General features: G+C 41.7%; 2 protein-coding genes across 4 annotated transcripts; one reads left to right on the forward strand and one right to left on the reverse strand.

Moving 5' to 3' along the window:
* The first annotated feature begins 9705 nt into the window (after positions 1-9705).
* ACTA2 (actin alpha 2, smooth muscle) lies at positions 9706-23451 on the forward strand. Its single transcript, XM_089692782.1, has 9 exons — positions 9706-9856; positions 13986-14152; positions 15528-15656; positions 19043-19153; positions 20202-20286; positions 20571-20732; positions 20826-21017; positions 22166-22347; positions 23143-23451. Exons 2-9 carry the CDS (start codon positions 14024-14026, stop codon positions 23284-23286), a joined length of 1134 nt encoding a protein of 377 aa, XP_089548908.1. The 5' UTR covers positions 9706-9856; positions 13986-14023; the 3' UTR covers positions 23287-23451.
* Positions 23452-43614: 20163 nt separating this feature from the next.
* Positions 43615-113323, reverse strand: STAMBPL1 (STAM binding protein like 1). Of its 3 annotated transcripts, XM_089692784.1 has the most exons (12): positions 112886-113317; positions 107646-107695; positions 79239-79322; positions 71940-72157; positions 71774-71849; positions 70487-70582; positions 64869-65232; positions 63404-63528; positions 56704-56841; positions 52694-52806; positions 49375-49474; positions 43615-43902 (listed from the first exon to the last, which is right to left on the reverse strand). In XM_089692784.1, the coding sequence occupies exons 3-12, from the start codon at positions 79266-79268 to the stop codon at positions 43846-43848; spliced, it is 1317 nt and encodes a 438-aa protein (XP_089548910.1). In that variant the 5' UTR covers positions 79269-79322; positions 107646-107695; positions 112886-113317; the 3' UTR covers positions 43615-43845. The 3 variants fall into 3 exon arrangements, 2 of the variants coding, with proteins under 2 accessions (XP_089548910.1, XP_089548909.1); XM_089692783.1 differs by lacking the exon at positions 107646-107695 and having other exon boundaries at positions 112886-113316; XR_016315367.1 differs by lacking the exons at positions 52694-52806; positions 107646-107695 and having other exon boundaries at positions 112886-113323.
* Between the last annotated feature and the right edge of the window lie 27382 nt (positions 113324-140705).

Genomic DNA, 140705 nt, shown 5'->3' on the forward strand with positions numbered 1-140705 from the left:
TGCCAAAGCCTAAGGTTACACAAATCACAAGAGGAGAAGTCGGCACCTGGAATGGCATCCAACAATCGTTATCCTTTATTGCAAATATATGTAGAACATCCATGAGCCATGAGCCATGAGCCATGACTAAGGTCCAATAACGGAAATGCATTGGCTGTTTTATAATTGTTATATGTTTTTGCAATAAAGGATAACCGTTGTTGGATGCCATGCTGAGTGCCGACTTATCCTCTTGTGATCCTGGTCTTGGGGCATCAGGAAGGTGAGGTGGAGTCAACATAGTCAGAAAATATCTGAGTGTCTGGTGTCATAGAGGCATCCATATGAAGGTTACATGGTGAAGTGCAGGACCGTCAAGTCAGCAATGTCCAACCAATCTTATCATTATGAAAAAATATTTATTGATAACACCCATTGGTGTTATCAATAAATGGTTTTTACTGGTGCTATCAAGAGATATTTCTTCACCGTGACAAGATTGATTGGAGTTTTATCCTTACCAGTCCACTACTTCAACATATGGCCCTCCCACCAGTGCCTTTACTACACCAGACACTCAGGTTTTTTCCAACTACAGTATATCAATCCAACGGCTTCAGTTCTTTTTAGGTCAATGAGTTGGAACAACTATGCAGATCTCTGACTTCAGTCTGATTTTCTAGATTTGTATTGTGTTTTAGGTCAGTGTATCTATATATTGAAGGCAGAGACAGCCAACTAGACATAATTTTAAGAAGGACAGCAATGGCAGTTTTTTTAGTCCTGGACCAGGTCCACTACATAAAATGGTATTTATGGTCAAGTAGTGAAGGAGAGTGCTCTTACAGCTCTAACTAGGCTTGCCTCCATTTCTACATTAAAAAATATAGGCCCTTATGGTCTTCTTCCTATTAATAACATCAGCAACATGTCAGTTTTTTACTGGACAGGGCCACAAATTGCTGGCTAGGTGGCAGCCCTAGTCCCAACACTTATCTTGTGAAGAAATAGTAATCAACTGAAAAATTCTAAAACGACTGATTTTTTTAGCTCTGGGGCCTATATATAGTGGAGAGTAGATCCCGCTGTCCACTCTTTACTGGACACCGCAATATTTGTTCCACGCTGCCTCTGCAGTTTGCATGCCATTCATAATATGCAGAATGCAGTGTGAACTCTGGGATGTCCCACGGATTACTCTGCATAACACTGCAGAGGGAACACTGTGATTGGATGATAGGTTGGTCACATGACTTTGAAAGATCAATTGACTGGGCACTCATTCCAGTTTATATTTTTCTTTACATTAATTCAGAAATATGGACATACATTGCTTTATAACTTGGGCTATCGGGTGAGGTTATCTGTAGGTAGGCATAAACATAGGAATTTTGCTGGAACCATGTTATTGGAAACTTTTGCATCCACCCATGCACTCTGGTACAGTCATTCTCTCCATTTATAATTAAGTCAGTTGAAAAGAGACAAACATGGAAGGTTAGAAAAAAATGTTTTTAAAGTGGAACTTTAGTCAGAAAATGAAGTCCTGCTAGATCACTTCAGGCTGGCCCCTTTTGCAGGTATAGTAAAACATTAAAAAATAACTGTTTAAAATGCAGTACTACACTGTCTCACCCTGCTGTGCACATGCTCAGTTGCGCTCTATTTTTTGGCACTGTGCCAAAAATGTAGAGGCCAACCTGTTAACAGCCTAAACATTTACTGCTGCTCAGGGGCTCTGGGTTTCAGCAAAATGGCAGCCTCCAGCAAGAAGAAACAGGAACAATGCTGGAGGCAATTTACAGCATACACTAATTTTGGCAGCATAATTATTAATGTGGAATGTGCAGTGTTCTTTGCTAAAGAACTTTATTTTTTATCAAGTTATGGGTAAAGTTCCACTTTAGGTTTTTGCAGGAAACTGGTCCAGCTGTAGAAAAAAACTTCACAAGCAAACTTATGTAGATGGGATCCTGTTACCCTCTTAGGTATGTAGGGGCGGGAGGTGCAGCGGAGCTGGTCCAACACAGAGAATAATTAGACACTCTCAGAAGAGGGGAGGGCTATGGTGTACAAAGAGAAAGTGGGCGGTGCCAGGGAATTGACTCTCCTGGAGCAGTCAAATTCTCTAGTAAGTTTAAATGCTCATTGCAAGTAAAAGAAATAATTTCTACAAATGAAACACTGAAAATAAGCAATTAAAACACTAAGTTTTCTATGCTTTTATGCACATTTTTTTAAAGGACTATTTTATTTCCTGATCATTTGTGATCAATGTAAATTTCCTCCTCCCTGATCCCCCCTCATGACTTTACCATTGAGATCAACAGCACAACTATTGGTCCTTCCACATATGCCAAGTGCAATCTTAGACTCTGACCTCTCCCTTCCAGCCCCATATCCCATTACTGGCTAAATCTTGTCGCCTTAACCTCCATAACATTTCCAGAATTCACCCCTTCCTGACCAATGAAACCAAAAAACAACTTTTTTACTCCTTGGTTATATCCCGCCTTGACTACTGCACCTCCCTCCTCACTGGAGGATCTATCCCCCCTTCAGTCTATTATGAATGCTGCTGCCAGGCTTACACACCTTACTAACCGATCCGTGACTGCTGCCCCTCTGCCAATCCCTTCATTGGCTTCCACTAGCCCAACATATAAAATTCAATATACTAACCACAATGTACAAAGCCATCTAAAACACTGCCCCCAGCTACATCACCAACCTCATCTGCAGATACAGTGGGGCAAAAAAGTATTTAGTCAGCCACCAATTGTGCAAGTTCTCCCACTTAAAAAGATGAGAGAGGCCTGTATTTGGCATCATAGGTAGACCTCAACTATGAGAGACAAAATGAGAAAACAAATCCAGACAATCACATTGGCTGATTTGGAAATAATTTATTTGCAAATTATGGTGGAAAATAAGTATTTGGTCACCTACAAACAAGCAAGATTTCTGGCTCTCACAGACCTGTACCTTCTTCTTTAAGAGGCTCCTCTGTCCTGCACTCATTACCTGTATCAATGGCACCTGTTTGAACTTGTTATCAGTATACAAGACAACTGTCCACAACCTCAAACAGTCACACTCCAAACTCCACTATGGTGAAGATCAAAGAGCTGTCGAAGGACACCAGAAGCAAAATTGTAGACCTGCACCAGGCTGGGAAGACTGAATCTCCAATAGGCAAGCAGCTTGGTGTGAACAAATCAACTGTGGGAGCAATAATTAGAAAAAGGAAGAAATACAAGACCACTGATAATCTCCCTCGATCTGGGGCTCCACGCAAGATCTCACTCCGTGGGGTCAAAATGATCACAAGAACGGTGAGCAAAACTCCCAGGACCACACGGGGGGACCTAGGGAATGACCTGCAGAGAGCTGGGACCAACGTAACAAAGGCTACCATCAGTAACACACTACGCCGCCAGGGACTCAGATCCTGCAGTGCCAGACGTGTCCCCCTGCTTAAGCCAGTACATGTCCGGGCCCGTCTGAAGTTTGCTAGAGAGCATTTGGATGATCCAGAAGAGGATTGAGAGAATGTCATATGATCAGATGAAACCAAAATAGAACCGTTTGGTAGAAACACAACTCGTCGTGTTTGGAGGAGAGAGAATGCTGAGTTGCATCCAAAGAACACCATACCTACTGTGAAGCATGGGGGTGACAACATCATGCTTTGGGGCTGTTTTTCCACAAAGGGACCAGGACGACTGATCCATGTACAAGACAGAATGAATGGGGCCATGTATCGTGAGAGTTTGAGTGCAAACCTCCTTCCATCAGCAAGGGCACTGAAGATGAAACGTGGCTGGGTCTTTCAACATGACAATGATCCCAAACATACCGCCCGGGCAATGAAGGAGTGGCTTCGTAAGAAGTATTTCAAGGTCCTGGAGTGGCGTAGCCAGTCTCCAGATCTCAACCTCATAGAAAACCTTTGGAGGGAGTTGAAAGTCCGTGTTGCCCAGCGACAGCGCCAAAACATCACTGCTCTAGAGGAGATCTGCATGGAGGAATGGGCCAACATACCAGCAACAGTGTGTGCCAACCTTGTGAAGACTTACAGGAAATGTTTGACCTCTGTCATTGCCAACAAAGGATATATAACAAAGTATTGAGATGAACTTTTGATATTGACCAAATACTTATTTTCCACCATAATTTGCAAATAAATTCTTTCCAAATCAGCCAATGTGATTGTCTGGATTTTTTTTCTCATTTTGTCTCTCATAGTTGAGGTCTACCTATGATGCCAATTACAGGCCTCTCTCATCTTTTTAAGTGGGAGAACTTGCACAATTGGTGGCTGACTAAATACTTTTATGCCCCACTGTATCGCCCAAATCATCCTTTCCGCTCCTCCCATGACGTCTTGCTCCATAGCTCCCTTGCTACTTCCTCCCATGCTCATCTTCAGGACTTTTCCAGAACATCTCCCATCCTCTGGAGCTCTCTAGCCCAGTATGTCTGGTCAGCTCCTACCCTCCATCTTTAGGTGATCCTTGAAAACCCATTTATTCAGGGAAGCCTACCCACCTCCACCTAAAAATCTGTACTTGAGTAACCCCCATCAGATTATCCCCTGCAGCTATTACCTTTTGTGCCATCTCCCACCCCTTTTAGATTGTAAGCTCCATGAGCAGGGCTGTCCCATTCCTTCTGTATTGAACTGTGCTGTAATTGTACTGCCCCCCTTTATTTTGTAAAGCACTGAGCAAACTGTTGGCACTTTGTGAATCCTGTATAATATTGTTAATAATAAAGGCTAGGGTGAAGAGAGAAGACTGATGGTAGAATGTCCTCTTTAGTAAATCAGTCCATGTTTTGGCTAAAACCCAGCAGTGAGCAAACAGGAGACCTCGGATACACATTTTACATAAGCTCAATGTTACAGAATCGCTTAGAAAATTACCGAAAGTATGTGGGTGTCATCCATTTACACTTTACCATGAGCTGGAAAGAATGGCTAACAGATCTACTTTTTAGATGCTTTTTCACATACAGTATGTATATACAAAGATCAAAATTATTCTCATTAAACAGCCTGAAGCATTATGTAAAGTTACACAGATATTTGAGTCTTTAAACATGCTTTTTAATCTTAATCTCCCAGAAGCCAAAGACCACATCTGCTCTGTGCAAACACTGTTGTTACTATGCACAGGAGAGTTGCATGACGTTTGTCCTTACATGTCCCTTTAATATAATCTGAGAACTGCCGATAGGATGAGCCAAGATGTTCTATTTATTTTACCTTTTATGGGATAATTGGAACATTAAAACATTATCTATAATCAGTGTAAACTTACTAGATAGTAAACTAATTGCAGGTACTTGTTATATCAAATGACAATAGGATTGCTGTATATGGCATGGACCACTAGGTAAGAAAGGATGAGGGAACGGTGACATTTTATGGTCTGTGTAAAGCATTTCAGGAATACTTGCACAGTGACGACAGTGGGAGTGGAAGATTACCGCATAGGCACAGATAATTCATCACTAAACAGCAATAGATCTACTATAACCTTTTTGCACTTGCTACTGACTTGTGATGTGAGTACAATCCAATACCATGTCATATCAGATCCTATACCACGCAAACACTTCTTAGGAATATTCAATGTAGATAGAAAAAATAAATATATATATATATACACTGTATAATATATATTTACACATTTAAATGTACTATATGTTTATGGATGCTGGGGATTCACCTTCTATTTCAGAATGAGAGAGGATTTTTTTCCTTTTTGGAACAAATTGGCTATATAATGGCCCTTCCAAATATGCCGTACACTGCCCAGATCAGCGTATTTCTGCGGCGGGTATGACCAGATGTTTCCAATCAGCCGCAAACAGAATCCTGTTCAAATCAATAATACTGTCTGCGAGTGTCCACAGCTGTTTGCATGTAATCAAACATAGAATGGTTTACCTGTGGATAGGGAGGGATATGTACCCCTGGATGCAAAGGGGGTGATTTACTAAAACTGGAGCACTCAGAAACTGGTGCAGCTGTGCATGGTAGCCAATCAGCTTCTAACTTCAGCTCAATTAAGCTTTGGCAATAAAACCTGGACGCTGATTGGTTTCTATGCAGAGTTGCACCAGATTTTGCACTCTCCAGTTTTAGTAAAAAAGCCTGTATACCTTTTATAAGTGCACTTGACCTGTGTTCTCCTACATTTATATGTTCATGGACCATAGACTGTGTACTAATAGCCCTTGTAATATAAAGTAGGTGTTATATATTGTGCCATATAATGCTTTCCACAGGGCACTCTTCAGTTTTAGTAAATCAGCCCCAAACTATCTGCTTCCAGGGGAGCACATCCATCATTATACTATGCAATCTGACTGTATAATCTCCTTTAGATATACTATCAACTATGTAGCACAAAAACCTGATATAAACCCCTTGGCGCTGGCGCCTCTCAGCTCTTTAAGGGGTTTCAGATTCTGGAAGGCGGGGTTTTGATCATGTGACCAAGTGATTAGCTGTCATAGTGGTCACATGATCAAAAATCGCAGATCTCAAGTAGAGAGGGAGATCGGGGGTAGAGAAAGATCGGGAGCATTCCGTTAGCCGCCGTTTACTGTGCTGGGTGTGCGCACGGAGCGTGCTCTCGGCACAGTTCTGTTTCTCTTTAGGTATGCATATATGCAGTCTCTCGGCGTTAAGGCCCACCCACCGAAAGGCTGCATATATGCATACAGCCGGCAGGAAGGAGTTAATTGAATAGATTGCTTAGGTTTTGATAGCTCTAAAAGAAATTGTACAGAGATTGTACAATCAGATGGTATATATAGTGTATGACCACCTTAAAGCAGAGTTCCGCCCCCCCCCCAAAATAAAAATAAAAGTCAGCCTCTACAAATACCGTAGCTGTTAAATTTTAATTTTAGGGCAGTTACCTGTCCAGGGATTCAGCTGTGTCCTCACCCCAAGCCACTTCTTCAATTGGCTGTCGGGTTCTGGCGCGTCCATCACAGCCGGCTTCCTACTGCGCATGTGCGAAGTGCACTGCGCTTTGTGAATGGGCGCAGTCCTCTGAGACCTGTTGAGTTTTCCAGAGGGCTGTGGGGGGGCTTACTTTTGGCTCACTTTGCCACAGCGAACTGACCCGGAAGTGGGAGCAGGTACCTGTGAAAACCAGGTACCCGCTCCCCCCTCCCCCCTAAAAGGTGCCAAATGTGACAACAGAAGGGGGGGAGGCAGAAAAGTGGAGCTTCCACTTTCAGGTGGAACTCCGCTTTACCTTTAGGTAATCACTCCATGTGCAATTACATGCAAACAGCTGTGGACAGTGTCATCTTGTCACTGATTTGTCCAGGATTCTTGACCATGGTCAATCAGAAATACCTGGCTGAACCAATCGGAGAAAGAAACTAATCAAGGCGGTGTACAGTCCTAATAGACTGTGTGCATAAGCCCTTTTCTGTTTTTCTCCAGATCGACTGCAGGGTTAGGGTTCTGTGGATTCAGGATTTCAATATATTGGTTGGTTGCTTAGAATGGACATGTGCATTTTCTGAACTCAACTGTATAATTATGCATTGTCTTTGTGAAAGTAATGGGAAAGCCAAAATGCTACAGTTGTTACCATGATCCAGGGGCGGACTGACCATTTGGAAACTCGGGCACTGCCCGAGGGCCCGGGGTCAGTAGGGGGCCCCATGAAATGCCCCTGGTACCTTTTTTATAGGCTTTTTTGAGTTTGGGCAAGGACACAGGGGCCCCATGATCCCCTATTGCCCGGGGGCCCCATGAGTTGTCAGTCCGCCCCTGCCATGATCTAAGAGGGAAATTCCTCTCACTTTGTATAGCTTTTCTCTGCAAACTCCGTGCAGATAGGGTCCTGACCAGGATTGAACAGTGGACCTCAGTGCTGGCATAGAATTAGTAGAGTTATTGAAAGTTACTTTGCTTTAGCTTTCTGACTTTAGGAGGGCTAAACTACAGCCACCAGGAGCAGAAAATGCCTCAGGCTTGGAGGTTAGTAGAAGTTACAAAAAAGAATACATAATGCCTGTGGTCAGTAGGATGAGGAATAGTGCCCCATCATTGGTGTCAGTGGAAGAAATAGTGCCCCATCACTGGTGTCAGTGGAAGAACTAGTGCCCCATCATTGGTGTCAGTGGGAGGAATAGTGCTCCATTGGCGTCACTGGAATGGTGCTCCATTGGTGTCAGTGGAAGGAATAGTACTCCATCTTTGGTGTCAGTGGAAGGCATAGTGCCCTGTTGGTGTCAGTGGGAGGAATAATGCCCCATTATTGGTGTCAGTAGGAGGAATAGTGCACTGTCATTGGTGTCAGTGCTAGGAATAGCGCCCAGTCATTGGTGTCAGTGCTAGGAATAGTGCCCCATTGTTGGTGTCAGTAAGATGAATAATGCCTTCTATCAATGAGAGGACCAGGGTACAGATAAAGTGAAAGGGCTACATCTGTCCCAAGGGTCATAATTTGGAGACCACTGTTATAGGCGTTCCCAAGCCAAAAACAACAGCTCCAGTTTCCAGAAGCCAAACATCAAAGTACCAGTATTGGTGCAAAGTACAATGTATGCTAAAATTGTGCTGTACTGTATTTATTTCTCTCTTTACTGCAAGGATTGTTCCTCCTGTCGTTATTTTCCTATATAGCAAAAAAGTAACTGTTATGAACTTTAGATTGCTTTCTGTCCAATGCATAACACAGCATGGGTGTACAGATATGGCAGATATCACTTGCTCTTATGTTTATTACAGGTATTTATATAGTGCAGGGGCGGACTGACAACTCATGGGGCCCCCAGGCAATAGGGGATCATGGGGCCCCTGTGTCCTTGCCCAAACTCAAAAAAGCCTATGAAAAAGGTACCAGAGGCATCTCATGGGGCCCCCTACTGACCCCGGGCCCTCGGGCAGTGCCCGAGTTTCTAAATGGTCAGTCCGCCCCTGATATAGTGCCAACAATTTCCATATACATTATACATCAGTCTCTGCCCTCAGGTTGCTTACAATCTAAGGTCCCTAACTCACATTCATACATACATACATGGGCCAATCAACTTACCAGCATGTCTTTGTAGAATGGTGGAAGCCAGAGTACCAGGAGGAATCCCATGCAAACGCAGGGAGAACATGCAAACTCCATGCAGGTAGCATCGTGGTTGGGATTCATACTGACAACCCTAGTGCTGCCACACAGAAGTGCAAACTCTTAAGCCACGGTGCTATTACATTATATTTAAATAACATAAAATGCAGTGTGCTAGAAAGCAGAAGATATGCCATATGTTACACATCCAGTGGTGTATCCCTGTAAGATATACATATTCTATGCTGTGTCAGTGGTAGACGCACCGGTATGATGAAAAGCACGGCACCCCATTGCAGGGATATATGCGTCACTCCCTTTTTGGAAGAGAAATTCCACCATGAACTCATCCACTCCTAGTGCACAATATAGGGTTTTCTTATCCGCTGTACAATGCGTCTGCCCTGTATGGAAGAATGTTTATTTCATGCCAGGGGCTGCTTGTCAGGAGTACAGTATGTCAGTATTTTAGCAGCTGTCCCAAATTTTTAAATTTTGTTTATATTCTCCAAGCTGAAATCTCCTCCTGTTTCTTGAGTACTATAATGGAATGCAATGGAAGAGACCCAGGGCCCTCATCCACCCAGATCAGAGGTTTTTGTCTTGAGGTCCCTATATGGATGTGTTAGAGTGAGAGATGGGGTTGAAGTCTGTCTGTGCTCCTTCTTTGGGAAGCTGGTGGGAGGAGAACAGGCCAACACACTATATAGTCAAACATCCTCCACGTTCTCAGTGCACCATCCCGGAGCAGCTAACCCCAGCAAAGCACTGTCAGGGTAAGTGCTACCCCACCATTAGTATACCAGATCTGTCCTGCATAGTCTATGGCTTCCTCCATATCATGATGACTACTCTGGTCTGTGTAATCATACCTGTTGCATTGTCTAGGCTTGTGATGCTGCTTGTTTTAAAACATGTTACATTTAAAACAAATACTGAACCGTTTAAATGGTAAAACATAACTATTATATGTTACTCTTCAGTGAGTTTATATAATTCACTTAAATTGATCTATTTAGTACTTAGAGATTTCTAGTGATAACAGATGTTTAACCGTTGCTGCTCTGGATTGACTTGGATAATGTGTTTTTAATTAGCCTTTCAAGAAATTGCAAAGACTTTGAATTGCATGTTATAGTTAAAAAATATCTGAAAGAAGAACAGTCTGAGTTGCCTCTGGTAGCCTATTTAATTCTTCCACCCATTACAAACCTGCACTTTAAAATGTCAAGTGGAAACTGACTGGTTGGTGCTAGCTACACAGACAGATCTTCTTTCTTATACTAAAAATGCATTCAGTGGGGCTGATAAAGTGGCGTTTTGATAATCTATGGCAGCCTTTCTCAGTATTTTTTTTACCCAAGAGGAACCCTTAAAATATTTTTTGTCTTGGGGAACCCCTACTTGGGATAATGGGAAGAATGCCCCCTTGCAGCGGTGGTCAGTGGGAAGAATGTCCTTTTATAATGGTGGTCTATGAGAAAAATGCCCCTTAAAGTGGTTGTCAGGGGGAAGAATGCCCCCTTACAGTGGTGGTCAGTAGGACCAATGTCCCTTAAAGTGGTGGACAGTGGAAAGAATGCCCCCTTTACATTGGTAATTAGCTGGAAGAATGCCCCCATTACATTGGTGGTCAGTGGGAAGAATACCCCCATTACATTGGTGGTCATTGGGAAGAATGCCCCCATTACATTGGTGGTCAGTGGGAAGAATGTCCTCTTACATTGGTGGTCAGTGGGAAGACTGACCCCATAAATTGGTGGTCAGTGGGAAGACTGACCCCATAAATTGGTGGTCAGTGGGAAGACTGACCCCATAAATTGGTGGTCAGTGGGAAGACTGACCCCATAAATTGGTGGTCAGTGGGAAGACTGACCCCATACATTGGTGGTCAGTGGGAAGAATGCCCCCATACATTGGTGGTCAGTGGGAAGACTGACCCCATAAATTGGTGGTCAGTGGGAAGACTGACCCCATAAATTGGTAGTCAGTGGGAAACATGCCCCTTTATAGTGGTAGATAGTGGAAATAATGCCCCCTTATAGTGTTGGTCAGTGGGAAAGAATGTCCCCTTATAGTGGTGGCCAATGGGAAGACTGCCCCCATACATTGGTGGCCAGTGGGAAGAACGCCTCCCCTTACATTGGTGGTGAGTGGAAAGAATGTCCCCATACATTGGTGGTCAGAGGGAAGAATGCCTCTTACATTAGTGGTCTGGTAGAAGAATGCCTCCTTACCTTGTCGGTCAGTGGGTAGAATGCCCCTCTCACCATGGTGGTCAGAATGCCACCTATATAGACAGATCATTGGTGTCCTGGAATTGACTCTACCAAGTGGCATTGGCCTCAGAACTATGCGGGCACCATCAAATAGGAGGTCACAGCTCAAGGAACCCCTAGCAAACTCTGGAGGAACCCTGGTTGAGATTGGCTGGTCTATGGTGTGTAACCTGATGAATGACATTTTCTGCAGTGTTCTGGCTAAGTGATACAAGGTGCATGCAATCAAACAGCTGTGTTTTTATATGACTGCAGAACTTCTGTGTTTGCTGATCTGAATCTGCTTTGTGCCTGAGAGAGCTCATTAAATATATTTATAAATTTGTCTCAGCCCCTCCCCAGTCATTTTTTTTTTCTGGCTGGCAGTGAGCTTTGGATGCGTGTTTGGAGGAACAAAACCCCCTGACCTGGAATTCTGCTCCCAAAACAGACATTTGACAGACTATTTCCTAATTAGGAAATGGCTTGTACTGAGCCAGCCACTTCATTCATCCGGGATCACCAGGAAGACTGCAGCCTCTATACACACACAGACTCAGCGCAGCGCGTTCTGCCAACAAGATTTTCTTTCTGGGAAATCGTTTTATGATCATGTACGGGCTCCTCATTATACAATAAGGAACGGACCATTTATAGTATGTTTTGCTGACAAAAGTCAAATGGTGTCACTTAAATATTAAATAGCTAAAATGACATCATCTGAACGCATCTGTAAGCCTGCACAGAGTGTAGATATGTCATTTAGTGACTAGATTGTACTGTGACCATACATTATACAATCGTATTATACAATTTTCCTTCAGATTTACCAAGAATCATATAATATGAGGTCAAACCTAAAAAAAACACTTTCAATTTGTATCCAGTCAGGCAGGGCCTTGCACTACATTGTTGGTAAAAAAGGTACATTTTTGTACAGAACTTGTACAGTAAAACTTTAATATGTATAAGCAGTTTAAGAATAAGCATTGCCAAGGGGGGGGGGGGGGTCAGCAAGTAGGTGAAATCTCACTGGCCTATTCTATAGAGAATATCATATGCTTTTATTACCAACATTTCCTTTTAATATGTTTTTAATAGACACAAAGGGTATACATTAATTTTGTTTGCACCAAATGACTTTGCAAACTTAGATATTACCTTGTAAAAGTAGTGACGTCATCATTGCGCTGCAAATACCCTGTGCAGAGAACAGAAATGTGGAAGGAGTCCACCAGGTTCATCCACCACTGGCTGGTTGGCTAAAGGTATTATGAAGGGGGTGGATACAAGACCAGTCATCCTGTAGAAGGATAGAGGGCAGCAGTGGCAGGTCTTTATTACAGGAAGCTCCTGCACCAAGGCAAACTTTATATTGGATTACTGCACAGATCTGGAAAACATACACAAAGCACTCCAAGATTCATGTAAGAATGCACAGACCTCATGTATTCAGACATTATTTGCATATCCCAAAGTGTGTCTTTAAAGCTGATTTCCAGCCCTACCTTAGTCTTGCACAGCTGTACAGGCTCCTCTTATGTACTGACCTGCTTACTTTGATTTCACTGAACACTGTGAGCTTTTCAGTGTGCATTAGAATCTGCAGCAAGTCAAATAAAGCCTTCCTCATTGCCTGCTGGAGGGCATCCAGCCTTAACCAGCCTCATCTAGCCCTTTCCTCCCTAGCTGACCCATCCCTGGCTTGCCCCTTTCATACGATGGATGTCATTCCTGGAGGCTTATTGCCATATGTGGGTTTTACCTAGTTTGTGGTTTTGGAAGCTATATACAGCCCCTCCCACCAGCCATGAGTTCCCTGCATTGCATAGAGCAGCATAGAGACCCAGTGGCAGCATTACTGGCTCTAAATACATAGAAAGCAGACAGATTTTATGTAACTGTATAATTCACATGTTGAGGGAGGGGGAGAAATATAGACAGGTAAAATCTCAGCTTTAACAATTCCTATGATTACACCCACTGTACTTTTTTTTTTTTTTAACAAATAACCCCATTTTCCCTTTCAGCATTGAAGTATGATCAGATATCAGATCCAAGCCTTTATTGAATATGGAAAATATTCAGAGAATGTAGCAATTCATTTTTGACTGATTAGGGTAGGGAAGTCTTAAGAGAAACAAGGAATGTGCTACTGCCTGAGCTCATTCTGAAAATCCTATTTGTCTGGCTGTAGTCCTGCTGATCCCCTGGTTTCAGTACTTGAATCACTACTCCAAAACAGATACGCAGAGAAGAATTTCTACAGATCTTCTCAGTTGCATAATTCTTCAGGATATTAAAGCCAGTGGATCAGCATGCAAGCCAGTTAGCTAGCATTTTCAGAAGATAGTCAGCACTGGCAACCCCATATTTCTTTCAGTACAGGTTTTTGTCATGGAGCCGCATACCTGTGTAAGTAATCGTAGATGGAAGCTGATATTTCAATGCCATATCCTGAAGTTTCACCACAAGTGCAATTACTACCTTATCATTAGTAAGGTGTCAAAGAATGGCTTAGACAACACACTGCCAGGCATCCAATGTTGCATCATGCTGGGATCTGTAGTTCCTCTCAAAATAATCTAATGCTATAGAAGTCATTTGTCTAAATAAAGTCAAATATCTCATTCTGCTTCCTCTGCAGGTTTATTGTTTGAGAGGTTTGAGTAAGTTGAAAGAAAGATGTGCGACGAGGAAGACACTACTGCATTGGTATGCGACAATGGTTCTGGACTGTGTAAGGCAGGCTTCGCTGGGGACGATGCTCCAAGAGCAGTATTCCCTTCCATCGTGGGTCGCCCCAGGCATCAGGTCAGATCAACTGTAGTTGCCACTCAAGTATTTGAGAATTATAAGCAGTTGGGACATGATCTAATTTGTCAGAAACCACATCACATTGAATTATCAGTTTTAAGTGGAGTTGGTCTTTAATTATTCCAGTTAAATTCACAATGCACATAAACCAACAGATGGTATGCTTTGATGAAATCACATCATTGTCTTTGCTTCACGTAAAAGGAGCTAAACAATAAAAAAGATTAAACTGGCCATATACTAGTCTCAGTGGGAGATTCATTAATCGGTGCTGGAATGATTATGTTGGTCAGCCTTATTCTTGTGCTTCACCTTGTAAAAGCTAGATGAACTTCACATGGGCTTTGGCCAGCAGGAGCATTGTGGAGGTTTCCTGTCATTAGAGACTGCTGTCATTTGCAGCCATAGAGACCTTAGATTAGAGAACCAGCAAAGGTGTCCGTTTATGAACCAGCGGTAATAGATCGCTGCTCAGTTCTCCGGCATTCTCGGAGAACACAGTTCTCCTGTGAATGCAGTTTATGAAGCAGTTCTCTGAACGAAGGGAGAACGATCTCCAAACGCTGGAGAACGGTCTACAAACTCTGGAAAACGGCTGATTTTACTATAATCTCGCGAGATTATAGTAAAAGATCAGTTTACTAAGCAGAGGTAAATTATCTCTGCTTAGTTTTCGGTCCCTCTGATTCTCCAGCTCTGGGCTGGAGAATCTGGAGGGAGAACACAGATCTCCAGTGAAGGGCTGAACATGTTCTCCTGAGTGTCATAAACTGTGAATGACCAGAGAATAGCTGAGATCTGTTGAATCGCAGCTATTCTCTGTGTCATAAACGGACACCAAAGCACATCAAAGAAGTAGATAACTACTGCATATATGGAATCAGCCAATGTAGCTGCTCACAAATTACAAATTATATACAGAAATATATGATTTATTAAGCTAAATAATCATTATTTCAGTGGCTGACTCTAATGGTGTGCTTTGTGCCTTACTGCCCAGCCAAAATGGACATAAAATACTTCAGTGAAACCCCTCTAGCAATTCATATAAAGTTCCCCAATTGTTTATTATTTTTTGGGTGGGTATGCACAATTATAAACATTATTTTATATGTCATTTTTATAAGTAAAATAGATTACATGTAGTTAATATATATTGGGACTGCATACATTTAAACCATATGCATATCTGCATTGTAAACTATAATGCTACATTAGAGAAGTTACATAATCATTAAAATTGGAGTTCAACTGATATCCCAGCAATACCATTCTGTGATGTTATACCTGTCACACACTGTATTACCACAGTATAAATCTGTTTACTATATTTTGCCATTTACACTAACACATTGTTCTTGTCTCTCTCCAGGGTGTGATGGTGGGTATGGGTCAGAAGGACAGCTATGTAGGTGATGAAGCTCAGAGCAAAAGAGGTATCCTCACACTGAAATACCCCATTGAACACGGCATCATCACAAACTGGGATGACATGGAGAAGGTAGCTTTTCCCAGTACATTGTATATGTTTTTTTTTCTTGTGTTATTATGTATAGTAAGTTGTGTGTGTATACAGTGTGTGTGTGTATATGTATATGTATATATATATATATATATATACATACAGGGGCATATATACCACAAGGCAAACAAGGCATTTGCCTAGGGCTGCATTTTTCAGGGGGGGCAACACCGGCCCCTGGAAGAAAAGATGAAAGAAGGGACACATGTGGCATGGGGACCAGGTGGGAACCGAGAGACACTGCGGACTGCTTGATGGTGTATGTAGAGCCTGACTCTCATTCCCGGGAATGTCCAGAGCTGTGGAATTGAGTGTCTTCTGTCTCTTGCCAGGGGGTCTGGTATATGTGGGGCAATGATAGTGGAAGGCTCTTTTGGGTGAGGGGACAGGATTGTTGTTGGTCAATGTCAGTGTCTCTCCACGGGCGAGGGGGGGGGTGTTGGTTGGTGTCAAACTCTCTCCGCGGGGAAGGGGGGTGGCCACCAATTTTTGTGTTGCCTAGGGCAGCATGAAACTTAAATACACCGCTGTGTGTGTATATGTATATATATATATATACACACACATACAATAATGCATAGAATAGGTCAGTTAGAATATAACTGAACTCAGTGTTCATAGCAGAGCCTAAAAGAATGATCAAGCGTCATATAATATCATCTACTGTATTTAGGGTAAATTTACTGTAAAGTTCAGAAAAAAAATCTTTTTTTTTTTTTAAGGCAAAGTTCACCCTTTAGGAAAAATGAATAAACACATATTTTTGCAGAAGAAACGTGCATTTATTTTTCTGACAGAAGCCTGCAAAGCATTGCACCTGCGATCAGTGAAATGAGAGTGCAATGTCAGGCTCTGGCACACAGTAGCTCTGTATGGACTTTCAGCTAGGGGGCTGGGGGAAGAGTGAATGGACTACGATTGCAATGATCAGGACACTCATAGTCCATTGAGAACTACAAGCTATCTGCCGCGGTGGCAGACGGGATTTGTTGTTTATTCATTCACAGATATCTTCCAACCTGCCTGCACAGCTGCGCCAATATTAAATGTGACTGCAACTGCGGGGGAGAAGATCCCCACCTACTGTTATGGGGAAGGAAGGGCTTGCTGGAACATGTTACATATTACCCTAAATACATGTATAACATGTAACATGTTCTAAAGGTGAACTTAGCCATTAAAGGTGTACTCCAGCATAAGCAAATATTATCTAAATACAAGAAGCATGTGAATCCTTAAATCTCTGTGTGCTTTGTGTATTTCTTCTAGAATTGTGCAGTAATTCAGTGTAAAACTTGTAATAATGACCAGTCAGTTCTGCTCTCTCTCCCTGTGCAGGATGACTGGTCTTGTATTCGCCCCCTCCTGTAGTTTTATGCAGGCAGCTTGTAGGGAGCTGGACTCCTGGGCCCCTCCCACAGCTCTGTTTTCTGCATGGAGTATGTGTAGTACAGTGACTGTGTCACCTCCGCTCACAAGGGTTTGGAGATGCATTTGGTGCACACAATGCTGATTATTAGCCTTTGTGGCTATTGCGGAATAAATATTTCTTGCTCCGAATTCAGCTTTAAACACTTCAAGTCCGGACACTTTTACCCCCTTCCTATCCAGGACAATTTTCAGCTTTCAGTGCTGTCACACTTTGAATGACAATTGTGCGGTCATACAAGACTGTACCCATATGAATTTTTTAGTATTCTTTTGAAACAGATAAAAATTTATTTTGGTGGTATTTATTCAAAAGTCCAAATATTTTCATAAATCTTGGCCAAAATGTATTTAGTTATCTTTTTAGTAAAAAAAAAATAACCCAAATTAGTTTGTAACCAAACATTTAAAATTTTCAAAATGTTTTTACATTTTTTATATTATTATTCATAGTGACACTGTACTACTTGTGGGGGTGATGAAGATTTTTTTTTTTTACACTGATTGCTTTTACACCCATAAAGGCTGTAAAAGCAATCATTTCGATTTCTCTCTGGCTGCATTCTTGCAGCCATTGTGAAATACTGCGGGAGCTGTGACTGGTCACAGCTTGTCACATAGTACAAGGCGGTTGTGAATAGCCTTGTACCATGTGACCTCTGTGATCATTCACAGATTTCACTAGTAGTAAGCAATGATGTCAGGAAGTGACATATTGCTTACTACTATTCATGTAATCACTGATTAGCCAATCAGTAATCACATGATCGGGACCTCACACAGAGGTCCGTACAGCGATTGGTGTTCCACTGTGTCCCAGGGAGCACGCATAGGCTAAAATGGAGGGCGTCGTTTATGAGCAGCAACCCCCTCCTGCACTGCTCCCGTCCAGCCATTTATATACATGGGCTGGATGGGAAGTTAAAGCAGTCTGCCTGTGAAGGAAGAATACACACAAGCAGAAAACTGTCCAAAAACGGTTGGTTCGGCTGGAACTGGCTGACTTTCAACCCGTGAGTACTGCTCCTCGATCGGCTTCAGTCGAACAGGCATGCTGGAAAACCAGCATCTAAGCAGTGCTGACAGCCAGCTGCAAGTGCCGATCAGTGTGTCCTGGCGGGGAGGGGGGGAGGGGGGTGTTCCCCTTGTCATAATACAATAGCTCAGTTGTAAAAATGCCGCACGAACATTGGATGTGTCACTATGGAGAGGTTTTTTTTTTTCGTTTAGCTCGCTGGGTTGAACAAAAATAACTTCCAGTGTGTACCTAGCATTATTAGATTCAGGTCATAATATAACTAGTACTTATTAGTCCCATTGAAGTGAACAGCCTTTTGTAATGTTGAAGATGTTCCAGCACTGATCCAAGTGTTACCTGCAGTTGGATATCAGGAAGCTGTTTGAATGACTGAGGAAACATCTTTAATCTTACCTATCCAGCTGAATTTGCGGAACTACTTCTAGCTAAATCAAAGCAGGCTGTGAGGTTTGGACGTGCAAAAATGGTCTAATATAGAAAATATCAGTATCTTACATGGGCTGTATTCAGGGGCGGACTGATAACTCATGGGGCCCCCGGGCAATAGGGGACCATGGGGCCCCTGTGTCCTTACCCACATTCAAAGCACACCAAAAAAACCTATAAAAAAGGTACCAGAGGCATTTCATGGGGCCCCCTACTGACCCCGGGCCCTCAGGCAGTGCCTTAGTGCTTGAATGGTCAGTCCGCCCCTGGCTGTATTGGACTTTATGAAGGGTGGTTGTTTCTTGGCTTTCATTTGGTATGAAGTACAGTCATGAACAATAAACTGAATCTTGCTAATTAGATTTCCAGTTTAGACTAAAACTAATGAAAGACAACACTAAGCCGTTGTAATTGTTATATTTGAACATAGAACACTGTAACTGAAAATGTATATATTTCTTTTTCTCCTTAGATCTGGCATCACAGTTTCTACAATGAACTGCGTGTGGCTCCAGAGGAACACCCAACCCTTCTCACAGAGGCTCCACTGAATCCCAAAGCAAACAGAGAAAAAATGACCCAGGTATTACATTATTCACAGACTTTGGCTGTTTCCGGCATGACTCAACAATACGCCAAAGTACTATCCGCACAAGTACAGTGAGACAAAGAATAGATAATTGGCTATTCAGAGGGCCCCTTGACAGCTCATTTGGCAAGCTAGTTAAGCTGGACATACACTGTTAGAAAACTAACAGTTACCTGCTATACAGCACAGATAGATTAATTCCCTGATGTGCCTAGTGCCTATAATACTTTGACAGCTGTCAGGACACCCGAACAGTGGATGCATCTGATTGGATGTAGCTGCTAGTTGGCCAAAACAGTTCTCTCCAGCGCCTTCAGTCTTTAATCAAAAGATAATAAACTGAAACCTTGTGCCAAAGAAATAACAATCAATAAAGAAATGCTGCTGTTCAAAAATGACAAAACAACAAAACTCATAATATAACACAGCGCAAATAATAATGCAAAATAAAAATAAATTATAATATATAAGTCCAAGAAAAATCCCAAATAAAGTCCAGTGTCCCACTTTATCTGGTGGGTGTGGGAGAAATGATTCACCATTGATGTGAGCATGCTGGAAAATGTATTATATAGTTTTTTCCTTCACTTTTTGTATCACTTTGTTTGGAACACTGGACTTTATTTGGGATTTTTCTTGGACTCTTGTATATTATAATTTATTATATTTTGCATTATTATTTGTACTGTGTTATATTATGAGTTTAATCAAAGGAGGTTGGATAAGGGGGAGGGGCTACAGGGCCACTCACATCACAATTTTTAACTGGTTCATGGGGAACCAGCCAAATCCACATAGAGTATGGCCTGCACTATCATAACCAAGCAGATAACCACAATATAGCGATCAAGCTGTTTCAAGGCAGCTCACATCATGGTATTTAATTTATCAACTTGATACAAGTAAATCCAATTTGTAACGTTTCCACAAATATTTGCTTTCTTTGTAATATACCATAGGAAGAGTGTAGATTATGTTTAATTCAGGAAGTGTGAATAAGTAGCAGAAATAATATCACTAACACCTTCTACTCTCCTTGCAGATTATGTTTGAAACTTTCAACGTACCAGCAATGTATGTGGCTATCCAGGCGGTGCTATCCCTTTATGCTTCAGGCCGTACAACTGGTAAATATATAGGATAAGCCACATGTGTATTTTCCTAGGGCATGCTGCTTAGTCTACTGTCCAAAACAATCATGATGCAGTTGCTTATTTCTCCTTCCTCTCTATGATTCAGTTACCAGATTCAGATGCTGGTAATAATGGAGAACAGTTTTCACCAGCATATAACACAAACTGTAATTGTCATTGGGGTTCTTGCTGAAGTTTGAGAACAACCAGTAGTGTAGAATATTTACAGTGTCTTTCGGTTGGCAATAGTTGTTTGACCAATTATTCTTTATCCAAAGGTATCGTACTTGACTCTGGTGATGGTGTCACCCACAATGTACCAATCTATGAAGGTTATGCCCTCCCTCATGCCATCATGCGTCTTGATCTGGCTGGCCGTGACCTAACAGACTACCTCATGAAGATCTTGACTGAGCGCGGCTATTCCTTTGTAACTACTGGTAAGATTCTTGATCCATGAACACAAACTAGCTAAAGTTTTACCTGCTGTACTGAGACAAGGCGATAATCACTGAGTTTTCCCTTGCCTACAGCGGAAAGAGAAATTGTCCGTGACATTAAAGAGAAGCTCTGCTACGTGGCTCTGGACTTTGAAAATGAAATGGCTACTGCTGCCTCTTCTTCCTCCCTTGAAAAGAGCTATGAACTTCCGGACGGTCAGGTCATCACCATTGGCAATGAGCGATTCCGCTGCCCTGAGACCCTCTTCCAGCCATCTTTTATTGGTAGGCTGACAGAAAGGGATTTGCCTTGACTGCTGTATCATTGACCATGGCCTAAAGTGATACTAAACACACACTGTTTATTTTACATTATCTCTTCTCTTTCTGAATATGGATGATGGCACTGTAATTATTTTAAGTAAAAAACCATTTAAGAACCTTTTTCCTAATCAATATAGAGTTGTCACTTGACCCAGCTACTTCCCATCCTGTCTGTAGGGAAACAGTGGCAGGAGGAGCTTCTAGTCCTCTGCTGCTGGTCACATGTTCAAAACAAAAATGTTTAAAAAAAAACAGAATTTGGGATACAGAGTAAAAATAAATAATTAATATCAATGCACTGTTTTAAATCATCATACAAATATATATTTGAAATAAAATCTTTATTATTTTTTGGCAATAGCATGGTGTGGGCAGATTTCTGTCAGTCACAGGCTGTGTCACACCCCTTCAGCCTGTGTCCTACAATATCTGGGAGGTGAAGCCTCCATCAATCAACATGTAATATCCAACCTCCATTGTGTTTAGCTGGTTAGTGGGCATAGAGAAGGAGGATGGAGGGAGAGGACTGTCATTTATCAATGTGTACATACCCACATGTGTGACTCTATAGTCACATGGGCTGCTCAGATGTGATCAGGGAGAAAATGCAGAGCACAGAAATTAACTGAAAACTGAGCATGTGCACAAGCTGCCAACAGTGCTCTGCAAAATCCCCAGCTGCATTGGGGACATGGACAGAAAGGGGAGATAGAGAACAGCGAGATCAACCAGTGTTTTTTTTGCAGAGTACAGAAAACAAATCCCATAGTGACTGAAGAGTATAAACAGCATGTAATACAGCATTTATTGATAGTTTTTTACGATGTAGGTTTAGTGACATTTTAAGGACATCTATATATAGTAGGTCATAATTAATACAAAGCAAATTAGGTAAAGGAATATAGTAAATACCTTTTGTAGTAGAGAACGTGCAAACCATATATAGTTCTGCAGATTATTTGACCAGTTTCTTGAATGCAGACACCTCACCTTGCATGTTAAAGGTTTCCACCTCTATAAAAAAAAAAGATTAGTGATTCTTAGTAGGTATTGTGGGACTGTTACCCTCACAATGTGTATTAAATTATGAACTCCTTTGTATTACATAGGAATGGAATCTGCTGGCATCCATGAAACCACCTACAACAGCATCATGAAATGTGACATTGATATCAGGAAGGATCTGTATGCCAACAATGTATTGTCAGGAGGTACCACCATGTACCCTGGCATCGCTGACAGAATGCAAAAAGAAATCACTGCTTTGGCCCCCAGCACCATGAAAATCAAGGTAAGATAATCTGGCAACCTATGAAATGTTAACCTTGTGAAGGGTTTTCATAATCGTCGTAGTGACCTACTACACATTTTCAGAGATATAGAAAAATGCATTGAGTGTGAATGAACACCAAAGGCCATAGCTTCCAACACTAATTCTAATGGACCAATAGCATAGTCATAGAATCAAAGGTAAAGAAGCATGGAAGGCCGTCTAGAATGTTACTAATGAACACAACCGTGCTCTCACTTTTGAAGTCTACAAACCATACAACCCACTAGTGGTCCCTGATGACTGGAAATGGGAGCACGATTAGTGAAATTTTTAGATAGCTAGCTTTCTATACATAGCAGGATTTCCCACTCTTAAGATTTCCCCTTTCCCTACCCCAATGCCAAAAAAGTATCATGCAAAAAAAAAAACAGTTCATAAAAATATAAGTAAAGGAGAAGTCATGAACTCAGAAACCAATCATAAATCAGATTCTCTAGTTTCAGTGTCATTTTGTTGCTAAAGGTTACTGCACAACTTACTTTGGGCTATTGATGAAATTTTACTTCTTAAAGTATTTGTAACAAATGTACTTTCATATTCAAAATATAGAAAGTCATCTCAGCACATACTGCTGTACATTTTAAATATGTTCTGCTCACCTCAGATATATGAGTAATAAAACCTACTTGCGTATGTGTAAATCTTTTACTTTTAAGGTCATATATTTTGTTCTATTAAATACTCTGCTAAAAAGTACCTACAAATAGTAGGAATTAGGTATAGTAACTACCTCACTTTCCATCTTCCCATTAGATCATCGCTCCCCCCGAACGCAAATACTCAGTCTGGATTGGTGGGTCCATCCTGGCTTCCTTGTCTACCTTCCAGCAGATGTGGATCAGCAAACCAGAATATGATGAAGCCGGCCCCTCCATTGTGCACCGCAAATGCTTTTAAATGTCCTCTCTTTTATATTGTCTTTTATTTCAAGATACATTTTCAAGTGTACTTCAAAAAGTACATGGCCACCATTTCATTCCAAATCCTGTCTTAGGCTCTAATTCGATAAAGTATTTTTTTTTTGTTTGTTTGTTATGATTAAAGCTTAAACTATTCTACCAATTTCTCAGTGTGGAGATTTCAATTCTGTAAGCATGTGATTAGACTACCCTCTAGTGGTACTTTAGTAAACTGACGCAAAGGTCATAATGTAAAAGGAAAGGTCGATTTGAATATTTTGGGTACAGCTGCTAGAGGAAAAAAAAAACTTTATGGAAGCAACTACTAGATCCGAAGTCTTTCACTGAGAAATGCTGCCTTCAGTCTATGCTGTGTTCTGACATATTTTGTATAGATCGGTGTAGAGATGGGAGCATTTATTCAGGAACTTTTAGCTTTGCAGAATGTGGAAAGGGGGACACAGTCACCATTGTCAGATTCAGATGAGATCATTATGAATCAGTTTTAACCACTTCCTGTATGGACACTTTTACCCCCTTCCTGTCCAGGCCAATTTTCAGTTTTCAGCGCTGTCACACCTTGAATGACAATTGCGCAGTCATGCAACACTGTACCCATATGAATTTTTTAGCATTTTTTTGCGACACATATAGCTTTATTTTGGTGGTATTTATTCACCACTGGGATTTTTATTTTTTTTGCTATGTAAATTAAAATGTCCAAAAATTTTTAAAAAAGTGTTTTTCTTATAAAATTTTGCAAATAAATAGTATTTCATCATAAATCTTGGCCAAAATTTATTTCGTTATATTCGTAGTAAAAAAAATAACCCAAATTAGTTTATAACCAAAAATTATAATTTTTTAAAAATGTTTTTTACATTTTTTTTTTTAATTTATTTTTTACATACTGTCATCCTAGCAGTACAGTGTCACTATGGTGACACTGTACTACTTGTGGGGGGTGATGAAGATTTTTTTTTTTACACTGATTGCTTTTACACCCATAAAGGATATAAAAGCAATCATTTCTCCTTCTCTCTGGCTGCATTCTTGCAGCCATTGAGAACTACTGAGTGAGCTGTGATTGGTCACAGCTTGTCACATGGTACAAGGCTGTTGTGAATAGCCTTGTACCATGTGACCTCTGTGATCATTCACAGATTTCACACGTAGTAAGCAATGATGACAGAAGTGACATCTTGCTTACTACTCTGCATGTGATCACTGATTGGCCAATCAGTGATCACATGATCGGGACCTCATACAGAGGTCCCGTCCGACGATCGGTGATCCACTGTGTCCGGAGGACACAGCGGGCACCGGATCGTGGTGCTGCGCGCTCCCAGGGAGTGCGCACAAGCAGGGTGCCGGGAGGCCGTTTATAAATGACCAAATATTAGTATTTATTTGCCCATATGGGATGCATGGACACGCAGATATACTGACAGGTCAGGAGACCTGCATGGCACCAGCAATCTGATGATTGCTGGTGCAATGCTTTAGAGGCTCCAGAAACAGAAAATAATAAATGCACATTTTTTTTTACCTGCAAACGTGCATTTATTATTTTTTGTAAAAAAGGTGAGTTTATCATTTAATATTAAAATAGTTGACTTACAAAAACTGGAGCAAAGACCATCCATCAAATGTAAATGAAGCAAGAAAATGGAATTGTTGCTCCATTTTTTTGTAACATAGACCTAGCAACTTCAAATATACACATATACACACACACAGACACACAGACACACACACACGTGTGTGTTTATGTACTATGATCTTCTAAACAAATCCCTTGAAAACCAAAATACACCATACTGGCAAAAGTAATGGGATGCCTGCCTTTACACGCATATGAACTTTAATAGCATCCCAGTCTTAGTCCATAGGGTTCAATATTGAGTTGGCCCACCCTTTGCAGCTATAATATCTTTAACTCTTCTGGGAAGGATGTCCACAAGGTTTAGGAGGGTGTCTATGGAAATGTTTGACTAGAGATGAGCGAATTATTCAAAAATTCGATTCGGCTGATTCGCCGAATTTGCGGAAGAAATTCGATTCGATGCAAATTTATTCGCTGCGAATTTAACTTATTAAAAGGGTTTCTAGGCTTCAGAGAGCCTTTATATTAGTGCAGAACACTGTACCTTTAATTTAAATGCCCTTGGAGTCTGCTGGGGAAGAGAAATAATACTGTCAGTCAGTATGACATGCAGATGAGTGCCGTCGATCTTAGAATCACCGCACACTTCACTCATTTGGGCAGTCACGGGGCACGACGAAGAAGAAGAAGAAGAGGAAGAAGAAGAAGAAGAATGAAAAGAAGAAGAAGAAGAATGAAAAGAAGAATGAAAAGAAGAAGAAGAAGAATGAAAAGAAGAATGAAAAGAAGAATGAGAAGAATGAAAAGAAGAATGAAAAGAAGAAGAAGAAGAATGAAAAGAAGAATGAAAAGAAGAAGAAGAAGAATGAAAAGAAGAAGAAGAAGAATGAAAAGAAGAAGAATGAAAAGAAGAATGAGAAGAAGAATGAAAAGAAGAATGAAAAGAAGAAGAAGAAGAATGAAAAGAAGAATGAAAAGAAGAAGAAGAAGAAGAATGAAAAGAAGAAGAAGAAGAATGAAAAGAAGAATGAGAAGAAGAATGAAAAGAAGAAGAAGAAGAATGAAAAGAAGAATGAGAAGAAGAATGAAAAGAAGAATGAGAAGAATGAAAAGAAGAATGAAAAGAAGAAGAATGAAAAGAAGAAGAAGAAGAATGAAAAGAAGAAGAAGAAGAAGAATGAAAAGAAGAAGAATAAAAAGAATGAGAAGAAAAATGAAAAGAAGAATGAAAAGAAGAATGAGAAGAATGAAAAGAAGAATGAAAAGAAGAAGAAGCAGAATGAAAAGAAGAAGAAGAAGAATGAAAAGAAGAATGAAAAGAAGAAGAAGAAGAATGAAAAGAAGAAGAAGAAGAATGAAAAGAAGAATGAAAAGAAGAATGAAAAGAAGAAGAAGAATGAAAAGAAGAAGAAGAAGAATGAAAAGAAGAAGAAGAAGAATGAAAAGAAGAATGAGAAGAAGAATGAAAAGAAGAATGAAAAGAAGAAGAAGAAGAAGAATGAAAAGAAGAAGAAGAAGAATGAAAAGAAGAATGAAAAGAAGAAGAAGAATGAAAAGAAGAAGAAGAAGAATGAAAAGAAGAATGAAAAGAAGAAGAAGAATGAAAAGAAGAAGAAGAAGAATGAAAAGAAGAAGAAGAAGAATGAAAAGAAGAATGAAAAGAAGAATGAGAAGAATGAAAAGAAGAAGAAGAATGAAAAGAAGAAGAAGAAGAATGAAAAGAAGAATGAAAAGAAGAAGAAGAATGAAAAGAAGAATGAAAAGAAGAATAAGAAGAATGAAAAGAAGAAGAATGAAAAGAAGAAGAAGAAGAATGAAAAGAAGAATGAGAAGAAGAATGAAAAGAAGAATGAAAAGAAGAATGAGAAGAATGAAAAGAAGAATGAAAAGAAGAAGAAGAAGAATGAAAAGAAGAAGAAGAATGAAAAGAAGAATGAAAAGAAGAAGAAGAAGAATGAAAAGAAGAAGAAGAATGAAAAGAAGAAGAAGAATGAAAAGAAGAAGAATTCCAGTACAGCAAAAAGTGTATCTGCAGAGAGCTCCGCTATTTCTGACAGTTCTCTGACAGTTCCTTCACATTTACAGCGGTTGAAACATTGTATCTATTTGTTTCCGAATAAAAACATCTGTATCCTAAATGGAAACAAATAGATACAATGTTTCAACCGCTGTAAATGTGAAGGAACTGTCAGAGAACTGTCAGAAATAGCGGAGCTCTCTGCAGGGACACTTTTTGCCGGCTGTAGAAGGGATGAAAATCGGCCGATCGGGAAAAATTCGATTCGCGCATCCTAAGTTTGCTAATATTCGGATTCGGTGCGAATCAAATTTTTCCTAATATTCGAAATGAATTCCACTTCGCCAAGTTCGATTCGCTCATCTCTATGTTTGACCATTCTTCCAGAAGCACATTTGTGAGGTCAGGCACTGATGTCAGACAAGAAGGCCTGGCTCACAGTCTCCACTCTAATTCATCCCAAAGGTGTTCTATCGGATTGAGGCAGGCCAGTCAAGTTCCTCCACTCCAAACTCGCTCATCCATGTCTTTATGGACCTTACTTTGTGCACTGGTGCGCAGTCATGTTGGAAAGGGAAGGGGTCATCCCCAAACTGTTCCCTCAAAGTTGGGAGCATGAAATTGTCCAAAATGTCTTGGTATGCTGACGCCTTAAGAGTTCCCTTCACTTGAACTAAGGGGCCAAGCCCAACCCCTGAAAAACAACTCCACACCATAATCCTCCCTCCACCAAACTACACTTGGCACAATGCAGTCAGGCAAGTACCGTTCTCCTGGCAACCTCCAAACCCAGACACGTGAATTGGATCGCCAGACAGAGAAGCATAATTCATCACTTCAGAGAACACGTCTCCACTGCTCTAGAGTCCAGTGGCAGCGTGCTTTACTCCACTGCATCTGATGCTTTGCATTGCACTTGGTGATATAAGGCTTGGATGCAGCTGCTCGGCCATGGAAACCAATTCCATGAAGCTCTCTGCGCACTGTTGCTCTAATCCGAAGGCCACACAAAGTCTTTAGCTATTGACTCTGCAGACAGTTGGCGACTTCTGTGCACTGTGAGCTTCAGCATGCACTGACCCCGCTCTGTCATTTTATGTGGCCTAGCACTTCATGGCTGAGTTGCTGTTGTTCCCAGTTGCTTCCACTTTGTTATAATACCACTAACAGTTGACCGTGGAATATTTAGTAGCAAGGAAATTTCATGGATGGACTTATTGCACAGGTGGCAGCCTATCACGGTACATACATATAAAGGTGCAGCGCTAAAATAACATAAATAAAAACAGCATATTATAGCATAAAATAAAGTGCAGAGTATCAGATCACACTGAGGTGAACTTGAGTGAATAAAAAGTCCCAAGGTAAATAAAGGCCCAACGTGGGGATCCAGTAGATCCTAATGAGTGCATGGGGCAGGGTTCCAGTGTACCACACGGTGAATCTAGGGTAAAAAATACGCACTCACCAGAAGTGTGTCAAACATACGCATGTGAAATTATCCTGTTACATCAGGTAGCGGTCATCTACTGCCAAGGTAAGGTCAGGGTCATACACCTTCCAATCGCAACTCAGGGTAGGTACTCCAAGAGTCTCAAACGTGTCACCATCTGGGGTCCCTTTGAACAGGTTCAATGGGACTCTCATTGAAGAGAGCCCAATAAGGGACACCATATAGCATGATACCGTAGACACTGAGTTTATTGTATCAGAAGGTAACACAACAATGAATAGTAGGGATAAAATGAAGGTAAACACTGACCAGATACTGTTCAGGATGGCCACCAGCCACATCCGGATACTGTAGCCCCCCTGACGCGTTTTGTGCGATGCACATTATCAAAGGGTGCTGGGCTTACAGGCAGGGACGTCAGATAGCTGCTATATATATGTAAAAGCCATGTGGGAAAGGCGCCAGCAATTATCGCGGTACCACGCTTGAATTCACTGAGCTCCTGAGAGTGACCCATTCTTTCACAAATGTTTGCAGAAGCAGTTTGCATGCCTAGGTGCTTGATTTTATACACCTGTGGCCATGGAGGTGATTGGAACACCTGAATCCAATGATTTGGCAATATAGTGTTTATTTCACACAGGATTAAAGAATGACCAAGGCTAGTGTATTGACAATGAAGGAAGGAAAACAAGCTTCTATCAGTTAGTCTTCTGCAGACAAATTGAATGCTGAAAAGCTTTAGAATTGCGCTAAACAGCCATAAACAGGTTAAAAAGGGATAGCTTGATGCAAAAGCATGTGAACTGTGCAGAGAAAAGCAGATTGCTATTTATTGCTTATACCAACCTTTATGATTTAGGAGGAACCCTTGAAACAACATCCAAGGCATCAGGGAACTCTTGGTAATATTTAGTGTGTGTGTGTGTGTATATATATATATATATCTATATATATATATATCACAGTATAGTAGCAGAATTAACAGAATAAGGAAGGTGGCATACAGTATAATTTTTCTTACATTATGAGAGTCAGTGGGAGAAGGGCCCCATTTCACTGGTGGTCAGTGGGAATGTCGGTGGGAGAAGGACCTCATTACACTGGTGGACAATGGAGAATCAGTGAGAGAAGGGCCATGGTGCAGCTATGCGTGGTAGCCAATCAGCTTTTAACTTCAGCTTTTACAATTAAGCTTTGACAAAAAAAAAAAAAAGTGGAAGCTGACTGGTTTCCATGCAGAGTTGTGTCAGATTTTGCACTCTCCAATTTTAGTAAATCGACCCCATAGTATCCTTAAGTGCACAACATGTGTTACTTTATTCATTTTAGAAAGCGTGGTTTGGTAAAGCACACAAGAGACAATGGAAGTTTATGCACATCTGCATTACCTCTTTAGATGGTTAAATACCCACAATTTATTATGCTGCTATCAGGTCACAGGAGAATGGAAGGTATATCAGTTAGTTCTATACATTATTATTGCTGGTGATAAATCAGAGGCAACCGATCAATAAACAGATGGAAAGAATGGACTCCATATGAAGTAAATTACACAAGTATTATGCAGTAGCCTGCAACAGTGATCAATTACATGATTGAACAATGTGCAAGATTAACTACTACTACTAATACATTCAACTTATGTATTTTACACCACAGGAAGCCATTTCTTATATCTGCTTAGCAATGTATCTCCTAGAGATTAATCCTTTCCAATTTTGGTAGCATAGCTCAACTCTAGCCTTGAAGTGGAGGTTTAAAGCAGAAATAAACACATTGATTTAAATATTTTATTATGTTTTGTTACTGTATTGTCTCATGTTCTGTCCCCCACTATATTGTACAGCGCTGAGCAAACCTTTTAGCGCTATATAAATACTGTATAATATAATAATATTTAAAGTGGTAGAAAGTCAAAAACCAAAACATTTAATACAAGGGGTATTAAAGTGAAACCAGGACTTTTATTTTACAGGTATAAAAAACGATGGTAGTGTGGCAGTGCTACATGCAGTAGTAATGGACTAGTGTGTTCTATTACTGATAGGCAGCACACATGTCATGGGCCAGTAATCAAGATGGCAGACAACAGTGTTGGTGTGTGCATGGAACAACGGGTGGTGAGGACATTTCTTGTGAATGAAGGTGTAAAACCCATGGATATCTGCAGAAGACTTCAAGCACAATATGGTGATGAGACGCTCAGCCGCAGTAAGACATTTTAATGGTGTAAGCGTTTCAAAGATGGCCGTACGTCTGTCAGTGATGACCCCAGCCATGGTGGTTCTCAGCCCACAGCAGTCATTACTGTGAACATTCAGTGCATGGAACACCTGATCCTGGATAATCAACGCATAACTTGTCATGAAATTGCACAAGAGACAAATCTTTCTGTGGGAACGGTGAACACAATGATGACGAAGTGCACCAGGCTGTCCAAGGATGGTTCACACACACTGACAAATATTTCTATGCCAAAGCTTTCCAGGCATTAGTTAAATGCTAGGATAAGTGTACAAATGTAGCAGGGGAGTATATTGTAAAATAAATGCAGTTTTCACTCCTTGAAATCTGTTCCTTTATTATATAAACTCAAAAGTCCCAGTTTGACTTGAACACCCCTCCTATATTGCAGCTCATTTATTTATTTATTACAGGTACTTATATAGCACTGCCAATATACGCAGCGCTCAGGGATGGACTGACAACTCATGGGGCCCCCGGGCAATAGGGGATCATGGGGCCCCTGTGTCCTCACCCATACATGAAAAAGCCTATGAAAAAGCCCATGAAAGCTACCAGGGGCATCTCATGGGGCCCCCTACTGAACCAGTGCCCGAGTGCTTGAATGATCAGTCCGCCCCTGGCAGCGCTTTACATATATATATTGTACATTCACATCAGTCCCTAACCCTCAAGGAGTGTACAAGCTCATCAATCATTAGATGTGGTGGCTGCATCAATTTTAATTTTTTTAGGCTTTTCCTTCTGTTTTCACCTCGGGATCTGGCCAGTAATACACCTCCTGAATTATACAGATATCACTCTGGATAAATAAGCACAGGGGGCAGATTTGGACAGCAGCAATGTCAGTATGGGAGGAGGGGAGTGTTAGATGCATTATCAGATTTAGATACACTAACAAATTGAAGTCAGACTCCAGCTAATAATTTATAAAGCAGATACAGCAGGAACAGTTTTGTTTCTTTTGGGAGAAAGGTTGTACATAAATAAATAAAAGCTGATCATTTTAAGCACCCCTGTCAGTGTTGAATGTTATGTCTTATCCCTATAATTGCAAGAGAGCCTATCTGTTGGAAAACAGCAGACTTACTGGATGGATCACCGTATGAAAATAGATAAAAATTATACAGCATCACATCTAAGAATTGGTAAGCTTTGATATCATTTGGGTTTAATTCTGCTTTAACAGTTTCCCAAAAGCCATGCCATGAAAGATAACAGTAGCTTGTGCTCTCAAACGAACTGTCAAGCCATAAAATTGCTGGTTTCTTAACAGATCATACAGTATGTGCAGCACCATGGCAACTGCAGTTTTACCAAGACTAAGATGGCAGCTTCCTTGGCTGTAGAGGATAGGAGGGTTTAGTTCTGCTTCAAGTAAAAAGGAAAACCTACAGAAAGACAAGTCCCATGTAATGATGAAAGATGTGGACCACCTTTATATTTGTAGTTAAAGAGACACTGTAAAAGGGCTGCAGATCCCCCCTATAGGTGCCATGCCAGTACTTTCCCACTGATCTTTCCTCAGCAGCTGGAAATGCAAAATGCATACAGAAAAGTTTGTGACTTCTTCCTCTGTGACAGTGCTGCAGCCGAGGAGCAAATCACTAGGTCTGAGCACTGTCACTTTACTGGGGGAGAACTGGATGTGACATAGGAAGGAAAGGCAAGGTGAGTATAACAGGGTTGGGTGGGGGAGAGGCACCTTTGGAGAGACACAGTCATTGTTCCCCGCATGATCAAGGTGTCAGAGTCTCTTTAAGAGAACCAGAAGCTTCATGCTGAACCTGTCTTAAAGGAAATCTTTGCTGAGAGAAAATATGGACAGTAGGGCTCCATGTACACTGCAGCTGATAAACTCACGTTGAGGAGCTTTTCTGCATTTTTTTCAGCAGCCCCTGAACTTTCCCTAATGTTTTCCTATGTGTCCATGTGCATTATGTCATTTACAGGCAGTTGATTTTACAGTTGTTTTTTTGAACGCACCAAACTTGCATTCAGGAGTAGATTTTATCAGCGTTTCAAATGCCAAATGCTTGTAAACGCGTGTAAACGCGGCTAACAGCATTTATAAGCATTTGCGTTTGGAAATTTTTTTTTAACTCTTCCATTTCCAGATGCTGTCCAGAGCCTTTTTTTATCCTGAAAAATACATGCAAAGCGTTTTCCCGGTACTCAAATGGACCTAGCACACCATACTTTGAGGTTTCGCATGAAAGAAAATATGTTAGACACCGCTGCAATAATTTCTGCACAGAATTGAGCTGAAAGATCCAACCACCACAAAAAAAAACAAATACTGCTCTCTCTGCTTCTGCTCTCTCTATTTCTCTCAAAATGTCTGAAATATTTAATTTTTTACTGTTTTTCAGTGCATTCTGGGCATTTTGGAAGTTCTCCTGAAGTTATCTTTAAAAAATGATTCTAAACGCAAATGCTCATAAACACGGTATGCAAATGCAGCTAAACAGCCGTTTTTTAACCTACGTTTTCCAGCAGTCAGTTTCCATTGTTCAGAAGTGTCCCGTGTACATGGAGCCTACTTGCCATCCCTCCTTCTGAAAAGGTTACCTGAATAGATGTTATACTGATCCGATGGCTTCAGTACATTGTAAACCACTGACCTGGCACAGATATGCAGGTCAGGAATTCTAACTTAACACTGTCTCCATTTGCTGAATGGGTATTCTGGGTTACTGACTCCAACAGAAGCCAGGCAACTAATTTTCAGCTGGTGGTTGGCAGTGGCAGTCTACGTCCTTTCAGTAGAGGCTTCCTTTCATTCTTCTCCCCCTAGCTGGAGGAGCAGACTGTGCCTTGCTGCATATACTGATAAGTGGAATCGGCACAAAAAAGCAAGTCGGTAGTTTGATCGGTAGAGGAACCTGGAATGCTTTTTCGAAGGATAAGCACGAGTTGTCTGCTTTATTTAACCACTTGCCCTCCAAAAAATTTTACAACCTTCATGACCATGTGAGATGGGGAAACAACTTTCATTGTTTGGACACTGATTGAAGTAGATTAAAAACGTTCTGACTGACATTCTGCATTTTAGCCACAAGATGTCACTGTTTTTTCTAACACAGCCTCAGACTGCATAGAGATTTCTATATTCATGAAGAGGTGGGGTTTTACACTTGGAGAGTGAACAGGAAAAGGAGAGGAGAGCAGCCATGCTTGAGAGAGAGAAGGGGGGCTGTGTGATCTGAGAATCCGATGCCATCCAGTTGTGAGGACAGCCCTCCGTAATCAGAAATTCAGTTGAGTGAAGCTGATGGTGTTCAAGACGCTAACCCTGTTCAAAGAAAGGAAGATTGCGGCCAGGAACCTGATGGGAAGCTGAGGAACTAAGCAATATATATACTGTGACATCGCATGCTTCGTGGAGAGACATTTGTTCTGTTCAGAGTCACCAGTGGATGTAGCAGACCTCATTTCAGTGTTGGCGCCTATAGGACTGAGACAGGCCTATAGTTAGTTAGTTAGGGTCTCTGTTTGTGTCAGGCCACAAGTGTTGTTACTGATCATTGTAAGGACTCCACAACTTAAAGTGACATTTCACATTGGAGAGCTGATAAAATCCTACAAACTCAAGCCAGACTGGTGTTTTGCTCAGAAGGAATACTCAGGCACGTGCTACAGGACCAGTTATGGGAGGGGGAATACTGTAGATCTGTGTAAGATTGTAAGCTGTTGTGCTGCACCGCAGGCTAGCCCATACCATACACCGATTCCTGCTCTTTTAGGGTAATAACATGTAAGGTGTGGCAGCTTATTTGTGCCCGCCAGTAGGTAAATTACTACACTTTCTACCTTCATCCATCAGAAGGCGCCGTGCTGTGCAGCACAAGGGTCTCAGCCTTTGGGCTGGGTGTATGTAAATTTATTGTATATTCCAGCATTTGTGGTTTTGTTTATTTGCCACATCTAAGTAGAATTCTGTTGTGACAAAAGCTGGTGTTGGGGTTGCTTTCCACGTTCGTGACTTCACTGTATCCTGGGGAGCCCACCCCGGTACACGGCTTACAACTAGGCCATTTTACACTATTTAACACTGCGTTACTTTAACTTACAATTGCGCAGTAATGCAACGCTGTACCCCAGTGAAATATATACTTTTTTTTCCCACACACTGGGTCACTGGGTTTTCTATTTTTTTATTATATACAGTGGGGATCGAAAGTTTGGGCACCCCAGCTAAACATTTGTATTAATGTGCATAAAGAAGCCAAGGAAAGATGGAAAAAATCTCCAAAAGGCATCAAATTACAGATTAGACATTCTTATAATATGTCAACAAAAGTTAGATTTTATTTCCATCATTTACACTTTCAAAATAACAGAAAACAAAAAAATGGCGTCTGCAAAAGTTTGGGCACCCTGCAGAATTGATAGCATGTACTGCCCCCTTTGCCAAGCTGAGACCTGCCAGTGTCATGGATTGTTCTCAATCATCGTCTGGGAAGACCAGGTGATGTCAATCTCAAAGGTTTTAAATGCCCAGACTCATCTGACCTTGCCCCAACAATCAGCACCATGGGTTCTTCTAAGCAGTTGTCTAGAAAACTGAAACTGAAAATAGTTGACGCTCACAAAGCTGGAGAAGGCTATAAGAAGATAGCAAAGCATTTTCAGATGTCAATATCCTCTGTTCGGAATGTAATTAAGAAATGGCAGTCATCAGGAACAGTGGAAGTTAAAGCAAGATCTGGAAGACCAAGAAAAATATACAGAACAGCTTGCAGGATTGTGAGAAAAACAATTCAAAACCCACGTTTGACTGCACGATCCCTCCAGAAAGATCTGGCAGACACTGGAGTTGTGGTACACTATTCCACTATAAAGAGATACTTGTACAAATATGGTCTTCATGGAAGAGTCATCAGAAGAAAACCTCTTCTACGTCCTCACCACAAAAATCATCATTTGAACTTTGCAAATGAACATATAGACAAGCCTGATGCATTTTGGAAACAAGTTCTGTGGACCGATGAGGTTAAAATTGAACTTATTGGCCGGAATGAGCAAAGGTACGTTTGGAGAAGAAGGGGCACAGAATTTAATGAAAAGAACCTCTGTCCAACTGTTAAGCATGGGGTTGGATCAATCATGCTTTGGGGTTGTGTTGCAGCCAGTGGCACAGGGAACATCTCACGAGTAGAAGGAAAAATGGATTCAATAAAATTTCAGCAAATTTTGGATGGTAACTTGATGCCATCTGTGAAAAAGCTGAAGTTAAAGAGAGGATGGCTTCTACAAATGGATAATGATCCTAAACACACCTCGAAATCCACGGGGGATTACATCAAGAGGCGTAAACTGAAGGTTTTGCCATGGCCTTCACAATATCCTGACCTCAACATAATTGAAAATCTATGGACAGACCTTAAAAGAGCAGTGCGTGACAGACAGCCCAGAAATCTCAAAGACCTGGAAGACTTTTGTAAGGAAGAATGGGCAAAGATACCTCAAACAAGAATTGAAAGACTCTTGGCTGGCTACAGAAAGCGTTTACATGCTGTGATACTTGCCAAAGGGGGCAGTACAAGATATTAACTCTGCAGGGTGCCCAAACCTTTGCAGACGCCATTTTTTTGTTTTCTGTTATTTTGAAAGTGTAAATGATGGAAAGGAAATCTAACTTTTGTTGACATATTATAAGAATGTCTAATCTGTAATTTGATGCCTTTTGGAGATTTTTTCATCTTTCCTTGGCTTCTTTATGCACATTAATACAAATTTTTAGCTGGGGTGCCCAAACTTTCAATCCCCACTGTAAATGAAAAAAGACTGAAAATTAAACAAAAAAAAAACAGTATTTTTTACTTTCTTCTATAAAACATAAACAATAAAAAAAAATTTAAAATATAATTTCTTCATAAATTTAGGTCACAATGTAATCTGCTACATATTTATGGTAAAAAAAACAAAACAATAAGTGTATATTGATTGGTTTGCACAAACGTTATAGCTACAAACTATGGTATATATACTGCATTCAAGTTCCAGAAAAAAAAAGAGTCTGCTGCATTTTCTCTGCACTGAACTGTACTGGAATGCAGTGAAACTTATCAAAAACACTCCAGAACACACCTAAATGCTCCAAAAACTCACTGAAACGCACGTCTTTAAGTTAAAAAAAAGGGGGAAAAAATGAACCGGAACGTATCAAAAACACACCGGAATGCATAAACAAATGTGCATATAGAAGCACATCTGGACTGCATTTCTATGGTGTGAACCAGCCCTAAAAAAAAAAAAAAAAAAAAAAAAAAAAAAAAAAATCACAAATATCAGACTCCACACTAGAAAAAAAAAAACCCACACACATATATACCAATAGATTTACCCGTGATTCACAAATATTATCTTCAATCCTGTGTACAACTCCACCCCAAAGTGAACAGTTACCAGTGCGCTCCACCGTTATTGGACTCCCCTCCCAGCTATCACCAGTTGTGTTCTCATCTTATAATATGGGAAAATCCAGCTGGTGCATTTGCCCTCCAGGGGTTAATCAGCATAGATGGTCCAGGAAAGAAAACAAACATTCCCAGAGTTCCTCTCACTTTGGCTTTGCCTCCCAATGCACACTAGTTGCAGTACAATAACCCTCATTGGTGCCAGTGAGTGCAATAATGACCCCCTGCATTGGTGTTAGTGAGTGCAATAATAATCCCCAAGCCTTGGTGTCAGTGAGTGCAATAATGACCCCCTACATCGGTGTCAGTGAGTGCAATAATGACCCCCTACATCGGTGTCAGTGAGTGCAATAATGACCCCCTACATCAGTGTCAGTGAGTGCAATAATGGCCCCCAGCATTGGTATCAGTAATATTAACACACACACGCACACGCACACGTTGTTGCTGGCAGTGAAATTCAAACCCCACCCCCAACCCCCCTGCATTGGTGGTAACTGGCAGTGAAATCCCCCATAGTGATCATGGCAGGAAAAACCTATACAATTCTGCAATTTAACTTGTGTGCAAAACAGAGAAAAAGTTTGGTCCAGCAATGAGAGGGTTAAAACAACCAATAAACCGATTAAAATTAACCAGCATTGGTCTGAGCGCTCCACCGTCACCTCTCTGGCAGCAGCAGTTCCTGGGTCTGCGGACATCACTGAGCCTTATGAGATATCTGCTGTAGACCTTTTAAGGTTAAGTCCCTATCACCCCCCTACATACCAGCTGAAAGTTAAAATCAGGAAAAATGGAAATATCCATACCCAACTGCCAGCAGAGAAAGTACAGAGAAAAATAATTTATAGGAACATTACATCATCAGCCGCTCCTATCTGCAGCTCTGATAGTGTTATGTTACAGGCACTCTTGGTTAATTATTGTAGGTTTGTTTGGGGGTTTAGACTGCACACAGAGTTCAAAAAGAGCTCAGATGTCAGGAGGCGGGGTTTTAAGACTGCTACAAAAATACTGGAGGGATCAGAAAAAATAAAAATGTCAATTATTTTAGGTAATAAGGTCAAATTACTAACACAATAAAAAAAATAAAATGTGTCCCTATATAAATTACATTTTCTATAAAAATTCATATGTATCCAAATACGAATATATACACTCATTGGACACTTTATTAGGTACACCTTGCCAGTGCCAATAAAATATCCCCCACACCACCACCAGCTTGAACCATTGACACAAGGCAGGATGGATCCATGCTTTCATGTTGTTTACGCCAAATTCTGACCCTATCAGCAATCAGTCTGCCCATTCTCCTCTGACATCAACAAGGTATTTTCATCCACACAACTGCCACTCACTGGATATTTTCTCTGTAAACCTTAGAGATGGTTGTGTATGAAAATCCCAGTATATCAGCAGTTTAAATACTCAGACCAGCAAACCATGCCACGTTCAAAGTCACTTAAATCCCCTTTCTTCCCCATTCTGATGCTCAGCTTGAACTTCAGCAAGTCGTCTTCACCACGTCTAGATGCCTAAATGCATTGAGTTGCTGCCATGTGATTGTCTGATTAGCAATTTGTGTTACCAAGCAATTGAACAGATGTACCGAAGTGCAAAATGTTCTAAAAAAAAAAAAAAAAAAATGCACTGTGTTACTCATAAATCATAAAAGTGCAAATGTCCACTTTTAGTGTTGCGATTCGAAAAAAAAGTGCTCATTCATTGTGTCTTCTCTTCCACTGTCTGTCACCACATTGCTATCCTCCGCTTTCACATATCACTCACCAGATAGTTTGACCTACTCAGCCCTGGGTCAACTTGCGCTCATAGAAATCAACAGGGGTTTCCACCATTTCTCCACTCCACATCCACCAGGGTCATCCACCACCAGGGACAAACTGACCATTTGAAAACTCGGGCACTGCCCGAGGGCCCAGGGTCAGTAGAGGGCCCCATGAGATGCCCCTGATACCTTTTTCATAGGCTTTTTTGAGTTTGGGCAAGGACACAGGGGCCCCATGATCCCCTATTGCCTGGGGGCCCATGAGTTGTCAGTCCGCCCCTGTCCACCACTCCTTCAATGGATCAGGGCTGGTCTCTCTAAAAGAGAAGTTTGGGTTTAAAAGAAAAATGATAATTTATACTCATCTAGGTGAACGCAACATTGGTCCGATGCTGTATATGTCCCCCGCTGATTTTAAGACCAAAAACTGAATGATCACAAACTGCTGATCGTTCAGTTCTTTGTCTTCAGGCTGCAGAGAACTGGTGGCTGTCAGTCTCTGACTCTCTGCCCCTCTAGTGCTTACTGGGGCGTGGGGCTGTGGGGTAGGAGAGGCTGGCTCAGGCTCTCAGCGTATCGATGAGAGGCTAAGCCAGCTGCCAGTTCAGGCATCTGGGTGAATACCAACCATATGGTTTGGATCTTTTCAGAGCCTGGATCAGCTCTGTGATCTCAGCTGATAGCAGGCTTTTATACCACTGTCGGCTGAAAGAGGGTCACAGGCAGGGGCGGACTGACCATTCGAGCACTCAGGCACTGCCCGAGGTCAGTAGGGGGCCCCATGAAATGCCCCTGGTACCTTTTTTATAGGCTTTTTTGAGTGAGGGCAAGGACACAGGGGCCCCATGATCCCCTATTGCCCGGGGGCCCCATGAGTTGTCAGTCCGCCCCTGCTCACAGGAGTGCAGAGCGAACTGCACTCCTGTGATCCCCAGGAGAAGTATAACCAAAATAGCTTTGACTATACTTCTTTAACATCTCATTCCCCCTCCTCTCATACACTCATGCAGGCTATGGGGAAAAACCATAGCAAAAATTCCTCCGATTTTAAAAACGCATACATCCAGTAACACTTCTATTTCCCCTTATGCATTCCAATAAAAAAGTTTTTTTTTTTTGCATTGCTCTTCCCAACCCTTTAGTGAACATGTTAATTCTTCCATGTCTCTGATGTCCTGCACTCTATGAAACCATTGTATTGATGGGTAGCGGTAGATTTCCAGTTTGCTGGAATACATGAGCAGACCGCATGCAGTGAATGACAAATAACTGACCTTTTGTAGGCTTTAATAGAAATATATTGTGATGCAGAAGAAAATAAGTTGGTAAATCCAGCATTACCCTGTCAGTAAATTTTTGGACAATATTTTGCACCTGCGTTCAAAAGACGGGATATGTCCAGAAGATATGCAGAACATGCATGCGTCTGGTCACCTGTACCTCGCTGCACACACAGAGAGGTACTCCATGGCAGAAATAGCATCTTTAGTAAAGTATTATTGCTATATTTCTAATATTTGTAATCTGTATCCGTCATTATTTTTATGAAATGTTACACATATAAGTATTTGTATGATCTCTTTTTGCACATATCCAATACAACCCCAAAAACGTAACAACACACAAGATATCAGAGTACACAGAGGAAACACATACATTTGAAATTTGGGCCTATAGGTCTACAGTTTTGTTTCGATAGAATAGTGTAGAGTTCAGGTGTTACATAGATGGTGTTCCTGTAACAATATTTCTTTTTTTTTATTTTCTTTTAGTGTTAGGTCAGGTCACTAGGAATCATGGATTTACCTGTTCAGAAATCTATAATGGGCTCTACACTTGACCACCATGGTAGATTGCTCATTTGTACAGACAGTTCAGGTACTTGACCATCATAGCAGGTAGAACTTGCACAAACAGTTCAGCTGCTGATAAGTGGCAAAGTATTTATAGACAGTTACTGCTGTCAAAAGCATTAGTCTTGTTAACACCTGCCTTGACGTCAACCAAAAGGATGTTGAGAAAGAAGACAGTCAGTCCAATATTCTATAACCAACAACTTGCGTTCCCACTGCTGACAGTCAAAGGCAGTGACGAGGGAGCGAAGGGTGGTGTCAAGCCCCGCTGTCTGTGACGTTAGAGTAAAAGGGATGGCTGCATTTTTTGCTCTGAGCTCTTGTTTGACATTAAAACTATCATCAATTCCAAGAGTCACTTTTTCTGAGGGCCAGTGACTTTTGAGAACATGAAACTAGACCTACTATTCAAGAAAATTAGACTCTGCAGTGAACCAAAAATCAAAATAAATTATAACTAAAGGCAAAACCTTTTCTTTAGTTTTGGATAGTGTGGAGAGGGTGTCAATTTTTATTGCTGTCTGCACCCCCATTAAGGAGATCCACCCTCTCTATTTGTCCTGTTTACCATTATTGAAAGTAAAAGAAAATCCAAAATTTTGGGTTAGCCCCATAAAAGTAATATAGGGGACTATTGCAACTCCCTCTTCACTGACTTACCTTTACACAGGCTATTCCCCTCTTCAGTTCATCATGAATGCTGCCTCCAGACGCATCCAGCTCGCCAACCACTCAGTGTTTGCAACCCCTCTCTGTCAATCCCTCCACTGACTTCAGCTCACCCAACAAATTAAATTCAAGATACTAACAACTTCTTCAAAGCCATCTACAACTCGGCCCCCAGCTACATCGCTAACCTTGTCACAAAATACCAACCAAATTGTTCTCCTCGTTCCTCCCATGACCTCCTGCTCTCTAGCTCCCTTGTCACCTCCTCCCATGCTCACCTATAGGACTTCTCCAGAGCCTCTTCCATCATCTGGAACTTCCTACCTCAATCTATCCAACTATCTCCTACTCTAGCCACTTTTAGACAATCACTGAAGTTAGAAACGGAGGCCGGTGACGTAATTTCCCGTCCAGACCGCATGTGTATTACCTTTGTATTCTGACATGCTTTATTAGAGTCTGCAGACTAATTTTTTTTAAAATAAGTGCATTTTTACATCAGGGTTTTTTTTATTCAATAAAGTATTGCACTGTGAGGTATTTTCTTCCGCTTTTGAGTTTATTCCTCACCCGGGATCGTGGAAGCTTTAAAGGGGACAGATACCACTCCATATCCTGACCATGCAGATTGTATGGTGTATTATTCCATCTGGCAGGCCATCTCGGCAAGCTGGTTATTTGAGTTGAGAGCACATTTTGACCTGTTTTATATAGGTTAATTACCAAGGTGAGGGCGCATTTCATGTGGTGGATGTGCACTTACTTATTGGATTGGAGTCACTCGTGTTCACCGATTCGTAGAAAGTATGGAACACAGAGGATTTCTATGATTGGACTATTATTGAACCTTTCACTATTGATTAATTTTGCATATTGTGGATCAACATTTATTGTATCTATTCATTTATTCATTCATTGAATTATTCACTTTATGGTAGTGGTTATATATTGTATTGCACTTTAGCACTTTTTGGGGTAGTGGGGCTGTCAGGTGTTTACCAGTGTGCCTTGAGCATTTAGGATCACGCTCAATTTATCAGATTCATTTATATGCTTTTCATATTTGTGTGGGGAATTAGTTAAATATTTATTCATTATTATTCTTTTATGCATTTATTCTATTATTTTTCACTCAGTTTTGAGTAAGTTATGAGTGATTGTTTTTGTATATGTGATTATCTATGGATTTACACTTTTGTGTTGGTTTTCCCAGGTATTTATTAATTATTCATTTTTATTTGTTGTAGTTGTTTGAACACTGGCACAGCGCTAAACTCTATATTTTTATGTTCACTAAAGACTCATCTCTTCAGAGAGGCCTATTCTTCCTCCACTTAACAACTGTACATGTATTTTCTCCATCAGCCCATCCCCGACAGTTATTACCTTTTTTATCTCTTGATCCTCCCTCTTAGATTGTAAGCTCTAATGATCAGGGCCCTCTGATTCCTCCTGTATTAAATTGTATTGTAATTTGTACTGTCTGCCCTTGTGTTGTAAAGCGCTGTGTAAACGGCACTATATAAATACTGTATAATAATAATAATAGAGGGGCAATCTTCCAAAAGGAACACTAGTTATAGTGACCTGGGAGTCTACAAAGAATTCCTCTAATTTGAATTCCTCTAATCTGACAGTGGTATAACCCTCCCTTACTCTATCCAGAATTAAAAAAAAAAATAAAAAATTCCTATAGTTCTACACTTTAAGTATTTTGAACATTTCATTGCTTTTTTAATTGTTGCATATGCACCTTTTGTAAATATTTCCTGCACCATTTTTCTTTTCTTTTAATTAAAACTAAATTTAAACATTGTTAAACTGAACCTCTGAATGCTCTAAGCAGAGATAAAGAATTTTTGCCTTTTTGAAGAAGTTACCACAGTGTAGACTGTTACATTCTTGATGGGTGTAGCAGCGAGTGATACAGAAATTTTATTTAAAAGGTTATAATTGAAAGAACGGATGCTGTGAACAGAGCATATTTCTGCTACAACGCGTACAGTGTGTGTGTGGAAAAGGTTAACTGCTCAAGTAACTTGCCCAAGTCATGATCATGGTCTACTGGTGCTTAGATTGTTGTTCCAGAGCAGGAAAAATTTCCACACAGGGTGAGGCTGACTGTGTAATTGTCACATTCTCTTCTATATCATTGGTAAATTTGATTGCACACAGTATATATTTTCATTTCCGGGAACACATATGAAGACATGAAAAAATGATAAAATATAACATTTTAGGTGGAAAAAACTAAGTACAGACCAACACTATTCATGGAAGCATATCTTTAATTAGAGGCCTCTTGTGATCTATGTATGAACATAGATGGTACATGTATCACTTCTTTGACCACGCAGGCCACTCTAATTCAAAATAAACAAGAATCCAAAATGGGCAGGAGCAATAAATATGAAATCATCACATTTAAAAATTATAAATTAGAAAACAGTCCGCTTATTGTTTCTGTTGAGAACTGCCAGCACAAAGAATGCCAGGAACTATCACCTCAGATCCAGAACTGTAATTTTCACATCTTTTACAATCACGTGTCTGCAAACCTGGATGTGAGCAAAAATAAATAAACAATTATTAATCTGACATTTTTTTTACCAACCTTAATTCAGTTAACCAATTTTAGAGATGGCTGGGTTAATCGTTGGCTATGGAGTTCTGGCAGGCGCTAGTTATTAGCATTCCTGCTAAATGATGCATTTAAGAATACATGTAAGCAGTATTCATCTAACATAGATTAGAGCGTAATGTATTTTTTGTGTTTTTTTTTCAAACTTGTGCTTAACCACTTGACCTCCAGAGGATTTACCCCCCTTAATGACCAGGCCTCTTTTTGCTACTCGGCACTGCACTAATTCAACTGATAATTGCGCGGTCATGCAATGCTGCACCCAAACGAAATTTACGTCCTTTTTTCACACAAATAGAGCTTTCTTTCGGTGGTATTTAATCACCTGTGCCCCTTTTATTTTTCACGCTATAAACAAAAAAATGCCAAAAATTTGGAAGAAAAACGATATTTTTTATTTTTAGCTATAAAAAATATATAGTAAACTCAAAGTTGGTTATAAATTTAGGCCAAAATGTATTCTGCTACATGTTTTTGGTAAAAAAAATCCCAATAAGTGTATATTGATTGCTTTGTGTGAAAGTTATAGTGTCTACAAACTATGGTATAGATACTGCAATTTACACCATTTTTTTGCTATACAGCGCTGCACTAGTTTAACGGAGAATTGCGCGGTCATGCAAAACGGTACATAAATGAAATTTACATCCTTTTTTTTCCCACAACTTAAGCTTTCTTTCGGTGGTATTTGATCGCCTGTGCGGTTTTTATTTTTTGCGCTATAAAAAAAAAAAGCCTGCCAATTTTGAGGAAAAAAAACAATATTTTGGACTTTTTGCTATAAAACATGTCCAGGAAAAAAAAAAAATTTAAAAATCAAATTTAGTCATAAATTTCTGCCAAAATGCATTCTGCGACATGTCTTTGCTAAAAAAAAAGCCCAATACGTGTAAATTAATTGGTTTACGTGAAAGTTATAGCGTTTACAAATGGCGGGAAAGATACTGGGATTTTTAGTTTTTTTTTATACTAAAAATGGCGGCGATCAGCAACTTATAGCGGCGATCAGTGACTTATGGCGGGACTGCGGCAGACATTCTGACACTGGGGGGGGAACTGACTTGGGGTCACTGACATCCCCAGTGAAACCAATACAGTGATCAGTGCAAAAAAAAAAACACTGACACTGTACTAATGGCACTGGGGAGGAAGGGGTTAAGTTTATTATTCAGGGAAAGGGTTAACTGTGTGAGGGGAGTGTTTTACTAGGGGGCGGGGGTGTGTACTGCAGGGAACACCGCTGATCGGGAGAGAGAAACCCTTTGCTTTTACCTGGCCCGTGGGGCACTATTTAATCCACTGATACCAACAATGCGGCATAGTTTCCTCCACAGAGACCAATTAGGAGGCACAATTCCTTCCATTGACACCAATTGTGGGGCACAATACCTCACAATGATACCAACAATGGGGCCCAATGACACCAATGATGGGGCAGAATTCCTCCCAATAACACCAATAATGGGGAGCCATTCCTCCCACTGACACCAGAGAGGGGGCATGGTTTATTCCCTCTAATGTAGGTGCCGTTTCTACTCCCAATGGCCACAGTCCGGCCCTCCTAAAGTCTGGAGGAGAGTAAACTTCCCCTTTGTTTAGGAAGTTTGAAAACCCCTGCACTATAGGATAATATAATGTAACAGTTACATTTTATTTAACACAAACTCTAAATATGTAATTTTTTGATGTTTTATAAAGTAGTCATATGACCGCTATTCCATATCGTATCCATTGCTAGTAAGCCCAGGGGGTGAAGACCGTTGCTGCCTGAAGCATGCTACAGTAAGTGTACAGCAAGTACACTCACCGGCCACTTTATTAGGTACACCTGTTCAATTGCTTGGTAACACAAATTGCTAATCAGCCAATCACATGCCAGCAACTTGACACTTTTTAATGCGTTTTTTCAGCTTTTATACTTTTGGTACTTACTTTTTATACTTTTTATACTTTTTTGGTTGCTGAGCAGAATAAAAACGCAAAGCGCTACATGCATTTCAGCAGCTTCTCCATTGAATTCCATTGTAGCAAAAATGCTGCTTTTTGCATATAAAAAAGTCCCCGACCCTTTCCAAAACCCCAGCAGCTCCAAAAAGCATAGCTATGAACATGTCCCATAGAAAACCCATGTTAAATGGACTGTAGTGCGTTTCTGCAAAAAGCACTAAAAAACGCATTTGTGTGAACCAGGCCTTAAGTATATTTGTGATAAAATGTTAATTTGAAAAGGAGGACACAGCTGACTTCCATTCAATCATCTTGTAAATACACTCACTTTATTAGGTACACCTGTTCAATTGCTTGATAGAAAAAATTGCTAATCAGCCAATCACATGGCAGCAACTCAATGCATTTAGGCATCTAGATGTGGTGAAGACAACTTGCTAAAGTTCAAACTGAGCATCAGAATGGGGAAGAAAGGGGATTTAAGTGACTTTGAATGTAGCTTGGTTGTTGGTGCCAGATGGGCTGGTCTGAGTATTTCAAAAACTGCTGATCTACTGGGATTTTCACGCACAACCATCTCTAGGCATTACACAGAATGGTCCGAAAAATAGAAAATATCCAGGGAGTGGCAATTGTGTGGACAAAAATGTCTTGTTGACGTCAAAGAGAATGGGCAGACTGATTGCAGCGACTTTCAGATGGTTGGGTCAGAATCTGGTGTAAACAACATGGTGTAATGGTGTGGGGGACATTTTCTTGGCACTAGCAAGGTGTACCTAATAAAGTGGACATTGAGTGTATTTGAATGGGAATTGCTGTCCTTCAATGAGGAATAGGTAGAGCTATAGATGCATCAACCTAGGACAACACAAGCCAATTCAACAAATACAGGTCTACCAGTCTTTTGCATGGCGTCCAGCCGATTCCCTTTGCGAGATAGACTGCACGTGTCAGTCAACAATACCATGGGTTTAATCTATAGAGTGGATCCTAGTTCTGCCTCTCCCTCTTAATTTGAGCTTTTGCATAGGAGATTGCTAGAGACCGCTACCAAGTCAAATACAGTTTCTTACATTGCTTGCATTAAAAAAAAAATATTAAATGCCCGTGTTATTTATTTTTTTTGCTTTTTTCTCTAAACAGCAATTTTATCTACGAAATGGTACCACCTGTCAACTTGGCATGCCACGTATAAAATTGTAAAGCATTGCAGAGGTAGCATGTGAATGACCCCCACTTGTATTGTAGCCTTTAGGTTGGCAGTTGGAGAGCAGAAAAAATGAATGGTCTTGTCAATTGGAGCTCTATTAAAGATTAATTAGCGAGATCAGTGTGGAATCCATGCTTCATATTATATATAGACAGTAAGGTGGTGAAGATCCCAGGAAGAACATTTTGTGGACTGGGGTATGAAAGATTGTAATAGCTAGTACTGATTTAATAACAGATATCTTTCTCCACTGGGGATGCAGAGTTTCTCTCTGCTACTGCTAAAGGCTGGCCATATACTATACAATTTTCTTTAGGAAATTGCTTTAGATTTACCAAAACCATATAATATGAGGTCAAACCTAAACCAGGGGTGTATTTAGGTTGTGTGCTGTCCTAGGCAACGCAAAAATCGGAGCCCCTCCCCCACAGGGAGAGCCTGTCATTGACCAACAACACCCCTGCCTCCCACCCGAGAGAGCCTTCCACTACCACTGCCCCCCATACACCATGGCGACAGAGGGAAAGACACTTTCACATCTCCGGACATCCCTGGGAAGGAGAGTCGGGCTGTGCATACAACGTCATGAAACCCGCAGCCTCTCTCTGAACCTACCAGATCCCCATGCCGGGAGTGTCCCTTCTTTCGTACCTTCTTCTGAGAGGAAGTGCTGCCCCCCCCCCTGAAAAATTCCGCCCTAGGCAAATGCCTTGTTTGCCTTGTGGTTAATACACCCCTGACCTAAACAACACTTTCAATTGTATCCAATTAGGGTAGGCCCTTGCACTACACAGTTGAAGGTAAATCTAAAGAAAATTGGGCAGAAATTGGACAGAAAATTGTATAGTGTATGGCCAGCCAAAGTAAGAGATTGATTTTGTTCGTTCGGTCTCTAGTGCGCGAAATTTGAAATTAGTGTCAAAATGGATCAAGCCAAGGTGCGATGAGATCGTGCAAAGTGCAGTAACCCACTGCAACCAAAAAGCATTCATCTTTAAAGATCTCCCTAGTAAGCTGAAATGCTATTGTCCAATATGGATTGTCATAGTTTATAACCGTTCTTTGTATGGCCTTTTGAATAATGTCTTTATGTTAGCATTCATGCGAATACACCAGCACAGGGATGCAGAACTGTGTCCAGTGTTCATACTATGACAACCAGCCACTGTAAAAGGAGAAGGCAGAGTTTACTGGGAGTAGTGCCTAGGGCAGCACTTAACATGAGAAGTGAATGAAGTCTAATCTTTATGGGCACCTTAAGATTGCACCACCCTTCTTATCCGATTGCCTGCTACAAATACTACACCATATTCCCCGCACTACCCTCCCCTGCTACAAACACTACACCATATTCCCCGCACTACCCTCCCCTGCTACAAACACTACACCACATTCCCCGCACTACCCTCCCCTGCTACAAACACTACACCACATTCCCCGCACTACCCTCCCCTGCTACAAACACTACACCATATTCCCCACCCTACCCTCCCCTGCTACAAACACTACACCATATTCCCCACACTCCCCTCCCCTGCTACAAACACTACACCATATTCCCCGCACTACCCTCCCCTACTACAAACACTACACCATATTCCCCGCACTACCCTCCCCTGCTACAAACACTACACCATATTCCCCACACTCCCCTCCCCTGCTACAAACACTACACCATATTCCCCACACTACCCTCCCCTACTACAAACACTACACCATATTCCCCACACTACCCTCCCCTGCTACAAACACTACACCATATTCCCCACACTACCCTCCCCTGCTACAAATACTACACCATATTCCCCGCACTACCCTCCCCTGCTACAAACACTACACCATATTCCCCGCACTACCCTCCCCTGCTACAAACACTACACCACATTCCCCGCACTACCCTCCCCTGCTACAAACACTACACCACATTCCCCGCACTACCCTCCCCTGCTACAAACACTACACCATATTCCCCACCCTACCCTCCCCTGCTACAAACACTACACCATATTCCCCACACTCCCCTCCCCTGCTACAAACACTACACCATATTCCCCACACTACCCTCCCCTACTACAAACACTACACCATATTCCCCACACTACCCTCCCCTGCTACAAACACTACACCATATTCCCCACACTACCCTCCCCTGCTACAAACACTACAGCATATTCCCCGCACTACCCTCCCCAACAAACAAGCCATGTCAACCACTGCATAATGTTCCCTTACATTGAATGGTTTGGGCTCTTTGCTGTGAGGATGAAAACCTTTCTTCTTACAAGCAGACACTTCCAGCATGCCAGCATTAGTAAGTCGAAATATTCCAGTGCTGAAAGGGAGACAGAAAAACATTTTATTTTCATCGTCAAAAGAAACATAAAATATGTACATAAAACACTAAGGAAAAAGATGTTCAACAGGTAAAGAGGTTATAAACCTTAAACATTTTGCCTTAATGCAGTCCTTACATTACAGGTAAAAATGTTTAGACATCAGTATTAGTGGTGCACAGAAAATGAAAATTCTAGTGTCGAAAACGAAAATGTATTTATTAAATAATTAATGTGGCTGGCGCTTTTGCATTGAAGTCTCTACAGGATGCAACTGTGCATGAAAGTCTACGGGATACAACTCTGCATGAAAGTCTACGGGATGCAACTGTGCATGAAAGTCTACGGGATGCAACTGTGCATGAAAGTCTACGGGACGCAACTGTGCATGAAAGTCTACGGGACGCAACTGTGCATATGAAAGTCTACGGGACGCAACTGTGCATATGAAAATCTACGGGACGCAACTGTGCATATGAAAGTCTACGGGACGCAACTGTGCATATGAAAGTCTACGGGACGCAGCTGTGCATATGAAAGTCTACGGGACGCAACTGTGCATGAAAGTCTACGGGACGCAACTGTGCATGAAAGTCTAAAGGACACAACTTTGCATGAGTGTTGCTTTGTCAAAAAAAAAAAAAAAAAAAAAAAAAAAAAAAAAAAGCTGTTAATTATCGGCACCTTTTTTCCTATTGGCAGAATGCTGATAGCAGTATTTTTGGCCTCCTATATAGTGGTGCATCCCTTATTCAGTAAGCACCCCCCCCCTTCCTTTTATTTACCTGAGCTCTCACTCGATACACCGCTGTGAATGTCTGCAGTTCTTCTCTCCCCTCAATTCCTGATCTCATTGGCTTTGCTGGGGCAGTGGCAGCCATCGGCCGTTTTGTGCTCCCAGCGGGGGAGGGGGCACAGGAAACCTTCCCTGCTGGGAGAACACAATGAATATTGCTAGCGGCTATATTTGCTGGCAATAATCGCATGTATAAATCCAACATGCTAGTTGTAACCAAGTTGATTGATTGGTCAATTTGGGTACAATCAGCCTGCCCATAGAAGGTGCAAATCTTGGTCGGTCCCTGCTGAACTGGTCTTCTCTCCCACCAGACTGGACTTTACTGTATTGCAGAGTTGTGTAAATCTCAGGATTGGATAGATAGAAATGCAAATCGTTTTGGTAGGCATAACAGCTCCCATATACTGTGTCTATATCATCTGTGTACCTAGTAGTTTAGCTTTAAATGAATATAGTAGAATATACTATAATATAATATATAATATAATATATAATATTATAATAATATAATATACAGCTATCTACTACAGTGATAGCTGTATAGCTACATCAGCAAAAATGCTGTTTTTATGTTCTTTGCACATGAATAGGTATTCTTTGCAAAGTGAATTTTCACCGCATTCACTAAACTAAAGGAAAAAATCCCTTGCAAAGTGAACATCCTATTTGCTTTTAGTAAATCAACCTCCCAGACTATTAGTATAACACTGCATAAAAACATTAGTGGAAATTTCCTTTTAAAGGGAATTTTCACAATTTCAATATTACACTGCTCAAAAATATTAAAGGAACACTTTTTAATCAAAGTATAGCATCAAATCAATTAAACTCCTGGGATATTGATCTGGTCAGTTAAGTAGCAGAAGGGGTTGTTAATCAGTTTCAGCTGCTTTGGTCTTCATGAAATTAACAGGTACACTAGATGGGCAACAATGAGACGACCCCCAAAACAGGAATGGTTTTACAGGTGGAGGCCACTGACACTCCTCATCTTTTCTGACTGTTTTTCACTAGTTTTGCATTTAGCTAGGGTCAGTGTCACTACTGGTAGCATGAGGTTATACCTGGACCCTACAGAGGTTGAACAGGCAGTCCAACTTTTCCAGGATGGCACATCAATATGTACCAACGCCAGAAGGTTTGCTGCGTCTCCCAACACAGCCTCAATAGCATGGAGAAGATTCCAGGAGACAGGCAATTACTCTAGTAGAGCTGGAAAAGGCCGTAGAAGGTCCTTAACCCATCAGCAGGACCGGTATCTGCTCCTTTGAGCATTGCCAGAGCCCTAAAAATGACCTCCAGCAAGCCACTGGTGTGACTGTCTCTGACCAAACAATCAGAAACAGACTTCATGAGGGTGGCCTGAGGGCCCGACGTCCTCTAGGGGGCCCTGTGCTCACTGTCCAGCACCCGAGAGCTCGACTGGCATTTGCCATTGAACACCAGAATTGGCAGGTCCGCCACTGGCACCCTGTGCTTTTCACAGATGAGAGTAGGTTCACCCTGAGCACATGTGACAGATGTGAAAGGGTCTGGAGAAGCCGTGGAGAACCTTATGCTGCCTGTAACATTGTTCAGCATGACCGTTTTGGTGGTGGGTCAGTGATGGTCTGGAGAAGCATATCCATGAAGGGACACACAGACCTCTACAGGCTAGACAATGGCACCCTGACTGCCAGTAGATATCGGGATGAAATCCTTAACCCGTTATCAGACCCTACGCTGGTGCAGTGGGTCCTGGGTTCCTCCTGGTGCACGACAATGCCCGGCCTCATGTGGTGAGAGTATGCAAGCAGTTCCTGGAGGATGAAGGAATTGATACCATTGAATGGCCCCCACGCTTGCCTGACCTAATCCAATAGAACACTTCTGGGATATCATGTTTCAGTCCATCCGACGCCGCCAGGTTGCACCTCAGACTGTCCAGGAGCTCAGTAATGCCCTAGTCCAGATCGGGGGGGAAATACCCCAGGACACCATCCATCATCTCATTAGGAACATGCCCCGATGTTGTCAGGCATGCATACAAGCACGTGGGGGCCATGCAAACTGAGTACCATTTTGAGTTGCTGCAATGAAATTTCAGCAAAATGGAATAGCCTGCGGCATCATTTTTTCACTTTGATTTCCATGGTGTCTTTGAATTTAGTCCTCTGTAGGTTGTTCATTTTAATTTCCATCAAACGATGGGGCATCCTTATGTTTTTAACACATTACCCAGTCCATATCAGTATAGATATCTAGCATGATATTTTTCCCCATTGAGATCTGATGGGTTTTCAAAGTGTTCCTTTAATTTTTTTGAGCAGTGTATTTTGGGGTTTCACAACACATCAGCAGTTACATAATAACATTGAATATATAGTTTCATAGGTATATAGTTTATGGATATACTGTACATATCCGGAAATAGACATACTCATTGTGCTTTGGGGAACAAACAATAGCAATGGCTTCAGGTAGCATGAGCTGATAGGAGCAGTGAGTGTGAAGATCAACACTGGACAGGAAAGCCGTTTGGGTCGGATGTGTCTGCAAGGAAAAGCCAAAATTTCAGCAATACATTTTTATTTCATTTATTGAAGGGCCAGTCCAACTAAAAGTGATATTTCAGATATAAATGGAGTCTGGTGGACAGAGATGGCAATTTCCAGGACTCCATACTATAGTTCCAAGCTTTGCTCCTATCCACCCTGGCAGTTTTGGGTATTCTTGCCCACCTTTGGGTGTTTCAACTCCTCCTCTGGCATTCTTTAGAATATACTTTAGAAGTGGAACTCTGAACGGGCCACAGCAGGTCAACAGACCCAGGAACTTAAACACACATCTAAAAATCCTCAGATATACAACCAAGCATTAAGTGGTTTACTTATCATGTGTCTACAAAGAAGTAAAATATCAGATTTCAATGGGCCGAACCTTCAATACAATTATAACTTGTAGCACTAAGCCTGCTTAGAATACATTGCATTTACATTTTGTATTAAAGCAAAACATTTATCCTACCGAGAAGACTATATTATGCAAACGCTGGACACTTGTATTAAAGGCAAGATATTTGTACACATGTACTCAAGAAACTCAACGACACTGATTCTTTATAGGAATTGAGCATTTTCACTTTGCAAAGTTAAATTATCACAATGCAAGGAATTTCTCTTAGCTTAGGAAATGAGGTGGAAATTCACCTTGCAAAAACACCCGATCATGAGAAAGTAAATTAAAAAAAAAAAAAAAAAAAAAAAGAAGAATTACATTCTATCTGGGTCAAGGGGGGAAGATTTACTAAAAAAAAACCCAAAAAACTGGTGCACTCAGAAGCGGATTGGCTACCTTGCGCAACAATACCAGATTCTAACTTCAACTTGTTCAATTAAGCTTGGACTATAACATCTGGAAGCTGATTGGTTTCTGTGCAGAGTTGCACTAGATTTTTCACCCTTCCGTTTTAGTAAATATCCCCCAAGGTGTCTATGTTTTGGTAAGAACCCTGGTTAACCACTTACCGTCCACTCTATAGCAGAAGTACTGCTACAGGGTGTCACGGGTGCACAAAATACAGCCCTACCCGCACTGCAATGTGTGGCCAGGGCTGTCAATCACCGGGTCCCGGCTGGTGATTGCCAAGCATCTCTGACAGGGGGGAGAACTATTAGTAACAAAACAGTTCTCTCCCGTGTCAGCTCCTTCACACTGCTGTGCATAGCACAGCCATGCAAAGCAGTGTCCTTACAGTGAAACACACACACACCTTTGATCACCCCACATGTTAACCCCTTCCTTCCCAGTGTCATTAGTCCAGTGTCGGTGCTTTTTATTAGCACAGATCACTGTATTGGTGTCACTGGGGGTCAGTGACACCAAGTCAGTTCCCCCCAGTGTAAGAATGCCCTCCGCAGTCCAAGTACAAGTCGCTGATCGCCGCCATTACTAGTAAAAATAAAATTAAAAAAAAAGCCCAGAGTATATATATCTATCTATCTATCTATCTATATATATATATATATATATATATATATATATATATATATATATATATATACACACACACACACATATATACACACACACACACACACACACACACACATATATATATAAAAATAATCACCATTTGTAAATGCTATAACTTTCACGTAAACCAATTATTTTACATGTACTGAGATTTTTTTTCAGCAAAGACATGTAGCACATCACATTTTGACCTAAATTTATGAAGAAATTTGAATTTTTTTTACTGGGCATGTTTCATATCAAAAAGTCAAAAATATTGTTTTTTTTTTCTCAAAATTGATGGGTTTTTTAGCGCAAAAAAAAAAAAAACACAAAAAACACCACACAGGCGATCAAATACCACCGAAAGAAAGCTCTATTCGTGGGGAAAAAAAAGGGACTTAAATTTCATTTGGGTGCAGCGTTGCATGACCACGCAATTGTCAGTTAAAGTAACGCACACACTGCAAGGGTAAATATGCTCTAATTTTTGCTCTATTTCCTGTTCCAGCAAGCTTCAGCACTCCACAAAGCTCTGGCCTGTGGGTGGTTTCTCATCATCATCACATGCAATTTAGGGCTAGTAACCCTGTATTGTATGTGGAGTGTGCGAACTTGTGTTGGCGGCTGTGAGCAGCTATAGAAGAGACAGTGCTGGACCAGTTGAATGGATAAATGGAACCTGCTGGAAGATGAAATAGGGTGTTTTTCGTTATTATAACTCCCCTAGACATAATGAGCATTTAACCTTTGCAAGGGTATTTTTTGTTCTAGCCAGGAGTTTAGCTTTAAAATATATCTAAAGCCAACATAAACAATTGAGTACTGTCCGTGATACTTTTTTTATTTGCACCAACATACAATTTTTAGGACAAGCTTTCGGTGTATGTCCCCTTCTTCAAGGTCCAGGCAGTACTACTTCACAGCATGTTAGAAAAGATGTTGAAAGGGGGAGAAAAAAAAAACAGAAAGAAAACACACAAACAAATGTACACAGAAATGGTTATAAGACTAGGACTAGCAAAAGCAAAGACTGGGGGGGGGACAACACTCACAGAGGGGGTCGTAAAACTGTTCGATAATGAGTGAGGAATCCCATGTCCAAATTAAGGCCATTATCTCATGTATCAAAAAGAATTATCATTCTTAGTTCAAAAGTTTTCCTTTCCTGAATTTGTTTGTGCGTGTTTCTTTGTTTTTTTTTTCCTCCCCCTTCCAACATCTCTTCTAACATTCTGCTAAAAATTTGTGAAGTAGTACTGCCTGGACCTTGAAGAAGGGGACATACCCCGAAAGCTTGTCCTCAAAATTGTATGTTAGTGCAAATAAAAAAAGTGTCACGTCAGTACTCAATTGTTTCTGTCGCAAGTGCACTAATACGGCTACAATCATCTAAAGCCAACATGTATTTTTATATTGAATACAGTAGGGAATGATCGAACCCTGTGGTTTTTTCTTGTGGTGTCCCTTTTAGGAGATTTTACTTCATGTCTTGCTCATGAACAGAAGCAGACTGACAACTCATGGGGCCCCCGGGCAATAGGGGATCATGGGGACCCTGTGTCCTTGCCCAAACTAAAAAAAGCCTATGAAAAAGGTACCAGGGGCATCTCATGGGGCCCCCTACTGACCCCGGGCTCTCGGGCAGTGCCTGAGTTTCCAAATGGTCAGTCCGCCCCTGCTCATGACACAGCTGTAACGGAGAGGAGAGGTCTTCAAAAGGAATGTAAATTCTATAGAGACTGAGGTAATCAGATTAGTTGTCCATAATGGACGATATCCTTCTATTCTTGGTCAACTGACCACAAAAAAAACGTAGAAAGGTTTCCCTTGCTTCAAGTCCCAGTGACAATGGTCAACAGGACAAACAGTAAATCTCCCTAATGGGGGCATAGTAGGCAATAAAAACCCTGGAATGGTGCAGAAAGAAGTATGTTGGCCGCACTGACAACAGTGTAGAATTAAAATCCTTTATTGAATTCTTCACAAATACAGTATCGACATAACAGCTCCAACACTGGACAGAGAACAGTAAACTTCGTGTAAAAACTCTAATAAAGGATTTCACTTCTGCTACACCGTGACAGTGTGGCCAACCCACTTCTTTCTGCACCATTGCTGTGATCACGGATCAGGCCAGCACCAACAGGTATGTGGAGGGGCTATGTGATCTAGCACTCACCTGGGAGCGGTCTTTTCTCCTCTTTAGCAATAAACCCCTAACAGGGGTTTTAACCCCTCACCAATCCAGCCAAAGCGTTTTTCCGTTCACCCATACAGTAAACAATTATTGTAAGTAAGGCTCTAATAATTTGCAGTGCTTGGAGCTACCAGATCATATATAGGCAGTTTTAGACTGGGTATGTTTGTCCGTGATCTAGCAGTAGTTCTACAGAATAATAGCCTTTCATATTCTGATTACAAACAAACACTTACATGAATCCAACCCAATGTAAGTAGATTGTGCTGATCTTGTACATTAAATAATTCTTCCACATTCTCCATGTCACAATAGTCTGGACCTGCAGACTGCTTTGGTACAATTACGTGTGTAATGATGAACTCATCGTGTGTCTGTAAAACAAAGCAAATAAACAACCAAGTCAGTACTTAAAGAGTATCTAAACCAGGGGTGGGCAAACTTTTTGACTTGAGGGCCGCAATGGGTTCATATATTGGACCCGGGGGCCGGACCAAGAGTAGATGAATGATGTGTATGTGTCATCCATAGTAAGTATAGTAATATTCCCCCATAGTAAGCATAGTAATTAATCCCCCATATAGTAATTCATCCCCCATAGTAATTCATCCCCCATATAGTAATTCATCCCCCATAGTAATTCATCCCCCATAGTAATTCATCCCCCATATAGTAATTCATCCCACATAGTAATTCATCCCCCATAGTAATTCATCCCCCATATAGTAATTCATCCCCCCTATAGTAATTCATTCCCCATATTAATTCATCTCCCATATTAAGTCCCCCGTGTCAATTTACTTACCTTTGCTCCGCGCGTTCCTCTCGCCGTGTTCCCGCGCCGTTCCGGTCTTCAGGGCGGACTGTGAGAGGAGCCTAGCTCCCCTCACATTCGTCACGCTGCCCCGCCTACACACATCCTGACAGCCATCCTGACAGTATCACGCTCCGCGGGCCGGATTAAAAGGTCCGCCGGGCCGTAGTTTGCCCATTGCTGATCTAAACCCAATAATAAACAAAACATGATATATTGCAGCTTACCAGTCTTTAGATGTGGTGGTTGTATTAGTTTTCTTTTAGACTTTTTTCACCTGGTGATCTGACCACTAACACACTTTCTGTCCTAGGATGACAATTCTCTCTCACCGAGCCTTATTTATAGAGAAGCAGTATAGTCAACCTAGAACATGAAATGTGTGAGGAACTAGAGAAAATCTCATCCCCATAACAAAGGCAGGCCATAGGTTATGGAATTTTCTTTCCTGCAACTATGGGTTGCACATTACACATCCAATATGCTGGTTGTACTCAAGTCGTACAACAATCAAATTGAGTACAATCAGCCTGTCCATAGATGGTTTGAATTTTGACTGGTCCCTGCTGAACTGGCAAAGATTTGAAACATCTATGGCCAACAAAAGGAACAGGGTGTTCTGTAGTTCACAGAAACAGCAGATAAGATTACCAACAGTATTCTTTTGCACTTATTGAACAGATAAATGTAACTTTGAAAAATGTTGTTGTAACAGACCAAAAGGGTTCAAATAGGAGAAGTTCATTGTTAGGATTTACAAACATGTTAAAAGGATATGTACACCTTCAAACAGTAATACACTCAAATATACAAACCTTTTCAGCAGTTTTCTTCATTAATGGTAACTCTGGGTCTTCTCAAAAGCCTGGATATTAACCAGAATATGACAGGTCTCCATTTAGGTCTCATTCATGCACACTGCTGCTCCTAAACTCATGTTTTTGGAGTTTTGGCAATTTTTTCTGCCCCTGAACTCCATGTTATCCTTTGTGTCCATGCACACATAGACATTTACAGCAGTTTAGTAACAGGGGAGTTTAGAGTACGCTTTCTGAAGACCCTAAAATTGCATTCAGGAGAGGGAATTTTGAGTAGAAAAAAAATGCTGAATGCTGCTAAACGCACGTAAAATGTGCCTAAGGAGATACAGTGTTTACAATAAGGCCTCATGCACACTGGTTATTGTAAAAGCGGTTTCTCCTGGCATGAGAAGATCAGCATTAAAAACACACCTAAGCTGCAGTTTTTCAAACAGTTTAGGCGTTTAACAGAGTTTAGCAGCATTGGGTGTTTGGGCATTTATTTATTTCATTGGACAGAATTTGAATTTTGAACTTTGAAACTAATAAACGCTGACATGGTAAGTTGTGTTTATACACATTTATCAGAGTTGTTTGTAGTCAAAACTTCCCTCTCCTGAATGTGATTTAAGGATATTCAGAAAACATCCTCTAAACTCCCCTGCTATTAAACTGCTGTAAATGTCTATGTGTGCATGGACACAGAGGATACCATGAAGGGGAGTTCAGGGGCAGACAAAAATGCCAGAAAAAAAAAAAAAAACACCACATGTGTGCACGAGGAATTAAGGAGGTTTCTACCATCACAGAAAAAAAAAAAGATGGGAAATTTTCTTAACCCTAAGATGACTCTTCCATTCTTTTACCTGAACCCTGGTCAGGCAGACTGGGGCACTTGGCATGTCTTAGTATTCATAAATCAAACCTTTTCTCTAAATGGACTCAAACCCCTATCTCATGTATAATACCCACTACGTATTGAAAAATTAAAATAAAATAAACCACTATAAATCACACAAGTCCAAAGATTAAGGTGTCTCAAAGAAAATCCAAATATTAAAAATGTGTCCAAAATATCAATAATCTTCCAAAAAATATTGTATCCAACTTTTTCACCAGTCCAGATCCCGCAGTACCTCAAAAAAAATGAGACTGAAATAGTGTATTACCTTCAAATTTTTAAAATTAATTATTATGTGAAAAATTAATATATACAATGTGAGTGATACGTGAATCATGCAAAGAAAATTTTCACTCCGTGTACACTCCTGCAAACATGAAAATTAACACACAAAAAAAAAATATATATATATATATATATAAATAAATAAAACTCAAAATGGCCGCACTGCTACTTCCGGTTTGGCGTCAGACGTATATTTGTACTGACGCGTTTCGTCACTTCCAGACTTCTTCTCGAGGGATGGTCCCTCAATTTGAGTATTGGAGAATGTGGTTTTTGTGCATTACAAACTGCTGAGACTGGTCTAAAGGATTTAGTAATCCCTAATGTAAGCACTGTATTAAATTTCTTCATATATACCTTATCCAGTTACTATATGGATCTCTTCTTTGCCTTCTGAGGAATTGGGGAAGCTGAAAGTCTACTATCTGCATGGTGGATAGAAGCTGTTAAGCGATTACATATCCAGAGATGCTTGTTGTTACTCCAAGAGGGTAATTGCCTTTAATCCCACTAGTGTGAGGTGGTCAAGGATTGTTCACTACACGTTGATATATTAATTGAATTTCCCAGAGTGGTTTAAAAAAAAAAAATCAATTTTATATAATTATTTTTTTTGTGTGTGTTGATTTTCACGTTTGCAAGAGTGTACACGGTGTGAAAATTTTCTTTGCATGATTCACGTGTCACTCACGTATATATTAATTTTTCACATAATGAATTTAAAAATTTGAAGATAATACACTATTTCAGTTTCATTTTTTTTTGAGGTACTACAAGATCTGGACTGGTGAAAAAGTTGGATACAATATTTTTTGGATTATTGATGTTTTGGACACATTTTTAATATTTGGATTTTATTTGAGACACCTTAATCTTTGGACTTGTGTGATTTATAGTGGTTTATTTAATTTTATTTTACAATACGTAGTGGGTATTATATATGAGATAGGGGTTTGAGTCCATTTAGAGAAAAGGTTTGATTTATATCGATTTATTTTCAAGGGTGGAAGTGTGACTTTTCTTGGGTTTATTTAGTAAGAGTTTATCTATTTATATAATGTCTTAGTATTCTCCATCTACAATTATGCAGGATAGACTAATCTAGGATTTCTACTCTGGTATATAGATCTCCTCAGACTGTTTATTGCTGGTCTGTTGTCAAATAAATGTTTTACTATGAAGATGGATTTAAGGTTAATTTATCTTCCTCTACCAACAAAATGCTTTAGTTGTCTTACAATACCCAGTGCTAGCATTTGTTTGACAGATCTTGTTATTCTCTTTCTTATACTGCATGTCAGAACAATCTGACACACTTGAAGAGGCCTGAACATATCTGTCACATAGAGCTCCATCAAATGTAGAGAAGTAAATGCTATGTTCCTTCCACATGACATAACAGACACAGAAAGCAATGAGAAATGTTAGATATACTGAACTCCCCATGGTTTAATGGCCTTTCACATTTGTCCCTGGAGCACTGATGCCAACAACTGAAATATCTACTGTATACTAAAATCAAGCAGACAGTTTGCAGTTTCTGCCATACATAACTAGCCAAGCAGGTCTGCTTGAAATTTAGATGTGTGCTCTATGTGTAATAAAACTCACTGCCAGATGCATTCTATTTCAACAAGTCTGGACAATTGTGATGAACACCGCCATCATAAATAAAGCGATATTAAACCAAAAATGTTTCTATATTGCAGCCTACCATTCTTTAAATGTGGTGACTCCATTTTTTAAACATTTTTCCATTTTCACCTGGTGATCTGAATCCAAAAAACAGAGGTATACCGCTCAGGCAAACAATCCAGATCAATCCACGACAGGTGCAGGCTCTGGCTCGCCACCACACACACGATACAACAGGAAGAAGGGTCAGCCACACATGATTAAGCACAAGATCGTGTGAAACACGTTAACATGTGCTGTATTCATGTCCTGGTGTTTTGTGTGTCCTATGGATCAATAAATATACACTATATTCATCATCTTCCGGTGTGAGGTTGACCCTTCTTCCTATTGCACCTGGTGATCTGGCCAGTAACGCATTTCCTATGCTTCCGCTATGTAGGAGCAACAGAGTCACCTTGGAAAGCAGCACTGTCTAACAGGAACGTGTTAGATGGGCTAGTAGAATTAGATGGACTTTACATAAGTGACTAACAAATTAAAGCAAAACTCTATTGAACATATTTTAAGCACTGTTGACAGCAAGACAAGTCAATCATTTGGTAAAGTGAGGCAGCAGGAAACGGGGCTATCTTAACAGCCGAATGTCAAAAGGATTTGGAACAGAATTTCTTACTTGCCTAAATCAACTTTTCCCCTTGACAGGCTCATGGACTGTCCACTTAAAGTAGGATAGTCACCCAACCGGTTCAAAAATCAAAGAATTGCTATTTAGTGTCTGAGTGTTCATATCTCTGGAGACCTTAAAAAGCTTTCTCAGCTTAAGGCATTTCTCTGGTCTAGGTGTGAGAGAACTTCACACTGAAGTCACTGGAGTAGAATCAAGTTAGAAAATGAAACCACCAAGGGAAGAAGACTGTCAAAAGGAGCTTCAAGAACAAAAAGGTAGAATTTTAGAAGGTAAGCTTTGTAGCATAGTAATAAAGAAATCCTTGCACTTGGTGTAACAAAAATAGCAGCATGCTGAAATGTCCAAATACTGAACATGCTGTAAATACACACACACAAAAATGAGGTGCGCTCATCACTTAATATATTAACAAATATAAACCAACGTACCACATTAATAACAAATTTACTGCAAAAATGCATCTACATGCGTAACTATAGTGTCCAAAAAACTTGGAAATTTAATTCAGGTGCTTGTATCACATGCGTTATCCATCATGAAGGTATACAGCATCAACAGTGAGCCACTGCAACCTCACATCAGTACTTCAGTGTAGATCCCAGTGTTACACAGCTCTTTGCCAGATGGGAAGATTTTAATGTAATGAGATCTACATGCGCTTAGCTGTCATACAGCTAGATTTCGAGTCCCACACTCAAAACCATGCATCCAATGTCATAATTAAAGCAAAAGAACACAGGACAAAACTCATGGGGGTTGATTTACTAAAACTAATGAGTGAATAATCTGGTGCAGCTCTGCTTGGTAGCCAATCAGCTTCTATCTTCAGCTTGTTCAATTAAGCTATGGCAATAAAAGCTGGAAACCGATTGGTTATTATGCAGAACTGCACCAAATTTTGCACTCTACAGGCTTTCTAAATAAATCCCATGGTGTAGTATAAAGATAATCCGGATTTATTAGAGAAAAAGCCACTTACATTAAAATCATTAGAATATTGGCAAACAAGCACAGCATAGATTAAAACCAAGCACTGGGACCTGCACCTAAGCACTGATTTGAGGTTTTAGTGGTGCACACTTGGTGCTTTAAATGTTCATGGTGAATAACACAAGTGAACTATTGATTTATCACCTGACTTGAATTTTGGGGTTTTATGCACACTACAGTTATGTATGTAGTTGTGTTTTTGAACAAAAGGTTTGTAGCATAGCCTTGCCACCATTTCTTTGTCTGTTGTATGTTGATCAGTATTAGTACGTCTGTCTGATTTGTTATTTCCCTAGTTTAAAGTGTTACCAAATGTGTTGATGCTTACCGTCCTTGCAAGGTGTCCTTGGCTGAGCATTCTTGTAGGTAGAGCTGAATTTTCCCAGCTATCACTAGTTTTTCATAAAGAAAAATTAGTGTTGGCAAGTCTGCCTAGTGCCCCTCCACCCTCATCCATAGGTCTAACTGTGCATATGAGCCAAAGAGGTAAACATCAACATTTGGGAAAAGACTTCCTACAAATATTAGGCAGTCAGATCAAGCCTGAAAGTTGAACCACCATCTAATGTCTGTAGATTCCTTAAATTAACAGATACAGTAAACCTGTTGAATAAAGCTCTAAATAAAGTCCTGCAGCTTTCAGTTGGAGACTACATCTTTCTGAGACTCCTGGACAATCCCAACTTACTAATGGAGCCTCAACATTTGAACATCTGTGCTCTAAACCATACTCGCACTAGTTTATGCAGTGGTGCAGAAGCACCATTTTACTCATTTTTTTTGTTATCCCTTTAGAACAAAATCTGAACACAAGTCTTACCAGCTTGCCACAAAGAATCCCACATGTCTCAATTCCTCGGGTGGTATTTGCATCCGCCAACTGCAAAAATTTTTGAGAAAGATCTTTGGGTAGAACAACCATTCGGAGGCCTTCCACAATTTCATCTAACATAGAGAAACAAGAAAACAATGTGGACAAAATGATCTCCAGCTGATATCATATGCGCAAGGATGGTGTACCTTTCTACCCAACACTAGTTCTAGGATAAGTTCACCTTTCCCAACATGTTACACCAGTAGTTGGGGTGTAACATGTTGAGTGTCCGCCAACTCACCCCCAATCCACTCTTTCCTTGTAACAGTGAACTAAGGTCTAGGAGGAAGTCAATTGGTAACGAAACGTGCCCTATGAAAAAGTCAATTGTTGATGAAACACATCAGATGCAAGTGACGTCAGATGTGGTTGGTATCATGAACACATGGTGAAGAAATTTGTGCACGTTTTGTCACTTGGAAAGTGAACACATTCATTTTTTAAAGAATGTATACAAATTTTGACACACTACACAATATTTTTGATGCTATGTCACTTGGGAGCAGTAGTGAAGAGGAGGAGAGGAGGATTGTTGCTTATATACAATGCTCTATTGCATCAAGTGTCTGATGAAAATATAATGAGACTATTACTACCTGTATATGGGCTTTTGAAGGATTGAGAGAGTTTATAGTGCTCCTGTTTTGCACAGATATGTAATTCGGAAAATGGTTACACTCACATGAAAGTGGACATAGATAAGCAAAAAGTCAGATTTTTCCAGCATCCAAAATGGCAACCGGCCGGTCGCACATGTGTGGTAGCATGTGTGTGTGGCTCCGCCCTACGCATTTTCATCATAAGTGACATCATCTTATCTATGTCTACTTTCATGTGAGTGTAACCATTTTTTAAATAAACATAGTTTTATTGGTTTTACACTATGTGGAGCATTCTTCTCTTGCATGTCTCCAAATACCTATTTGGGTCACCACTGGAGTGGTTTTGCTGGGATCATTACTTGGAGGATCTTTGGCTTTTCTCCCTTGGGGGTCCAAAGGAGGGTCCGGCTTTCCAACCTTCTGGGTTATCATACAAAAAAGCGCGATTGACCACTCTTAACGGGGGGGGGGGGGGGTCACATCTCTCTGGTAAGCCTTTAAGTGAGTAGTCGGTGACACATTAGCTGTCCTTGGATTTTTCCTATTTCATCACGGTCTTCGGAGACTTTCCTTTATTTTGACAACTCTAGACGGACATTTCTGTCAATATTTTTTTATTACAATTTTGTTTCACTAATTGTTTGGTATTCTGTTAAGTGCTGCACTTTATATGTATACAAATATGTCATTAACATAACCAAACACTGACATGCTCCACAATCTGCATGGTTTTGATAAACTGTGCAACACAAAAACGTTTCCAGTTGGAAATCCAGCTCTAAAAATGATCACAGAAATAAAGTACTCACTCTGAACGGCACTTAGAGTGGCTGCTGGCTTTAAGGCTCTGTTTATAGGAGGTGATTGACCAGCATATGCGGCTGCGTCATTCCTTCCAGCTTTTCCAGAAAGAACATTGCATGTTGGATGGGTTTTAGGAGAGGGACAACAAGTCATTGCGCTACCATCAGTCTGCTCAGGGACTTTATCTGTAAGGCTGTCTTTAGTTTTTTGCTGGTCTCGGATCTGATCTTGTTTTCTAAGCTGGTCCTCAAAGAAGGTGAATTGTTCAGTCTCTATCTGCTGCTGCCGTAGCTGGGCCACTCGCTTTTTTTCTGCCTCTATAAGCTGCTGCTGCTCCATTTTCTTCAGACATTCTGCCTTCCTCTTGTTCTGATAAAGTGTAAAAGCAGCTGTGAATGTTCAGATTGAGTCCACTGCATCTCAGGTTTTCATTTTGGATTTCACTTTCAAAAAAAGGACATATTGATGAAAGTAGGCCATAGGCGATACGATTTTCTTTCCTGCAGCCATAGGTAGAAGGAAAGAAAATTGTTCGATTCCCCTATCAACACAGTCAATTGGTTACAATTAGCCTGCCTATAGATGGTTCGAATCTTGGCTGGTCCCTGCTGAACCGGCCGAGATTCAAACCATCTGTGGCCGGCTTAACGTCTTTTTATTTCAGAAGCAGAGAACATTGTGCTACTAAGTACTGTAAATGCTATATTTTCATTCAGAAAACAGAACTACTGTATACCTAGTGTTTTAGGATATTTATTATTAGTAATGTTGTGCTGGATAGTAGAGATGAGCCGGGTTCAGTCTGAACCCAGTTTGGCAGAACCCATGGAAAGCTGTCACATGATCACATCCCCTCCAACCCAATCAGCAGTACTCGGGGCATTCCCACCCTGCAACTGCATATACACATAAAGAGGAGGTGATGCTTGTGACATAACTGACCTAGTATCGGAAATAGGCCATATTAGATCACGACATCAGGGACCCTATGTGCATGCAAATTTGCCTGATGCTACAGATTGGATTGGAGAGGATGGGATCATGTAACAACATTCCACTGGTTCCGCTGAATTGGGTTTATACTGTGTTTGGACCTAACCCAGCTCATCACTGATAAATAGCAGGAATAGTAATGAGCTTGTTATTTCCATCTATTGATCCCCAGAGCCCATATCTCCTGCTAGATTCTCATCAAATCACTGTATGCGTTCTGACTATACATTGGATTGGAGCTCACAGAAGGTTAGGAACTTTCCCCCCATAGGACAGTGCTTGAGCCTAGTGACTGCCTGCTTAAGCATCCCAATCTGGGAGACAGGGGAGAGATTCACATGCTCCACCATTCTTGGATAAAACACATTTTTTATTTGGACCTTGTATGGTCAAATAGTGATGCAAGGGAGATTGAGGAAGGAAAGTATTATACAAGGTCCTTACAAGCTCTATATCTAGTAGAATTGTTACTAAAACAGTGAAATTACATGCTTGCTTTATTCTGACTTTTATGAACAGCTATTTTCAGCTGATGCCTCAATATCCTAAATCCATTTTGTATGTAACCAATGTTGTTCTAAATAAATGGAAATGTATGGGTGAAGACAAACCAGGGGATCTACACTGAGTGTGCACCAACCACAGGCAGCTTTGTGATTGCTAGCACAGATACACGATCAACCACCCTCCTCAAAGAGAGAGAAGCGCTCTTGGTCTTTATTACAGAAGTCTCCTTATCTGGGGTAAAATGTAGTTCTTTTAGGCTGGATTATTGCAAATACCTAGAAGCAATACCAAAAGAGATATAAGACTGGAGTACTGAAAAGTGAATCTAGTCCTCTCACAACATTTGTGACATGTCAATAAAGGTGATCAGCTTACTATATACAATAATAAGAATAAGTTATCCTCATGCGCTGCCCACAAATAAATAAGATGCTGCAAGCACCTAAATGTGTTCCCACATCAATAAAACTTCCCAAGAATAGTGCTGCGCTGCCCCCTAGTGACCCAAAAAATACACCAATAATAAACAGCCTCCTGAGAATCAAACCCAGTGTGTAATAGAATAAATATGTGAAACAAAGTCAATAGTAAATAAAAAACAAACCACTGAGTCACTAAATCCAAATGATATGTGAAACATATATAAAAAATAAACCAAAATCAAGTAGCAATAAACACCTGGCCAACCTATAATAAACACTTGGCTGTTTTTTTTGTTGTTGTTGTTTTTTTACACTTTATCCTTCAGCTCAGCTGGGTGTTTATTATAAGTTGGCCAGGTGTTTATTGCTACTTGATTTTGGTTTATTTTTGATAAATGTTTCACATATCACTTGGATTTAGTGGTTCAGCCAGTTTTTTTTTTTTTTGTACTATTGACTTTATTTGTTTCACATATTTATTCTATTACACATTGGGTTTGATGCTTAGGAGGGTGTTTATTATTAGTGTATTTTTTGGGTCACTAGGGGGCAGCGCAACACTATTCTTGGGGAGTTAATATATACAATGTTAACATGAAGTGTTATTGCTTGCTCTCTTTGTAAATAGAACTGTAAGTAGAGGCAGCCATAATTGCTTATGTCAGAAGTAGAAGGTACATCTCAAAGAGCAGTACACAAAATAAAAATGTACCTTTTTTTTCTGCAATAGGTTCAGTTCACAAAAGGTAAAACACCAGAATACAAGTTTGTCTTAAAGAAGTGACAGTTACTTTCAGCTCATTCACATGGCTAAAAATAAAAGACATGGAACTAAACCCTTCGATCCATTTGCAGCCAAAGACTGCGCCATTTTAGCTTCTATTTAGATCTGCAGTTTCCACGGTGCTGCACGTGTAATCAACTATGACTCAACTCATTCCAGGTTTGGACAGTTTAGCTGAGAATTGACATAAGGCAACTGTGACAGTTATCACCAGCGCCACGCCTTGAATGTAGCATACACTGTACACACAATGACAAAGTGATAATAATTGAGCACTGCCAAACCCAAATGAGTGAATAAATAAACATCCAGTGTTAAGCAAAGCTGCTGCAATCACTAGTTGTGGTTGTTAAACACAAATACATCAAAATAAAACAAAAAAAAATGTGTAGCATTGCTGTGAAATACCAAAGAAACTATAACCTATAGTCCATTGTGTGCATAATATATGCAATCACATTCAATAGCACGGTCTCTCATATATCTTGTGCAAACGGGTATAAATCTGTACAGAATCTTGGAACTGACTTTTTTATATTTTAATGGTTTTTATTAATTTTAATCAGTATAAAACAGAGGCAACAAAACACGCCCCCACAGGGGCTATCAATTGCACCGATAAGAAAAAACATAATAGAGAAACAGTGCTCTAACTCCAAGGCAGAAGGTACGCCCACGCAGGGGCTATCAATGGCACGTAAGTTACAACAACATTAATGAAACTCTGACTATAACAACTAAAGGCAGCTGTCCACTGTCACCCAAAAACTAACAGAAAAAGGGAGAAAAAAAAAAGAAAAGAAGAGCTGGGGTCCAAGAGCGCCACCACCGAACGCCAATGCCAAACGCCATTACATCCCCATACTAGCCAGAGGGAGCGTGGGAAAGGCATATTGCAACCACGGTTCCCATATTTTCGAAAATTTACATTGGGAGTCGTTGCATATACTCGACATCTGTTCGTTGAGCATCATAGTGGTCATACGATCCCGCACCCCCTGAAGAGGGACAAACGGACTCTTTCAGGCCTGAGCAATTGTTCTAGTAGCCGATAAAAACAAATAGGACGCCAACTTCTGCTGATGAGCCAAGAGGCCCGGTATAGGGCAATGAAGCAAAGCATACCGAGCATCCTGGCGTATAGAGAGATGAAACAAAGTGAAAAGGAGGCCAAACACACGAGACCAAAAACGAACCAGTCTTGGGCATGACCACCAGATATGCAAGACATCGCCACGATGGCCACAACCCCGAAAACATCGATCACTACAGGCAGGGTTAGCCTGGGTCAAACAAGCCGGAACCCAATACCAACGAAACAATACCTTATAGGCTGCCTCCAGCGTGGACGTATTAAATGAGCATTTAGCTATGAGTGACCAGGCCTTATTCCAGTCCTCCGGATCCACAGCCACTCCCAGGTCGCGCTCCCACTGAACAACATATGAAAGAGAAGTATGCGACGAGCGTCTGTTCAAAGCTGCATAAAGAAGAGAGATAAGGCCCGGGGCACCCGGACGCTGCTGGCAAAGCTGTTCAAAGGCAGATTTCTGGTATGGGAAAGCAGGAGTGCCCCGCAGCAAGAGCAGCCAGTGCCGCAATTGAAGGTATCGAAAAAATTCCGCCGGGGGAACATCCCGGGACTCCCGAAGAGAATGAAACTGACTTTTTTGAGCGCAAAATGTTGCATTTTTCTTTCTATAGACTTCAATGGAAATGATGCATGTATTGTGTTTTTGCTGCATTTTTGGCATGTTTTAAATCTGCCTAGCAACAAGAAAAATAAAAAAAAGGGAAAAATAAAAATGCATGAAAAACGCAATTCAGAAACGGCTTAAACTCAACCTGCATAGGTGTGAATCTAGCCTTAGTGTGGATTCTCAGGTTTTAGAGGAGTGATTTGAGCATCTATCCACTAGGTAGCGGTAACACTCTGATCCGTTAGGTATCTTGTCTCCATGGCAGTGATCTCAGTCACTGCCTATTATACGGAAAGAACAGGATCTATATAAGGACTAGCACATGTCACCTAGGTTACCCCTGAGGAAGTCAAGTGATCAGTGACGATATGTGTGGGGAAGAGCTTGGGTGACAGGAGAGCCGATGGGTTGTATTCATCACGGGTCTTGTCCAAGGTCAGGGATTTTATCAGCATTTTCTTGTGGCATTTCATCTTGTTGAATGTAAGTGCAATTTTAATAAAACTACTTGGTATTTTCTACACTATGGCGGGTTCCTTTGTTTTGTGAGTTCCACCTGACAGACCTTTGGCTACAGGAGCATTCTTACACCAGCGAGCAGTGGAGGAGAGAGAGAATCCTATAACCCACAGAGACGCCCATACTCATCCCTCACAGATGGGGCGGAAGCTCTTCTGACCTATTTTTAATTAAACAGGCTTGCATGTGGAGGTGAGAGTCCATTTCAGACACACTTTTTGGGTGGTGCACTTTTTGCATGGATTGCTGACAGCACCGGGCAGAAGGGTACGAACACCAGCAGCAGGATCAATTTCAGGATCATGTACAGATTTATATTCGTTTGCATGGGATATATGAGAGACCGTGCTGGTGGATGTGGTTACATGTATTATGAACTCAAGGAACTATAGGTAATAGTTTATTTGGTATTTCACAGCAGCGTTACACATTTTTGTGCTTTATTACACTGTATATGTGCTAGTAGGAAGATTGAAAATGAAAACAAAAATTACATTAGTATGTCTCATAAAGATTTATTAACACCCATTGAATATTTCTAACTTGAGCTTTCTTTTGGGAAAAAAATATTGCATTTGTGGGATTAGTTCCACTCTAACCCTAAAAGTGGCACAAAAAAAATGCCACTCGAAGGTTAAAAAAGTATATAATAAACACTAATAAAGAGAAAAACAATAGTAACATTCTAGATCACTTACTACGCCTTGCATATATTCTTGGTATTCTAAGTTATATTTTTTCAAAAGTTCTTTCTTAAGATCATCTGTTCTTGGAAATGCAATCTCTTTTAATTTCTGCAAGGGAAAAACAAAAGGTGAAAACAAAAATAATAATAATTATTATTATTATATCAAACAACTGCAGTTTGGAAAATTTACCATACATTTTGATTGAATAGTTGTATTTGCAAGAAAGCTCTCACAGCCAGACTTGTGTTTAAAAGGAAACTACAGGGGCCCACATAAAAGGATACGCATAAATTAATACAGCTATATAGAGTTTCACTGTTGCCACTGCATTGTTCCCCATGGATGGTACACTTGGCATGTTATAGATATGTTAACAGTTACAGAATAACCTGCATCTCTGGGTTAAAGGGTATACATGCCCAATCATTCAAGAGCAACATGTGGATAACAACCATTAATAATAATTGTTTAAAATAAACCAAGATCAAAATGTTTTTTTCTTTCCCAATTATGGATACAGTAAGGGACCCGTCAGGCTTTTTTTTCTTCTTGTTCAAACATTTTATTAATTTTCAGAGCCAAGAGAACAAACATAAGGCATCTCAAAACACAAGTACATGAACAAAACAATAAGAAACACAAAAAGTAAAAAAAAAGGAGCAGAGGGGGGAGAAATTGGAGGGCAGGTTACCCTACCACAGAAAGGGATTACAGTGTGATAAACATTTAACCAGGTAGCCTTGGGAGCAACGGAAGTTTTGTATAGCAAAAGGAAGATGAGACCTGGTCAAGCTCTGGAAGGAGGGCAATATTTCCTAGAACTGCAGGCGGGTTCAGCGTAAAGCCAAGGGGAGAGAATTAAGGTAGGAGAATGAGGAGAGGAGGAGAATAGGTTTTTTTTTAATCTGTGTCCCATTGTGGTGATCCCCCTTTACTTCCTGTCCCATAGCTAGAGTTGACAAAAGCTAGGGAATCCCTGGTTGTCAACAGACATCACCAGAATAAGTGTCTCAATCAGAAGATTTCCCCTGTATTCCTGTTCTGGTCACAAGCAAAAATTGGGGATATTTTCACTTCCACTCTCAATTATACCTATAAACAGGACAAATATAGAGGGCAAATCTTCCTAAAGGGAGGCATAAACCAGCACAATAAATAAACAATAGGGGGGGGGGTTGCCGAATCCCTATCCAAAGTGAAATAAAAAAAAGTTTTGCCAAATAAGTATGACTTCAAATGGAAATATTTATTTTTCATGGAGAAAACTACTCAAGAATATAGGCAAGTCAGACAAACCTTTAATATATCTTGTTTTTCTGGGATTTCACATTGCTGGTAGTCTCTGTGGAGAGGCAGTTTCTCAACAAATAGCCTGCAACCAAACAATAGACAACTCATGGCTTATATTAAAATGGTAGTGGCAGAGGACATGTTTAAAACAGAACATGACTGGACTCCTTACGTGATAAACTTGTTGTAGAGAACAAATGCATTTTCAAGATTTCCTTCATCCAAATACACAGAGGCCATTCTTTCCATCTCCACTCCAGACCGAAAGTAGCGCCTGGGCGTGATGTCTTCATTGATGGTGATATTACAGCCTAGCTTGCTGAGGGCCCGAACTCGCTCCTCTGGGGTTAGTGATACATCTGTGTGATCTGGCATTGCTACAAGTTTTTTCTGCACCAAAAATAAAAAACAGTTAAGTTCTTTAATGCTACCTGTGCCACCCATGTCATTAGTGGACTCTAGTAAAAACCATCTCTCCAAATCCACAAAGCTGTTCAATCGCAACACAAAATCCTAGACTTGTAGTCAATGGACCACTTACAGTGGGGCAAAAAAGTATTTAGTCAGCCATCAATTGTGCAAGTTCTCCCACTTAAAAAGATGAGAGAGGCCTGTAATTGGCATCATAGGTAGACCTCAACTATGGGAAACAAAATGAGAAAAAAAATCCAGACAATCACATTGGCTGATTTGGAAAGAATTTATTTGCAAATAATGGTGGAAAAAGTATTTGGTCACCTACAAACAAGCAAGATTTCTGGCTCGCACAGACCTGTACCTTCTTCTTTAAGACGCTCCTCTGTCCTGCACTCATTACCTGTATCAATGGCACCTGTTTGAACTTGTTATCAGTATAAAAGACACCTGTCCACAACCTCAAACAGTCACACTCCAAACTCCACTTTGGTGAAGACCAAAGAGCTGTCGAAGGATGCCAGAAACAATATTGTAGACCTGCACCAGGCTGGGAAGAGTAAATCTGCAATAGGCAAGCAGCTTGGTGTGAACAAATCAACTGTGGGAGCAATAATTAGAAAATGGAAGACATACAAGACCACTGATAATCTCCCTCGATCTGGGGCTCCACACAAGATCTCACCCCGTGGGGGTCAAAATGATCACAAGAACGGTGAGCAAAAATCCCAGGACCACATGGGGGGGGACCTAGTGAATGACCTGCAGAGAGCTGGGACCAACGTAACAAAGGCTACCACCAGTAACACACTACGCCGCCAGGGACTCAGATCCTGCAGTGCCAGACGTGTCCCCCTGCTTAAGCCAGTACATGTCAGGGCCCGTCTGAAGTTTGCTAGAGAGCATTTGGATGATCCAGAAGCGGATTGGGAGAATCTCATATGGTCAGATGAAACCAAAATAGAACTGTTTAGTAGAAACACAACTCATCGTGTTTGGAGGAGAGAGAATGCTGAGCTGCATCCAAAGAACACCATACCTACTGTGAAGCATGGGGGTGGCAACATCATGCTTTGGGGCTGTTTCTCCACAAAGGGACCAGGACGACTGATCCATGTACAGGACAGAATGAATGGGGCCATGTATCGTGAGATTTTGAGTGCAAACCTCCTTCCATCAGCAAGGACATTGAAGATAAAACGTGGTTGGGTCTTCCAACATGACAATGATCCCAAACATACTGCCCGGGCAACGAAGGAGTGGCTTCGTAAGAAGCATTTCAAGGTCCTGGAGTGGCCTAGCCAGTCTCCAGATCTCAACCCCATAGAAAACCTTTGGAGGGAGTTGAAAGTCCGTGTTGCCCAGCGACAGCCCCAAAACATCACTGCTCTAGAGGAGATCTGCATGGAGGAATGGGCCAACATACCAGCAACAGTGTGTGCCAACCTTGTGAAGACTTACAGGAAACGTTTGACCTCTGTCATTGCCAACAAAGGATATATAACAAAGTATTGAGATGAACTTTAGATATTGACTAAATACTTATTTTCCACCATAATTTGCAAATAAATTATTTCCAAATCAGCCAATGTGATTGTCTGGATTTTTTTTTCTAATTTTTTCTCTCATAGTTGAGGTCTACCTATGATGCCAATTACAGGCCTCTCTCATCTTTTTAAGTGGGAGAACTTGCACAATTGGTGGCTGACTAAATACTTTTTTGCCCTACTGTACATAGGTAACCAATTCAGACAAAATAAACCAAACTTTTTAAAGCTCAGTCACAGTTCTATGTTCATAAATCATTTCTTCTCCTAACATACACACTGAGAAGGGTGTGAGGAAAATGAGGGGCACAATAATATCCACTGTATACGATGGTTTAACACATCCCACCCACACCTCCAACTGCCAGTCTAGGAGCTCTGTACATCTGGAATTGGTGATTGCAGTTGTAGTCCCACAGACTCCTCATGCAACAACCAATTCCATGAGAAAAACTGCAAAGACAGGAAGTAGAGAGTGCACTGATCGGAAGGACTGAGCCAGTGCTTCCTTTGCATTCCAGTCTCCATTTTTACCTTCGGTTGTCCCATTTTAGATAGGATTCCTGGAGCTCTCATTTTGGGGAAAAATATTGCCCCCCAAGTCATCTTTAACATTTTCAAAAATTTTAGCAAACTTGATACCACAACCTTTTGTTGGTTGTACCTTAGAGATAACAAGATCGGCCATTCAAATACACTTGCTCAAACATTTCAAAGTCGACTTTTTCTTTTTCAAGTAAAAAATACGTGACAAGGCTGCCTTTGTTATAAGGAACACTGTCCTCACTTCATTAAGAAGAAACTTCTAAAGTAATTGGCTCACTGTCAGAAGTATACAATGTTCTAGCTTCATTGAACTATGGGTTTTACGTGTGTGTGTATATAAAAAAATATATATACAGTATATAAAAATATATAGATCAATCATTTTTTATAAATATATTGCATATACACACACACACACACACATCACACAAAAAAACTGATTAATAATATGTTACAGTGGTACTGATTAGACAAGATGGAAAGGCGGTACAGTGACATCACAATCTCCACCTTGTCTCATGAAAGAACATTTTGAATTCCTTGAGAAACTGCTCAAGTGTTCTCTAAATGGCACCCATGCCGAGTGAATGACCTCATGTGTTCACTTTGAAGCAAGGTAGCTGCTCAGCGAGAACCCAAAAGCTATGACTTCAATCACTGTATTAGCAGTGTCTGCTACAGTGATATCTAACTTCCATTGGGACCGGCCATGTATGAAATTGGACTGAAAGCACTAACTCTCCAGCGCCTTAAAAGGGGTCAATGCCAGGAAGAAGCCAGGGAACCCAATGTGTGGATAACCTTAGGATAAAATCTTGGTGATGCAGCTCTCAGATTCGGAGATCATCAAAAGTGGGAAAAAAAAAAAAGCACACGGGTGGCACAAACACCTAGTGCATTATCCAAGGTTTATTGAAAAAAATTTTTAAAAGACAAAAATACATACTCACAAAATAAGTGCATGAAAAAGCCTGTAAAGCCATAGGCATGGCCCAGAATCCAACTGGTGGTGCTGTTGGCCTGCTGACGCATTTCGAGGATATGTCCCTTTCCTCAGAGCTGCAACAGCTCTGAGGAAAGGGTCAAAGCTGAAACAGCTCTGAGGAAAGGAACGCATCCCCGAAACACTTCAGCATGCCGACCGAACCACCAGTTGGACACTCTGCCATCATTCTGGGCCATCCCTGTGGTCTTACAGGCTTTTCATGCACCGAGGGGTAGGGCCCTCCTAACCCTCTTGTATTGAACTGTATCATTGCTGTATTGTCTCCCTTTATATTGTAAATAGCTGAGCAAACTAATGGCACTATATACATCCTGTATAAGAATATTTTTGTGTGTATGTTTATTGTCTTTTTTAAAAAAATTGCAATAAACCTTGGATAATGGTAATGAAGGATTCAGTGAGCGCTAACCGACACAGCAGCTGATACACTAAAAAGGAAAACCATCAACCTTCAAACAAACAATATAAGATAAATAGTGCAGCGCTTGATGTTATATGACTGTACCAATATTGAAGATGGTGCAATATCCCTTACTTAAATGTCAACAGATGTGGACCACATGCATTATATGTGACCAAACACACTATATGTGATCCTCCCAGGAGTTGGAAACAGAGGGGAAGAAATGACGTGAGCTTCACACAATTTCACTTCACAATACAAAACGCACAATATAAATGCACAGTACAGTCCAGTCATCAAAGAAACACAGATGAGTGTATCTCGATGAGATCTTTATGATGCATGTAGTCCGGCGATATGCAGAAGAAATGAATAAATTGCGCACTCACCGGAAGCACAATTTAAATTGTGCGTTTGTGTCTCATACACCAAAGATCACTCCGACTGTGGATGAAGGGAAGCTCCGAACAGGTGGTTCTATGATGAAAGGTGACCCATCTGGGGATTCCTTCTGGCAGACAGGTTCCAAAACAGGATCAGCTGAATATATCTCTGGGCCTTAGGGTAATCACCTGGTAGTCCTGCAATAAAGTGTGTCCCATGTCCGGCTGACTGCTGCATAGTGTAGAAATCTTCTTACTACCACTGCATACTCACTATTCATAGACCTCATAGTATATTTTCCCAGAATGCAATGCGATCTGTGACATTTCAACTTTCCAGTCACAGGTGTCCTAACAACCGAGGACGTCTCCGGATGATAAAGAGGACACTGGGCACCTTCACAATATCTCTCTTGGCCCCTTTCTTGCCTCTTTCCATCAGCACCAGGGTCACATTAGCTTAAGGCCCAGACATTTGCTGTAGTGTAGATCTCAGTCTGTATTTATACGTGACCAACCCTGAGGAGAGATAAACTCAGAGCAATCCAGTTTATATGGGCAATAAAGAAAAGAAAAAAAAATCACCCTTAATGCAAATTGTAAAGAGAAAGGCAGCCTTTGAGGAAAAACAGGGTAATCCAGCTTGCAATTTGCATTAAGGGTGATTTTTTTTTTTTCTTTATTGCCCATATAAACTGGATCTACACTACAGCAAATGTCTGGGCCTTAAGCTAATGTGACCCTGGTGCTGATGGAAAGAGGCAAGAAAGGGGCCAAGAGAGATATTGTGAAGGTGCCCAGTGTCCTCTTTATCATCCGGAGACGTCCTCGGTTGTTAGGACACCTGTGACTGGAAAGTTGAAATGTCACAGATCGCATTGCATTCTGGGAAAATATACTATGAGGTCTATGAATAGTGAGTATGCAGTGGTAGTAAGAAGATTTCTACACTATGCAGCAGTCAGCCGGACATGGGACACACTTTATTGCAGGACTACCAGGTGATTACCCTAAGGCCCAGAGATATATTCAGCTGATCCTGTTTTGGAACCTGTCTGCCAGAAGGAATCCCCAGATGGGTCACCTTTCATCATAGAACCACCTGTTCGGAGCTTCCCTTCATCCACAGTCGGAGTGATCTTTGGTGTATGAGACACAAACGCACAATTTAAATTGTGCTTCCGGTGAGTGCGCAATTTATTCATTTCTTCTGCATATCGCCGGACTACATGCATCATAAAGATCTCATCGAGATACACTCATCTGTGTTTCTTTGATGACTGGACTGTACTGTGCATTTATATTGTGCGTTTTGTATTGTGAAGTGAAATTGTGTGAAGCTCACGTCATTTCTTCCCCTCTGTTTCCAACTCCTGGGAGGATCACATATAGTGTGTTTGGTCACATATAATGCATGTGGTCCACATCTGTTGACATTTAAGTAAGGGATATTGCACCATCTTCAATATTGGTACAGTCATAAAACCTTGGATAATGCACTAGGTTTTTGCACCATCTGTGTGCTTTTTTCCCATGTATGAAATATGCACATTTGCACAGGTTCAAACTGGACCAATGTAACTATGCAAAAATATCCATACCTTTGTGCATTTATGCGTTTCACGTTACTGCCTGTGTACCTGGAAGGTCCAACGTATGCTGAGCAAGCATTTTGGCATACCTTACGCCATAAAGATAAAAGAACACTCCTAGCAATTGCTTAAAAATGTAGTTGAAAAGCTCAAGCCAGGGGATGGATACAAGAAAATTTCAAAGACACTGAACAGTCTTCGGGGTATAGTTGCAAGAATATATAAGAAATAGAAAGTCTATGGCATAACTGTAAATCGGCCAAGAGCAAGCACTTCCCTAAAACAGTGCAAGAAGGAGACTAGTGAGGGACGCCACCTACACACTTTCGAAAATTCAAGAGTTAATCTGAGTATAGATGGTCCGAATATCAGCTGGTTCAGCAGGAACTGCCAAACATTTGGACCAAGTGCACAGCCGTCCTTCCAACAGAAACTGGAAAAGCAACCATTGGCTGCGAGCGCTGATTAGTGTGTTCTGGCAGTAGATATCACTGTACTAACATCCCCAATGATTTGAATGAAAAAAACCCTGAATGTGTGTACCAGGCATTACAAGCCTCAGTGGCTTATTTTAGAAAAAATATCCCCAGGTGCTTTATCATTCACCAGTTTATAGAGAGACAATAAGAAAGTTATGGTTAAGTAAAACTTATATAAAACAACATTTTGGTGAATTTCTATGTCAGTAAGCAAAACATTCTGTGGTGGCCAACGTTGAGATTTTTTTGATCATCAGACTAAAACATTGGGGTGATTTACTAAAACTGGAGAGTGCAAAATGGTGCAGCTGTGCATGGTAGCCAATCAGCTTCTAACTTCAGCTTGTTCAAGTAAGCTTTGGCAACATAACCTGGAAACCAATTGATTTTTATGCATAGATGCACCAGATTTTGCACTCTGCAGTTTTAATAATTCATCCCAATTGCATTTGACATAAACACACCATCCCCACTGTGAAGAATGGTGGTGGCCACATCATGCTGTGAAGCTTGTTAAGGTAGAGAGTACAATTACTGCAGCAAAATATAGAGGCATTCTAGAGGAAAATCTGATGAAGTCTGCAAGAAACCAGAGCCCAAAGAGAAGATTGTTTCCAGCAAGACAACAACTCCAAACATGAACCTTTAACAATACAAGAATGGCTTAAAATATCTTGATAATTGTTGTAGAATGGCCAAGTCAGAGTGAAGATCTCAATCCAAAAGAAAAGCTTTGATTAGACTTCAAAAAGGCAGACTTGAATCAGTTTTGCAAAAAGGAATGGAGATAAAATGCACTGCCCAGGTGTGCAATGCTGTTCCGACCTCTCCATAGGATGTTATTGATGCCAGATGTATCTATTAAATACTGAACTATGTACCCTCTACTTCCTATTCCCTAATTATTTTGACTATTCTAAATGTAATATTTATGAAATACAGAAAGCATACACGCATACATACATAAATAGGATTTCTCAATTCTACAAAATGTGCCAATTATTGTAGGTGTCATGCTTTTTTATGTCTAAAGTCAGTATGACATGGATTTACAACAGGATAAAACAAAGCATGCATAACAAAGAAAGAAAAAGGTTTCACCAGAGATGAAATGGAGATGGACTGTTCCATGCTGTCTTCAGACTTGATGGGAAGGGGCTAGTAATAGCTTTACAATCCTTCCATCTGAAACCAAAGGGGAAAAACAAAATCAATGCCTGCTTCACAAGTATCAAATAACATCAGTTCTTCTAATCTGTATGAATCATTGGTCGATATGATAGCTCAGAAAATTAGAACGGTCTTAATGATCCCAAGCCCTGTACACAGGCGTGGCAGCATTACACACATTCAGCATCCTTTCAGAAAATACAATCCTGTCATTTCTGCTCATTAGGTTCATTTAACAAGGCCTCATTTTCTTGAGGACAGATTGCAAAAATGGAGAGGACTCCTTTTCTTATTGCTATTTTCTGTTTAATTAGACATCAGTGACATTTTAGAAAATAATGGCATGGATTGATTTCTTAGATTTTTATGTAAAATTGTGTTTGTGTGTTCTGAATGATTTCATTAGTGATGATGATGTCAGCAGCGGTTGTATCGAAAAGTGAGAAATATTAGCTTTTACACAATTTCAAAATATGCTAATATTAGGCAACTGAACATAGAAGGGAAATGGAGTACATAAATGCATGGTGAAGAAAAAAAGAAGCCAGAAAAAAAATTTAACACCTCCACACAAAATTAACACGTCTCTGGACTACTGTACAGCTTCAAAAAGCAATTAAAATTTTTACATAATTGCCCATTATTTTTACTTGTTTTCTTGTTGAAAGCATCGCACCATGGACTACTGTTTCAGGCTTTGTGCATCAAAAACAATAGTCAGAAACACATTGGATGGGCACTCCAGATAATTAACGTAAAGACCACTACAAGGAGTTTGCTGTATGGAGCAGGCTTATATGCTGCTGGATCCAGAGCTCATAAATCCACATGAGACAATCATTATTATTGGATAAAACATAAAAAGTCTTACATGGTGCTGCACAGTATTGTGGTTGTTGAATAGACCCAGGCTGAAGGCAAATGGGCTGTGCCAATCTAGTTGAGATGACAAATGGAATCTGTGACAGGAGACTGTCGGCATCATACAGCCAAGTCCACATAGGGATCTTAAAGTAATTATTATTATTATTATTATTATACAGGAAACAGAGGGCCCTGCTCGTTAGAGCTTAATTACCTGGAGCGCCCATCCAGCGTGTTCCTGACTATTGTGTTTGCCCCACTGTCCCAGGGGGCTGCCCGTATTTGCCCAAGCACCTGGCATTGCACCTTTTTCTTGCTGCCAATATCTTTCCTTATGTTGGTGTTGCATTTCTGCTCCCCACAAATTTTTTTTTTCATTTTATCTCTGCATCAAAACCAAACATAACTTTTGTCTTCTCATCTTTCCATTTATTTCCAGCTTAACCAAAATAATCCTTTAGCCTCCCCATTTACATCTGTGAGATTTAAACCCAACTGTTTTGAGGGCCTTCTAAAGCCAAGTACACATGGGCCAAATACTGGGCGGTATCAGCTAGTTCAACAGAAACTGGCCAACATTCGGCACGTGCGTATGGCAGCCGGCCCAACAGAAGCTGGACATTCGTCCAGTTACTGTCGAAGAGACATGACCAAAAAGGGTCTGCGATCAGCTTCTGACCGATGCGTTCTGGCAGGAAGGGGGGGGGGGGCAGTCCCCCTGTTAGAACACAACACCACCACTTGTGTTAGTACAGCGATCTGTTAGTTTTACTTACAATGTGTACGAGGCTTAAGGCTTAGTTGTTATTTCTCTTGATTTTTTAAGTGTATGCTAGTTTATAGTATAATCACTACCCCTTTAGGAGTCGCTAGAATATTTGGGTCCCCTATAGTCCTGCACAGCCAGGCACCCCACATCTTCACTAAAGCTTGCATCCAGAGTCAGAAATCAGTCCTTGAGGTTTGGTTTTGTTGTTATATTTGGGGGAATTGAACTGGGATAGAGTTAGGGGTGTACAGGATGCCCAAGAGTACTGATACACTTGAGACAACCTCCTGGAACTATTTGCAAGCCTTCTCTGCAACACAGGCTCCATTGGAGAGCTAGCCAGTGTCTCCTTAGTGTACCACCCCAGACACTAGATGAACTTCTCTTCACACAGCAAACTGGCGGTATCCCTGAAGGGAATCTGGTTCCTTTCACTTTAAAAGATGAACAGTCACTGGTAGGTGGCTAATCTGGTTTTGCACTAGCATGCTCCATCCCTTATCTGCCCGGGGGGGTGTAGGTGTACTCAGATCCTCTATTGTACTGCGTATGGGCTGGTGGCTGCTGCCAGGCCTATCCTTCCCTGCCATACAGATGGTTCTCTCTCAGGGGGACGGTGAGCTCTGAGCTTTCCTCCTTTCAAGCTCCAGGCCAGCAGGTAAGACTCATCCCACTGGGCCTCCTCACAGCCTCCTTCCTTCAGCCTCAGATCCTCTATCTTCCACATGAACACTCCCTCCAACTCTCCTGCAGCTGAGCAGGCTCCAACACTTTTAAGGGTGCCCAGCCCTTTGCCAAGCCTTCTGTTGGGGATTGGCTAGGACCCCTCAAGAGTGCAAGCCAGCCATTCCTCAGATCCACCCACTGCCTCCAGGGCCTTCATTCAAAGCCCTAGAGCAGGGGGAAATTCCAGAGTGGCTGGCCTGCAGAGCCTCTCAGCTTCTGACCGCAATTTGATTACACCCAGGCTGCTACTTAGCCTTCCAATCAGGACTTGAGCTCCCCCTAACTAAACTAAGAGGTTGCCACAAAAGCATCTCTGTTTTTCTTTGGTTTGATTTTATGTATTATGTGTGATAGATAATACTAACATATTATTAAAAATATTTTTTTTCTCAAAGTTTTATTGACATTATTCATGAACAAAAATCAAAGACGATTTTTTTTCTCATTACATGATGAAACAACAGTAATGCATTATATCAGTTGAGAATATTACATATTACAAACTGCACTCAGCCTCCTTGTGTAGTATGATTCAGAAGGGTGCAAAGTGTCCTAAGACAACAGAGAAGCAATGAATTCAAAACAGTAAACACATAGAACCAGGTTTCAGAACCAGTTACGCTTCCTATGTTCACTGGGTCTGCCTACAGTACGGTGTAAAATCCTGATATATGGACATAAGGGCTTTAGCTGTCTCCTGGACACAACTGATCGATAGATTCACCTTATGATCAGTCCGCAGATGATCCAGCTATATTATATATCTGTTCAGCCTGCCCTGTCTACCTGTCTATCTACTGTGGACTAACCTTTTCCCATACAGGTTGAAGTATCTGCTCCTATATCATGTTATGTTGATATAACGGACTATCTAAATGCAATTTATGCTTTACACGATAGTAGGATACTCAAGGACATTGCTCCACACTGGGATTCTTGTGTACCTTCCTCACAGAATATTTGAAAGACCATCTGGGTAAGGGGCTAACATTATCACTCTGAGTGGTAGCGGATGGGATGACTAGATTCAGTCCGCTATGTGACAATCTGTCAACTAACTGCCTGTCCCTTAGACTCATGGCCTGCTATGCTATACATGAATCTAGATCTAATGCATGAATGGCAGTGTGTTTGAGTGGGTGAGCTGAGCCCGGCTTGTTATTCAAGGTTATAACATAATCTAGCCTTGTTTTAATGGTGATTGGAGGTCATTCGGATCAATCTTTTAATATATTTTTGATCTCAATAAAGCTCTAATTGTTTGGTTACACTGTGGTCAGTCCTCTTTTAAAGCCTCTCTTAGGGTGGCCTCTCTTGGTCCCCCATATGTTTTTTTTTTTCCCCTGTAGTTATGGTCATGGCTTTGGAGGTACCCAGCTGTAGATAAAATGGTGAGACAGTGACCTATGATAAATGACTGCATATTGAGATTCCCCTTAATGGGGACACATACCCTGGCATAGCATTTATTTTATTTCTCAGTTTCAATGGAACCCTATGGTTCCTTCAGAAGTTGCTAGGGGTTCCTTGAGCAATGAGAAATGTCTGCCTCTCTGTTCCTACTGACACCATTGATCTTTCTTTCTTCCACTGGCCATCACACTAATGTATCATGAGTTGTAGATATAGTCTTTTTGGGTTTTTTTTTTTGGATGGGGGGTCCCTGAGCCTAAAAATGTATTGAAAGGGTGCAAGGGTTCCTCCATATTGAAAAGGCTGTGGAAGGTCAACAGAGAGTAAAACAAAAAAAAAAAAAAATACAAAAAGGGATGAAGGGCAGGGGTTGTGTATGCTAGTAGATTTGCCACCAGCACATTTTAAATCCACAACATTACTGAACTTAGTCAAAAGAAAATCAACCCCCCGATTAATAAAGACTCACATTTAACCAGCAAATTAAAGAGCATTTCATGAAATAATTCATTTTGCTGCATTGAATTACTCGATCTTTTGTAAGTGCAATACAGGTCCAATGCTTTTATTGTAAAATGGTATTAAATCCTACAGGGCTAATAATGTTCATTCACTGAAGAATTATATTGCTGAGTTTTTTGCCTAAAGTGCTCTAATCAAAAGCAATACTATCATTCTTATCTAGAATTTAATCAAAAATTAGTCAAATATTTATTATAAAATATTTTAACAATATTAATGTTGTTTCATCATAATGCCTTCTGTTTAAAGCTTTTCATCATTATCTCAGTACTACAAATAATAATCTTGAGGTTTCAACATGCACCCTATCCAACCGACACTGAAAGGAAATAGAAAAGCACGATGAAGAGGAAATCCTGGCTAACAATAAAGAGAAATCTCACCAAAGAACATTAAACTAAATCAAGCGCTAATGATCCACTTACTACCAATACTTTTCTTTATCTTTGCCTTCCATAATCTTTTGTGGTCCCTAGAGCATCGTAAAAAGCCTGCCACATGGGAGGGATTTAATGGTGTGTTATGTTGTGGCCATGTGGCCATCACTTTAGGCTGTAAAATGAGGTGTCTTTGCAGTGACTCACTGAGTACTTCAGCCTCTTGTATAGCTAACAATATGTGTTATCAGGGTAGGACGTTGCTGGGTGATCACAATTTCAAACTTCACACCACCACACTTAAACGCCAGGCATATCTGGGTGTGTTGTGAGTTTCCTTGGGGGAACCAGAGAGACAGGGAGGTGACAGCAAAGTTTACTATATCAGGAAAGACAAGTACAGAATTGCAACTCTTTCACTAGAACTGGTTTAATCAATATCTTATCTGTTCAGCATTGCTGCCAAAAGACGTGTTTAATATTTATAATGTCTTCTTATGACAGGAAACCACATGACTGGGTTAGAAGACAGCATAATGTGAACATTAAAAGATGCTGGTCATGAAATAAACCCAAAAGCTGCCATTGCTTGCCTCCATCGGTAATGCTAGTCAACTGATTATCTGATAATCATTTTGACCCTTGCTTTAGGAAAATTCCATTTTAAAGTTCTCAATAAAAATAAATGCACATCTTTTCACAGGTAAAAAAAAACGTGCATTTATTTATTTTTTTCAGCAGATTGCGGTGCAATGCCTGGTTCCTGCAGACTCTTTCAGCATACCGAATGAGTTACTGAATGACCGCAAAGATCAATGAACTACCTAGAGTGCACACTAGAGCTCTGGTAGTTAATTGAGAACTACAAGTAGTCAGTTGCAAAAGCTAACAGTAGTTGTAGTTTTCCCATTCACGGAACTCTGAATGAATGACGTTGCTGGGTGGGCAGAGCCCTGCACGGCTATGTGTTTTCTATAGAGTGACAGCAGGGGAGAATATTCCTGGCATGCTGTCACAGGGAGAGGCTGCAGATGTGGGAACGTGTTCCACTAATTTTTAGGGTGGAACACGCAACGTGTTCCCAAAGGATTCTTTAGCCACAGTTCTGACATCACATTGACTTCTGTTGTTGAATATTGCTTTCAGCTCAGTTACTCAAACAGTACTGCCAACCAGATAACCAGATACTGAACATTTTTTTTCAGAAGAGATCAGTAATGGCGCCATACGTTTTCTTTAACTATACACTGAACACCCTCAAAAAGTACATCATAAATTAATTATGTGGAAGCAGCAGGTATCACACAAAAATATGTATAGCAAAACGGAGATAGTTGTCAAGTACCCAAATTTGTTGCGTAGCCAGTTGAATAACAGATATAAAATGTTGGCGGGAACTAGATTCTTTCCGCCTGGGAATGATAATATTTCAGGGAAATGGATTATTGATTGAAATGCACTTTTAAAAGATATTGTGGATAAGGGGGAAAAAAGGAAAGAGGAGGAAGGGAAAATGGAAAGGTAGAATAATAAAAGAAGATTAAGAAGTAAAAACAGAAGGATTAAGTTGACAAGAGGAAGAGGGAGGGTGGGGAAAGGGGAGGTTGGTATTTATATATAAATATGGGATAATGGGATGTAAATAAGTAGAGATTTTTGTATTGTATGATGTTGGTTTGAAATGGATTTGATTGATAACAATTGAATAAAAGATATAATAAAAAAAAAAAAAAAAAAAAAGGAAACCTTAATGAGGGTGGCCTGATGGCCGATGTCCTCTGGTGGGCCCTGTGCTCACTGCTTGGCACCATAGAACTCGATTGGCATTTGCCATTGAACACCAGAATTGGCAGGTCCTCCACTGGCACCCTGTGTTTTTCACAGATGAGAGCAGGTTCACCCTGAGCACGACAGACATGAAAGAGTCTGGAGAAGCCGTGGAGGACATTATGCTGCCTGTAACATCGTTCAGCATGACCGTTTTGGTGGTGGGTCAGTGATGGTCTGGGGAGGCATATCCATGGAGGGGCGCACAGACCTCTACAGACTAGACCAGGGGTCCGCAAACTACAGCCCGCGGGCCACATGCAGCCCGCCAAGGCCATTTACCCAGCCCACCGGCAGGGGCGTATTTGCAGCGAGGAAGGGACACTAAACTAAGTACAGGGGCGGGCAGGGGGCTGCTATATCTTACCTGGCTCCGGTCCCAGTCCCACGACGATCCAGTCCAGGAAGCGCTGCTCCTTCATTCACCGGCCACTCCCTCACTCGATGTTCACGCTGCCGCTCGGCTCCGCCTGCTCACCGGTGATTGGGCGCCAGAACTGTAGCTCAGGAAAGGCACACAGGCGGCCAATCACCTGCGAGGAGGCGGAGCCGAGCGGCCCCACGAACTTCGAGTGAGGGAGAGGCCGGAGTGAAGAAGGACAGCTGACAGGTAAGTGTGCCGTACAGATGGTGCTGCTGCAAGTTAAGTGTCAGTGGGAGGAATAGTGCCCCATCATTGGTGTCACTGATACTAATGATGGGGCATTATTCCTCCCACTGACACCAACGATGGGGCACTATTCCACCCCCCACTGGCACCAACGATGGAACACTATTCCTTTCCCCACTGACACCAATGATGGGGTACTATTCCTCCCACTGACACCAATGTTGGGACACTATCCCTCCCCCACTGACACCAATCACGGAGCACTATTCCCTCCCCACTGACACAAATGACATACTATTCCTCCCACTGACACCAAAGATGGGGCACTATTCTTCCCACTAACACCAATGATGGGACACTATTCCTCCCACTGACAACAATGTTGGGACTCCCCTTCCCCCACTGACACCAATTACGGGGCACGATTCCCCCCCCCCCACACTGACACCCCACACTGACACCAACGATGGGGCACTATTCCTCCCCCCACTGACACCAACAATGGGGCACTATTCCTCCCCCCACTGACACTAATGATGGGGTACTATTCCTCCCACTGACACCAATGATACGGCACTATTCCTCCCACTGACACCAATGATGGGGCACGATTCTTCCCACTGACACCAATGATGGGGCACTATTTCGCTCCATAAGACACACTTGGGGGGAAATGTCTATGCGTCTTATGGAGCGGCCGGCTCAGTATTCCTGCCGTCATTGTATGTCCGCAGTCTCTGGTCATCTCCTGTTCCGTGTCCGCAGTCTCTGGTCATCTCCTGTTCCGTGTCCGCAGTCTCTGGTCATCTCCTGTACCGTGTCCGCAGTCTCTGGTCATCTCCTGTACCGTGTCCGCAGTCTCTGGTCATCTCCTGTACCGTGTCCGCAGTCTCTGGTCATCTCCTGTACCGTGTCCGCAGTCTCTGGTCATCTCCTGTACCGTGTCCGCAGTCTCTGGTCATCTCCTGTACCGTGTCCGCAGTCTCTGGTCATCTCCTGTACCGTGTCCGCAGTCTCTGGTCATCTCCTGTACCGTGTCCGCATTTGTTCATAGTTTTTGTTTTGTTTTTTTAAACTATAGTCCGGCCCTCCAACGGTCTGAGGGACAGTAAACTGGCCCCGTTTAAAAAGTTTGAGAACCCCTGGACTAGACAATGGAACCCTGTCTGCCATTAGGTATCGGGATGAAATCCTTGGACCCATTGTCAGACCCTACGCTGGTGCAGTGGGTCCTGGGTTCCTTCTGGTGCACGACAATGCCCCCACGCTCGCCTGACCTAAATCCAATAGAACACCACTGGGATATCATGCTTCGGTCCATCCGACACCACCGGTTTGCACCTCAGACTGTCCAGGAGCTCAGTGATGCCCTGGTCCAGATCTGGGAGGAAATACCCCGGGACACCAACCATCATCTCATTAGGAGCATGTCCCTATGTTGTCAGGCATAAATACAAGCACGTGGGGGCCATACAAACTACTAAGTACCAGTTTGAGTTCCTGCAATGAAATTTCAGCAAAATGAACTAGTCTGCTGCATCATTTTTTCACTTTGATTTTCAGGGTGTCTTTGAATTCAGTCCTCTGTAGGTTGATCATTTTAATTTCCATCAAATTATGGGGCATCCTTAAGTTCCTAACACATTACCCCGTCCATATCAGTATAGATATCCACAAAAAAGCAACTAAAATCGGGATCCCCAAGCACAGAGAAATTTAAATCGACAATAAATTTGTAGATGATGCTGACTCACCCAAAATTGGAAGGTGATGCTCTCAGGACCAAATGCATGCAATAAAAAAAATACCAGTGGGTATAGTCCCATTGAGAAAAGAAGTCCTCAAGAGAACAACATGTGGCTAAAACATCATGTTATTGACATTGTAATAACAAATGACATACAGTTAAAGCACCCCCCGCCTGATACTTGTAAAAACAATGACAACTTTGCTCAGATGACTGTGATAGGACCCAAAACGTATTATTTCATAGGTTGTATCCACAATGGGAATAGTGAATATATATTCCAAAATATAGCTGAAGTGGATAGGTATAATGGTATCAAAGTCCCGACAGTAGTGGGTGTACTGGTGATAGAGGAAGTATAATGACCATAGTATCCCCATCTAGCAAAGAAACGGTGATGTAAATGAAAATCAGAATGGCTCAGCAGAGCCGATATCCTCTCACCCAACCAGATTCTGGTATTCAGGATTGTCCGCTCCCACTCAGTATCCAGTGATGCCAAGCCAGGTGAATGCTATGGAGATGGGTCAACATGTCCTCTGCGGTCCCGCCCGATGGTATGTTGGGGAGCGCATGGCAGTGCATGGCGGTGAGATGGTATTCACCATGTGGAGAGATCGATGTGTGGTCTGACCAGGATCCCGGTACGGATGTTTTATTTCATGGCAACGGTGTCATTGTTTTTACAAGAATCAGGTGGAGGGTGCTCTAACTGTATGTCATTTGTTATTATAATATCAATAAACATGATGTTTTAGTCGCAGATTGTTCTCTTCAAAGTGTTCCTTTAATTTTTTTTGGAGCAGTATATATATTTGAACCCATTCATTTTGTACGCACTGCACTCGCATCTTTCTTTCTGCCACATCGGAATCAAATTGCATGGGTGATCACACACATGCGATCCGATTCTTACAAATCGCACTTCATTTTGTGACCTGTTGTGGGGTGTCATTAATTTACATTGACACCTGTGGCAGACAGCATGAAAGGAGTGCGATTTCAATGTGGTGCAGGGAACTCTTGGGACTTGCTGCGTTTCCTGCACCGCATATACAAGGGTTCATTCAGTTCTAAGCACCGTGTTGACCGACAGCGACTTGAGGCGAGCTACAGTAAAATGCAAGATGTCTGCAATACTATATGCAACATACTGCAACCCACCTCAGGGCAACATTGTGGGGTGACCTGGGAAGATTGGAAACATTTGTTTTCTGGGTGCCCTGGTGTTGGGCCTGTGTTGATCTGTGCAGACAACTGAACCGGAATAATAAGCCCTTAGGGATTAAAATCTTTGCTTATAGTTCAGTTCAGTGTTAATTCTCCACCTTCAGAGCCTCAAAGAACAGAGCACAAAGCTTTCTCATCAAAGATACTGTTAGCAAAACACAAGGCGACAGAAAAAGAAATTGCACTTCAACCCACGCATTGTGCTGCTTGGTACGGGAATATGGGGGGGGGTCCAACATTATCCAGCAAGACATTGCAGCTATTTACCAAAAAGGAATGAGTCATCCCCATGCATTAGGGATTTGTTCTAAACACAGAAAAGACTTCCTCTTCCACGAACGAGTCCAAAAAGGATCACAGCTGAGGACAATATAAAATGTGTCTCGTGCAAGTCAGGCAACCTTCTTAAATGATATACAATCCAATCTAACAACTTTAAAATGCAAGAATAAAACATATTTCAGCTTACCAGGCTCTTTCCCCCATTTGTACCTGGTGATCTGACCATTAAGCGCACTTCCTGTCCTAGGGTGACAACACTTAGGGGTTTATTTACTAAAGCTGGAGAGTGCAAAATCAGGCTCACGTCTCCAAAGAAACCAAATCAGCGTCTAACCTCAGCTTGTTCAATTAAAGCGGTAATAAACTGAAAAAAAAAAAATCATAATAAATAAATAAAAGGAATTGAATTTTCTACTAGCACATTATGAAAGACTTACCTGAAAACAAAGCACTGTCACTGCTCCCCAGATCTTCCGTCTACACCCGGTGTTCATTCCGGGTTTGCGAGCTGTGGCGATCTGAATGGCCGAGCCGCAATGTCATCACTTTCACGTGTGCGCATGGGAGTGTCGGCCACGGCACAGCTCTCTCAATGGATGGCACATCATCCATCGAGAGCACAATGCGCTTGCGCTGGAGACATCACCAGTGCTTCTACAGTAAATATCTCTGAAAAAATGCACGTTTAGGAGATATTTACAGTACCTACAGGCAAGCCCTATTAAAGGTTACCTGTAGTAAGATTAAAAAAAATTGGGTTTACTTCCACTTTAAGTTTTGGCAATAAAACCTGGATCCAGATTGGTTTCTATGCAGAAGTGAGCCTGATTTTGCAGTCTCCAGCTTTAGTAAATAAACCCCTCTGTGCCTATGAAGGAGCATCAATTTCACCCTAGAACAAGAAGTGTATTAAGACTACAGCACACCTTTATATCAACAGAAATTCTTAGATCCAACCTGTCTTGTGTCAGCAGTCCAGCTTGGTGGTGTAATGGTGTAGGGAATGCTTTTGTGTCCAACTCTCTTGGCATGTGAATACCAATCATCTCTTGAAAGCCACCGTCTATGTGAGTATTGAGGCTTACCACAATTTAGTACACCAATGTTCCCAATAAAGTGCTCAGTGAATGTACATGTGCTGTATATTTAAATAATACACTATGTTGCCAAAAGTATTGGGATGCCTACATTTATATGCAAATTAACTTTAATGGCATCCCAGTCTTTGTCCTTAGGGTTCAATATTGAGTTGGCCTAGGCCGGTCACGTTCCATCACCACAAACTTGCTCATCTATGTCTTTATGGACCTTGCTTTGTGCACTGGTGTGCAGTCATTTTGGAACAGGAAAGGGCCATTTCCAAACTGTTCCCACAAAGTTCTGGGAAGCCTGTCCACAACATTTAGGAGAGTATCTATGGGATTGTTTGACCATTTTCCCAGAAGAGCATTTGTGAGGTCAAGCACCGATGTTGGACCAAAAAGTCTGGCTCGCCGTCTCTGCTCTAATTCATCCCAAAGGTGTTCTTTTGGGTTGAGATGCAGTCAAGTTCCTCCACCCCAAACCCATTCATTCATGTCTTTATGGACCTTGCTTTGTGCACTGGTGCGTAGTCATGTTGGAACAGGAAGGGGCCAACCCTAAAACTGTCCCCACAAAGTTGGGAGCATGAAAATGTCTTGGTATGCTGACACCTTAAGAGTTCCCTTCACTGGAACTAAAGGGGCCAAGCCCAACCCCTGAAAAGCAAGCCCACACCATAATACCCCCTTCACCAAACTTTACACTTTGATTTGTGATTCGTCACTCCACTGCTCTAGAGTCCAGTGGCAGCATGCTTTACACCACTGCATCCTACGCTTTGCATTGCTCTCGGTGATGTAAGGCTTGGATGCAGCTGCTCGGTCATGGAAACCCATTCCATGAAGCTCTCTACGCACTGTTGTGCTAATCTGAAGGGCACATGAAGTTTGCAGGTCTTTAGCTATTGACTCTGCAGTCAGTTGGTGACTTCTGTGCACTGTGCGCTTCAGCATACGCTGACCCCGCTCTGTTATTTTATGAGGCCTACCACATCGTGGCTGAGTGGCTGTTGTTTCCAGTTGCTTCCACTTTGTTATAATACCACTAACAGTTGACCGTGGAATATTTAGTAGCAAGGAAATTTCATGGATGGACTTATTGCACAGATGGTAACCTATCACGGTACCACACTTGAATTCACTGAGCTCCTGAGAGCGACCTATTCTTTCACAAATGTTTGTAGAAGCAGTCTGCATGCCTAGGTGTTTGATTTTATACACCTGTGGCCATGGAGGTGATTGGAACACCTGAATCCAATGATTTGGAGGGCTGTCCCAATACTTTTGCCAATATAGTGTTATATATACACACACACTAATATATATATTTATATATTTTTTTATTTTTTTTTAATTGCCACATCAGAAATTCATCTTTAAGTGACAGCATTAGCTTATAGGAGCAGCAGTCAGATAATCAAAAAAGTTAAAATGTGACACTAGTGCACTGGAAGGTGCCTTCTCTCCAGCTTCAGTCTTAAAGGATAGGTTACCCTTTTGGAACACGTTACATGTTACACTCATTTTCAGGCTGGAAAATGTAGCATGTTCCAGCAGCTGAAGCCTCCCCCCTCCCTGTGACAGGGATCTTCTCCCCGCGCCGCTGTCACAATTTGAAATTAGCGTGGTCGTGCAGGGGTCCACCCACACAACTACGTTGTTCATTCACAGTTTCCTATGAAAGAATGCCTACAAGTACTGTCTTCCATTGTGGTCGATGGCTTGTAGTTCTCAAATAACTCAGGGGCGTTGGTGAGCGCTTTTGTAGCCCATTAATGGTCTATGGTATGGACAGACAACTATGCAGAGTCTGCAGGAGCCTGAGGCTTTCCTTATAAAATAAATAATAAAATGCACCTTTTTTTACCTGCAAAAATGTGCATTTATTTTTTTCAGAAGCTGAACTTATCCTTTAAAGTGTCAGTAAAACAAAATTCTCTTTTTAAAAGCATACCTGCGTTGGCTGACTTATGGACTTGTATAGTAAGCTGCAGTAAAGCACAACCATTGTGTAGTACAGCAAAGCATGAAGCAATGCCTGACTTATTTATTGAACAATTATGGCTTCACCTGAGTATATATAAATTAGTCTGGCTGAAAAAAGACAGAAGTCCATCCAGTTCAAGAAAAAAAAAAAAAAAAGTTATAATCCTATATCCACAGTTGATCCAGACGAAGGCAAAAAACCCAGCAAAGCATGATCCAATTTGCTCCTGCAGGGAAAAAAATTCCTTACTGATCCCCCGAGAGGCAATCGGATATTCCCTGGATAAACTTTACCTATAAAATGTTAGTATCCAGTTATATTCTGTGTATCTAGGAAAGAATCCAGGACTTTTATAAAGCAATCCACTGAGCTGGCCAGAACCAACTCTTGAGGGAGTCTATTCCACATTTTCACAGCTCTCACTGTGAAGAAACCTTTCTGTGTTTTCCTCCAGATGTAAAGAGTGCCCCCTTCTCCTTTGTGATGACCTCAGGGTGAATAACTCTACACCGAGTTCACTATATGAACCACTGATGTATTTATACATGTTGATCATATCCCCCCTTAATCTCCTCTTCTCAAGAGAGAATAAATTCAGTTCCTCTAATCTTTCCTCATAGCTGAGCTCCTCCATGCCTCTTATCAGTTTGGTTGCCCTTCTCTGTACTTTCTCCAGTTCCCCAATGTTCTTTTCGTGAATTGGTGCCCCAAACTGAACTGCATATTCCAGATGAGGTCTTACTAATGATTTGTACAGGGGTATATATTTGTAGCAGATATAAGAAGCGCCACAGAAAATGCTAAATAAATCAAATAAGCAGCACCTCTAACCAAAAAAGGTAAAATAGTGTACAAATAAAAAGTGCGCTAATTATTCACAAAACATGCAAGGATAAATAATAAAAATAAATGAATTCATGAATATAAACATAAGTCCAGCCACCATAACAGTGATAGTCCAATATCAACTTAATGTCAATCTTGAAAACAAACACCCATGTGCAAATCCGACACCATATGAAATGAATACACTCACCAGAGCTATATGCTGATTATATTATAAACCAGCATGATAGCATTTTGCTCTGGGAGCAATGATCTGCAGGATATCCCAATAGAGGAACAGCAACCAATAGTAATCCAATCAGCACATATGGAACAGCTAAGCAGCAAATGATCTTCCAATAACATGGGCAAAGCTCGAGGAATAAGAAGAGATATGATGGTGCAGTATGTTTAAAACCAGTAAAATTTTATTAATAAAGTATTGCACTCACAAAGAAGGTGTCTAGCCGACACCAACAATGACAGCCTCTAAAATGCCACATCCACAAGGGAAAAACCAAGGGACGAACCTCTTGCACTGCGATCAAACAGCTGACAGCTGGGAGGAACGTTCCAACATCACATCCACTAAGCCAGGCCCAACGCGTTTCGTCACTTGACGTCTTCAAGGGGTATATATTTGCCAGTTGTAAAAAGGTACCAAATACATTAACATACATACATCAATTTGATCAAATGTTCAAATATCCAAGAAAAGTGAAACCTCAATGCCTTCCCCTTAATAACTGTGCTTCATAAAGGTCAGAAGGCATAGAAAGAACTGCTATAGGCACTGACATTAATGCTTTTCATTCTAACAAGTGTATATATACGGATAGCCTACAAACATGAATTCATGCTTTCTATTTCAGTATGCACATAACATTTTAGCACAGCTTTACAGATAGCTAATCTAGACAACCATGAAAGGGATCATTTATTTTGATTTCTCTTTCACCTTCGCACAGCTGCCAAAATCAAACTGAATTGCTGTTCTTGCCAAGCAGCCTGCTCGGATATTCAATCTGTTACACAGTTCTAACATCAAAGACAATGTGACAATACTAAGCAGCGAGCGGTCATTATACATATTGGATGCAATCACGACGGGTCTCTCTCTAGATTCAAAAGCTAATATGTAAATATTTAAATGTATTTCTTGAACAGCATAGATCTAAAAAAGGAAAGACAAGTGTTATTTTAACTACTTCCCTACGGGGTCAGTTCTAACATTTATCTCCTACATGCAAAAATCATGATTTTTTTTTTTTTTACTAGAAAATTACTAGGAACCCCCAAACATTATATATTTTAACATTAGAGATTTAAATGGTGGGTTTTGCATATTTTTTTTTTGCACAGTATTTGTGCAGCGGTTTTTCAAATGCATTTTTTTTTAGAAAATTAATACAAATACAAATATACATAAAATGTATATTAAAATACAATTAATGAATTTTAATGCACACAAACACAATATAACACCCAATTGTTTGGTAAAAATGTATAGAGGAGGTTACGCTGAGTAGATAGCTAACATGCGCGCTTTAAAATTTCGTATGCCCGTAGAACTTCACCATTACCCCTGGTTCACATATCCGCGTTCCTGCGGTCCACGTTTTGTGTGGGCACAATAGCCCATTCATTTGAATGGACTCCCGTGCCCCAGGACACGCAGGGAAGAAGTCCCTGCACTTCTTCTGAAAACGAAGCTCGCACGGGAACCTCGGTTCCCAGTACGGTTGCGATTTCCAGTGTGGGCGGCGTGTCAGAATTAATGGCACCCACTCGTGGGTCCGCATTCCTCTGTGCATGTGGTGCGGCTGCACAGGTTTTTTGTGCGGATCCACAGTGGCACCACCGGTACATATGTGAACCTAGCCTTGCCTAAAAATCTCCTTAGGAGATGCTTCATAATCCTTTACCCTAGGTTCACACCTAAGCATTTTCTGCAGCATTTTGTAGAAACACAGTACAGACACTTTAACATGATTTCCTATGGGACAGGTTCACATATCCGCATTTTCACCCGATGCGTTTTTCAGAAAGGGTCAGGAACTTTTTTGAATGCAAAACGTTGCGTTTTTTGGTTCTATAGACTTCAATGGGAATGCTGCAGAAAAGCATGTATTACCTTTTTGCTGCGTTTTGCATTTAAAATCTACCTAGCAACAAGTAAATTTAAAAAAAAAGAGGAAAACACAATGCATCAAAAACACAACACAAAACGCAATGCAGAAACGCATCAAACGCAACCTGCTTAGGTGTGAACCTAGACTTACAGATTAGCATTTTTGAGTTACACAGGAGGTGTGGTGGTAGAATTACTGCTCTCGCTAGAATGTGTGAATACCCATGCTATCCGATTCCAGTGTGGTCCAAAAAAGGGTCCTGCACTCCAAGAGGTGAGATCTTGCATGGTGCACCTGACCTAGGGAGACTGACAGTTGTTTTGTGTTTCTTCCATTGGCGAATGATTGCACCAACCGTTGTCACCTTTTCACCAAGCTGCTTGGCGATAGTTTGGTAGCCCAGTCCAGCCTTGTGTAGGTCTACAAACATATCCCTGACATCCTTGGACAGCTCTTTGGCCTTTGCCATGGTGGAGAGTTTGGAATCTGATTGTTTGATTGCTCCTGTGGACAGGTGCCTTTTATACAGGTAACAACATGAGATTAGCAGCACTCCCTTTAAGAGACTGCTTCTAATGTCAGCTTGTTACCTGTATGAAAGACACCTGGTAGCCAGAAATCCTGCTGAATGATAGGGGATCAAATATTTATTTCCCTCATGAACATGCAGATCAGTGCATAATTTGTTAGACATGCATTTCTTTTGAATTTTTTGTTGCTATTCTGTCTCTCAGTGTGACAATACACCTACCATTCAATTTTTAGACTGATCATTTCTTTGTAAATGGGCAAACATTCAAAATCAGCAGGGGATCAAATACGGTACTTATTACCTTCACTGTATAATATATAATTTTTATTTTTTTTAACTTTCTGCTATAAAAGATATCTCATAAAATAAGAAAAAGCAAAGTTTGGGTCTACAAACTATAGAATATATACTGGAATTTGTATTTAATTTAATTTATTTATTTCATACTAGTAATGGTGGCAATCAGCTACTTATTACGGGACTATGACATCACCAGCTAATAATATGCACTGTCACTGTACTAACGACACTGGGCAGGAAGGGGTTAACATCTAGGGTGATCAAGGGGTTAAATATGTGCCTAACATGTGTTTTTGTATGTACTGTGTGCTGCTTTTACTGTGGATCTAGTGGTTTTCAATCCCTGGGAATGAAAAATCAATTAGATTTGCCTGTCACTGAACACAGTTTTGTGCTGTTTACACTGAGATCTGTGTTCAATGAGTCTCAGAGCCGACTACCGCGTGCCGGCAGCCAATCACCGGCCAGCAGCTGGTGACTGGCATGTGCTGTGAGGAATAATAGCACAGCTGGACAGGCGCGTGTGCGCGCACCCTACCCAGAAATGCATATATGTGATACTGTCTCAGTAAAGATACAATGGGCCGGTCGCAAAATCGTTAAAGCTGGATGCACACAGGTGTATTATAATATTCCCCTCTAGGCCGAACCTCTCCACTAGAAGCTAGCAGGAAAATGCAGCATAAAGAAAGTGATCGCTTTGGAGTAATTATGCGAGTCTATGGGCATATGGCATGTAGAAGCAAATGCTTATAAAGTTCATCTTATCATTTATACCAATTTATTCTGGCCTCTAGAATGAATTTGCACGTGTGTCTAAGTGATGTGTCTAAGTGCATATGTGTCTAAGTATCAGTAAACACAAGTGATACTGTATATGGGCGCAGCCCCACTGCAATGGATAATATTGGGCTTGAAAAGGTGTACACTTTCAAATGTTTATGTTGTTTCAACTAGGTATTAGTGTAGTTATATTCCCCAAGGTGCTTATTTGCATTACTGTAATGATGACCTCACATGTTGTGGCTGCGGTTTGTAGTATTGTGGCTGCGGTTTGTAGTATCGTGGCTGATCGGTTCCCATATGTCCATGTAATAATCCACATAGCTTGTGCCTATTCCCTAAAGGAACAGGCTACTACTTTTTTCCAGGTCACAAGCTATGCCTCACCATCACAAATATGGGAGTGCTAATGTGATGAAAGACTGCATGGTGATCTCTGTTAAATGATCATATTGGTGTCAGATCTAATTAATTAGCTCTTGCCTGCAGAGCACTAGACAGAGACCAGGGGCAGACTGACCATTTGGAAACTCGGGCACTGCCCAAGGTCAGTAGGGGGCCCCATGAGATGCCCCTGGTACCTTTTTCATAGGCTTTTTTGAGTTTGGGCAAGGACACAGGGGCCCCATGATCCCCTATTGCCTGGAGGCCCCATGAGTTGTCAGTCCGCCCCTGACAGAGACAAAGGGACTGCAGGAAATGTTGTCTCCTATCCCTCTTGTATTGAACTGTATTGTTACTGTATTGTCTCCCATTATATTGTAAAGGGCGGAGCAAACTGTTGGCGCTATATAAATACTGTATAATAATATTAATAGTTTCTTCATAGGAAGTGTCAGTTCTCAGACTACAGACAAAGGTCATTGATTCATCTGTGCAGTGCCATGAGGCATTCCTGATGATTGAACACAAACTCCTGATATAGGTCTGTAAAGATCTCCTCTACTATAGGCTGTGTGTACCGTGCAACAAATGACACCATAAAATCACATGTTCAATTCACATCTTTTGCAGGTGAAAAAACCAAGGTGCAGGTAGAAAGGTTTATAGTAGCTTTAAATATAGCACTGTGGAATGTTTGATGCCAGTGATATGTTTGCCAAACACAATATAACCTCATATCCCACTGACCTTGAAACAGGAGGTGAAAGCTATCTGCAGCGTGGAAAGCAGACCCGCGTTTACACTGCACTCAGCAAACAAAACCAAGTTTTTATAAATCACAACGTACCATTGTATGGTCAATGAGTGCCCATTACAGACAAAATGAAGAAATAAAAATAAACAATTTATATGTCGAGTTCATTCATTTTTATCTCACACAGAAGAATGCTATATATGGCAAACATATATGGTAAAGATTTTAGTAAAATATTTACTTTTCAAGTCATTTTATTCTAAGTACAAGCAAACCCAAGCACCAAGGTCCAGTTTACAACCGAAGGCGGGAGTTCCCATGTGGTCCAGTTTTAACAGCCTATTCATTTCAATGAGCTGCGAAACACACCGGAATCAGGAAAAGGTAGTGCAGGTACTGCAGTATCATGCAATTTGGTGGCCGCAAACATGAGATGCATTTGGGGTGCCTAACAATTGGCACCAGCATGTGTCTAGCAAGGACAGCATGTTTATCTGTGGTGTGGGAAACACACACAGAATGTCCCTTTCCTGCACCACATTTCGGTGTAAACAGCCATCAAACTTCATACATCGCAGATAACATTTATAAATCTGCAGCTTTCACTAAAATAAGTACCTGGTGATCCTGCCAGGCTCTGTGTTCAGGTACTTCCTCTTATAGGGATATTGCCTCCATGTGCAATGCTGGGATTATCAGATGCCCCCCCACCAATTGGTCCATCTTCTCCTCTTCTCAATTGTGTTTCCACCTGTGCATTACTTCTTTTTTTCCCCCCCTTTCTCCTTGGAATGTTCTTATGTTATGTGCTTAATTTATGCAATATCAACGTATATCTTTTCATAATATGATCATATCTGTTCATTTTTCATTATGAATAAATGCACAATTGTTTTCTATGGACTGTTGCAATTTACAGTTTCTATCTCTTCATCAGCTGTACCCCTTGAGCCCCTGAGAAGCCTAGATGATGAAACGCGTTGGATTCAGCACCTTCTTTCCATTTCAACTATGTAAACCTTATGATGGTTATGGTGTTTGTATTCTGTGTGTAATTATATGTATTTTGATCTATTAGGCAGCACAGTGGGTAAATGGTTAGCTCTTCCGCCTGGCAGTACAAGGATCGTTGGTTTGAATCCCAACCACGGCACCACCTGCCTGGAGTTTGCATGTTCTCCCTGCGCTTGCGTGGGGTTCCTCCAGGTACTCCAGTTTCCTCCCAAAGACATGCTGGTAGGTGAATTGGATTCTGTCTAAATTGGCCCTAGTTTGTGTATGTATGAATGTAAGTTAGGGACCTTAGATTGTACGCCCCTTGAGGGTTAGGGACTGATGTGAATGTACAATATATATATATATATATATATATGTATGTAAAAGCTCTGCGTATATTGATGGCGCTATATAAGTAACTGAAATTAATTAATTAATTATGAGGAGGGTGCATAGGGTGCCAATTACCGACACTATAACTCTGTCGTAAAGATTTTTATCATTGGGATTCAATTCCCTTTTAATATGTTTTTGTAATAAAATTATGAAATTTTAGTTGACAGTTGATGTGTATTTCTTCCGAAGGTTGGATTTGTAAGCACCTTGAAAATCCTACATACCTTTTTTGTTTGTTCAGACTTCCAGTTATAGGGTGACAACACTCTGTACCCGTCTCACAGGTTTGCATCTGTGTTGTCATCCTATCATATGGGCTTTCAATGGAGACTAAGACCTCATTCAGAAGGGTGGAAAGATGGCAAATAGGTTGCTGCTTTCAGATATGGCTAAACACCGCCTCTGGATGCAGACAAACTGGAGAATTAGCTTCTGGGATGGATCAGAGCGATTGATCGGTCAGTGCCAGCACAGAGAAGTGCTCTAATCCCTGCTGGAAGCCCTTCAGAAAAGAAGGGGGAGAAGATTGGGGATTTCAAAACCCTGGACCACTACGCCGGCCGTGTGGGCACTGACAGCTCATCACCCATGGAGGTAAGTACAGCAGAAACCGGGGGTGGGGAGGGTGTATAGTATTAGCTCACCTTTTCATTTTTTTCTGAAAAACACTAACCAAAAATGTTAAAATTGTGTCCAGATCTGCTGCTGATATGGAATCTAAGAACTATTAAAAGAGGCTTCAATATGTACGATTTATCACAAGGAAAATACATTCAGTTAGACTTGAGAAAGATTTTCCAATCTCTTTTTCATAATTGAGGTTGAAAATGAATGTTGATTTGCCACACTAAAAACGAGAAAATCTAAAAATTGTTCTGAAAACGAAAATAGAAAGAAATTCAGGTATTTAACTTACCTCAAACCCGACCAATTCAAAATGAACAGAAGATAAAAAAAGTGCATAAGCACAAAATAACTTCAGCTAAAACAATCAGTAGATCCAGAGAGATAGAGGCAACTAAAGTTGTATGCAAATATTGACTTTTCCTGTAAAAGTCAAGCGGAAGGTTAATGTGATGGTGGCCTTATTGACCTAAACCGTATTTCTAGATTTGCCAATCATACTGACATGCACTTTTCACGGACTATGACCTTACAGTATACATCTTATACTCGCTGTTAGAGTACAGTAGAAGAGAAGACATCATCTGAAAACAGAGAAGGATGAAAGAATACAAAGCTTTAGATGCCAGAAACTCACATAAAAAAATTACAGTCATCCTCCCCCGTAAAGAATGAATTGTAACTACACTCATATGATGGGGCCATACACTGTGTCACCACACAGTCATAAATATAGGATGGGAAAGAGGAAGAGAAAAATGATAGTTTTCTTAAGAGTTCTAGTTTCCTGTGACTGTCAGCATGAAAGAAAGCACCTGTTATACCGATGTATTCCAAAATCGTTATAAATTCTTCATACAAGACCTTCATCAAGTATAAAGTCACAGAAGAAAAATTGCAATGGAGCTTATTTAACCACTTGCCTACCGGGCACTTTTACCCCCTTCGTGCACAGGCCAATTTTCAGCGCTGTTGCATTTTGAATGACAATTGCGAGATCATGCAACACTGTACCCACATTAAATTTTTATCATTTTTTGTGGTATTTAATCGCCAATGGGTTTTTTTGCAGTATAAACAAAAAAAAGAGCAAAAAATGTGACAAAAAAACCCCCCAAAAAAAACCATTTTCTTTGTTTCTATTATAAAATTTTGCAAACAGGTAATTTTTCTCCTTCACTGATGTGCATTGATGAGGCTGCACTGATGGGCAGCATTGATGAGATGACATGGATAGGCAGCACTGATAGGCTGCACTGATGAGGAGGCACTAATGGGCATTGATGAGAAGGCACTGATGATGCTACACTGATATGCAGCAATGATGGGCACTAAGAGGGAGGCACTGACGGGTGACACTGACGGGCACTGGTGGGTGGCAGTGCTCGTCAATGACAGGTGGCATTGATCATCAGTGCCAATCTGCTCTATGACAACTGCTGGTTATCGGCAGTACTTTCCTCACACTGTGACAGCATGCGGAAAGTGCTGCCGATAACTGGCAACTGTATTTACTCAGTGATCTGCTGTGTCATTGGACACAGCTGATCACGTGGTAAAAGGCCGCTGTGATTGGCCTTTTACCTCATGTGATCAGCTGTGTCCATAGGATATGGGATAAACCTCAGCAGAGAAAGTTTTCCCTATACCCAAAATTACTAGGTACGTCTCAAGGGTCCAACAAACGGAACTCTAGGGAAGGCCTATAAAAGGAAAGTATCAGTGGGTGGGGAGGGAGCCTTTAAGGAAACCTCAAAGGAGAATGTCGGCAGTAAACCGAGGTTCACCAATATGGTCCCAAAAGATTTCATGAACTTTCACATAGTTACAGCAATGCAACATTTCAGAATCTCGCAGGACCCTTCATCAGGCATGTGACGATGCCTAATGAAGGGGTTCTGTGAGACTCCGAAGTGTTGCCTTGCTGTAATTATGTGATTGTTCATTATAACTTTTGGACCTGTATTGGTGATCCTCGGTGTGCTGGTGACATCCTCCCTTGCGGATTCTGTTCGGTTCCAGACGATGGTTGCTGCAGCACCCTCTTATACACACAGCCATTTTTAACATAGGAACGTGTGCGTCTGGATTGTACACTTGCCTTTAAGGAAACCTGTCAGATTGCCCTAAAAAAAATAAATCGTTTAAAAAAAAAAAAAAAAAAAAAAAAAAAAAAAGAGAACACAGACACACACACATTATGCTGGCTGCTACAATTTCTAGTCCTTTCTTTCTATGGCTGGAAAGCTTTTGTCCTATTTATAACACGGCCATGCTCCAGGTGCTGATCCTGTGGGTGGATCACATGTAAACAGATAGGAGAATGGAACTACAATATGCTCCAGTTTTTCTCCTGGCAGAATGAAGAACTGTCAGTTGAACATACATGAGGGATTGTTCTGTAAGAGTGGAAATAGATAGTATGTGGCAAAAGGACGTGTCAACAAAGATTCGCTACAATACGTACCTGTGACAGATGAAAGCGGACGTCAATAGTCATTCCCTAGAGCAAAAAAGTAAATATGAGGCGGAATGTAACAAATTTTAAGTCACATGACTTCTCCTGCTAGACAGGATTGGAAGTATGGGGCCTGAGTGGCATGATCAAAGAAGCCACCAAGTCTGCATAACAAAGTTATAAACCTATAAATATAGATGGGTAGGCTTGCCAACAATGATAAAAAAAACAAAAAACAAAAAAAAAGCAAAAACAAACAAAAAAAAAAAAACACAGTCTTCACCACTTGCCTACAGGGCACTTTTACCCCCTTCCTGCCCAGGCCAATTTTCAGCTTTCAGCGCTGTTGCACTTTGAATGACAATTGCGCAGTCAAGCAACACTGTACCCAAACAAACTTTTTATCATTTTTTTTTTTTTAGACAGAGCTTTCTTTGCTGGTATTTAATCACCACTGTTTTTTTTTTAATTTTTGCTAAACAAAATAAAAAAAAAGACAAAACATTTTGAAAACAAAGTTTTAGTTTTTGTAATAAAATTTTGTAAATAAGTAATTTTTCTCCTTCACTGATGTGTGCTAATGAGGCTGCAGTGATGGGCACTGATGAGGAGGCACTGATGAGGAGGTAGCCATCACTTGTGGGCATTGTCAGGCATCACTGAAAAGCAGCACTCATATATGGTACTGATAGGCGGCACTGATGGGTGGCACTGATAGGTGGCATTGATGGGCACTGATAGGTGGCACTGACTGGAACTGATAGTTGGCACTGAAAGGCAGCTCTGATAGGCACGGATATGTGGCATTGATGTGCAATGGTATGTGGCATTGATGGACACTGACAGGTGGCATTGATGGGGCTACACTGATCATCAGGGCACTGATCAGTGCCCTGATGATCAGCGTAGATGTCCCCAATGAGGAATGCCACTTACTGGCTTTCCTCTCCTCACGTGCTGTCAGCATGAGGAGAGGACTGCCGATAACCGGCATTTCCTTGTTCACATGCTTGGACACAGCTGATCACATGACAGAGCCGACTTTATCGGCTCTTTACTCTGATCGGTGATCTGCTGTTTCCCAGGGACACAGTGCACCAACGACCGCAGCGCGCCCCCAGGGTGTGCATGTGCAGTTAGAGTGGGAGGACATCATATGACGTCCTCCCAGAACGAGAGAACCGCTGCCCGTCCATTATTTCCTTGTATGGCGGGCAGGATGCAGTTAACGAAGTTAAGGTAGTTTAAGTCATTACATTTTTTTTTTTACCTAAATGCATTCCCTCCTCACTCAATCCAGCAGTGTGCCCATCTGTAACAGATCTCTCCTCTCTCCCTGCATTCGCAGGACAGAGAGGTAACAGCGGGAGCCATTGGCTCCTGCTGCTGTCAATCAAATCCTGAGAGCACAGAGTAAGGGGCGGGGCTGAGCTGCACTGTAAGTGTCTATAGGCACACATAGCCCAGCTTGGGAGCAAGCAGCTTGCTATGGGGGCAGACACAGAAGAAGAGCCAAGAACATCGCGGGGACCCCAGAAGAGGAGGTTTGGGGCCGCTCTATGCAATACCATTGCACAGAGCAGGTAAGTATAACATATTTTTTTTATTTTAGATAAAGACAAATATTATCCTTTATAGCCACTCCAAAGGCTAAGTTTACCTTTACCATCAACTGGTCCATATAGACAAGAGGCCCCAGTAGATGAAAATGTATTGCGCCATTCATAAAAATATTGTTTATTGCAAATACCTTACCTGCCTTTTCTGTCACCCATGAAGCTTGGCTGAAATACTCCCAATGTTTCCTGAGTCCCAACTTATTTCCAGGACATGGGCTACAACAAACAGCCACTGAGCCTCAGACTTTAGCTGTCCTCACAGAAAGAGCCTCGGTGGCCATTTTGTTGTAGCCCAGGAATGTAAACATTGGGAGTATTTCAGCCAGGCTTCACTAGGTGACAGAAAAGGCCTACAGGTATGGCATTTACATTAAAGTATTATTTTTACTACACAATGCATTTTTGCATTAACCTCTTTTTTTCTACTGGAGGTATGTCTTTAAATCAACAGATCAGCTGCCAATAATTCATCCAGTGCCTTTTATAAACAGCGCTGGAGAAATAGATGTCAGGTGGCCGATCCACTCAGTAACCAGAGTATACCAACTGTGTGAACTGCTGTGTAAACTACTCAGTTTCAGGTTCATCAGTTGCAGAGGGAAGGGATGTTTCCCAACTCCTTCAGTTTTCCATCTTAGAAAGCATTTACCGCAGTCATGGGCTCCCTGGAGGAATGGGCGAGCCCAGAAACTAGAGCGGGCAGCGGTGATGGGAGTACCGGCACCTGTACAATGCAGGTAAAATGATCACGTGGCTCTATGGCTACCCAGATCACATTTACTAAAAAAAAATATGTCAAGTGTAACTGCTTGGCCTGCACAGCCACATCCTAAATGTTTTGTAATAAATCTGTGCTGTGATAACACGTGTGGCCACTGGCAAACAAAGTTTGATATACCCAAACCTAAAAACGTAGAGTATTGTGAAATGATGCAGCACCAGTGAATACAATGCAGATAAAAAAATAAACAGTGCCAATGTGTCAAACGTGAAGTCTCTTTTAAATCAAAGTCCATATATACACTCAGATAAAGATCTTCCACAAATGGTTAGCACTTCCGCCTGGCAGTACTAGGGTCGCTGGTTCGAATCCCAACCACAGCACCATCTGCCTGGAGTTTGCATGTTCTCCCTGTGGCTGCGTGGGTTTCTTCCGGGTACTCCGGTTTCCTCCCACACTCCAAAGACATGCTGGTAGAGTAATTGGCTCCTGTCTAAATTGGCCCTAGCATTTGTATGTATGAATGTGAGTTAGGGACCTTAGACTGTATGCCCCTTGAGGGTTAGGGACTGATGTGAATGTACAATATATATGTAAAGCGCTGTGTAAATTGACGGCGCTATAGAAGTATCTGAAATAAATCAATCAATCCAGCAGTTCCTTGTAGTGTAATGAAAGCACTAAGCACTACCACTTTAAAGGGTAAGTTACCCTTTTATAACATGTTACACCCATATTTGGGGTGTAACATGTAACAAATCACAACTGTACCAGCCACCGCACTCCCCTGATGCGACAGCTAGGGGGTGGGGGGTGAAGAATCCCCCCCCCCCAGCTGTCACAATTAAAAAAAATAAATAAAAAAAAATCGTCAGTCATGTGGGGCTCCACCTGCCCGGCCACATCATCCAAACACAGTATTCTGTGAATGGGAAGACTACAATTCCCGACAGCCTTTGCGACTGTCAGCTTGTAGTATGCAATGAACTACAAGGGGCCGTTGAGCGCTGTGGTAGTTCATTGATCCTTCCTGTCAGTGTAAAACTGTTTGCTTGTACAAGCAGACTGATTCCACTGACAGTCTGCAGGAGACCTGCATGGCACCAGCGATCCTCCCCAGGTGTATGCACTTCCACTCTGGAATCACTCGTCTTAAACAGCAGCAAAAGCCAACTCCCAATGGAACAGATGGAGCTCACCAAGGAGCCAACAGAAAGCTTAGAGAGCCGCTGATGACCCGGAATCGTGCAGTGGCGTGACGTCAGCACGGAGACTATGTCCCTGGGACCAAAGACCCATTAACCACCATAGTAGAGGAACTTGTAGTTCTCAACAGAGTGCGAGTGTGGCGATGCCACCGTACTGATCATCCAATGACACTTCCTCTAGCTCTGTAACTGAAGGTTTGAAGGAAAAAACTCCAGTCAATGCACATAGTGTCAATATTTTTAGAGTAAATTTAAAAGTTAAAATTATACACCACCAGTGTATATGAAGCCTAGAACATCATCCCAACCCCCCTGAAAATAGGAACTGTTCATAGACCTGTCATAACTAAACAGAAAATTTAATAAACCTGTAAAGCTTTCCATAAACCTCAGGTAAGTTTTAATATCTGGAATTGTTGCAGAATGACAAGCATTATGGCTGATGTAAACAGACTGCACAGTCATACAGTTTATAATAGCAGGTAACGTCATCAGGTCACTGTGTCAGTGTCGTGTCATTTTCCCTCTAGAGGGATTAGATTTCAGATGGACATTTTCAGACAAGTGCTCCAGCAGATTACTCATTGAAGAAATACATACTATAAGCAGTTCTTAGTTGACTGTTTGCAATGCATTTGAGAAATGTGCTGCAGATGTGTTTTGCAAAATCTATAGTTCTGTTGCATGTGCAAAAGAAGCACCCATTTATCTGAACATGGCAGAGCCACAATTATCACATACACTCTTCACATACATGTTATCACCGAAGGCACTCATAGCAAAGTATTTTTGTAGGTCTGCCCAGAGCAGATAAAACATTAAAGCATCTCTAGCCAATTTTTTTTTCTTTAACTTTGGATAGACTGGGGAAGAGTTAGACCCTCTGACAAGTTTTTATTCTGTATATGTTCCTGCGTCATTTCACTTCCTGTTGTGTCTCTAAGACAAAAAGCGAAGGGAAATTCCTCCAATGGTACACATACACTTTAAATACTACACACAGCAAGGAATGTAAGCAAACTGTCCAGCATTTCAAGGTCACCAGAGATATTTAATTGGTATAATAACTTAATTCAAATTAGTCAGTTACTATAAGTAGCCATCATTTACATAATAACATTCTTAAAGAAGAATTCGGGAGGGGAGGGAGGGGTTGGGTGGTTAAAATACCTTTGCAGTGGGTCCCCTTCTCTGCTGCAAGGGTTAACTGCTCATTTTGCCTAGGGGATGATGAAAAAGATGAAGTTAACCATCACCCCCACAGGCTTCTTTGTCTTCATGCAACTGTTTGCAGCTCACATCACCTATACTATGCGGGGTCAGCATACGCCTAGCGTCACCCCACACAATGAGGGACCAGCATGCGGCTGACGTCACCCCACACGATGAGGGACCAGCATGCGGCTGACGTCACCCCAAACGATGAGGGACCAGCATGCGGCTGACGTCACCCCAAACGATGAGGGACCAGCATGCGGCTGACGTCACCCCACACGATGCGGGACCAGCATGCGGCTGACGTCACCCCACACGATGCGGGACCAGCATGCGGCTGACGTCACCCCACACGATGCGGGACCAGCATGCGGCTGACGTCACCCCACACGATGCGGGACCAGCATGCGGCTGACGTCACCCCGCACGATGCGGGACCAGCATGCGGCTGACGTCACCCCACACGATGCGGGACCAGCATGCGGCTGACGTCACCCCACACGATGCGGGACCAGCATGCGGCTGACGTCACCCCACACGATGCGGGACCAGCATACGGCTGACGTCACCCCACACGATGAGGGACCAGCATACGGCTGACGTCACCCCACACGATGAGGGACCAGCATACGGCTGACGTCACCCCACACGATGAGGGACCAGCATACGGCTGACGTCACCCCACACGATGAGGGACCAGCATACGGCTGACGTCACCCCACACGATAAGGGACCAGCATACGGCTGATGTCACCCCACACGATGAGGGACCAGTATACGGCTGACGTCACCCCACACGATGAGGAATCAGTATACAGCTGACGTCACCACACATGATGAGGGACCAGCATACGGCTCACGTCAACTTATACAACGCATGGCCAGCATATGTCTGACATCACCAAATATAATTCAAAACCAGCAGTCCTTTGACTTGAGAAAGGGGCAAGACTCCTGAAACACGTTGTCTGGTTACACTGATAGTACCTGCAGGTCGACTTTGGAGCTAGCAGGTTTGCTGCTTTGTATCAAGGATGCCCCTGAACATTGGCCACAAGAAGGAATTAGTGTGAGTCTTCCCCGATTGTTATATGCCGTGCTTCAAGACAGCTGTGACGGTTTTTAATTCAAGTTGTTTTTAATGCATTATTCTGCACCCCTCCATGTCCTGATTTTTATTCAGAAACCTTGGCTCATTCCCATGGTTTTGTGATCCCTGGATCTGGAGTGCCTACCTTGGTGTCCGACTCTGCCTGGACCGTCAGAACTTTTGAAGGCATCAATCCATTCTGCCATTGTGAGTGCATCATTTATCTTCACTATTTGAAACCAGCGTGTTAGCAATGCACAAGGTCGTTTTGCATCCTGCTTTGTCAAAACATGTAGTTAAAGCTGAACTCTGGAAATAAGACAAACACTAGCCTTGCAGTAGGCCTCCCTGCACTGCAAGGGTTAAAAGCTTGTTCAATCTAGGGGTGATTGAAGGAGGTGTATTACTTTCCTTATTCCTGGTTCTAACACAGTTCCCAAGCTCTTGGGTGTGAGAGGTCCCTCAGCATCATATCATGCACTACAGGGTTATTAACCTTGCATTGTACATCAGGAGGCTCCAGTGTGACCACAGCCCAAAGATGCTTCGAGGGGACTCTGCAGGGACTGCTCACATGGATTGAGGAAGCCTACCAGAGCCAGGAAATAGGTAAGCATTACACCTTATCCCTGTACCTCTAGACCAGCGGGCTCCAAACTTTTCAAAGTGCCAGTTTATTGTCCTTCAAACTTTAGGGAGGCCAGATTATGGCCAGTGAGGGTAGAAAATGTCCCCAGCATCAGTGAGAATAGACATTGCTTCAGGGTTGGCAGTCAGTAGGAGGAGTAATGCCCCATTATTAAGCCCTGTACACACAATGAGAGTATCGGACAAATGATCATCCATTTTTCTTTGCATGCTAGTCGCATATCGATAATACAATGGTTACTAAAGTTACGAAAATTCTCGTAGGATAGAATAAAAATTCAGAAGTGATATCATGTATTTGTATTGTATTTCCGGATGAAGAAAAATTTTCGTGCTTGTCCCTTCTAATAATTTTGGGCGAAAGCTGTGTCAGATCGTACGATCGCTTCAAAAGTGGTATTTTTTTGTATGATTTTCTGATCGTGTGTACTAAGCTTTAGTATTAGTGGGAGGAATAGCACACCATTGTAGGGGTCAGCGGGAGGAGTGGCGCGCCATTGCTGGGGGTCGGCGGGAGGAGTGGCGCGCCATTGCTGGGGGTCGGCGGGAAGAGTGGCGCGCCATTGCTGGGGGTCGGCGGAAGGAGTGGCGCGCCATCGTCGGGGTTGGCGGGAGGAGTAGCGCGCCACTGTCGGGGTCAGCGGAAGGAGTAGCGCGCCACTGTCGGGGTCAGCGGAAGGAGTAGCGCGCCACTGTCGGGGTCAGCGGAAGGAGTAGCGCGCCACTGTCGGGGTCAGCGGAAGGAGTAGCGCGCCACTGTCGGGGTCAGCGGAAGGAGTAGCGCGCCACTGTCGGGGTCAGCGGAAGGAGTAGCGCGCCACTGTCGGGGTCAGCGGAAGGAGTAGCGCGCCACTGTCGGGGTCAGCGGAAGGAGTAGCGCGCCACTGTCGGGGTCAGCGGAAGGAGTAGCGCGCCACTGTCGGGGTCAGCGGAAGGAGTAGCGCGCCACTGTCGGGGTCAGCGGAAGGAGTAGCGCGCCACTGTCGGGGTCAGCGGAAGGAGTAGCGCACCACTGTCGGGGTCAGCGGAAGGAGTAGCGCACCACTGTCGGGGTCAGCGGAAGGAGTAGCGCACCATCGTCGGGGTCAGCGGGAGGAATAGCGCACCATCGCCGGGGTCAGCGGGAGGAATAGCGCACCATCAATGGGGTCAGTGGAAGGAATAGCGCACCATCGTCGGGGTCAGGGGGAGGAGTAGTGCCTCATATCATTGGGAGGAACAGTGCCCCAAGGGCCAGATAAAGGCTAGCAAAGGTTTACTGTTTGGAGACCCTTGATCTAGACTAGGTCTTTGGTCACACCAATTTGACTTTGAAATCGTACGACTTACAGTGAAGTCACATGATTTCAAAGTCAGTCTGAATTCAGGTGCGACTTTCAAGACATCTGCCACTCGTAGGACACATATCCATGCAAGTCGCACCTTAACTTGTAAAAAAGTAGTACATGCACTACTTTCAAAAATTGTTGAAACTCCGACTAAGTTGGAATCGCACCGATATGACTACTTCAATTGCAGACAATAGGGTCATAGGATTTGAAACTATCAAGTCGCACCGGGCACTAAAGGAGCATTTAATCCTTGCAGTGCTTTGGAGGAAGGGTGGGGATCATAGCAAGGGTAGATGTTGCCGCATTCCTGGAGTTCAAATGTAATCCTTGCAGTGGGGGAAAGGGATCCTCTGCAAGGGTTCATTTTTTTCCTGGCACTCATCTATAATTTGCCCACCATAAACAACATAAGTAATAACATTTCTTCCCAACAGGAAGACAAGTGGATCCTGAGTGTAAATAAACACAACCTACACCTGTGTTTACCAAACAAGGCAGAGAGCAAAGTGCAACACCCCATCCTGACCAATCCAAACCTCCCGTCATTGTTTTCATTGTCCTAAGGCCCCAATCACACCTGAGCACTCTAAAGTGCGATTTACAGCTTAACTAATGCAGGCCATAGACAGTTCGAACATCGGCCGATTTTTCGTCCAAAAAACGAAAAATCGTTCGTTCTGTAATCCGATGTTGCCACCAATGATTTAAAAAAAAAAATAAAAAAAATAAAAATCGCCCATTTTTCACGAATTTTCCAGCATGCCTGATAAACGAAATGAGGAGGAACCACAAAAATCGGTCGATGCCATTGCCCCACTAACAGTACGAAAATTGTCCGATTATTCTTTTGGACGAAAAATCTGCCAATTTTCGAACCGTCTATGGCCTGCATAACACCCCAGTCACATCAAAGCCGATTTTGAAATTGTGCGACTTACAACGAAATCACACTATTTCAAAGTTGGGTGACTTGACGATTTGAGGTGCGATTTGCAAGACATCTAATGCAGATGTCTATGCAAATCGCACCAAAAGTAGTGCATGTACGACTTTACAAATCGGTGCGGCTCTGACCAAGTCAGAACCGCACCGATGTGACCGCTCTAATAGCGGACAATAGGGTGCAACTTGGCATATGATCTGCAAGTCGCATGCCAAGTCGCAACTGATGTGACCAGGGGGGTTAAAGCACTTTGATGCGTTTTGGCCCCAATAGACTTCAATAGGAGCACATGGAAAATATGCATAATGAGCGTTTTTCAAGCAGTTTCTTGCCTAGTAACTCTAGCTTTCTATTGGAAAAAAGCAGTAAAAAGCCTGAAATACATGCAAAAATGCTCAAAAGCACCAGTACAAATGCTCAAAAAAAAAATGCCTGAAAAACGCCAAGGATGCTCAGCCCAAGAATGAACTGGGCAATAAGGACTTGTTTACACTTGTAATCCACCGTGGATCGCTTTTCAGAGGGCAGTTGATGGCTGGTAGAGAATACAGCTGTTTTAACCCTTGAAAGCCCGCAGCAAACGTGTACATTTCATCTTGTTGTGCTGCAACCCTATGCTCTTGAAGGAGTTGCATTTTGATGATGGTACTCCCTCTGAACACGACAGGAGGTATCATTTTTTTTTTTGCTGCCGTTGTAAACCACCCCCTCCAGCCAACAAGTTAGTTTAACCTGCGGCTGAACCCCCTATTTTTACCACCACCCCTCTGCAGCAAATGTTTACAAGTTCACAGTGGACCTTCTATAGAAAAGCGAGCTGGAAAAGTGCCCCGGGGGTCTCCCTGTGCCCACCCCGATGCTGTTCCTTCTTCTACTGCACATCGTTATCTGGTGGCTACGGGTAACACACTTTGCATCCTCCGTCCCAGTGTTGTCGTGTATGGATACAAACCAAGGCAGCTGCTTCTATTGGATGCCCTTGACTGTAGAAGACAGCATACAGTGCATTTGTATTAGTGAAGGGCAGAAAAGCTGCCTTGTGATGACAGATCTCCCATCACAGCAGATGTCAGATTCCCAGCCTCCTCCTCCCCATCCCCCTCTATCTGATCATCAGCCCCCCTTAAATCCATGTCCATCCCCTTCTCCCCCATACAGCACAGAAAATGATGGAGTTACTCACTGACAATGCAGAGGCTGCTCCTGGCTTTTGCTGGAAAGAGCTGCAGCTGCTGTGTTTTGTATGGAGCGTGTCCTGCCCCCTGTGTGCACAGGCTCCAGGGGCAGGAGGGGGCAGGCAGAGGACAGGGAAGCTGAGGATGGTGCTGGGGGCAGAGGACAGGGAAGCTGAGGATGAGGATGGTGCTGGGGGCAGAGGAAGGAGCAGCGTGCTCTGCACTTCTCATAAAGCACAAGGAAGAGCTCCCGCCTCTCCAGGAAGCAAAATGTCTGCAGCTGCCTCTTTGCTGGCCTCATATGGCTTTATCATTAAAGAGCCCAGGGGAATCCAGGCTGCATGCTGCTGTCTGATGTTCACATGTGGCCTCATCATAGGCTTTGTGCGGATGGAAGACAAAAGGTGCCCTTTCTAGAATCATGGCGGGGACAAATATATAGGAGATCACCTGGGACGACTCCTGAATGGCAGGTACATAATATGTACAGTGACGGTGATATACAGAGCCCGCACGTTACAACAGAAAGGGAGACCGTGCCCTTAAAGTACAATAAAAGGGGATAAGGTCGGCCACAGACGAGTCGCAAACCGAACGTTCTGTCCATCAAAAAACTAAAATGGCGCAAACGATTGTCCATCCTTCTGTTTAAAAAAAAAAAGAAATTCAACATGTTGGATCGGGCACTTTCAATTGTGCCAAGAAAATCGTGTGTCGCAGCTGGCACACTAATGATCTGACGACAGACAAGAATTTTCATTCGGTTGTTGACTCGTTTTCTGCAGCATTTTGTAGTTTGCAGAAACGCACAGCAGTCCGTTTAACATGATTTCCTGTGGGACAGGTTCACATTTCCGTATTTTCACCCGGTGCTTTTTTTGGAAAGGGTCAGGGACTTTTATGAATGCAAAAAGTTGCATTTTTGGTTCTATCGATTTCAATTGAAACACTGCAGAAAAGCATGTATTGCGTTTTTCCTGTGTTTTTTTTAAGTGTTTTTGATGCAGTTTTTATGTGTTTTGTGTTTTAAATCTGCCTAGCAACAAGAAAAATGGAAAAAGGAAAATGAAATGCATAACGCATTGAAAACGCAAGTGCAAAAATGCAAAACGCAGTGCAGAAAAGGATCAAACACAAACTGCATAGGTGTGAACCTGGCCTTAAGCTATGTTTTTCTACATACGTTTTTGATGCGTTTTGTTCAGCCCTTTTTTTTAGTGGAATTTTTTCTTTTACTGGGCAGAATAAAAATGCAAAACATGGCAAAAACGCACTACCATGCATTTCAGCAGATTCCCCATTGAACTCTATTGTAGCAAAAACACTGCTTTTTGCTTTTAAAAAAGTCCCTGACCCTTTCCAAAAGCGCAGCAGCTCAAAAAAACATAGATGTGAACATGTCCCAAAGGAAACCATGTTAAATGGACTGTAGTGCGTTTATGCAAAAAGCACTGAAAAATGCATTGGTATGAATGAAGCCTTAGGAGGCTCTTGCTCATAAGAGCTTACAATCTAAAAGGCAGGGGCAAGCTCACTGTGGTATTCACTGTTACCCCTGGCTCACACCAATGCATTTTTTTATGCTCTTTGCAGAAATACACTACAGTCCATTTAACATGGTTACCTATGGGACATGTTCACATCTAGGATTTTTTGAGTTGCTGCATTTTTGTAAAGGATCAGGGACTTTTTTAAATGCAAAAAGCAGTGTTTTTGTTACAATAGAGTTCAATGGAGAAGCTGCTGAAACACATTGTCACGGTTCACCCACACGCCACGCCCACAGCGACTAGCTAACCGAGGCGTGCACATACGGCCGTGACTTGGGGTAAGAGGGAATAAGGGGGACTTAATCTGAATATATATAAGTATATAAGACCGGCCCTGATACATTTTCACAGCCCGCACTACCTCTTGGCCACCACTGGAGGGAGACTCCACTGCAAGCCAGCCGACCACACACTGGCAGATACAAATCTTACATACAATCTGGTGTACCAACTAGGGTTGAGGAGCAGCCTAACAATCACACACCCTTCTAGGATTCCTCCAGCTATCCTACAAGCCAGAACCCTGGTGTTAATCACTCTTCCACTGTCCACACACCCCCACACCAGACACACCACAAACGGTAGCTTGCCACCACCGAACAGTGTATCCGCAGAACTGTCTGTTGGGACACCACACACACACACAGATCTCCGTCTGGCAGATCTGCTATCTTTACAATCTGCACGCAATCTGCCAACACACAGTGCAATTGCATACAGATAGGCAATGAACTTGACCGAGCATTTAAAGACACTAAAATACAATACAATCTAATCTCTCCAAAGATATGAGCCCGTGCTTAAATACCCAGAAGTCACTTATTAATTTTAAGATTTAATATCCCGAAAGTGGGCAGTGCATAAAATATGTACAAAGTATGAAAAGTTACAGAAAATTAAAAAAAATACAAGAAGACACACAATTGGCTTTTGACTATAAAATAAAAGGGAATAAAAACAGAAATAAAACTTTTACCAAGATTTATCCTGCGAATGGAGCAAGTCAGAGAAAGTCTGTGATCCGTCAGTCAATAAGGACGGGCTCCATACAAATCACAACGTCCATACCCCAGGGTCCTCAATTTATGGGAATATGAACATGGGCTGGACTTTAGTCCTTGGCTAATTCACTCTGGGGGGTGTTCCCGTAACAGCCCATGGGACATTCTGGGTCCTGAAATGCCCAAAGTCGATTGGATCAGGAACGGTTTGAATCACCAAGTCAGGGATCAAATTTCCGACACCAGTGCATCAGTCCGATCGCAACAGTACCAATCACTGTTCAGCTGTCGCAATCCAGCACCACATAACCATTTCCTGCATTTTTCTGGCATTCTACATAGTCCACAAATACGGTTTTTACATGCAGATGTAGCCCACAGAGTGCCCAATCAGAAGAAAGTATTTTCAGCTCTCTGCAACTAATATTTTAGCTTTTATGAAAGATGAAATCTATTCCTTTGATCTGTGATATACTGTGATATACTTTAAAGCCTCCCAAGACACATCGGAGCCCCCCCTGGTGTCATAAAGCCGAAACGTCTGCGTTCCTCGTTTAAACTTCAGGAAGGTGACAAAGTCCGATTATAGACAAATCTTATTGGCACCCAGGTGTCACTTCCAGAGGAAGCTCTGTCCCTTCGGATGCTAATGGGTGAGCACATGTCTCTGAATACCTATGACTGCATATTTCTTTAATGACAAGGAATGAAACTAAATTTACACTTACATATTGCTACTGATCACATCTCAGTCCAATCACTTGAATCCCATATCTATGTTACATACGTGTAGTGCGTTTTTGCCGCATTTTGCAATTTGCCTTTTTTTTCTGCCCAGCAACAAAAAAATTCCACTTTAACAAAAAAACGCTCAGGAGGAGTTCAGCTATGAGGAAAGATTAAAGGAACTGAATTTATTCTCTTTTGAGAAGAGGAGATTAAAGTGTTACTAAACCCACAATAGTAAAATCAATCTGTATATGCAGTAAAGCATGCTTGTTATACTCACTGTGGAACCTAAGGGACAAATCCTCTGCATTGTGTAAAAAGGGCGTTTGATCCTGACCTCTCTGCTCCTCCTCTTGTTGAAATGTCCACATCTTATCGCCTGATAAGACAGACTGAACCGTAGCCATTCTGCACATGCTCAGTTTAGTGTGTATTGCTAGAGAGGTTTTTTCTTTTTTCTTGGGAGAGTCCATGTGATCAGCACAGGGCCAATCAGTGCTCTGCTGAACACTGATAGAAGTCACAAGACTGATCTAAGTGCTGATGAGAAAAGGTATTTGGGCTTGTTCACAATTGACTTCTTCCCAAATGCCCCTATAGTGTTAGACAGGCTTTTGGGGAATGTTTTTAAACGCTGCTCAAATGCTCCCCAAACGGAAGGAAGAAGGCTGACAGGAGGCCTGCTGGGATGGGGCCTGTCTGCGAGTCTGGATTCAGAAAGGAGGAAACCTCAGGACTCACTGGTCCCCTGAGAGAGGACCACCTTTGTGGCGAGTAAGGAGCAGCTAAGCTGATAGGCCTGGTAGCAGCAGCCATTCCGTAAGCTGTACAGGAGAGGATCTGAGTGAGTACACCTGCACCCCCTGGGTGGATAGGGGAAGTAGCCCTCTGCTAATGACTGGGCACCTCGACTAAAGGGACAGGAGCCAGATCCCCTGCTCAGGAAGAAAGTCTCCAGATTGCTGGGTGAAGAGGAGTTCATCTGGGGTCTGGGTGGTACAACTGGCTAGCACTCCAACAGAGACTGTGCCAGGGAAGAGAAGTTGTGAATAGTTTAGGACGTTGTCCTCAGACTTCAGTTCCTTTGGGCATCCTATACCCCCCTCAGGGGCGGACTGACAACTCATGGGGCCCCCGGGCAATAGGGGATCATGGGGCCCCTGTGTCTATGCCCAAACTCAAAAAAGCCTATGAAAAAGGTACCAGGGGCATCTCATGGGGCACCCTACTGACCCCAGGCCCTCAGGCAGTGCCCGAGTTTCCAAATGGTCAGTCCACCCCTGACCCCCCTATACCCCATCCAAGTTTAATCCCCCCAATTAAACAACAAAACCAACGCTCAAGGCCTGATTTCTGTCTGTGTATGAAAACTGTGTGGAAAATGCTAATTGACTGGCTGTGCAGGACTATAGGGGGCCCCAAATTCATCAGCAACCCCTAAGGGGGTAGTGCTACAGCAGATAAAATTGTAAATGATCAATCACACTTCTGTTTCCATTACGCAGCCTCATAATCTGATTGAAATATGATCAGACCATTACCAAAGCCTCTCATGAAGATCCAGCTCAAAGGTCACTGTTTTGACAACATATTGGAGATCCAGCGATTTGCCTAGTTTCACACAGAATTTCACGTTTGCTCTTTGTTCTAACTTGCTGTCCATGATGAAATAGCAGATGTGGTAACGCACGTGGTCAGAATAGCACCAGTTACACAGCTCCCGATTTACACAGAACAATGTCTTTTGACACACTGACTTATGAAGGTCGGTGCTCCCTGTGACTGTGCTTGCAGTCTTGTGTTGCCATCTTTTGGCGTGTTACAAAACTTTCTTGAAACTTTTTGATACCACCTCATACTTGTTTTCACTCTTTTCATCAGCATTTGTTGCATCTCAGTGCTGTTCCTAATGGTGACAACAGTTGGCCATGCCTGTGTGATGTGTGTTGAAGCGACCACTTGTTGTTTCTATCTGAAAGCTATGTGACAGGGTGAAAATGTAAGAACATGTTTTAAAATTGTGTTTTGAAGGTTTATTTAGTAAGGATGATGCAGAAATCCACAGCAACCAATAAGTATTTTGTTTATTATATTCAAATCAGCGATGACTTTTTAATAATTGCTATCAACCATGCATACGCTCACCGGCCACTTTATTAGGTACACCTTGCTGGTATCGGGTTGGACCCCCTTTTGCTTTCAGAACTGACTTAATTACTTGGGCATAGATTCACAAGGTGTTGGTAACATTCATAAGAGGTTTTTATCCATATTAACATGAGTTACTGTTGCCTTTCTATCATCTCGAACCAGTCTGCCCATTTTCCTCTGACATCAACAAGGTATTTTCGTCCACACAACTGCCGCTCACTGGATATTTTCTCTTTTTCGGACCATTCCCTGTAAACCCTAGAGATGGTTGTGCTTGAAAATCCCAGTAGATCAGCACTTCTTGAAATACACAGACCAGCCTGTCTGCCACCAATAACCATGCTACTTTCAAAGTCACTTAAATCCCCTTACTTTCCCATTCTGATGCTCGGTTTGAACTTCAGCAAGTTGCTTTACCACATCTAGATGCCTAAATGCATTGAGTTGCTGTCATGTGATTGGCTGATTAGCAATTTTTGCTATCAAGCAATTGAACAGGTGTACCTAATAAAGTGAGTATATTTACAAGATGATTGAAAGGAAGTCAGCTGTGTCCTCCTTTTCAAATTAACATTTTATCACAAATATACTTAAGGCCTGGTTCACACAAATGCGTTTTTTAGTGCTTTTTGCAGAAACGCACTACAGTCCATTTAACATGGTTTCCTATGGGACATGTTCATAGCTATGCTTTTTTGAGCTGCTGAGGTTTTGGAAAGGGTCAGGGACTTTTTTAAATGCAAAAAGCAGCATTTTTGCTACAATAGATTTCAATGGAGAAGCTGCTGAAATGCATGTAGTGCGTTTTTTTCAGCGTTTTGTGTTTTTTTTCTGCTCAGCAACCAAAAAATTTTAATTTTTAACAAAAAAAAGAATAAAACCTGAAAAAACACATTAAAAAGTGTCAAAAACGTGCATGTAAAAATGCAAAGCACAATGCAAAAAGCATTATAAAATGGTTCAAGAGCAAACTGCATAGGTGTGAATCATGCCTAAAAGTCAATTTACATATTGCTCTGCAAATTTATAAAAGAAAATATGTTAATCTACATTTCACTGGTACTAAGGGCTCGTTCACACTTGGCTGTTTTGCCAACGCTTGCCAAACGCCCCTATAGCGTTTGGCAAGCGTTGGTCCGGCGTTTGCGGAGCGTTTTTTAACGCTCGGCAAACGCTCCACAAACGCCGCATGCGCGGTTTAGCGGCGGTTGCTAGGCGTTTGCCGAGCGTTAATAACGCCCCACAAACGCCTATAATGCAGTTTGAGTGGTGTTACCGCTCCGCAAACGCCCCGCAACCGCAAACGCCCGGCCGAGCGGCACCATAGACGAGAATAGGAGGCTTCAAAGCCTCCTGACTCGACCAGAGACGTCCGTTTTGCCGCGACGCAACGCGGCACGGCGCAAACGCTCCCGTTAGAACAGCACCATGTGCTGTAATGTGCAGAATTGGCAGAGGCGTTTGGGAAGCGGTAAAAACACCTCCCAAACGCCTCTCTGCCGCCTGCACACAAGGCTAGTGTGAACGTAGCCTTAGGCTACGTTCACACTAGCCTTGTGTGCAGGCGGCAGAGAGGCGTTTGGTAAGCGTTTTTACCGCTTCCCAAACGCCTCTGCCAATTCTGTACATTACAGCACATGGTGCTGTTCTAACGGGAGCGTTTGCGTCGCGGCAAAACGGACGCCTCTGGATGAGTCAGGAGGCTTTGAAGCCTCCTATTCTCGTCTATGGTGCTGCTCCGCAAACGCCCGGCCGGCGTTTGCAGTGCGGTTGTGACGCGGTTGCGGGGCGTTTGCGGAGCGGTAACACCACTCAAACTGCATTATAGGCGTTTGTGGGGCGTTATTAACGCTCGGCAAACGCCTAGCAACCGCCGCTAAACCGCACATGCGGCGTTTGCGGAGCGTTTGCCGAGCGTTAATAACGCTCCGCAAACGCCGGACCAACGCTTGCCAAATGCTATAGGGGCGTTTGGCAAGCGTTGGCAAAACAGCCTAGTGTGAACGAGCCCTAAGGAGGAGTTTTGTGAGGAGGAGTTTTTCTTTTCATTGAGAATTTGATGATACCGACACTTTCTATTCTACAACATCAGACATTGGTGTGTTGGAATTGTTTGACACTTGGAACAAGGGAGTTGCTAGTTTTAGATATGAGGCAGTAACTGTTGAGGATTCAATTATGTGCTAGACCAGGGGTGTCAAACTGGCGGCCCTCCAGCTGTTGCGAAACTACAAGTCCCATCATGCCTCTGCCTTTGGGAGTCATGCTTGTAACTGTCAGTCTTGCAATGCCTCATGGGACTTGTAGTTTGGCAACAGCTGGAGGGCCGCCAGTTTGACACCCGTGTGCTAGAATGTCCCTGGACCGTAACCTGTCCCTAACCCTAGCACTTAACCAAACCCTAAAAGTTAACTTTACCTTTAAAATGAAGCATTAGTCCTTAAAGTGATCCCTTAATCTTTAGCTAAATCCTATCACTTAAAGCAGGGGTCTCCAACGTTTGTAAACATAGGGCCAGTTTACTGTTCATCAGACTTTTGGGGGGCCGTACTGTGGCCATTGGGAATAGAAATTGTCCAGGCATCAGTGGGAGTAAACAACGCATCTTTGGTATTAGGGGGAGGAATAGTGCCCCTTCATTGGTGTAAGTGGGAGGAATAGTGCCTAATTGTTGGTGTCAGTGGGAGGAATAGTGCCCAGTTGTGTCAGTAGGAAGAATAGTGCCCCATCACTAGTGTCAGTTTGAGGAATAGTGTCCTATTGTTGGTGTCATTGAGGGGAAATAGTGCCCCAATGTTGGTGTCGGTGGCAGGAATGATTTTATTATTATTATTTTTATTATACAGTATTTATATAGCACCAACAGTTTGCTCAGCGCTGTACATTATAATGGGAGACAGTACACGAGACAGTATAGTAACAATACAGTACAATACACGAGGGGTTCGAGGGCCCTGCTCCTTGGAGCTTACAATCTAGGAGGAAGGGGATAGTGGTACAGGAGGAAATAGCTGTGGGGGATGGAGTGGTAGGAAGAGTGGAGAAGATTGGCAATTAGGTGAGGGCGAGGTAGGCTTCCCTGAAGAGGTGGGTTTTGAGGGTGTGCCTAAAGGTGAAGAGGCTAGGTGACAGTCTGATGGATTGGGGTAGTGAGTTCCAGAGGATGGGGGAAGTCCTGGACATGGGCATGGGTGGAGGAGACCAGGGAACTAGAGAGTAGGAGGTCTTGTGAGGAGCGGAGAGTACGTTTTGGGTGGTATATGGATATCAGGTCGGTGATGTAGTTTGGGGCAGTGTTATGGACAGCTTTGTATGTCAATGTTAGTAATTTGAATTTTATGCGCTGGGCAATTGGAAGCCAGTGAAGGGATTGGCAGAGGGGGGTGGAAGATATGGAGCTGTTAGTAAGGTGGATGAGTCTGGCCGCAGAATTCAGGATAGCCTGTGATGGGGTAAGCCAGTGAGGAGGGAGTTACAGTAGTCAAGTCGTGATATAATAAGGGAGTGAATGAGCTGCATAGTAGTTTCTGGGGTTAGGAACAGACATATTTTAGAGATGTTGCGGAGGTGGAGTCTACATGAATTTTTTAGTGATTGGACCTGGGGCTGGAAGGACAGATTGGAATAGTGCCCCATCATTGGTGTCAGTGGGAGGAATAGTGTCCTATTGTTGGTGTCAGTGGGGGGAAATAGTACCCCATTAATGGTGTCAGTGGGAGGAATAGTGCCCCTTCATTGGTGTAAGTGGGAGGAATAGTGCCCAATTGTTGGTGTCAGTGGGAGGAATAGTGCCCCATAATTGGTATCAGTGGGAGGAATAGTGCCCAATTGTTGGTGTCAGTGGGAGGAATAGTGCCCAGTTGTGTCAGTGGGAGGAATAGTGCCCCAACATTGGTGTCAGTGGGAGGAATAGTGCCCTATAGTTGGTGTCAATGGGAGAAATAGTGCCTCATTGTTGATGTCAGTAGCAGTAATTATGTCCATTGTTGGTGGTAAGAAAGGAATAGTGTCTTGTATGGAAGGAAAAGTGCCACGGGGGCCAGATAAAGGCAAGCAAAGGGCCACATCTGGCTCCCGAGCTGCTGTTTGGAGACCAGTGACTTAAAGCTAGTCCTCTCCCTATCCCTAACATGTAACCTAACATTTAAAATTAACCCTTAACATTATTATTTTTATACAGGATTTATAAAGTGCCAACAGATTGAGCAGCGCTTTACAATGTAAGGGAGACAGTACAATTACAATACCTTTCAGTGCAGAAGGAATACGAGGGCCTTGCTCATGAAGCTTACAATCTAAAGATGAACTTTAACACTTCAGTACATATTCATTTATTGCCTAAATTCTTAACTAACCCCCTAAATGTTGGCTCACACGCCTTGCTTTGAATCTGGTCTTGCTCTAATGGTACTGAGATCTCAGCATCAAAACAGACTGATTCAACCAGTCTTAGGTTAGCCATACCCATGAGGCTGAATGTGAGCAGGGTTGTCAACGGTCAGTAAATTTACGATCAGAGTGTAGAAATCAGTGATTTTTACAACTGTCTGTAAATATCAGAGGCTAAAAATTTGTCATACTGTATTGACATTTTAAGTGTAAACCAGGAAAATGACGGTACTTGTTATGGGTATTGTCAGTGTTTCCATATTATTTTTATACTGTTTAAATATTGATTGTCTTAGTTTTTAATATCAGTTCTGTCATTTTTCAGATCTCAGTAAAAATGTAGTCAGTAAAAAATGCTGCAGGAGGTTGGCAACACTGAATTAGAGACATCAATAGGTTCCCCCATTTACACTTAACAGCATGGATGACAGAATCACTCCTGCTGAATATTGTGTTCTACACTACAATCTACGGAGGGTGCCAAACAAACATCCGAGAGTCCAAGGTAATTTATTGATAAACTTGATTCCTGGCAGAATAGAACCCATGAGTTTCAGGGGCCAAACATGCTCCCCTTCATCAGGGCTGCAAAACAAGTACAAATGCAAAGGTCATAAATCTAAAGGTAAAAGGTCAAATATATAAAACCATGAATATAACATTCAAATGGGCTTATTATTCATTATAATAATTTTTTACTAGCATTATTGTTTTTTTATATTTGACGTTTTACCTTTTAGAATTGTATTTATTTTGTAGCCCTGACATCCACTGTTCTTGCTTGGCTGCAGTCACGGTTCGGCTGAGGATTTTACACCAGGCCATATGGTGTCAACAGGGCAGTCAGCGGGTGCAATTCAGCAGGAATCGGCTGAATTTATAGCCATCTATGGCCAGCATTCTTCTTTTTTTTTTTCTTCAGGGAGACATTCAAAAAGTTTGGAGAGAGCCACCCCTTCTTTTTAACGTTTGTAGATCAGTTCAATGTCTATACTATAATCAATATTAGATAGACATTATGGCAGTCTTTATTTGAATAATAGTTTAAGATATTCAGCTCTTTGGACGTAGATAGTACGTTCAAAGAGTGAACAGTTAACCACAAGCTGATGGCTGTAGTAGCAGCCATTAGCTTGTGCTCTGTTTTTTCAGCTGGCTCCTTGCTTCAAAATGAAAGTGATGCAGAAGCTTTCTAGCCGCTGATCACTTTCACAGCGTGGGCATCGCAGATTTTCAGGAAGAATGGTACTTTATGGGTCTTACTATATTTGTATCTTATCTATGTATCTATCCACTCACCAGCCACTTTATTAGGTACACCTGTTCAATTGCTTGGTAACACAAATTGCTAATCAGCAAATCACATGGCAGTAACTCAATACATTTAGGCATCAAGACATGGTAAAGACAGCTTGCTGAAGTTCAAACCAAGCAACAGAATGGGAAAGAAAGGTAATTTAAGTGACTTTGAGCGTGGCATGGTTGTCGGTGCCAGATGGACTGGTCTGAGTATTTCAATAACTTCTGATCTACTGGGCTTTTCACACACAACCATCTCTAGGGTTTACAGAAAATGGCCTGAAAAAGAGAAAATATCCAGTGTGCGGCAGTTGTGTGGAAGAAAATGCCTTGTTGATGTCAGAGAAGAATGGGCAGACTGGTTTGAGATGATAGAAAGCCAACAGTAACTCAAATCACCACTCATTACAAACCAAGGTATGCAGAATACCATCTCTAAACTCAAAACACGTTGAACCTTGAAGCAAATGGGCTACAGCAGCAGAAGACCACACTGGGTGCCACTCCTGTCAGCTAAGAACAGGAAACGGAGGTTACAATTTGCACAGCCTCACCAAAATTGGACAATAGAAAAAAGTTTCCTAGTCTGATGAGTGTCAATTTCAGCTGCGACATTCAGCTGGTAGGGTCAGAATTTGGCATAAACAACATAAAAGCATGGCTCCATCCTGCCTTGTATCAATGGTTCAGGCTGGTAGTGGTGGTGTCATGGCATGGGGAATATTTTCCTGGCACACTATGGGACCCTTAGTACCAACCGAGCATCATTTAAACGCCACGGCCTACCTGAGTACTGTTGCTGACCATGTCCATCCCTTTATGACTACGGTGTACCCATCTTCTGATGGCTACTTCCAGCAGAATAATGTACCATGTCACAAAGCTCAGATCATCCCAAAGTGATTCCTTGAACATGACAATACGTTCACTGTACTTCAATGGCCTCCACAGCCACAGGATCTCAATCCAATAGAGCACTTTTGGGATGTGGTGCAAGGGGGGATTTTCATCATGGATGTGCAGCTGACAAATCTGCAGCAACTGCGTGATGCCATCATGTCAATATGGACCAAAATTTCTGAGGAATGTTTCCAACACCTTTTTGAACATATGCCTCGAAGAATTAAAGAAGTTCTGAAGACAAAGGGGGTTCAACACATTACTAGCAAGCCGTACCTAATAAAGTGGCCGATGAGTATATATGTTTGTGTGTGTATATCTCCATGCTGTGTTAATCCTAATCTATTATTATATGGAGAGAATCCAAGGATGGAACATAACATTTTTATTGTATTTGCTGATTGGATTTTAACTGTTCCTTACACCATCAAAGCTAAAACCTAACATATGGGCTTTAAATATGCATTTGTGACTTTGGTAATAAATTTTGTTGATATTAAAATTTGTGTTTTAGGTATTTGATACGTTGTCCTGTGGGTTCTAGTCCTCCTATATGGCATTGCTTTCTGAAAAGCTTCTCTCGTGGATGTTATACTTAATTTGCTAATCCTGTAAATTATATGGTGAAAATGTTGTAAAGGAAGCAGATAAAAAAACAGCTTTGCACGCATCACCACTGGGAATATGAATTATGTCTTCCATTATAATGTAACAAGAGGTGACCTGCCACCACCCTGAAAGCTACAAGATCGAAGCTTTAGTTACTGTAAACCACATCATAGGCTTTTCTTTATATACAAGTGGCAGATTATAATACCAGAGGTTTAGTACCTTCCTGGGGCCCTTGGTAGCCCATGGCTCCCATCTGTTTAATATACTGATTTTCCATACTCAGACCAAGATCTACTTTAAGGTGCCCTGTCAACTCAAAAAAGATTAAAAAAATTAATGCACATACCAGGGGTGGACTGACAACTCATGGGGCCCCCGGGCAATAAGGGATCATGGGGCCCCTGTGTCCTTGCCCAAACTCAAAAAAGCCTATGAAAAAGGTACCAGGGGCATCTCATGACCCCTGACCCCAGGCCCTCGGGCAATGCCCGAATTTCCAAATGGTCAGTCCACCCCTGGCACATACTGTACCTGTACCAGATCTTGAATTTCTGGAAGATTTGGAAATTCTGAAAAATTGTTCACCAGAACATTCTTTCTTGCCACTATTGAGTCAACTAATTTTACTCAAAAGCCCTTAATATTTGGTCCCGACCTTCTAATTTAATAGAATCTCAGGTGTGCTAAACAGGCTTCATTGTATTCTGTACAATTTTTCCCAAACGAAAAACCAAATTTTTAACTGTAAAGATTTATTTTTGCTATGCCACCATTGCTTAATATGTGCTTTTGCCTAAGTAGTGTTTACTGCATAGTATGCTAAGCACTGTTGTGGTGTATGATGCAAGTGTTCGCTGTTTAGCTATATTCGTTATTAGCACATGGGGCACTAATTATACCTTCCTCTATCTAGAAGGTAAATGCTAGCTGCTCCCTGTTCTGTAACAGCCTCAGTCTAGTAAATTGTGTGTACAGAAGAGCCACATAACTGCCCCAGGGCTAACCAGAAAGTTCCTTTAGAAATCTATTCAACTCTTACTGCATGCCCTGTCACAGACCATTGCCTTGACCCAGGACCAATACTACAAGTGATTTATTTGGTGATTAAGATAAAACCATTTCCTCTCCATCTTTAGAGCATACAAATCCTTTGCACAGCATTTTTTGTGTCGTTTGCCATGCATTCAGAAACACACAGATGTCAATGGAGCCTTATTGTTCTGTGTAAATGCACCAATTTCACTTTCATGCCCCAGCGACACACATAGGAAAGCCCATTGATTTTCAATGGGCTGTTTTACATGTGGCAAAGTAGCTCATGGGACATTTTGGGTGGTGTGTGTTGCATGTTTTTTTTACTGCGCATTTTGCTGCAATTGTTGCCCATTTTTCCATGTGGCAAAATGCATGCTTGTTTCTGTGTTTGGTGTGTCGTTAACAATTAATGACGCTAAAAGTGCAACTAGGTAATTTTAGGTGTATAAAAGTGGCCATACACTATACAATCTCTGTACACGCTTTAGATTTACCAAAACTATATAATAGGACGACACACCATCTATTCAATCACTCTTCATCCAATCAAGCAGGCCCTTGCACTACATAAGGGGTGTCCCTTGGGCTGCATGTAGCCACAGGAAGTTTAGCATGCGGCCTGAGCCCATCTGTGGAGACTCTGGGGTAGCCAGGGAAATGCACGTGAGGAGAGATCCCGTGGATGTTGTGAAAAAAGTTGATAGGTAAAGGGTGCGTACTAATGGTCAGTGCAGGATGTGTGTGATAATGAGACCACCTGGTAATCTGCTTCCTGGCTCCTCTGTCTATATTCCAGGGAGTGAAAAAACATTCTAAAAAATTTACCAAGGGCTAAGGTAAGGCCTTGTTCTCCAGATCAAAGAGAGCTTGTATATTTTTGCAACTGAGGTACATTAATGGTACAGTGCCCTGAAAAAGTATTCATACCCCTTGAAATTTTCCACATTTTGTCATGTTCCAACCAAAAACGTAAGTGTATTTTGTTGGGATTTTATGTGATAGACCAACACAAAGTGGCACAATTGTGAAGTGGAAGGAAAACAAATGTTTTTCAAATTTTTTTACAAATAAATATGTGAAAATGTGGTGTACATTTGTATTCAGCCCGTGCGAGTCAATACTTTTTAGAACCACCTTTCGCTGCAATTACAGCTGCAAGTCTTTTTGGGGATGTCTCAACCAGCTTTGCATATCTAGAGAGGGACATTTTTTGCTCATGCTTCTTTGCACAATAGCTCAAGCTCTGTCAGATTGGATGGAGAGCGTCTGAACAGCAATTTTCAAGTTTTGCCACAGATTCTCAATTTGATTCAGGTCTGGACTGTGACTGGGCCATTCTAACACATGAATATGCTTTGATCTAAACCATTCCATTGTAGCTCTGGCTACATGTTTAGGGTCGTTGTCCTGCTGGAAGATGAACCTCTGCCCCAGTCTCAAGTCTTTTGCAGACTCTAACAGGTTTTCTTCTAAGTTCACCCTGTATTTGGCTCCATCCATCTTCCCATTAACTCTGACCAGCTTCCCTGTCCCTGCTGAAGAAAAGCATCCCCACAATATGATGCTGCCACCACCATGTTTCACGGGGGGAGGTATGGTGTGTTCAGGGTGATGTGCAGTGTTATTTTTCTGCCACATACATAGCGCTTTGCTATTAGGTTGAAAAGTTCAATTTTGGTCTCATCTGACCAGAACACCTTCTTCCACATGTTTGCTGTGTCCCCCACATGGCTTCTCACAAACTGCAAATGGGACTTCTTATGGCTTTCTTTGCTATTATTCCATAAAGGCCAGATTTCTGTAGTGCATGACTAATAGTTGTCCTGTGGACTGTGTCACAGACCTGTGGTAGTGAGCCCTTGTAGATCACCAACTTGGGGTTCCCCCGAGCGCAGAGTCTAAGCCTCAGCCTGCTTTTTCACCAGAGCCCCTGATGGTGAGGATGGACTTGCAGTAAGCTAGAGCCAGGTCACAGCCCCCAGGTACGCCCAGCTGAGGATGCAGAAACCACTTGCATGAGCAGAGTGTAATGGCAGGAGACAACAGGGAAGCCAATAGACAAGCTGAGGTCAGGACAGGTGGCAATCAAGCACAGTTGGCCGGCAAAGCCAGAGTCAGTACATGGGTAGTCAGCTGCAGGCACTCAGAGAACTAAGCCATTGCACTGGCAAAGAAGGCTAGACTGAGCATGTCTTATATAGACAAGCAAACTAGGAGGCGGGCCAGGAAGTGATGGAAGGGAAGGACATAAAACCCAGAGCATAACAGGCGACGCCCATAGGTGAGCACAGACAGACCATACATGTGAAGGGAATCAGGTAAGAATACACAAACAAGAAACTGCAGGCTAACTTGTGACAGACAGCTTCCCCCACCTGAGCTGTGGATCTCTGCAGCTCCTCCAGAGTTACCATGGGCCTCTTGGCTGCTTCTCTGATTAATGTTCTCCTTGATGTCAGTTTAGGTGGACGGCCATGTCTTGGTAGGTGTGCAGTTTTGCCATACTCTCTCCATTTTTGGGTGATGGATTGAACGGAGCATTGTTCAATCCATCATCCAAAAATGAAGAGAGTATGAATGAGATGTTCAAAGCTTGGGATATTTTTTTTATAACCTAACCCTGCTTTAAACTTCACAACTTTATCCCTGACCTTCATGATGCGGTTTGTTCACTAATGTTCTTTAATTAACCCCTGAAGGCTTTACAGAACAGCTGGATTTATACTGAGATTACATTAAACACAGGTGGACTCTATTTACTATTTAGGTGACTTCTGAAGGCAATTGGGTTCCACTAGATTTTAGTGAGGGGTATCAGCGTAAAGGGGGCTAAATACAAAAGGCACGCCACACTTTTCAGATAGTTATTTTTTTAAAAATTTGGACAACCATTTATCATTTTTCTTCCACTTCACAATTATGTGCCACTTTGTGTTGGTCTATCACATAAAATCCCAATAAAATACATTTGTTTTTGAAAAGAAATGATTAAAATCTTGTGCGCTTCTATGAATTAAAAACAAACTTACTCATAGTATTAGTGAAAAATACTAGCATACTAGGTAGCATACATAGTTTAGTAGCTGCTATTGCACACAAACCCCATTTCCTAGAAGGCAAAATCAATGATATAGTGAAACCAGTGCAGCAATACAAACCAAAAACAACCTAAATCCAAATGTGTTAAAGAAAATAACTTAAATTGTAATAAGTCCAAAAATGTTTCTTCTTTATGGTGCTTCCTTCCTCCTGTGATCACCAAGTGCTTCAAATACAAGAGTGCATAATACCACCACCAGATGTCTGCTCCCCTCCAGCAGTGTGACCTCATTTATGTTTGGTTTAACTGCACTTTTGGTCCCACAATGGACTCTGAAGATCAACTTGATGGATTTCAGCTGTTAACACCTCATTCAGAATACGCTTTTCACATTTATTTGTAAAACATTTTGAAAAACATTTATCGTTTTCCTTCCACTTCACAATTATATGCCACTTTGTGTTGCTCTATCACATAATATCCCAATAAAATACATTTTACGTTTTTGGTTGTAACATGACAAAATGTGGAAACTTTCAAGGGATATGAATACTTTTTCAAGGCATTGTATATTGGTGCACTGGGGACATGGATTTTAGGAAAAAAAAGTGAACTTGGCTTTTAACCCCATGATTTCTTTTTTTGGGATATGCTAAAAGAGAAGTTGTTCTCAATGAAAATAACAGATATGGATCACCTGAAGGAACCCATCATGAACGTATGTGCTCAAATTGATGATTATGTGGAGCTACTGCATTGGGTTCATGTGAACCTTGCAAAGCGCATGAAACTTTGCACCACACATGGTGGTGGAAATCACATTGAAGATGTCATTGATTATTATTCCAATGAAATAAAATGTTGTTGAAAAATGTATTGAAATGTATTAAAAATATTTTGTGTCTAGACTTTAGGGACACCCTGTATAATAAAAATAATTGCTCTAAAGAAGACTTAGGGCTCATGTACACTGCAGCTGATAAAGCTGATAAGCTTTTCTGCGTTTTTTTTTTTTTTTTTCAGCAGCCTCTGAACTCTCCCTAATGTTTTCCTATGTGTCCATGTACACAGTCGTTTACAGGCAGTTGCTTTTACAGTCGTTTTTTTTAACACAACTTGCATTCAGGAGTAGATTTTATCAGCGTTGTAAACGCAGCAAACTGCATTTATAAGTGTTTGTGTTTTGAAGTGTTTTGTAACTGTTCTATATCCAGATGCTGTCCAGAGCCTTTTTTCATCATCAGAAATGCATGCAAAGTGTTTTCCATGTATTCAAATGGACCCGGTACACCAGTGCAGTCAGTTCCAGGTTTTCGTGAATGAAAAATGGTAGAATGTGCTGCATTATGCTCATGATGGGATCCATAGTGTATACAACCAGAAAAGACAGGTCATCTCAGCACATACTGCTCTCTCTGCTTCTGCTCTCTATTTCTCTCAAAATGTCTGAAATAGTTCATTTTTTTTTTTTACTGTTTTTCAGTGCATTTTGGGCATTTTGGAAGGTCTCCTGAGGTTATCTTAAAAAAAAACGCTTCTAAACCGCAAATGCTCATATACCACACATAAATGCAGCATGCAAAATTGGCTAAACAGACTTTTTTAAACCTATGTTTTCCAGCAGTCAGTTTCCATCGTTCAGAAGAGTTTTCCAAACATCCCGTGTACATGAACCCTTAGACTCCGTCCACATAAAGGAATTTGGAATCGCTTCCGGAATAAATGTTAAATGTTAAAATGTGAATTCGCTCATCAACGTGTTCAGTTCTTTCATTCATTTCAGGGCAATTTTGCCGTGATTGGTGCGTGACAAACGTACTGCGATCGAGCAAACAAAATCATGTGATGCATGTCTCCCAAAAGAAGTTCCAGAACTTCTTTTGGGCAACATGCGTCGAACAATTTTGCTTGCGCTATCTCGGTACATTTGTTGCGGGAAAAATTGGGGGCAATCGTGGCAGTCACCCCGTGTTTTCAGGTGCCACTGAAATGAATGGCACGTGAACACGCCGATGAGCAGATGGGCAAAGTTGCAGGGGGTGCCATACTGTTGAGCAGTAGCTTAGTCATGACACTGTGCACAGAAATGTGTATTTGTATATTCATGGAGTATTTCAAAGTATTTTTTTCCTTTTACCTTTATAGCTATCCAGTATTTTAATCAAATGGCAAAAAACCTCTTATCAAGTGCAAAACGGTCAGTAAATTGCCCAGTCAGCATAAAAAATATCACTAGTATAATTACACTTTCTTCATTTTGGGGATCTGCACTACAAAGCATTAGGCAATCTATAAATGTTATTCTGTGAAGCTAACAAATGAACTGGAAGAACCAGTCTTGATAATTTAGTCAGTTGGATTCAAGCTGGGTGAGGCCGATGTCTTCAGACATGTGGATGGCATCCATATTAAAGGTCAGATACTAGATGTTAAAAGCGCCTATAAAGTGTTATGATCAAAATGTAATTTTCTCCGCTGAGAGACACTGGGGGTCATTTATTTATGTCCAAAACCAAAAATATTTAAAAAATATGTTCAACATTTATTCAGGTAAATATAAAGCATTGGATGTGCACATTTCTTATTACAACCAGTAGGTGGAACTCTAGCATTATTTTCATGTTTACATGTCCATTATTAGCTGCTGTGTTGAAAGCCATTTGCTTACAGAAAATGCTCAAATTTTCATAAGCAGTTGAATGAGTCGTCCCAATATCTTTCCTGATTGCTCTGCTTAGAAGGGTTATACAGAACACTGATCAGTGAGACAGAGAGGTGGTCAGTTTCTGCTGTCTTTTCTTTAAAAACCAGTAATGCTGTGTGATACCAGCATCATGGGTGCAGCCTATATTCAATGTTCATTTCTGAAGTAAACATTTTATACATGTAGCACTACTCTTGAGGGCCACTGTGTTTCTGGGTCTCTCTAAGCTTTGCACAGCCAGGCAACACGCTTTTTTCCACACTTGCATCCACAGTCAGTGAACAGACCATGAGCTTGGTTTTTGTTATTTTATTAGGGGAAATAAATTAGGGCACCGGGGATTATGGCTAGGGCGCCGGGAATTATGGCTAGGGCGCCGGGGATTATGGCTAGGGTAATAGGGATTATGGCTAAGGTAATAGGGATTATGGACTGTCCAGTTTGATTGAAGCAATGAAGGGGACAACTTCCTACTTACAGAAAGATCCTAGACTGTTCTTCTCCTTGAATGCATTCAGACTTTATGGATCAGTAACAAAAGCCCCTTACGGATGAGGAACTCGCAGACCTTCCGAAAGTTAGCACAGATTGTTGCAAACTGCATGCAGAAGTATCTTCTCTTCCCTGTAGAACTGCTCCCAGATCCACAGCCTGCAGGCAATACCAACCATCCTGGCTGTTCTCAAGATCTATCAGGACAAGGATAATGGATTAAACATGTGTGTTGATGAGGTTGCACTTATGAGCACTGGTGGGTGGCACTGATCAGGTCACTGATCATCATTACCCTGATGATCGGTGATGATCCGTCCTCTGACAATTTCCAGTTATTGGCAGTATGTTCCTCATGCTGTGCCAGGGTGAGCAAAGTGCAGTCAATAACTGGCAATTGCATTTACCGGTGATCTGCTGTCATTGGACACCGCTGATCACGTGGTAAAAGGCCGCTGTGATTGGCCTTTTACCACATCACATGATCAGCTGTGTCCGTTGGACACAGCGATCACGGAGATTGCCGTCTGCACACCCCCAGGGGCACGCAGGAGGGTGCGTTCTGGGAGGACGTCCTAAGACACTGTCCCAGAACTGGACAACCGCGTTGTAAAGGTCGTTCAGCTATAGTGCGGTTGACAAGTGGTTAAACCGTGATGCTGAATAGACCTTCTTGAGCCAGCCCGAGTCAGCCCTAGAGGACCCCTCCCCGGCTACCAACAGCCTTCTCGGCACTCTATCTTCCACCCGACTCCCCTGCTAGCATGGCTCTCTCATATTTATGGGTTAGCCTTACTACACTAAAAGGGCCTCCAAGCCTGGGATTGGTCAGACTCCCATAAACATGCAGATTTAGGTCTCCACACCTTCAGCCCACTGGTCTTTGGAAGTTTCCATGGTCCTCCAGAACCAGACGGAGGCAAAGGAGTCCCAACCTGCTGATTCACCCAGCCTGATGTGTAGTAATCCGACCTAATTAGACTCAGTTACCATGAGTCCTACCATAATGAATTTACCTACACTAACACAAGTAGCACACTACACATAAAGTGCTACACATAAAGTGTAAAAAATATAAAACACCTGTTTAAAACATATTAAATGAAATAAAATTGACACAATTATTATATTCTTTTTTGTCAAAGACGTTATTACCAAGAAAGACATTAAACTATAAAAAGCTGTTTTCAGAGTGCATATGCTCATTTACGTTAGTGATTGTAAACCCTTACTTTGTAAAACAACTCATTCAGTTTAAAATAGAAATAGAAGTGCAAAATATTTGTGCATAGATATCAAAAACATTAAATACCTTTGTTTCCCCTTTTTTAAAAGTGATCACAGAACCTCTGTCTTAGGCTGCATAAGAGCTAGGGAAGAAGAAACTGCACATTGACTTTCCCAGTGAATGGCTGTGTGGGGGGGAGGGTCAGGTCAAGCCTGATCATTGAAGGAGAGCTGCACAGCTAGAGAACTGACCACTGTGTGTTCTTCCGCTTAGTGTGGTCAGTTTTTAATAGGAAAGCAGAGGGACTGGCAGGAACACCAGGGATTTCACACGAAGGAAGCAACACAGAGAACTGGATACTTTTTCATACAAGTACATGGTACAGCAGACACATATCAGGAATCTGAAATGATGGGTTTACATATTCTTGTTTGTACAATTGTTTGTATAAAAACCATAATGCACTGCGATGACCTGCCAATACAGCAGGCAGAATCTCTCCCCACTGTGCTGCCTGTCGAGGCAATAGAATTCAGAGCTGAGGGAAGCTTCTCCTAGCTAGGCTCCTCCTTGGGGCTTTGTGTCACGTGAAGGGAACGTGTGTTGGGGCTATAATGACCTGGTGTGTGTGTGTGGGGGGGGGGGGGGGGGGATTTGTGCTAGGAGAAAGGAATTTGTCTTTTTCTTTGGAGAGAATTTTAGCTTGCAGAGGAAATGCGCTTTGGGGTGTCATGTACCTGATAGGAGACTGAAATGATGAGGTTGGCCTCTCTTGTATCTCTGAAGTGGAACAGAGGGTACTGAGGGACAGGAGGATCAAGAGTGCTGACAAGTGTTGATAGGTGAGTTTGAGGCAGGAGATGTGGTCCCAAGCAGGCTGGCAGAACATCAGGTCAGGAACAGTAGCTGTGCACAGAGAACCAGCCAAGGTTAAAGGGGCACCCCACATGTGCTGCAGGTCTTGGATGTGTGGCTTGTGAGAGCTCCCAGCAGACTTGGGACAGGAACACACTGGTGAGCAGAGCTGGTACAAATGATAGCCAGGTAGGCATTAAAACACGACTTGAGTGGGAACAGAATCAGGAAAGAAGCGTGGTCACAGGAATAGCCAAGGTCAGCAGCAGGCAGGCAACGAGGTACAGAATCATAGGCAGAGACATAGTCAGGAACAAAGCTGGGGTCAGGAGCTAGCAAAGAAGCAAAAGCAGAATCCAAGGTCAGGTCAGAGGCAAGCTGGGTCAGTAACAAGGCAACAGTAACAGGACATGGGGAAAGACCAGACAGCATCAGAATGATGATTAAAAATATCCAAAAATAGTATATAAGTGATGGAAAAAATCATGCAATGTGCAATAGTGTTCAACAATTCTGTGATTGTGCCAACACACTTCTATTTGCGGCTGCAGTGCACTTATATACTATTTTTGGATATTTTTAATTATTTGAGTATAATTTTTGAAGCGTGGACACTTTATTGCACTTTAGCACTTTCTGTTTAGCCCCTTGTTTTGAGTTGAGGGGTTGTGGATTTACTATTTAAATGTATTTTATTAAGTGTGTGTGTACGGTTTTTTAAATGAGAGGCACTGTTATAGATACTGTATTTATTTTGTGTGTGTGCACGTTTTTAAGCGAGGGGCACAGATATTGTTTTTTATTTTGGGTCTGACACTATACATGTTTAGCACTATTGTAGTGATGAGTTACACTATATGAATCTTTATTTTATTTTCTATTTTGTATTTATTATGAGCGTTACACTATTTATATTAATGAATAACACTGTTTGGGTATCAGTTTTCTGAGTGTTGGCAGCTTTAGGTTAGGCACACTTCCTTTATAGCGCAGGAGGACTTTGATTCATTGTCTGAAAGGATCGGTATCTTGGTCACGATCAGAACTATACTGGTGTTCCCAATAGTATAGTGTCCCCAGAAATGCAGTTTTAGCAGGATCAGCTCTGATCACTGCCAGCGCTTGTGTTTATTCCCCCCCCCCCCTTCCCACAACAAGTGAAGTGTCAGTATAATTTTTCTGATCACTGCCACTTCTGATACATTGTACACAAAACTGAAGAGTTGGCAAGATCAGGCCTGATCAGTAAAGTGACAACTTTGTGTTAAAAAAAAAATATTTTTTTCCAAAAACTTGTGGCAGCTCTCAGCAATACCTTGAGGTGTCTACTTTCCAAAAAGGGGGCATTTGGAGGATGTTTGTACTATCCTGCCATTTTAGTGCCTCTGAAACTGTGATAGGTAGTCAAGGAAATAAAATGAGAAAGTTACGCTCTTTGAAAGCCTGAAGGTGGTTGTTGGATTTTTGGCCCCTGTTCATGGCTAGGCTGTCAAACAAATCTCACATGTGCTATCCCCATACTCGGGAGAAGTAGCAGAATGTTTTATGGTGTATTTTCACATATACCCATGGCATTATCTCATTATCCACTTCAATACTGGTCACTTTCACCCCCCTTCCTGCCCAGGCCAATTTTTAGCTTTCAGTGCTGTCACAATTTGAATAACAATTGCACGGTCATGCAACACTGTACCCAAACTAAATTTTATAATTTTTTGAGACAGATCCCAAATTCTTTTGATGGTATTTAATCATCACCGGGTTTTTTATTTTTTGCTAAACAAACGAAAAAAGACCAAAAAGTTTGAAAAAAGACCCTCTGTTTCTGTTATAAAATGTTGCAAATAAGTAATTTTTCTTCACTGATGAGGCTGCACTGATGAGTACTGATGAGGCTGCACTGATGAGTACTGATGAGGCTGCACTGATGAGTACTGATGAGGCTGCACCGATGAGTACTGATGAGGCTGCACCGATGAGTACTGATGAGGCTGCACCGATGAGTACTGATGAGGCTGCACCGATGAGTACTGATGAGGCTGCACCGATGAGTACTGATGAGGCTGCACCGATGAGTACTGATGAGGCTGCACCGATGAGTACTGATGAGGCTGCACCGATGAGTACTGATGAGGCTGCACCGATGGTCACTGATGAGGCTGCACCGATGGGCACTGATGAGGCTGCACTGATAGGGGGCACTAATAGGCTGCACTGTTGGACACTGGTATGTTGCACTGATGGGACTGCACTGATAATCAGGGCATTGATGATCAGTGACCTGATTATCAGTGTGATTCACACTGATTATCAGTGTGAATAGCGCTGAGACAGTGCTGAGGAAAGGAAATGCCAATAACTCACATTTGTTTACATGTGATCAGCTGTGATTGAACACAGTTGATCACATGATAAAGAGCCAATGGGAGGACATCATATGAAATCATATGAGGTCTCACCCAGCCATCATTCTGCAATAGGCCAGACTGGAACCAGTTATATTGACAACTTTGTGTTAAAAAAAACTTGTAGAGAAAAATAAAATGTTTCATGGACTCAATATGCCTCTCAGAAAATACGTTGGGGTGTCTGCTTTGCAAAACGGGGTCACTTGGGGGGTGTTTGTACTGTCCCCATGGTTTGGCACCTGAAGAAATGTGATAGGCAGTCAAAGTAAAATCTGCGTAAATTTCAGTATATGTACCATAGTTTTTTAGATGCTATAACTTTCACACTAATTAATATGCACTTATTGGGTTTTTTAAACCAAAGATGTAGCAGAATACATCTTGTCCTAAATTTATGAAGACTTTTTTTTTAATCATAAAAAAGTTTGTCAACAAAGACCAAGAGTTACTGCTCAATAATATTACACATTCCAACAAAGGCACTTTTCGCCATCTCAGGACAATATTATAGGTACAAGCAGTATAACACTCACAATGGCAGAGTACAAAGCTAGTCTTATGTAATAAACTTAGTTGGCACACAAAATAAGCCAATAAAAGGAAAATCAATATAATTCTTCAAATATACAAAAAAGCTTCAAATATATCTCAAAAGCTGAAATGCAACAGAAGAGGGGAGAGAAACAAAAATATACACCATACAAAGTATGGAAAAAATGAAAGCAACCTCAAGTATAGCACCCTTGGGAGATACAAAGTCCCTAATAACATGTTAGCCCTGGAGAAGCCTGTCCATTGCCAGCTGATGTGGTGCTAGGCCGGGTAGCCACATGAGTAAAATTTGCGAGGAACATTTCTATGCTGCATGAGCATGTGGGGTGAGAGATTCCTCCTCCAATGCATCTAATAAACAGACGATGGGGTCTCGTAGAAGTTGAAACACATAAACTTGTGAGATAGTATCTATGACATCTGTCCAATAACGTAAAATCGTGAGGCATTGCCAAAGCATGTGGAGAAGATCTTCATGCTCTCGTATACATTTTGGACATAATGGGGTATGCCTGCAACCCTGTCAAAATAGCTGGGCTGGTGTTCTATATGCCCTATGCAACAAGAATAGGTGAGAGTTTATGAGAAGCCAATTCAGAAACTAATGAAACTGAGGTCAATCAAAGCTCCCAAACATCCCATGAATATCACCTAGATCCTTCTACCAGCCTCGCATACAGAGCATCTCAGACATTTTGGAGTGATTTGAGAAGAATGGAATACACGTGAAATCATGCCCTTCTTAGCAGTCTCCATCAGAGCATTACTTATATTAGGGTGGTCTGTTAGTAATCCAGAGAATCAGGACTGAGTGAAGTGCATGTCTCAGCAGTAGATATCAGTAAATCTGACCCCTGGGAAGGCCACATTCCAGTTGAAAATTAAAAATGATTTAAGGATCGTTCCATTCTATAATTAAGACATATATCTAATCCCCATCGACTCCCAATCCTGGAAGCCTTCCAATTTCAACAGCTCCTTATAATTGGAATTATGCCAAATTGGAGTGGATGACAAGTATCCCTGTATACCGAGAGGTTTAAGCATAATTCCACAGTGTTTTCAGTAGGCTAATGGTTGGGGTGGGGCATGCCAGATGGGTAAATCCTGCTTCTACATAGGTGAGGGGTGAGCAACCAGAATCCCAGGAAATGAGGAGGGCCCAGATAGAATCCAATGGGTCTATGTGTACCCCCCCCCCCAAATTGCTGTAATTGAGAAGCGATATAATAGGACCTAGAATGAGGTACAGCTAGGTCCCCTTTATGAAGAAATTCAATTTTGTAAGATATGTTTTATAACAGAGTAGAAAATGTTGCTTTTTTACTTCAACATTTTTGGTCTCTTTATATAATAAATAATAAAACCAGTGGTGATCAAATAACACCAAATACCACCTCCTCCTAAGTCACGTCCCTCTGGTGCATTTTGGTCCAATCACCAGGGCTCCATGACTAAGCCCCAGTGGGAGGGCCGAAATGGGAGGGACGCAGCTTAGGAGGAGTTCAAGGCTGAGGCCATTCCTATTCCTCTCCACCAAAAGCTAGTGGTGTGCGATGTCTCATTTAATCATCTTTAGACTAACAGACCCTTCTATGAATGAATACAAAGCTTTCTCTAATTGGCTGAGGCGGAGAGGCAGGCAGATGACATGACCTCTGCATCAGCCAATCAGAGGAAGCTTTGTATTTATTCATAGAATAAAAAGCTTCCTGTGAAAGACTGAGCAGCTCTCAGCCCGATTCTATTTTGTTGCGGGAATGGGATGGGAAGCTCCCATCCCACTGCCAGAACACACCGCTATATACTGTATGTCGATGAGCCCTCATACAGTTAATGCAGTGCACCTGTCAGTGCAGTAAGTAGGCCCAAACAAAACTACAGACGTACCTGTTTATGAACGCCTCGGTTAATGTAATTTTCCGTTTACGAATGAAAATCCATTGAAAATAATACCTCGGTTTATCAATTTTTTTTGCAATACGAACGGATTAATTGGTTTTCAATGCATTTACAAACTTTTTTAATCGTGTCCCTGTACAGTACTTATGCCTTTAAAGTGCACTATATAAAGAGTTTTGAACCGATACAACTTTTTTTTTTTACTTTTTTCTGACCTCCGAAATAGATTAGTTTTCAATGCATTTACAATTTTTTTTTAATCATGTCCCTGTACAGTACTTATGCCTTTTTAAAGTGCGCTTTATAAAGAGTTTTGAACCGATAAGACTCTTTTACTTTTTTCTGACCCCCGGAACGGATTAATTGGTTTTCAGCACATTCCTATAGGAAACTGTGTTTTGGTTTACAATTTTTCACAATACGAAAAGTCCCACAGAACGCAATAAATTCATAAACCAAGGTACGCCTGTATTTAAATGGACATTAAATAAAGAAAATAGGCTTTAACCTTCCCAAACTCTGAAGATGTAATTCTTAGCCACACCCTAAAACCATTGAAATTTACTCCAGGTTTAATCTCAATTGCATACTGACATTTGTCCAACTTGGACCAATTGTAAGCATGTATATATCATATTTAAGAGTGCTGTGGGAGCTTACAATTAATGTTGTAGTCTGCGCTACTACATGGATCACCACAATATTCTGGGTCTTGTGCCAAGCAGCTGCCTTGCGCACTGGGCACTGATGCTATTCTTGTATTTCTTTAATAAAAGGTGTTCTCTGATTGGACAAGATGGAGAGAAGGGGCAGGAACATCCCAATCTTCCCTGCGTCCAATCCGAGAATGCTTTGTATTCTTTGAAAAAAATAAGGCATTGGAAGGTGGGAGTGTCAAGTAAAGGATCCCCTTGTAGGACCTGGAATATTGTGGCAATCACTGTAGTAGTGCTGACTATAAGGTGATTGTCAGCTTCCACA

This window comes from Staurois parvus, unplaced genomic scaffold (genome assembly GCF_062004578.1).
Source record: "Staurois parvus isolate SC_StPar_1 unplaced genomic scaffold, SC_StPar_1.0 ptg000604l, whole genome shotgun sequence".
NCBI classification, from domain to species: domain Eukaryota; kingdom Metazoa; phylum Chordata; class Amphibia; order Anura; family Ranidae; genus Staurois; species Staurois parvus.

Coding starts and splice junctions, on each gene's coding strand:
- ACTA2 (XM_089692782.1), top strand. CDS start 14,024: ATGTGCGACGAGGAAGACACTACTGCATTGGTATGCGACAATGGTTCT. Junction 20,733..20,825: donor CTATTCCTTTGTAACTACTG/GTAAGATTCTTG, acceptor CCTTGCCTACAG/CGGAAAGAGAAATTGTCCGT. Junction 22,348..23,142: donor CCAGCACCATGAAAATCAAG/GTAAGATAATCT, acceptor TCTTCCCATTAG/ATCATCGCTCCCCCCGAACG.
- STAMBPL1 (XM_089692784.1), bottom strand. CDS start 79,268: ATGGAACAGTCCATCTCCATTTCATCTCTG. Junction 72,158..79,238: donor CCATCTCCATTTCATCTCTG/GTGAAACCTTTT, acceptor TTTTTGGTGCAG/AAAAAACTTGTAGCAATGCC. Junction 71,850..71,939: donor CTCTACAACAAGTTTATCAC/GTAAGGAGTCCA, acceptor GTTTGGTTGCAG/GCTATTTGTTGAGAAACTGC.